The following is a 144179-nucleotide window of genomic DNA, read 5'->3' on the forward strand; positions in this document are numbered from 1 at the left end:
CCCAGCCCTTAGTGGATTTCCCTTGAAGTGGTTCTAAAGGCAGAACATTTTTTCCCTTAATGCATTCCCTGCATAAAGCTAAAAAATGTCCTCTGTGGTAAGCATTGCACCCTCGCTCCTCTTATACTTACCTGAGACCTATCTGGATCCAATGCTGTGCCCTTCAGCAGCAATGCTGGTCTCTCACTCTACCTGCATAAGACACAGAGGCAGCAGGAGTCATTGGCTCCTGGTGCTGTCAATCAAATCCTGTAAGGAAGGAGTGGGGGAGGGGCCAAGGTGTGCTGTGTGTGTCTTTGGATGCATGCAGCCCAGCTCAGGAGAGAGCCCCCACGTACGCCCCCCATAACAAGTGGCCTTTTATGGTGGTGCATGCAGAAGAGGAGCCTAGGGCTCCAACAGTGGACCCTAGAAGAGGAGCTCTGTACAATACTATTACAAAGAGCAGGTAAGTAGAACATATTCGTTATTTTAGAAACAATACATAAAAATCAAGCCTTTATAACCACTTTAACTGCTTCCCAACCACACTATAGCCGAAAGACGGCTACAGTGCGGTTGTCCAGTTCTGGGAGGGCGTCCATGGATGTCCTCCCAGAACACGCTCCTAGTGGCACGCACCTGGCGCTGTCAGTGATTGCTGTGTACTACAGACACAGCTGATCACGTGATTAGGTAAAGGATCAATCACAACGGCCTTTTACCACGTGATCAGCTGTGTCCAATGACACAGCAGATCACAATGCAAATACAGTTGCCGGTTATTATCAGTGCCTTGATTACCAGTGCTGCCCAGCAGTGCCCAGCATTGCCGCCTGTCAGTGCCCAGCAGTGCCGCCCATCAGTGCCCAGCAGTGCTACCAGTCAGTGACATCTGTCAGTGCCTCCAGTCACTGCTGCAAGTCAGTGCCACCCATCGGTGCCCATCAGTACTGCCCATCAGTACCGCCTATCAGTTCCCATCAGTGCCACCTATCATTACCTATCATTGCTTCATATCAGTGCATCCTCATCAATGCCCACCAGTCCGCCTCATCAGCACCGCCTCATCAGTGCGCAGCAGTGCTACCTATCAGTGCCGACTCATCAGTGCTGTCAATCAGTGCCCATCAGTGCTGCCTATCAGTGCAGTCTCATCAATGCACATCAGTGAAGGAGAAAAGTTACCTGTTTGCAACATTTTTGAAACAAAGAAAACCTTTTTTTTAAAATGTTTCGCTCTTTTTTTTTTGTTTATAGTGCAAAAAATAAAAACCTCAGTGGTGAGTAAATACCACCAAAAGAAAGCTCTATTTGTGTGAGAAATATTAAAACATTTTCATATGGATACAGTGTTGCATGACTGCGCAATTGTTATTCAAGTGCAACAACACTGAAAGCTGAAAATTGGTCTGGGCAGGAAGGGGGTGAAAGCGCCTGGTAGGCAAGTGGTTAAGCACATATAGAGCATGCAAACAGAGGATACAGGATATTAAACTCACAGCTCTGGGTGTTACCTGGACAAGAAGTCCTGGAAATGTCAACTATAGGGACATGCATAGTTTACAACTATTTCTTATTTGGAGATACCTTCTCTCTTTTGGAACCAAATCCTGCTGTCCCTGATATTTCTTCAGTTGTCTCTCATTTTGGTCTCAAGTTTAGACCTCTATAAAAATGTGCTGTTTTATTACCAAAACTGATACTCATCCATAAACCTGTTATTCGCTCTCTAGATTATTCTATCTGTTGTAAGCCTGCATAAAGGAAAAGTAGTGGTGAAAAAAACGTGTGTAGCCAATCTTTTCTGGATATTCATTCTTCATGTTCTTCATGTGACTGGTGGTGTGTCTTTTGCCTCCATACTCTTTGCTAAAAGGTGTCCCTTTTTGTAATTTGAGAAAGTTGGCAGGTATGAGAACACAGTGTGATCCTCAATAAATGAGAATAATTTGAAAGTGTTGAATGGGCTCTGAAACTCCTCCAACTGCCTCCAATCTTCTGAGAGTCAAGCGGGCTTTCCCTGCATCCCATTGGCTGTCTATGTGCTAATGATGCAGTTGTTCGATAGGTCCAGGAGTTTGGATTTAGGTTGTTGATGTCCTTATGCTCTTTCAAAAAGTCTGTAATTTCATACGCAGTCCTGAGATTTTTAGGACACTTTGGAGGGCTATCATGTTACTGGGTAGAATGTACTGTGTCACCCTATGTTGCCTGATCTTCAATTGTTGGTTTGTAATGATTTCTTTTAGAGGACCCATCTGCTCACTACATTCCCATTATGTATTATTCCTGCTTTATAACTGCCTTCAATGAGTATGGGAGGTGATTCTGTCGAGCACTAACAGTAAAAACAAATCCTCTCTTGTCAAACTCAAGGACATTTTAGATGGAATGAGGAACCCAGACAAAATTGCACTTCTGAAACCGGAAAAAACACTTGAAATCAGTATTCGTTTTTCCCCCCGCTTTGTACAAATTTCACAATGTTATTAAATGGCAAGTACCATTGTTTAGTTTAGATTAAATAACTTCACTTAGGAATAAAGTAGTTTCTGAAATAATAGCAAGTGCAGCCCAGAAAATACTTTTGACAAATTCAGGGGAGACTGTTAAAGAGTCGGTCCAACCTATATTTCTGACCTGCACACAGCAAGACCTAAATTAGGAACTAGGGGTCCCACACCTCCTTTTGGATTTTTAAATCACTTACGATAATAAAGAATGCCAGGGGGAAAGCAAGAACACCCAACTGTGGACAGGAACACGCAAAAAACAGTTGCTGGGAACACAGCCGTGAGTTCAACACAAACCCCCCCCAGATGTATAAAAATATCAGAGATTGAATTACCCTTCAGGGTACCAGTACGGAGTGTTCATATTCATTTAGGGCAGACCTTCTCAATCCTTTCAACACAGAGGAACCCTTGAAATAGCTTTGCAGTCTCAAGGAACCCCTGATAAAAATTATATATTCAGCTTATAATGCATTAGTGTGATGGTCAACAGGAAGAATGTTTCTTATATCACAAGAATTACCCCCTTACAGACAGCTAAAAAGATCAATGGTGTCAGTGGGAACTTATCAAAAAGACATAGATTGCTCATTGCTCAAGGAAGCCCTAGCAAGCTCTGGAGGAACTCTAGAATTACATGGAGCCCTAGTTGAGAAACCCTGATCTAGAGCCTTTGAATACTTTTCCCTCCACCCCATATTGGCCATTAACCATTTCCTGACTGCCCTATAGCAGAAGTACTGCTACAGTGTGGCAGGGCTGCGCAAAATCATGTATATATACATGATTTTGTATTTCCAGGAAGAGGGCGTGCTCATGCACCACCCTACCTGCACCGCCATTGTCGGCTACAGCTGACGATCATCATGTCCCGACCGGAGATTCCCCAGCGGCACCTGGCGATCACCGAGGAACACTGACAGGGGAGGGGTCTGTATGTAAACAATACAGATCTCTCCCCTGTCAGCACCAGCATGCTGCTTTGTATTTCTCTGCATAGCAGACAACATAGTAAAACAGCCCACAGCACACAGTTAACCGTTTGATCGCCCCACATGTTAACCCCTTCCTGCCCAGTGTCATTAGTACAGTGTCAGTGCTTTTTATTAGCACTGATCACTGTATTAGTGTCACTGAGGATGTCAATGGCAGTTAGTAATTTCCCCCCAGATTCAGAATGCCTGCTGCAATCCCGAAGTCCGGCTATAAATCACTGATCGCCGCCATTACTAGTATAAAAAAAAAAAAAAATCCCAGTATATATACCGCCATTTGTAGACGCTATAACTTTCACATAAACCAATTAATTTACACGTATTGGGATTTTATTTTTAGCAAAGACATGGAGCAGAATACATTTTGGTCTAAATTTATGAAGAAATTTGATTTTTTAAAATTTTTTTTACTGGATATGTTTTATAGCAAAAAGTCAAAAATATTGTTTTTTTTTCCAAAATTTTTGATCTTTTTTTGTTTATAGCGCAAAAAATTAAAAAGCGCACAGGTGATCAAATACCACTGAAAGAAAGCTCCATTCGTGGGAAAAAAAGGACATAAATTTCATTTGGCTGCAATGTTGCATGACCGGGCAATTATCAGTTAAAGAAACGTAGCGCCGGATCACAAAAAATGGCCTGGTCAGGAAGGGGGGTAAATCCTCTGGAGGGCAAGTGGTTAAAGCATTTCATCATATGTAAATACTGGACTGGAAGCCAACAGTGTGTTTACTTTTCACTATGCCTTCTTCATTTTAAATATCTAGGTCACCTCCTGAAATTACCCATGAACCGTATTAGCACAACTTTTTCATCAACCATATTTATGTATAATGCTCCTTTAGGGTTTAGCACTCCATCAATATCTATATTTGGAGCATTAGATATCCTGGATTTTCTGGAACAGTTCCCATTACTGAAGAGCTGTCCTTTACCAAACAATGATCCTCTGGCAGTGAAAAGCCCTGTCTTCATCAGAGACCACGTCAGATTCCCTTTTGCCATGACAGAGCCATCTCTGTGCAACTTTCTGATTCGGATGGAGGGAGAACTGGCCAAGTGATGTACAACCTTTTGCTCAATATGCCTTCCAGTGAAATAGTTGGAAACCATGGCATGTCAGAAGGATGGGGTGCAATGCCCAGCTTTGAAGATCTTGAAGAAACTGTATTGTTGTGCCGTAAGTCACACAGAGGAGATCATTGGTGCCCCATGGTGTTATAAATATATACTGTATCTTATTGAGGAAGTATTGACCCCATGGAGGGGGCCCTGAAGAATAAATGAGCTCATACTGCACATATTATTTAAAAAGACACTGTCACCTGCCCATTCAGAGAGCTTAGAATAGTAGATTGAACCTTAAGTGATGCTTTACTGATAGTGACCTTATGGGGCATCTGGGTGATATGTGGGCAGGTTACGTGCATCGAGGGATTACCACAGGAACCTTGGGATGCAAAGATTTAATATTTAAACATTCTTTATTTTAGAAGGGTCACATAAAAAACACCAATTGTACAAAAACTCTCAGACAGTGTCCAAACCAAACATGAACAATATTCCACATGAAACTGCTAAATACTCCAAGGAGACTACGTACCACATATAAATACTCTGGGTGGCGAAAGTCTACATGTAGTCATCAACTCATGAGGAAAATTCCAATTAAGAAGGTTTACAATGACACCCAAAAGTTTTAATTATTTCTAAAGTAAGACGAATCAGAAAATGTTCGAGAAGACATCACAGATCCAGAGAAAATTTGTGAAGATTTAATACTTAAAACCTATAAATCAAAGTGCCACACCAAAGTATTAGAGTCCAAAGCAAGGTTTTAATGCGAGCAAAATCCTCTCTTGTATTAAAAGAGGTATAGACTCCAGAGAGAGAGAGATATCATATTACCCCGGTACAAATCATTAGTAAGACCTCATCTGGAATATGCAGTTCAGTTTTAGCCACCAATTCACAAAAAGAACATTGGGGAACTGGAGAAAGTGCAGAGAAGGGCAACCAAACTGATAAGAGGCATGGAGGAGCTCAACTATGAGGAAAGATTAGAGGAACTGAATTTATTCTCTCTTGAGAAGAGATTAAGGAGGGATATGATCTCCATGTATAATACATAAGGGGGGATATGATCACCATGTATAATACATAAGGGGGGGTATGATCTCCATGTATAATACATAAGGGGGGATATGATCTCCATGTATAATACATAAGGGGGGATATGATCACCATGTATAATACATAAGGGGGGATATGATCTCCATGTATAATACATAAGGGGGGATATGATCTCCATGTATAATACATAAGGGGGGGATATGATCTCCATGTATAATACATAAGGGGGGATATGATCTCCATGTATAATACATAAGGGGGATATGATCTCCATGTATAATACATAAGGGGGGATATGATCTCCATGTATAATACATAAGGGGGGATATGATCACCATGTATAATACATAAGGGGGGGATATGATCTCCATGTATAATAGATAAGGGGGGGATATGATCTCCATGTATAATACATAAGGGGGATATGATCACCATATATAATACATAAGGGGGGGATATGATCCCCATGTATAATACATAAGGGGGGATATGATCTCCATGTATAATACATAAGGGGGGATATAATCTCCATGTATAATACATAAGGGGGATATGATCTCCATGTATAATACATAAGGGGGGATATGATCTCCATGTATAATACATAAGGGGGGATATGATCTCCATGTATAATACATAAGGGGGGGATATGATCTCCATGTATAATACATAAGGGGGGATATGATCTCCATGTATAATACATAAGGGGGATATGATCTCCATGTATAATACATAAGGGGGATATGATCTCCATCTATAATACATAAGGGGGGATATGATCACCATGTATAATACATAAGGGGGGATACGATCACCATATATAATACATAAGGGGGGGATACGATCCCCATGTATAATACATAAGGGGGGATACGATCACCATATATAATACATAAGGGGGGGATACGATCCCCATGTATAATACATAAGGGGGGATACGATCTCCATGTATAATACATAAGGGGGGATATGATCTCCATGTATAATACATAAGGGGGATATGATCACCATGTATAATACATAAGGGGGATATGATCACCATGTATAATACATAAGGGGGGATACGATCACCATGTATAATACATAAGGGGGGGATACGATCATCATGTATAATACATAAGGGGGGATACGATCTCCATGTATAATACATAAGGGGGGGATATGATCACCATGTATAATACATAAGGGGGGATACGATCACCATATATAATACATAAGGGGGGATATGATCACCATGTATAATACATAAGGGGGGGATACAATCCCCATGTATAATACATAAGGGGGGATACGATCTCCATGTATAATACATAAGGGGGGATATGATCTCCATGTATAATACATAAGGGGGATATGATCACCATGTATAATACATAAGGGGGGATACGATCACCATGTATAATACATAAGGGGGGATACGATCCCCATGTATAATACATAAGGGGGGATACGATCTCAATGTATAATACATAAGGGGGGATATGATCTCATGTATAATACATCAGTGGTTCATATAGTGAACTCGGTGTAGAGCTATTCACCCTGAGGTCATCACAGAGGACAAGGGGGCACTCTTTATGTCTGGAGGAAAAGAAATTTAATCTCTAAACACGGAAAGGTTTCTTCACAGTCAGAGCTGTGAAAATGTGGAATAGACTCCCTCAAAAATTGGTTCTGGCCAGCTCAGTGGATTACTTTAAAAAAGTCCTGGATTCTTTCCTAGATACACAGAATATAACTGGATACTAACATTTATATGTAAAGTTGATCCAGGGAATTTCCAATTTCCTCTCAGGGGATCAGGAAGGAATTTTTTTCCCAGTAGGAGCAAATTGGATCGTGCTTTGTTGGGGTTTTTTGCCTTCCTCTGGATCAACTGTGGGTATAGGATTATAACTTTTTTTGTTCTTTAATGGTTGAACAGGATGGACGTTTTGTCTTTTTCAGCCAGACTAACTATGTAAGTATGAATATTTAATTGGGATTGGAATTGATCTAAATAGATATAAAAGCAATATGAACATTTTAAATGCAGCCAGTCTACCAGACCAGGATAGTTCATGTTTAGCCATTTGATTAAAGTGGGTTTTAATTTTTGGAATGAATTTAGAATAATTGAGAGTTCCTAGGTCAGAGGTTTTGTTTGTTAACAATTTCCCAAGATAAGGAATGGCTTCATTTTCCCAGATGTAGTTTTGTTGGATATGAATTCTTTCTTAGATACACAGAATATAACTGGATACTAACATTTATAGGTAAAGTTGATCCAGGGAATATCCGATTGATGGACTTTTGTCTTTTTTTCAGCCAGACTAACTATGTAACTATGTATTAGATTTTTTTAGATTTAAATATATTCATTCATAGCAGATTGACAGTGATTCCCATAGCCCTGCTTCCCCTTCTCAGCAACTTATACTCACTAATCCAAGCTTCCTTGCAGCAGGGGAGCACTCTTTTTAAGCTCCATGGTAGGATGGTGTCAGAGCTTACCCAGATGGATGTTTTCATGAATGGCTGATCAGGCCCCAGCATTGTCACATGGGTGAGGTCACATGGCTAGACCACAGGAGCAGAGAAGTGGTGAGGGAGCAGGGATAGGTGAATACAACTTTCTACAGTAGTGGGCTAGCAGGAGGCACTGTAACTGTGCCCCAAATTAAGTGTCACTTTAAGAGATGTTTTCAGCGTTGCATTGTTTCATGGCCTCTTGTGTAGCTCTCATCATAGGAAAAACTATTGAGTAGCACTTTGTAACACAAGAAAGCAAGATAAACTAATTATTTTGCATGAGCAATCTAGGATGTAATAAAGGGTTTATATAAGCCACAAGTATCTCCAGTGATGTGTAACTGCAGAAGTGTAGCTAAACAATAGACAGCCAGAACATTACCAGAGCCGTAATAAGTGTTCTCCATTGTAAACCAACTTCACATGTCAAATATAGATGTACTTCTAGCCGAGCCAAACTAAATAAACGATGAGGACATTTTAATTTAAATGTTACAGACCATTTCAATTGAAACCTTGACATGACTACAGAGCTTAACCTACCTGTTGAGTAGTTCAACTCTTCAATTAGGCATTGTAGCACTGCACCAATCCACCTCCATGCTTTGTAATCCAGTGATCTTTTTTTTTTCTATAATTAATTTTTATTTGGTTTTACAAATATAGTTACAACAAGAAAAAAAAACAAAAACAAAAATAGGACAGTGAAAAGCTGTACAATATCATAGTATAGGTGCTGCGGTAAAGTTTAACAAAGAGAAAAAAGGAAATATTGAATAATTCCTAACAATCCTACTAGTTTCATGAAATAATCATTTTAGAGTTGTTGGGAATGCAACAGCATGTACTATAATGTACTATATATAGTATTGTGTGTAATATCACTTGACCAGTAGATGGCACTGTACACTAAAGGTTACTAGTTGTGCATATGTGTAAAACTTGTTGGTTCTCTCTCCTTCTCCTCTTCTCTCTCATCTCAAACCAAGATGTCTGCTGTCACAGTTTGCTGAAATGTGTTCTGTATGTTTGCAACTTAAGCCACACAAGTAAAGTCAGAATTCTGCCTCATCACAAGCTAACAGTGTCTTCTCTAACACATAACCAACAAGAGTATTCAAGAAAAGGTTAAACATAATAATATCTTAGGTTACAGTTCTGAACCAGTTGGACCAGGGTTTCCAAACATTGTCAAATTTGGTAATTCTATCGTTTAGGTAATCTAAAGATTTCTCATAGATGAAGTGGGTCTGGACCAGCTCAATGACTTCTTTTAGAGAAGGGGCTAAGTCTTTTTTCCAGTGTCTAGTGATGGTAAGTCTTGACACTAGAAAAATATGTGTCACAAAAAGTCGATAATGGATTGGCTATATGTCTATATTTATATTCAGAATGGCTAGGGTAGATTCAGGTTGTTTTAATATCCCAGTAATTTCCGATATCATGTGGAAAACTTTATACCAATAGCTTCTAATATTTTTACATGTCCATAATATATGTAATAGAGTACCAATCTGACCGCAGTTTCTCCAACATTGAGGACTATGTTGTCCTGAGAATTTGGCCATTTGGTAAGGAGTTAGATACCATCTTGTGGAAATTTTGTGCGTTAGCTCCCAAAGGTTAACACATCGAGTAACTGAAAACACATTCCTGAATGCACATTCCCACTGCTCATTAGAAATGTATTTTTATTTTATTACAGGTAGCACTGTCAAGTTACACAGCACTTTACATATATATTGTACATTCACATCAGTCCCTAACCCTCAAGTGGCTTACAATCTAAGATCCCTAACTTACATTCATACATACACATACTAGGGCCAATTTAGTCAGGATCCAATTCACCAACCAGCATGTCTTTGGAGTTTGGGAGGAAACCCACGCAGCCACAGGGAGAACATGCAAACTCTAGGCAGGTGGTGCCGTGGTTAGGGTTACGAATAGAGATGAGCGAATCGAACTTGGCGAAGTGGAATTCGTTTCGAATATTAGGAAAAATTCGATTCGCACCGAATCCGAAAATTAGCAAACTTCGGATGCACGAATCGAATTTTTCCCGATCGTCCGATTTTCATCCCTTCTACAGCCGGCAAAAAGTGTCCCTGCAGGGAGCTCCGCTATTTCTGACAGTTCTATGACAGTTCCTTCACATTTACAGCGGTTGAAACATTGTATCTATATGTTTCCATTTAGGATACAGATGTTTTTATTCGGAAACAAATAGATACAATGTTTCAACCGCTGTAAATGTGAAGGAACTGTCAGAGAACTGTCAGAAATAGCGGAGCTCTCTGCAGATACACTTTTTGCTGTACTGGAATTCTTCTTATTTTCATCCTACTTCTTCTTCTTCTTCATCCTCATCCTCTTCTTCTTCTTCTTCTTCTTCATCCTCATCCTCTTCTTCTTCTTCTTCTTCTTCTTCTTCATCCTCATCCTCTTCTTCATCCTCATTCTCTTCTTCTTCTTCTTCTTCTTCTTCATCCTCATCTTCTTCTTCTTCATCCTCATCTTCTTCTTCTTCATCCTCATCTTCTTCTTCTTCTTCATCCTCATCTTCTTCTTCTTCTTCTTCATCCTCATCCTCTTCTTCTTCTTCCTCATCCTCTTCTTCTTCTTCCTCTTCTTCTTCTTCTTCTTCATCTTCTTCTTCATCTTCTTCCTCATCCTCTTCTTCATCATCTTCTTCTTCATCATCTTCTTCTTCATCATCTTCTTCATCTTCTTCTTCTTCTTCTTCTTCTTCTTCTTCTTCATCCTCATCTTCTTCTTCTTCTTCATCATCATCATCATCCTCTTCTTCTTCTTCCTCATCCTCTTCTTCTTCTTCTTCTTCTTCTTCTTCTTCTTCATCTTCCTCTTCTTCTTCATCTTCTTCTTCTTCTTCTTCTTCATCTTCTTCATCATCTTCTTCTTCATCATCTTCTTCATCATCATCTTCTTCATCATCTTCTTCTTCATCTTCTTCTTCTTCTTCATCCTCATCTTCTTCTTCTTCTTCTTCTTCATCCTCATCCTCTTCTTCTTCTTCCTCATCCTCTTCTTCTTCTTCTTCATCATCATCTTCTTCTTCATCTTCTTCATCATCTTCTTCTTCATCTTCTTCTTCTTCTTCTTCTTCTTCATCCTCATCTTCTTCTTCTTCCTCATCCTCTTCTTCTTCTTCTTCTTCTTCATCTTCTTCATCTTCTTCTTCTTCTTCTTCTTCTTCTTCTTCATCTTCTTCTTCTTCATCATCTTCTTCTTCATCATCTTCTTCTTCATCATCTTCTTCATCATCATCTTCTTCATCATCTTCTTCTTCTTCATCTTCTTCTTCATCTTCTTCTTCTTCATCTTCTTCTTCTTCTTCATCTTCCTCTTCTTCTTCATCTTCCTCTTCTTCTTCATCTTCCTCTTCTTCTTCTTCATCTTCTTCTTCATCTTCTTCGTCGTGCCCCGTGACTGCCCAAATGAGTGAAGTGTGCGGTGATTCTAAGATCGACGGCACTCATCTGCATGTCATACTGACTGACAGTATTATTTCTCTTCCCCAGCAGACTCCAAGGGCATTTAAATTAAAGGTACAGTGTTCTGCACTAATATAAAGGTTCTCTGAAGCCTAGAAACCCTTTTAATAAGTTAAATTTGCAGCGAATAAATTCGCATCGAATCGAATTTATTCCGTAAATTCGGCGAATCAGCCGAATCGAATTTTTGAATAATTCGCTCATCTCTAGTTACGAACCAATGACCCTAGCACAGCCAGCGGAAGTGCTAACTATTCAGCCACTGTGTTTCAGTCTCTAAGTCTTTTTCTTGTTTAATTCTGATTTTCATTGTAGAAGGTTATAAAACAGGGTTATACCACCTGATTTAGGAGTAGCGGAGCTATAGAACTGTAAAGATACTTTGGCTATATATATTTATTTGCTGGATGTTTCGATAGGCAACGACTGATGCGTGTATAGGTTGATTTTCCAGAAGGGAGGAGGTTAAATTCTTTCATAAGGAATTCAAACTTTTTTATGTCGTTTTTAACACAAATATCTTGTATTGTGCGTATGCCATTATGTTTCCACTTCGAGACATCTATACTAGGCATTACAACTTCTAAGGCTGTTATAGGTATAGGACAGGGGTCTGCAACCTTTAAGACATAAAGAGCCACTTGGACCCGTTTCCGAGAGGGAAAAAAAGACTGGGAGCCACAAAACCATTGCAACATTTAAAACAAATCCGACACTGCATATATTGCAAAAAACGCTCTGGTCATGAAGGGGGTTTAAGGGCCCAGTAAGCAAAGGGTTAATCAGGGCCACAGTGTATCGTCATAATCACAATCATAGCCTTAGGTCAGTGGTGGGCAACCTTTTTTTTCGACTGAGCCAAATCTCGCCAAAACCACGATTGAAATTTATTTTGAGAGAAACATTTTTAAAACTGAAAATACATCCCCCATATAGTAATTCATCCCCCATATAGTAATTCATCCCCCATAGTAATTCATCCCCCATAGTAATTCTTCCCCCCCTGTAGTAATTCATCCCCCCCTATAGTAATTTATCCCCCCCTATAGTAATTCATCCCCCATATAGTAATTCATCCCCCGTAGTAATTCATCCCCCGTAGTAATTCATCCCCCATAGTAATTCATCCCCCATAGTAATTCATCCCCCCTATAGTAATTCATCCCCCCTATAGTAATTCATCCCCCCTATAGTAATTCATCCCCCATATAGTAATTCATCCCCCCTATAGTAATTCATCCCCCCTATAGTAATTCATCCCCCATATAGTAATTCATCCCCCATATAGTAATTCATCCCCCCTATAGTAATTCATCCCCCCTATAGTAATTCATTCCCCATATTGTGTGAATTCACTTACCTTTGCTCCGCGCGTTCCTCTCGCTGAGTTCCCGCGCCGTTCTGGTCTTCAGGGCGGACTGTGAGAGGAGAGGAGTTCGTCACGCTGCCCCGCCTACATCCGGGCTGCCCCGCCTACATCCTGACAGCCAATGTTTGCCAGCGGGCGCCCGGCACACAGAAGAGCTGCATTAAAAGAGCCGCGGCTTGCCGACCCTATTGTCTGTCACCTGGTGGGCAGTGTGCTCCGGAGCCGCAGGAAAGGTGAAAAAGAGCCGCATGCGGCTCCGGAGCCGCGGGTTGCCGAAACCCGGTATAGGAAGAGGGTTTATTCAGAGAGGATCTATTGGCATGGAGCTTAAGGATTTCCAGGCTTCAATTGAGGCTCGTACAGTTGGTGTTGTTTTACTAGTGGGAATCCTTTGCCAATAGCTCACTAGTAGTATGGCACTTAAATCTGTAGTAGAGGCTAGAGTTTTTTCAATGTCACCCCATTTTGTATCATCTTCCACTATAAACCAGTGTTTGAGTTGGTCTAATGATGCTTTGTGACAGTCCCTAATGTCAACAAATCCCATTCCTCCTATTTTTTTGTGTTTGATTAATATATTATGTGAGCATCTAGGTCTCATATTTCCCCAGACGTATTTTTTAAACATAGATTGTAGTTTTGTTGGATATGAATTCTTTCTTGGATACACAGAATATAACTGGATACTAACATTTATAGTTAAAGTTGATCCAGGGAATATCTGATTGCCTCTCGGGGGATCAGGAAGGAATTTTTTTTCCCAGCAGGAGCAAATTGGATCATGCTTTGCTGGATTTTTTTTTGCCTTCCTCTGGATCAATTGTGGGTATAAGATTATAACTTTTTTTTTTTTTAATGGTTGAACTGGATGGACTTTTGTCTTTTTTCAGCCAGACTAACTATGTAACTATGAAGATTTAATTGGGATTGGAATTGATCTAAATAGATATAAAATCTGTGGCAATATTAATATTTTAAATGCAGCCAGCCTTCCAGACCAGGATAGTTCATGTTTAGCCATTTGATTAAAATGGGTTTTAATTTTTGGAATGAATGTAGAATAATTGAGAGTTCCTAGGTCAGAGGTGTTGTTTGTCAACAATATTCCAAGATAAGGAATGGCCTCATTTTCCCAGATGTAGGGAAATTTGTTTTGGAGGTGCATTTTTAGAATGCGATCTACATCCAGATTTAGGATATTCGATTTGCATACATTTATTTATTTTCTAATATTACTGAATTGTTTGAGAGTTTGTTGAATTGCTGCTAAAGAAGTAGAGAGATTAGTTAGCATTAAAATGATGTTATCTGCAAAGAGCGTTATTTTATGGTGGTTTTTACCTATATAGCAGCCGTGTATATCTGGATTGTTTCTTATAGTTTCAGCAAGAGCTTCAATTGATCAATTGATAGGTTAAAAATTAGTGGCGAAAATGAGCATCCTTGTCTGGTACCATTCGTAATTAAGAATGGTTTGGATAGCATGTTAGATACATAGACTTGGGCGGAAGGATGTGACTAAAGTGCTGAAATAGCAATATTAATTCTTCACGAAAATGCAAATGTATGCAGTACTTGGAACTTGTATGTCCAGTGTATCCTATCAAAAGCCTTTTCAGCGTCCAGAGCAAGTAATAAGGAGGGAATATTTTGTGAGTCTGCGTAAGGAATTATGTTGATTAGCCCCGGGTTGCGTCAGATGTTTGTCTACCTTTAGTAAAGCCTAACTGATCAGGCTTCATCAAATCTAAGAGTATATTGGCCAGTCTGCACGCTTTAATTTTAGCGTAAATCTTAATATCAGTATTTAATAAAGAAATAGGCCTGAAATGTTGTGGGTTGTCTGGATCTTTACCTGATTTGGGGATTGTTATGATTAATGTTTGTAGCATTTCGGAAGGTAATGAGGCGAAAGAAAACACATCAGTGTATGTTTGGTTTACATGAGGACTCAGGGTATTTTTGAAAATGTTATAGTATTTGCTGGAAAATCCATCCGGTCCCAGATTTTTGCCATTGGGTAGTTTTTCTATTGTTCTGTTTATTTCATTTATTGTGATAGGGGAGTTTAAGATACTTAATTGTGATTTTGAAAGATTGTCTAAGCGAATTTGTGATAAAAATGCTTGTATGTTTTCTATAGAAGGTTGGAGAGTGGATTTGTCTTGATTTCGGTTATAAAGCAAATCGTAGCAACTGGCAAATTAATTTGCTATTTCTTGAGGATTAGTGATTTCAGTTTTATCTTTTGGGTTGATAAGATACAGTATTTTAGTTCTAGTATGCAGGGATTTCATTTTATTCGCTAGGTATTTCCCTGTTTTGTTTCCAGTAGAGTAATAGTTGAGTTTTAATCTTTGCGTACTTCTATCAAATTGGTACATTAGTAAGGAGCGTAATTCGTTCCTTAGTCTGGAGAGTGTATTCGAGGTGGTGTGATCGACTTGAGCTTTATTTTGCATTTCTAGTTTGTGAATATCCTGTAGTAAGTCAATAAGCTGTTTATTTCTTTGCTTTTTAGCTTTAGCGCACATTTGTAAAATTATACCACGTATATATGCTTTGTGAGCGTACCACAGGGTGCCAGAGCTTGATACAGATTTTATATGGAAGAACTCCTCAAGATGTTTTTCAAGTATCAAGTTATTGTTGGGGATTTTTGTAATGGACGAATTTACGCGCTAGAGGTCGTGTGGTTTCAATAAGTGGTTATCCGAAATAGTAATTGAAACCGGCGCATGGTCTGACCACGTTATATTGCCTATGGTTGATGTGGTAACATTTTGCAGTAGCCATTTATGTACTAATATAAGGTCAATTCTCCAATAAGATTGGTGTCTAGCCTAAACAAAGGTGTAATCTCACCTGCATGTTGACACCTCCAAACGTCATAGATATCTTCATTTATTAGAAAGGGGTATAGGGTTGGGGTAGTTTTTTTTTTTAGATTTTGTTGAGTCTAGGTTTCTGTCAACTAAGAGGTTAAAGTCACCGCATAGTATAAGGGAACTAGAATGATTTTTGGAGATTAGTTTGAAGAGCTTGGTAAAGTATCTTTTTTGATGAGTATTAGGTGCATATGAATTTACAGTAGTGTAATCTGTATTATCTATAGTACATATAAGAATCAGGTACAGGCTTTCGGGGTCTCAGATATTTTTATGAAGAACAAAGTTTAGTGTATCTCTAATAGCAGTGAGTACTCCTCTTTTTTTCAGAGGCATTAGCAATATAGACATGTGGAAACTTTTTTTGTGAGCATTTAGGAGGGGCCGAATCTATGAAATGAGTATCTTGAACACAGAGTATACAGTATCACATTTATCTTTAAATACCTGTTTCCACATGTTTGTATGTTTGGCCAGATGATTCAAGCCATTGACATTAATAGAGATAATGTTTATACCCAATGAATATATATATTTACCGATATTAATCGGGGCTTAACCAAGGGGCCCCTAAAGCAGTAATACATTTTTATGCACATGTCAGTTAAATCATTTAGACTATCAGGAATTACACGATAGTAGAAACAAAAAGGAAAAAAATAAACAAATACAGATAACTGAACAGATAACAAATCAGTAAAGAAATAGGATCTTAGCCAAGATCCAAACGCAATAAAAATTGCGTAGTACTTTTGGGGCAAAAATAAAACAAGTGACCTAGCTATTGGCAAGCATACTTACAGGTAGTGTGTTCTGTAAGGGTAGTACCCTCAGTGCCTTGCTTACCGTATTTGCCGGCGTATAAGACGACTGGGCGTATAAGACGACCCCCTACTTTTCCTGTTAAAATATAGGGTTTGAGCTATACTCGCCGTATAAGACTACCCCTCTTCCAACGCACACCAAATAAAAATGAAAAAACATCAGATTTGATTTCAATATGGTATGGTATTCCAATGATGGGGGCTATTCCTCCAACTGACACCAATGATGGGGCATGATTCCTCCCACTGATACCAATGATGAGGCACTACTCCTCCCACTGACACTAATGATGGGGCACTATTTCATCCACTGACACCAATGATGGGGCACTATTCCTCCCACTGATACCAATGATGGGGCGCTATTCCCACTGATACCAATGATGGGACACTATTCCTCCTACTGACACCAATGATGGTGCCCCATCATTAGTGTCAGTGTGTGAGGAATAGTGTCCCATCATTAGTGTCAGTGGGAGGAATAGTGCCCCATCATTAGTCAGTGGGAGGAATAGTGCCCCATCATTGGTGTCAGTGGGAGGAATAGTGCCCCATCATTGGTGTCAGTGGGAGGAATAGTGTCCCATCATTAGTGTCAGTGGGAGGAATAGTGCTCCATCATTAGTGTCAGTGGGAGGAATAGTGCTCCATCATTAGTGTCAGTGGGAGGAATAGCACCCCATCATTGGTGTCAGTGGGAGGAATAGCGCCCCATCATTGGTATCAGTGGCAGGAATTGCGCCCCATCATTGGTATCAGTGGGAGGAATAGCGCCCCATCATTGTTATCAGTGGAAGGAATAGTGCCCCATCATTGGTGTCAGTGGGGAGGAGGAATAGTGCCCCATCGTTGGTGTCAGTGGGGAGGAGGAATAGTGCTCCATGGTTGGTGTCAGTGGGGGAGGAATAGTGCCCCATCATTGGTGTCAGTGGGGAGAATAGTGCCCCATCATTGGTATCAGTGGGGAGAAAAGTGCCCCATCATTGGTGTCAGTGGGGGAGGAATAGTGCCCCATCGTTGGTGTCAGTGGGAAGGAGGAATAGTGCCCCATGGTTGGTGTCAGTGGGGGAGGAATTGTGCCCCTTCATTGGTGTCAGTGGGGGAGGAATAGTGCCCCATCATTGGTATCAGTGGGGAGAAAAGTGCCCCATCATTGGTGTCAGTGGGGAGGAGGAATAGTGCCCCATCATTGGTGTCAGTGGGGAGGAGGAATAGTGCCCCATCATTGGTGTCAGCGGGGAGGAGGAATAGTGCCCCATCGTTGGTGTCAGTGGGGGAGGAACAGTGCCTCATCGTTGGTGTCAGTGGGGGAGGAACAGTGCCTCATCGTTGGTGTCAGTGTGGAGGAGGAATGGTGCCCCATCGTTAGTGTCAGTGGGGGAGAGGAGCGGCTGCTCCTTCTTTCAGTTCAGCCGCTTGATTTTCACGGGGCCGTTCGGCTCCGCCTCCTCGCCGGTGATCGGTCGCCTGTGTGCCTTTCCAGTGCTGGCGCCCAATCACCGGTGAGGAGGCGGAGCCGAGCGGGCGGCGGGACCATCGAGCGGGCGAACTGAAAGAAGGAGCAGCCGCGCTTCCTGGACCGGATCGTCGTGGGACCGGGACCAGAGCCAGGTAAGGTACAGCAGCCCCTCTGCCCACCCCTGTACTTGGTGTCCGTTGGAGGAGGAGGGGGGGTTGCGCCGCCCCTCGAAAAAGTGCCGCCCTGACACTGGCTCGCCGTATACCGGCGTATAAGACGACCCCCGACCTTTCAAAAGATTTTCACGGGTTGAAAAGCCGTCTTATACGCCGGCAAATACGGTAAATATGTGAAATTACATCTAAGCGGGGACCATGAGATAAGATTGCAAGTATACGGTCAATGTTTGTGAGTGACCAGGTTCCACTCTGGAGATGTTCTGGTGGCAATAGAATGTTGTGGGTCGCTTTCTGGGAGAATGTCCCTCTCTAAGACATTGCAGACCTTCCTCTAGGCTGTTGAATGTGATGATTGAGAGATTTCTTGTGACAATCAATTTAGTGGGGTGACCCCAACGATAAATAATTTTGTGGTTTTGTAGAGCTTTTGTTATTGGGAGGAGAATTTTCCTGAGTTTCATGGTGCACTTAGATAAATCTGTGAAAAGTTGTAAAGATAAGAATTGCGCAGACAAATTTTGGGGTTTGCTCGCAATTTCCATGATATTTTCTTTGACATGAAAAAAAATGAATTCTCATCAAGACATCTCAAGGAATTTTATCTGGCAGATAGGAGGGTTTCGGAAGGCTATGTATTCTATCGATGGTCAGATCTGTGTTTGTAGCATCAGGTAGGAGGGCACAAAAGAGCTCTTGGGTATATGCTCTCAATTGGTCAGGTTGTATTGATTCTGGAATGCCTCTTATTTTAACCCTTTGAGGACCAAGGGACGTATTTGTCCCGTGTTTTTAATTGCGTGTATCATCTGATTAAGAACTTAAAACTCTTTTCTTTTTTTTTTGTTTGAGTCAAAATATTAGTTCTTATCAACAAACAACAAATGGATCTAGCTTTTTGCCAATTATTTCATAAAATGGCTTAGTTACAGCAACTGAAGTCTACGAACTTTAAAAACAAAAAAATTGATTCTTTTGGCGTTCCAAAACCTTACGGTCCTGTTGTTACGCCGTGATCTATTCTGCGACTTTATTTTCGAGCCATTCAATTTCTTCATCCCTTTCGTTGTGGGCGTCTACTAACTAGGGTGTTAAAGGAAGTGGCGTATTCTCCAATTTTTGTTTCAAAATGGTCAACTCTGTTGCCAAGATCATCAATCTCTGATTTGATTTGTTGCATAGAGTTAATGATATCTGACTGTATGGATGATCTTAATGTCAGAAATAGGCTGACTAGTAGTAGGAAAGTTAGCCATTGGATCTGAGAAATTACTTGCAGTATGTGAAGTATTAGTGTGAGAATCTGTTACTGCATGCTGTGGGTTAATATCTGTCATTCTAGGTTTAGATTTTGCTGGGCTCTCAATAGAGGAAGTAGAGAAAGCAGGGGTGACAGGCTGCAGTAAGATATAGCTGTTTTACTGCTTAACAGGTGTCACAGGAGAAGCTGCAGAGGCTTGCCTGTGTGCTGTGTGAGAGGAGGAGGATCCTGAGCTGCTGCTGCCATGTTGGAGATTGCTGTGATCTGGCCGAGGGAGAAACTCTGTTAAGTTCAGGAGTTTCTTCTCAGCTTTCCTCTTCTTTGTCACCTCCCTGAGGGTCACCGGGCTGTTGCCTCTGCTCTAGTCGCTTTTGCAGTGTCAGGTCTGCCAATGCTGTGTGCTGGCACTGTGAGTACAGCAGAGCTGTGTGGTTATGCAGCCATTCAGCTTCCACTTCGGCCACGCCCCATAATCTAGTGAACGGGAACACACCTGCTGATGATGCTAAGGCGTGCTCCTTGCTGCATCCCCCCCCCCCCCACACCCCCCACCAACACCATCGCCGCCACCACCACCACTCCCTACTTAGAGAGCATGATGGAGAAAGAAACAGTACTGAAAGATTTTTACAGCCACCCATGACTAGGGTTTATATTTAGTGGCTCAATAAGGGTACTTGGGTGTTGCCATCAAACACTGATTTCTACATTCAAATGCAGCACAGCTCAAACACAAATGTTTCAATGCAATAAGATCACCAAATTTTAAAATATTGAAAATAACATAAATATGTTAAAGTGACCCTGTCATAACAGGAGATCTAAAATTTCCCAAAACTTTGAAGCCTGGAGAAAAAAATGTTTTACATAACGTTTCAGAAATCTTTAATTGAGGTCTTCATGTTCTACAACAGGGTTCTTCAAACTATGGTCCACCAAGTGTTGAGGAACTGCAAGCACCATGAGGCCTTTCAAGACTCAAAACATCCATAGACAAAACTCCCAGAGGCAGAGGCATGATGGGACTTTTCACTAATTTTTCAGTTTTTTTCTAGGCCTTCTTATCTTAAGTCATGACAAACTCTCCCACTGATTGCACCACCAGAACACCACTCCATTCTGTAGAAATCTACCTTCAGCAATGTCAATCTCCTAGATCCCCCAGAGCTCTTACTGATTCTTCACTCATGAAAGGACATAACAGTAAGTATGGGAACCTGGAAAATTGACACTCATGGAATTGTAGGTTTCCCTGAGGACTTTAGAAGAGGATATCTTCATCAAGCTGGCGGTCTGCCAAGAGGTGAGCTACCACCACCACACCACATCATTCCACCACCTCTCCACCAAACGAAAAAAAAGGGTTTTTGCATTCAGCGCTTACCCCTGACGGAGCCTCTGATGTTTGGGACTCCAGATGTCAAAGATCTTCTCAGCAATTCTACACCCTCTGTCACCCCAAGGCTAAAGGGAAAATATTTATCTGTGCAGCATGCAGTAAAACAATAAGGGAGGAAAAACAGTAAAAAACAAGTTAACAAGGGTACAGAAACAGTTACAAAATTGGGCTAGGGGGGCAATGCCAAAGTAGTGGTCCGAAAGTCTCTAGGAAAAACTGGGCCAGTGCTTGGAGCTAATCCCTGGGGAAGTGTGCTTTGCCTCTTCCTCAGTGCCCAGCCCCTCGAAACCTGTTGCCTGTTGGAAGTACAGGGTTTCTATTGAGGATGGACATGTAGAGTGGATTGGACCTCACTGTTCTTTGTGATGTGCCTTTGACATGTATGTCAATTGTGAGTACGATACCTATTTTTTATCATTTCAATAAATGTTTTTTTACAATTATGCTCTAAGCCGGTGCTCCCTCTGTTTGTTTTCTTTATATCCAGGGAAAAAAACAGTCTGCTCAGGGCACCAGCCTATTTTACACCTTCCTGACCACCTTCTGGGTGCACTTCCCCAGGGATTGGCCAGGGCATAGTAAATATTTGGGCTGGGCATTTGAATTTTCCACCCTAAGCTCTGGAAGATTCTCACAAAGGCAGGGGGAATCTAACAAACTTCCAACCTGTACAGCCAGGAGCAGACGAAAGCAACCAATCACTGTTGCTCTGGTTACAGAGTATGGCAAAACTTAAATTTACCTAGCACCCTATATTAGGAGGGTGCTACAATAAGTAACAATATTTTAAAGCAGAACTAAAGGCAAAACATTTTTTTTGTCTAGAGTAAGCGAGGGTTATAACCCCACGTCAATTTTTTTTTGCCATCTGTGTCCCATTGGGAAGATTTACCCTTAACTTCCTGTCACATAGCCATAACAGGAAGCGTGAGGAAATCTCTCCAAAATGATTGTATCCCCGGTTGTCACCATAGCTAGTGTCCCCACTGGAAGATTTCCTTCTTATTTCTATCCTGTGGACAACCCAAAATTTGAGATGTTCCTTTACCTGTTTCCATGTAATACATATGTGTGACAGCAAAAGGGTGGGCTTTAACACCCACATACCACACATATGCGTCATTGTGTTTTCGATGTTTCTGTGCTGAGAGCACACTCCCAATAGGCAGAGCTATCAAAGACAGCTCTTGGTTCACACTAACAATCAATAGCTGGCTAGCTCCCGATCATGTGACCACTATGACAGCCAATCACAGAGGTCACATGATCACACGAACACATTCTCGCCCCCCCCCAGACCATATTAAAGGGATGCTGAGACTGGACGGGAAGGGGTTAACTTTAACTTTTGGTGATAATGTTAACTAGGATAAATCTCCCTTACAGGGGCTTTAAACCTGCTATTGACACAAGTAAATCAAAAACCTTTATTACTGAAAGGCCAAAGTGTTTAACTATACACAGGTTAATTTTCAGTGAAAAAGCAGGCCCAGAACAATGGCATCCAATTTGCCCCGCATGGATTCTTAAGACGTCATTGTAAGACCAGAGGACAAAGAAACCTAATCCAATAAGATTCTCCTGCCATGTCAGCTTGACTCTAAACCTACCTGTTTGATTCTTCAACAAAATATATGAAATTATAACGCTGCGGTTTTGGAATAGCCGACAATGGGTGGTAATAGTGTACAAGGCTTTCTTTGTGTCTTAATCAGCTTTGGCATCTACTTTCCCACAATGAATATCTTGGATCAGTTTAATTTATTTTCTTTCACTGTCGTCTTTATTAAATTGTCACCTTCTGTTAATATTGCTGCTGCTTCACCAGCATAGTGCTGAATAGTTGGCTCATTGCTGCACGGACTGCATATTAATGCCTTATTCCCCTGGTGCCATATTACAATGGTTCCAGCAAAGGGTACTTGTTTCCACAGTTCTGTTGTAAATTTGTGTCTGAAGACCACTACCACTGCCACCTATCCCTCGTATTTCCTTGTAACTGGATTGTCAATTGGCAAACCTAATAACGGATACAAACGTTTTGGTGAAGTTCTCTTAGGTTTAAACAGTGGCAAGTTCCCTAGAAGCCAATGAGCCCTGGGGAGTCCTTGGAATATCAGAAAGACAAGAGCACCATAGATTTTTTTCATATAGTGAGTTTTTAATGGTTCCCAGCAAAAATCACACAGATAACTAACACGTTTCAGCAGCTCCTTGTGCTTCATTAGGGTTTGTATTGGCAACAGAGATAAATGAAACTGGATCATAATAGGCACTATGCACTAGTAGAAGTTTTTGTTAAATTTTTTGTTTGATTTTCTAATGTTAATGGGGTCAAATTGACATTTCTTTTCAGTTGAAAATTTGAAGGAACGGGATGGACAAATTTCTTGAATAAAATAATTTCTAACAGTATATGTGTTTTTTAATTAGTAAAGTCCGTTTGTTCCATAATCAAAATTTAAAAGCAAATGGAATTTTGAACTTTTTTTGAAAGGCATTTGTCAAGCTGTCAAACAAATTTTCATACAAACATTCGTTTGTAAATCTACTATTATATGGCCAGCTTTAGGGTAATAGCTAAGTCTATATAAAGGCTTCCCAGTCACTGTTCTAACAGCCCAGGCTGTTAACTTTGGAACTTTGTACTTTATCAACTAGTGCAAATTTTCTTCTTTTTTGTTTTTTCTTATAGATATATCTGTCTTTTTTTACTTCTTTCTTCTTCTTCTCTTATGGAATGTTGGTGATATTATATAATTTACTATAATAATCTTTAAATACTTTTGCAATATTTTTAGTAGAATATTTTAGTTCTCCTTTATTATCTCTTACTTTCTCTATATAATTCCTACCTTTCTTTTTTCCTTGAGCTCTCATTAAGAATTTTCCTGGTCTATCTCCCCACCAATATCTTTCACTAATCATTTTATTAAACACTCTCCTTTTTTCTTCCTCCATTAAGTTATTTAGTTCTTCTAATTTTTTTCCATTACATTCTGCTTAATATGTTTTGTTATTTTCTTTTTATGTACCTGTTCTAATTCAAGTAATTCTCTAAGAAGCATGTTAATTCTCTCTTTTCTTTCCTTTCCTTGTTCTTTTTCACCCCAATCGCTATTAAGATTCCTTTTATATATGCCTTGTGGGCTTCCCACACAGTCGCCACTGACACCTCCTCAGTCTCATTTTTTAAAATCTAATAGCTTCTTCAGTATATTCTTTAGATAGACCTCTGGTTTTTTATTAGGGCAATATATATTTGCCAATGTACATTCTACCTCTTGCAATTTCCCCTTTAAGAATAAAAATCTCCCCTTCGGATCCTCCATTTTGTCTTCCCTCCATTTTGTTTCAACTAGTGCAAATTTTCTATTCTAATAGCTCTACCTTAGGCCTGTTTCACATGAGCTTCAGTTTGATTTAGAGCAGTGTGAACAACAAGCTTTTGCAAAGTATTTGCAGAGCTTTCAGCAAGCTTTGTTAAAGCTATTAAAACGCCCTTCAGTTTGTAAATATTGAAAAGAGATCCTAATGGGAGTGCGGATTACCACTTTAAACAAGCTGCTAGCAGGCTTCATCACTACTGGAAGCTTGTTCAAAGCCTGCTGAAGCCTGCTAGTAGCTTGTTTAAAGTGGCAAATGGCAATCAGTACTCCTATTAAGACCTGTGTATACTTTTTCCAAACAGAAGCTGAAGGGTGGTTCAAAGGCTTAGAAAAAAGCTGCTCAAAGCTTGCCGAAAGCTTTGCAAACGCTTTCTGAAAGCTTCATAAAAGCTTGCTGTTCACATTGCTCTTATACATGTGAAACAGGCCTAACTGCTTATCTGCCACTTTATGAAGTCTTTTGCTTTCCGCAAGGTGGCTCATAGAATTGCATTGTGAGAAGCAACAGTAAAGCGCAACAGTTGTGTATCACTGCAAAGCAGGAAGCAGAACCTGTGTATGCAATTAGCCAATATGGCTGCCACCATGTACAGGAAAATGTTTTAAAATGTCATACTTCCCTTTCAGTCTTTAAGACCAATATTCTGGGTTGTCAACAATTTTGCCCTCTAGTCAGCAAGCTGCTCATTTTTTCTTCCCAAATGGTAAAAGACTATGGCAATAATAAGAAACCAGGGTGGAAATATGGTCAGCTCAGTTGTGAACTAAATTCCAGGTCCAAAGCCTATCAATTATGCGAAAAAAGTAAATATCTATCTATCTATCTATCTATCTATCTATCTATCTGTCTATCTATCTATCTCAATCAGCATTAATCCAAAGGCAGTGGAGAGTCTGTACAATTACTAGCCTTCTGTTGTCTTGACAGTCCAATTCATGAAGGTTGAGTTAACCTTCAGATCTGCTCTTGCAGCTGTCACGGGCAAGTTGGTCGTCCTTAAGATACAAAGTCATTGTGTCCTACTGAAAGGTCCACAGTGACGTGTACGAGTGAGAAGAACACTAAGAACCCAGGAGATGATGCTTAAAGTGGTAGTGTATTATAATGGTCTTCATGTCCTGTCCCCCTGTCACAAGCCTTCAAGCTGTTTATTGGGGGCTTTTTTTCAAAAGTAGACCTATGCACTGATGTGTGCACTTTCGGACGTGAAAGACTAAATGTGTTTATGTTGTTTATCAAGCTGATCTCCTTTAGTCTTTATGTTAATAAAGGGGAATTCCATTTTAGGATTTTTGTTTGTTATAAAAATAATATTGCACATACAATTGCTACACAATCCATTTTGTAATTTAATGTTATTAAAAATGACATTTCTACTTCAATTTGAAGTTATTTTTTTTAATTTGGCTTAAATTCAATGCAATATGTCAACTTGGAAGAAAATAAATTTTTAGGCATTCCCTGCAATAGAAATTTCATTTTTGGTGCGATTAGCAAGAAGGAAATAGTGCCCGGCAAATGCTTGCTTTGTGAAAACTTTACAGGATCTGCTGTGAGCTATGCAGAGGGTGCTATAACAATGCTACAGAAGGGGCCAAAGGGCCAATGGGCACACCTTTTCTAGATGAAGCTTCACTATAAATCCCAAGGATAGGAAGAGCCCTCCAAAAATGGCAGGGGTGCTGTGTGTTAGGAGGATGCAATAGGTTCAAAAGGAGGCATACTGCAGGTTGCATGGGATGCAGGGTAATGGGGGATGCAGGGGGTGCAGAGTGAGGTGTTATAGAGGGATGCGGGGAGTGCACAGTGAGTTGTAATAGGGGTACAGTGAGTGCAGAGTGCAGGTAATGCAATGCAAGATCTAGAGAGATCTGTGGTGGGCTTTGCCCCCACAGATTTCAGTGGCACCTTCCCCAGCCAGCTTCAGATGCTATTTGGAGCTAAGTGCTCCTACTCCTCTCAATCCTACCGATTACCTCCCTGCAGAGCTCCCCTGAGACACGGTGGCAAGGGAGCTGCTAGTGCCAGCACCCAGGGCACGTGCCCTACATCTCTAGACTGTGCCCCGGATGTTGACACAACCTGCCAGCCTGATTTTCTTGAACACTGCTGCTGTGTGAAAGAGGTAGAGCAGTGAGTGTGCCCACACTGGCCACTGTCTTATAAAATCTGTTGGCTGAAGGACAGGCAGTAAGACTTAGAAGGGAGAAGGGTTTTTGGAGTGTGCAATGCCGAAGGTGGGAGCTGTGGATAGGAGGTGCTGGGTGCAGGAGGAAGGAAGTGGGGCTACCAAGTTCAGAGGTGAGAATTGTAGATGGTAGGAGGCTGACGGCAGAGTTATGAGCTGCGGGTTTGGGGTGGTTCTAGATTCAGAAGTGAGAGCTGTGGATTGGGGTGATTCTAGGTGTAGAGGTGAGAGTTGTGGATGTGAGGGAGCTGGATGCAGAGGTGAGAGCTGTGGATTGGGGTGATTCTAGGTGTAGAGGTGAGAGTTGTGGATGTGAGGGAGCTGGGTGCAGAGGTGAGAGCTGTGGATGAGTGGAGGCTGGGTGCAGAGGTGATAGCTGTGGATGAAGGGGGAAGGGGGGTGCTTTGTTAAAAGTGAAAGCTGTTAATGGGGGAGGTTCAAGGTGAGAACTGTGGATAGGAGGGACTGGTTGCAAAGTGTTGTGGATGGAGTGGTGTGCAAAGGTGTGAGCTGTGGACAAGGGGGTCAGAAGTGCAAAGTGAAAAGGGGCAGAAATGCAGAGATGAGGTGTGGAAGGGGGGCAGAGATGAACTGTTTGGGTGCTTCTAGGTACAGACGAGAGAGCTGTGGATTGGGGAAGGTTGTGGGTTCAAAGGTGAAAGCTGTGGATTGCGGTGGTTCCAGGTACAGAGGTGAGAGCTGTGGATTAGAAATGGTTCTAGGTGCAGAGGTAAGAGCTGTGGATTGGGGGGGGGGGGGTGATGCTAGGTGCAGAGGCAAGAGCTGTGGATGAAGGGGGAAGGGGGGTGCTAGGTGCAAAAGTGAGAGCTGTTGATGGGGGAGGTTCAAGGTGAGAACTGTGGATGGGGAGCTGGTTGCGACGTGTTGTGGATAGAATGGTGTGCAAAGGTGAGAGCTGTGAACAGGGAGTGCAGAGGTATGTTGTGGACAGGGGACGCAGAGTGAGCTTTGGGCATGGGACGCAGAGTGAGCTGTGGACAGGGGACGCAGAGTGAGCTTTGGGCATGGGACGCAGAGTGGGCTGTGGACAGGGGACGCAGAGTGAGCTGTGGACAGGGGACGCAGAGTGAGCTTTGGGCATGGGACGCAGAGTGAGCTGTGGACAGGGGACGCAGAGTGAGCTTTGGGCATGGGACGCAGAGTGGGCTGTGGACAGGGGACGCAGAGTGAGCTGTGGACAGGGGACGCAGAGTGAGCTGTAAACAGGGGATGCAGAGTGAGCTTTGGGCATGGGACGCAGAGTGGGCTGTGGACAGGTACAACATAGCATTAAGATTGTAGCAGGATTATGTCATGTACAGCACAAATGACATGCTCCTGTATAATATAACATTTTTGTTATTGGGTTTAGACATCCTTTAATAGCCTCGGTTTAAAGGAGACCAAAAATTTAAACATTTTAGGCCTGCCAATATTTAGCATTTTGATCAGACGAGACTGTATTCTTTTATCATTTCGCCTTTTCTATTCAAACTGCAAAAATAGCCTACAGAGAAGCGTAAAGGCGTAAAATACTTCAGGTATATATCTTTTTATTCTCCATAAAGTACTTTCTAAGCATTCTCTGCTGTATTATTTTCATCCGCACCGAGGAAGTAATCTGTTGCCCCTTATTTCATGCAAAATAGAAGAGGTAAGATATTGCGTCTGGCATTCCGGGAAAAGCTTGTTATCGCACAGGTGAAGCCTCTTTTGTTAAGCGAAGTGATTTCAGTGTCAGATAAGAGATTCGTCTGTCATTGTCTCCCTAGAGATCTGCTATTCATTTACGGGGATCTATAGGCAGATAAGCTATAGTTCTTTCCTTTTCTTGCGGCACCTAGAAAATTGTAATGGATTTGCAAGACGGGTGACAAGTTTAAAGCTGTGCTCCAGGCATATATAAAATTCACATGTAATCATTAATACATCATTAAATTTATTTTTTTAAACACAAAAAGTATACTGACCTTAATGCGACTTAAGTCCGGAAATCAGCGGGTTAAACAGGAATCAGCATCTGATCAGTGTTTGCAACCAATGGCTGTGAGCACTGATCAGTGTATTCAGGTTGGGGGGGTGTTGAGTCCTCCTGTCAGATTACAATAGCACAACAGGGGAGATGGCAGCATCAACATCGCTTGTATTGGTACAACAATCGGTCAGTTTTTTTCATTTCATTGCAGGTTTTAGTATCAACTTCTTGCAGTCTATAGTACAGTAGATCTCAGATGGGGGGAGGAGCACAAAATAGCAAACAGATATGCACAGTGGCTAAATGGTTAGCACTTCCGCCTGGCAGTACTAGGGTCATTGGTTCGAATCCCAACCACAGCATCACCTGCCTGGACTTTGCATGTTCTTCCTGTGCCTGTGTGGGTGTACTCCAGTTTCCTCCCACACTCCAAAGATAGGTTCATTGGATCCTGTCTAAATTGGCCCTAGTATGAGTATGAATGCAAGATAGGGACTTCAGATTGTACACCCCTGGAGGGTTAAGGACTGATGTGAATATACAATATATATGTAAAGCACTGCATAAATTGATGGTGCTATATAAATACCTGTAATAAATGCAGCAGTACAAGAAGCATGCTGATATCTGTAGAGAGCAGAGTAACAGAGACATGAGCTCATTAGTATGCTGCTTCTCCTTTCACTGCCCAGTCACAGGATAAGGGTGACCTGAAGGTGAAAAACTGCAGCTGAGAAAGATCAGGCCTCCTTCTCTGCCAGACAAGGCTGTGCTGTGTGAATTAGTATGCTGCTTCTCCTTTCACTGCCCAGTCACAGGATAAGGGTGACCTGAAGGTGAAAAACTGCAGCTAAGAAAGATCAGGCCTCCTTCTCTGCCAGACAAGGCTGTGCTGTGTGAATCCCAGGACTGGATGGACAGAAATACAAATCCTCAAGCAGGCAAAATAGCACTTGAATATGTATACCATCTTTGTATATAGCTGTTTGCATGGCACTCAGCTTAAAAAGGAAAGTATAACACATCTTCTGTCAGCATACATTTTGAAATGTTATTGCATTATGTTTATTGATCACTTTCCACATTTTTAAAAGTTTGCTCTTCCATGCTGTTGTTGGCATATTGAATATAGAAAGTTAATCACAAAATGAAGGACTCAGTGGTTCAATTACTCTGCCTCTCAGTGATACAGATCAGCCATATGTGACTTTTAGTGAATTGGCTGAGTATTTGACTTGCATTGCAAGAAGGAGCACTAAGGTGTAGCACTGCAATGCAAGAAGCAGAGCCTGCAAACTATTAGGGTTTTTGAATTATCAGTTTATTGTAGGCACACTGCTAGAAGCTATGGGCATCATCCCTTCTGCCTCTTTTCTGCCTTAGTCAAAATAAGCCATTCACAGCATGGAAACTTAGAGGGAGTGAAAAAAACACTATCAATGCTGTTGCAACTGAGCTATGGTGTCATTCATCTGCTAGCCAATCCCAATGCAGCTTTCAGGGTATCATGTCTGCATCCCCTGATCTTTCATGTAAGGGTTGCTTATTTTACAGGGGAGCAGCAGTATAGTATTGAGTTATTTTACAAATTAACATTCATTACAGGATAAAGGATTCCCAAAACACTATGGGTTAGCTACAGAGGCGATATAGCAGACAACAATTGTTTTGTGTTAAATTTAGTCAGAATGAGCTGTGCAATAAGGGAATCATTGCTTATTTGGTCTGTAAACAATGGGCTTCTTTCATAAAAAAAGAAAACTGAGCCTGTGAGCAAAAAAAGGAGCCTAAAACTACATCTACTATCTAAAAAGTAGAATGCTAAATATACTATGCAATGCTGGACCCAAGGGAAAAAATGGAACAAAATTAATGAAAATATATGCTTTCTAAGACCTAACCATAATAAATAAAGAAATATGTACCAAACTACTACGCATTACCTTGTTGCTGCATAGATGTCTAATATATAACATGCAGAGTGCCAGGAATTTGTATTGCAAAATATGGAGCAGGCCATTGTACAGACAAACAGGGTTGTCAAAGTTCATAGTGTTACACAAGCAACCATGTCACAGCCTATTACTGGACGTCCCCCATTTCCCCTCAGTAGCAATTCCTGCCCTTGATCTTGAAGGAAGGCAATACTGGGATCGGGTAGCTGACTGGGTCTCTGTCTAGTTTAGAGTAGATATAAAGGGTAATTCCCGATAGCTCAATCACATTACTAATGTTGCTGGTATAGTGCCCTCCTACATAGGCTGTTAGGTAAATTTAGTATGAGGCTTGGCTGTAGCCACAGGAGCCAGAAATGTTTAGTTTGGTTTGCTCAAGACTCCACAGGCTGGGATTTTGATTACCTCCCCTTGGCTCTAGGAGAAGCTTCTGGAGATGAGGGATACAAATACCTGGCCCGAATATGTAGTAGAGCCACCCAATCCCTTAGGAGGTGTGCCCAGATGGTGGATGGGTTCCTGTTAAATAGGCTGGAGTCCAGAGGAGACGGCCTTTCCCCTGGGAATCGATATGGGAGCTTCAGAGGCTACTTGCCCTGGGGCACTACTGGGCTGGACGTTGGACTTTGCAGCTGGATGTGGACAGTGTATGCTTTGGGACCCTGTAAGTAAAGCTTCCTTCCTTGAACTGAAGTTTTCATGGTCTCTTGCCATGAAACGTGGACTACCTCAGTCTTCTATGACTTGTGCTACATTTTTGGTGCATGGTCCTCAGCTGTGCGCATATAGACTGGCCTAGCTGATTATCATTACTTTGGGAAATATTAGTGCTACTAACAAGACAGAGGTGTCCTCTGTTAACCCGTCCGGCCGTTTATGTACATGGGCCGGACGGGAGCAGTGCAGGGGCGGATTGCCGTTCATAAACGGCGGAAGCTATTTTAGCCTGTGAGCGCTCCCTGGCAGCGCACGACACCGCGATCCAGTGCCCGCTGTGTCCAATCGCTGTATGGGACCTCTGTGTGAGGTCCCAATCATGTGGTCACTGATTGTCCAATCAGTGATTACATGAATAGTAGTAGGCAAGATGCAACTTCCTGACATCATTGCTTACTACTTGTGAAATCTGTGAATGATCACAGAGATCACATGGTACAAGGCTATTCACAACAGCCTTGTACCATGTGACAAGCTGTGACCAATCACAGCTCGCACAGTATTTCTCAATGGCTGCAAGAATGCAGTCAGACAGAAGGATAAATGATTGCTTTTACAGCCTTTATGGGTGTAAAAACAATCAGTGTAAAAAAAAAAAAAAATCTTCATCACACCCCCACAAGTAGTACAGTGTCACTATGGTGACATGGTACTACTAGGGTGACAGTATGTTAAAAAAAGAAAAAGAAAACAAATAATAAAATAAAGAAATAAAATAAAAATGTAAAAAAAAAATTTTTTAAATTATAATTTTTGGTTATAAACTGATTTGGGTTATTTATTTTTTTACTAAAAAGATAACGGAATAGATTTTGGCCAATATTTATAAAGAAAGATTATTTATTTGCAAAATTTTATAAGAAAAACACTTTTTTTCAAAAATGTTGGGCTTTTTCATTTATATAACAAAAAAAAAATCCCAGTGGTGAATAAATACCATCAAAATAAAATTTTATCTGTCTCAAAAAAATGCTAAAAAATTCATATAGGTACAGTGTTGCAGTACCGCGCAATTGTCATTCCAAGTGTGACAGCGCTGAAAGCTGGAAATTGGCCTGGACAGGAAGGGGGTAAAAGTGTGCGGACTTGAAGTGGTTAATGCACTGTTCAATTTTGGGGTATTCTGCTTCACTCCCAGATCCCCTTCCCAAGTTCTACCAGCAATAAATTTACAAAAAGACACCCCTAGACTGTTTACTGAGCTAGAGTGGATGGATGACAATTGTGTGCCTGACTGCCCTGCACTGATTAAAGAAAGAACCTGCATACATCTATAGTGACTCCTATAGGGGTAGTGCTATACTAATGATTAGCCCCCAAGAGCTGAGATTATTCACTAAAGCTGGTCATAGATGGAATGATTTGCTTGATTCCCTCATCAACACAGTCAGTGTTCATAGGGTATCCCTCCCGCGGAGTTTTCCCAGCAGGGGGGTAGGAAGAACCATCCCCACCGGGAAAACACATTGATTACTGCTAATGGCTATAATAGCCACTAGCAATAATCGCATGTAAAATCTGACAGGTTGCTTGTACGCAAGTTAACCGATCAATCATCTTGGGTACATTCAGCCTGCCCATTCATGGATTGATTCTCGGCCGGTTCAGCAGAGATTTGAACCGTCTATGCCCAGTTTAAATGGAAAGGGCATAAGGCTGTCTATAGTGCAGGCCATCCCGGTAGCATCTAGTAGCATGTAGTAGCAGTCGATTAAATGGAAGTGGGTCATTGTACAATCATGTTATATAAATCACTCCTACATTCTACTTTTACTGGGGGTAGATTTCCACTCACTTCCTGTTGCCTCTTTGGAACAGGAGGAAGCCAAGGGAATTCTACTCAATGGGACACAAACAAAACTGGGATCTTAACCATTCCTAACTATTCACCATTAAATTAAAAAAAAAACGCTTTGATTTTAAATATAGAATAATACTCCTCCATGAATGGAAATCTGTCCAGTTACAAGAAGAACCACTACCGTGGGATGTATTTATAGATAGCTGGGGAATCCGAGAACAGTTGCATGCTTATTTTCACCCACATTTGCTATCTATTCACTGTCCATTCACTTGGGTTGCAAGCTAGAAAAACATACTTGAAATACATCTCCAGGACTGCAAGACTTGCACCCATGAATCCTCAGGGAGCTTAGCTCCATTGTAGCCAAGCCACTATTTATAATTTTTAAAGACATCCTACTGACTGAAAGGTTACCAAATGATTGGTGTTGAACAAATGTGGTACCAATATTCAAAGAAGGTCGAGATGCATTCCAAAAAATTACAGACAAGGCTGGCTGACATCAACAGTTTGTAACATTTGTAAGGGTAAGAGACTATGTTGAAGAATTTGTCTGTGAAAATGGTATCACAAGTAGTCTTATAAAGACCATTCTTGTCTGACCAAACCATTAATGTGCTACAAGGAAATGAATAGGAATTTAGAGAGAGGAAGTCTTGCAGACGTAGTTTATCTGGATTTTTCTAAAGCATTTCATACTGTACCTTATAAATGCTTACTTTACAAATTAAGGTCTACTGGTGTAGAGGAAATTGCATGTCAATGGATATAAAACTAGCTCCAGGAAGACATCCAGAGAGCAGTGATAAATGGCTCATTCTCTAAATGGTCTAAAGTCATGAGTGGTGTGCCGCAGGGGTTTGTCTTGAGACCAATTCTACTTAACTTGTATATAAATGATACAGAGTTTAGAATTAAGAGTTCAATTTTGCTGTTTGCTGATGATACCAAATCGTTCAGGGTAATAAACCTGGCACAAGATATAGCAACTTTGTAGGAAGACCTAGAGGGGTAGTTATGTGGCAGATGAGGTTTAATACTTAAAGTAATGTTAAGGAATAACTGCACATTCCTGAAAACAAGCAAATAAAACAAATAATATAGCAAAAACGTGCAGAAGAAAAGGAGAGCGCCAGGTCAAGAGGAGTAAATTCAATGAACAAGGTAAAACAGAAGACTTACATCTGGGATTCCTCTAGTCGGCATGTGGAATGGAAGGACCAGCAGAGGGGTGGGATGGTAGAGCAATCAGATGGATTGAACGGTGACGGCCGTGGGACCATGCAGAGAGCCGCTCACAACTCGGTGATGTATGTTCAAAGTTCCCACCCGACAGGGAGGATGACAGGTGCAGTGACAGGTGGAAGCAGAGGAAGGGAGGCGCCTGTCATCCTCCCTGCCGGGCGGGAACTTTGAACATACATCGCCGAGTTATGAGCAGCTCTCTGCATGGTCCCACGGCCTTCACTGTTCCATCCACCTGATTGCACTACCATCCCACCCCTCTGCTGGTCCTTCCACTCCACATGCCAACTAGAGGAATCCCAGATGTAAGTCTTCTGTTTTACCTTGTTCATCGAATTTACTCCTCCTGACCTGGTGCCCTCCTTTTCTTCTGCATATCTTTGAGGGATTCCCCACATCCTTGACGAGGAGCTGTCGGTCCCTTCACAGGTGTTTGCCTTCCGGTCCATCCCTTCTTCCATCATCCACCCCAGGACGCACCTACTGAGTTCACCCTGCCACCTCTTTGGTCCCATAGGATCCCCATCATCCCTAACAAGACTTGCTCCCATCCAGGTGCTTCAGCTCCTTGGTCTGCCTCCTCTTCCTATTTGTCCATCATATGGATCATTCCTCCCAGTGACTCTTCATTAATTTCTGTGCTCAGTCAGTTCCCCATTTTCCTTCCATTGTGCCCTATGTCACCATCCCATTCCATATCATGTGAATGCTGAATTTTTGTTCAATATAGCACAAACAATTGCTACACAAGCTATATTGTAATTTAATGTTACTAAAATTACCTTTCCTTTTAAATCTGCAGCTGCTGTAATTTTCTGCAAAATGCAATGCATTATGGTAACTTGGAGGCATTTCTGTACACAGTTGGTGTACAGAACTCCCTTAGAAATGTAATTTCCTGCTGTGTGATTAGTTCAATGATTTTCCCAGACGTCTGCACTAAAATACAAGTCAAAATATTGGCACCCCCTACACCAGTAATTTGTGAGATCCTCTACTGGGGTGATTACAATGAACCAGACCCTCCTATTCAGAACTAGTCTGCAAAAGATGTGGTGCAACAGCTTTTTCTTCAGAGAAGACAAATGCAGGGCTCTGCGATAATGTGAAAATCTCTGCAATGTTCATTAACCCTTTAATGCTGATGTCACACAAATATGCGGCCTCAGAGAACTTGGCTTTTTTTAGAGGGGCCGCATATTTGCGTACCTATCTTTGTGCTGGGAGTGCACCGCACAGTGCGCTCCCAGCACAAAAGACCGGGGTGTCACTGAGAGCCCCTGGTCTCGTTCTAGCAATCAGGACCCGGGACTCCCGATTCTGGGTCACATGATCACTGTGAGAGCCTCTGATTGGCTATTACAGTGATCAGTCACTATACAGCCCGCCCCCCTTGTTTTTTTTTCTCTCTGAATGGAGGAGATACATTGTATCTCTCTCTCCATGCATAGAAAAAAAAACAACTTTTGTTGTTTGTAAAAAAAAAGATAAATAAACAAATACTAAAAAATAAAATAAAAAAAATAAATACATGGATCAAGGTTTGATCTAGTTCAGGGTTAGTGTTTGGGTCAAGGTCAGGGTCAAAGGTCAGAATTTAAAAAAAAAAAATTGGTATCAGTTTCAGTGTCAGTGTGTTTTAGGGAAAAAAAACAAAAACAAAATGCGCATTCTTGTGTCTGGGCTGTAGTACAGGTACAAAAAACAAATAACATATAAATACATATATGGTATCCCTGTGATCGTCAAGAGTTGGAAAATTTATTTTGGGTTGTTCTTTGGTGGTAGGTTATGGTAGGAACAAGAAACAAACAGCTAAATTAAAAAAAAAAAAAAAATTTCTATTTTGGGCCAGTTTTTCTTTGATAATAAAAAAATCAAGAGATATCCATTACCATTTGACACCAAATGAAAGCCCAATTTGTCCTGAAAAAAAACAAAGTATAATTCACCTTGATGTACAAAGTAGTTGTGATGATATGTACGGTTTTGCTAACACATGTCAAAGTTGCAAAATTGTGCTTAGGCATTTAGATTTGTTTTACACTTAGGCGTGAAGGGGTTAATAGTGCATTAATAACCCAGAAGAAAATGTTTTTCTCAACAAAAGTGGAGTTACATTTAAGTTATGCCCTTGTTGCCTACAAATATACATGCAAATGACAATACTCATTAGGAGGAGCACCTCTGGAGAATTTGGCAACAGAAAAAGATTTGAGGGTCTTTGCTGACCGCAACAGTTTGCAATGGCAAGGTATAGGAAACGAAGCAAGCAGAATTTTGTGCAGGAGCACATCAATACGTCTGCCCCTGTATAAAACACTGGTCTGGCCTCATCTTGAATATGCAGTTCAGTTTTGGTCACCAATCCAAAGGAAGGATGAACTAGAGAGAGTTCTGAGAAGGGCAACCTTAGCTCTGAGAAACGATTACAAACGTGACACCCCAGGGGGTAATGGTGCTTAGGAGGGGACATGATCACAATGTACAAATTTATCAAACAGCACTGTTGTACTGGAAATAAAGGAGTTGACTAAGGGCAAAGAAACTTCAAGGAGAGTTACGCTATGCAAGGGTATTCTCCCCAGAGCTTAGTGACCGCTCTGCTGACTTACATCATCCAATCATGTTCTAACAAAAATGATGTTTTTTTTCCTTTTACATTTTCCTTACACATATTTGGGTATTTTTTGCAAAGTCAAATTTCACCACATTCACTGATCTCTAGAGAAAAAACCCATTCAAAGTGCAACTTTATTTGCAAAATGGACAGCCTATTTGAATTCAGTAAATTAACCCCAAAATGTTTAAGGCCCTCGAAGAAGGGACGAGGCCACCACTTGAGATTAGATGAAAAGAGGTTTCATCTTAAACTACATTAACCTCCTTAGCGGTGTTCCCGAGTGTAGCTCGGGGTAAAATTTCAATACCAAGAGCGGTAACCCCGAGCTACACTCGGGCTTACCATGCGGCATTGCTCCGGGGGTCCCTGCAGCACTTACCTTGTCCTTCGCTCCCATGATGTGTCCCCTGCAGCGTCCCCGGCCATCTCCTCCGGCCGATGCCGGCATCCGGCTTCCGTGTTCCGGTCCCTGTGACGTCGGGACGTACGGGCGCCGGAACTGGCGGGAAATTTGAAATTTTTAAAAAATGGCATTTTTGCTGTCATTGCTGTTTCAATGCATTTCACATATATTTTGTCCCCACTGCTTTGTCCTGCCCCCTGCCTGCATTTTGACTGTTCTTTCTGCCTGGAAACTTAGAAAAGTTCATGGCGTCCAAAAAGCGTCCCTTTACATCAAAAGCGGTTTTAGAACAGCGATAGTAAATCAGAACCACTTGCAGAATTGAGTGATAATGATTTGTGGGGGAAATTCATCATCAGACACTGAAAACAATTTTGCGACTTTGCTCAGCGATGTGCGAATTTGCCTCTGTATTTCAATTGTCAGTGTTTTTGGTTTGATTATATTATTGAATTAAATGTATTATTATTATATTATTATTTTTTATGATTATTTATTAAATTATAATTTATGATTTCGTGTTTCAAATTTTATCCTACCCGGGATGTTTACTAGACTCTTGTTCGTACAGATTTCAGTGAGTTATTCCTAAAAATTACAGCCTACAATAAAAAACTACATATTTCAATGCAAAAAAATGGTACCGCTTTCAGCACAAAAAATCTGAAAGAATCATACAGCCAAGGAGGTTAAGGGTTCTTCGCTGTTAGAGCAGTGAAAATGTGGAACTTACTTCCCCAGGTAGCGGTATCAGAGTCTACAGTATATAAGTTTAAAAAAAGCACACACTTAGGTTGAACTGTATGGTTCCATGGGGTCAATTCACTAAGAGTTAAATAACGATTGAAAAAATTCGGCAACATAACGCATGCGGTAAATCTTTTGCAAAGGTGCAATTCACAAATAATTTTGCAGTAAATAAATCACACAAGTAAAATATCGATATTGTGGTAATTAACAAATTTTTTTCAAGTGGTAATTTATCGCACGGCAGCAAATTTTTTCAATTTTGGCGTGGAGTTCTCCTTAAAACCCAAACCAGACCTAAGGTTCATTTCTTTCTTCTTTTTTTTTTTTGGTGTGGGGTTTCCCTTAAAATCCAACGTCGTGGTATGGATTGGGGGGGGGGACCGCCAAGCTGCATCTGAAAAAATACGACATATGATACCGCCATCAAAACCCTGGTGATAAAAATTGCATCTTTTTTTACTTTCTCTTCCATTTTTGAATTTGACTTAACAGCTTACCGCATTTTTTTTTTTTTTGCACTATTTACGGGCAAATTTTGTGTTAAATACCGCAGATACATTTTTTTGGTTTTTTTTTGTGAATTGGACATTTTTTTTACCGCATGCAATAACTTATGCAAATGAGTCACGTGACAATGTTATCACATGCGGTAGCCTTTAGTGAATTGACCCCCATGTCCTTTTTCAGCCTTATTAATTCTGTTATTTAATGATGAAAAACAGTGAATGCTCAGGGAATAGACAGGGGCGGACTGACCATTCAAACACTCAGGTACTGCCCGAGGGCCTGGGGTCAGTAGGAGGCCCCATGAAATGCCCTTGGTACCTTTTATAGGCTTTTTTTGAGTGTGGGCAAGGACATAGGGGCTCCATGATCCCCTATTGCCGGGGGGCCCCATGAGTTGTCAGTTCGCCCCTGGGAATAGATCATTTACTACTCCTGTGCAGTTGTTTTTTCATACCTAATATTACCAGCAGGCAGTGCTGCAGGTGTAGGCTATATTTGGGTATAATATGGACAACACAGTGGCTAAGTGGTTAGCACTTCCGCCTGGCAGCACTAACGTTGTTGTTTCGAATCCCAACCCCAGCAGCACCTACCTGGAGTTTGCATGTTCTCCCTGTGCCTGTGTGGGTTTCCTCCCACATTCCAAAGATATGCTGGTAGGTTACATGTGTCCTGTATAAATTGGCCCCAGTATGTGAGTTAGGGACCTTAGATTGTATGCCCCTTGAGAATTAGGGACTGATGTGAATGTACAATATATATGCAAAGTGCTGTGTAAACTGATGATGCTATATAAGTACCTGTAATAAATAATAATAATTGCAACTCCCATCCTAGGCTAATCTGAGAAGCTGTGAGAGAGAGACTCCTTTACATAACTACAAAGAGGAGTCAGAGGGAAGCAAATCTAGAAATCTGATTTTTCTCACTAATACATCGCTTTTGACCCATTTAGGAAACACCGTCTTTATTGCTGATTTCCAGTTTATTTGAGAAATATGACACATATATATAAATCCAAGAACTCACAGACATCTGTACAATCTTGCCTTCAATGACTTCGGGCATGAAGGACACAATAAGAATCCAGCTCTTCAATGCATACCTCTGTATAAACAATTATAAGTTAATACGACATGGTTCATAAAACTTGTGCAATTTCCCTCCCGTTGAGTCCTACAGCGTGCTCTGGAAAAAGAGTATATATCAGAGGAACGTACCATGTGTTTTGGTTTGTGTAAACAGTAAACGCCTTCTCCGACTATAACGAGCCTTTAATTCGTTGCTGCATGCTTCCTAAATTGATTTGTACAGCAGGGCAGCAAAACGTATCAGTTTTGTAAATGGTTTTGTCACCTATCTTGTGCCATTAAAGCTAAGTGTATGGTAAAATCTAACATTGACCAGTGGGCTCCTCCTGGACTGCAAGGGTTAAATGGTTGGTTTTGTCTAGCAGGGAACAGAAGAAAAGCAGTTATACTTACTCTTCTCCTTGCTTTGGCAGGCTTCCTCCCAGCTGGTCCCCCTGAAAAAGCTTCTCTACACTGCTCCATCGGTCATAGGCTCTCTGCCATCATCGTTGGATACAATGTAGGACCAGCAGTCCTGCATCTTATGAGGGCCCATCCACAACCCAGAGTTTTGGAAAGCAGAAAAGAGCTTTGGCTGCCAGGGGAGTAAGGGATAAAGGTACCGTATTTTTCGCTCCATAAGACGCACTTTTTTCCCCCCAAAAAAGGGGGGAAAATGTCAGTGCGTCTTATGGAGCGAATATGGAGCGGCCGGTCCGGTATTTCCACCGCCGCCATGTCAGAATACCGGGCCGGCCGTTCAGCTCTGCAGCAGGACCTTATGGAGATGACTGCTGACCTTTGGGGAGGTGGGGAGCAGGTACCTGAATTTGACAGGTACTCACTCTTACTTCCGCGGAGTTGTTCCTTGACCTTACCTGTTCCTCTATCCAGCGGCGTGCTGTCTTCCCGGCTTCTGTAGTGTGGGCACTGGGCTTGACAGCCGGGTCCCAAGTGCGCATGCGCAAGAAGCGGTGCTCTTTGTGAATGGTAAGGTGGTACCTGTGACATATGACAGATCCCAGAAGCCGCCGGACCAATCACAAAGCGCAGCGCTTCTCGCTCATGCGCACTGGGAACCCGGCTGTCATGCCGAGCGCCCACACTACAGAAGCCAGGAAGCACGCACGCGGCTGGATAGAGGAACAGGTAAGATCAAATAACAACTCCGCAGAAGTGCGGGTACCTGTAAAATTCAGGTACCCACTCCCCCCCCCTTCCCCAAAGGTCAGCAGTCATCTCCTGTACTGTCCGCAGTCTCTGGTCATCCCTGTGCTGTCCGCAGTCTCTGGTCATCCCTGTGCTGTCCGCAGTCTCTGGCCATCCCTGTGCTGTCCGCAGTCTCTGGTCATCTCCTGTACTATGTCTGCAGTCCATTAGTTCAGAATTTTTTTTTTCCTGTTTTCTGCCTCTAAAACCTAGGTGCGTCTTATGGTCAGGTGTGTCTTATGGAGCGAAAAATACTGTAAGTCTAACTGCCTTTTCTGTTCCCATATACAAAAATGAACACTCATGTTTCACATGACTGTCATATTGACTGTCATATGCCTTTAAGTGTTTTCTAGATTTTGTTTCTGCTCCTCCTTTTCCTTTGGTTTAGTTAATGCTGTATAAATAGCCCACCACCTTCCTAGTAATGCATTGCAGCTCTAGCCTCATGTCATGGAGCAGGAAACATTATGATCTTTTGACTTATCAAATGTTCATTGTTGTAAGATTCTCTCAGTTTATGGAATGAACTTCACAAGATCTATAAGATGTCTTATCAATTGAGTCACTGACTGTGTTATCCAACTGAGGTTGAAGTTATCGCTATCTCATCACAACTGTAAGTTACAGAGATCACACTATCAATGCTTAGATTGGAGAGACAGAACAGACACTTAACCCTTGCAGTGAGGCTGCCCCCGCACAATCCTGTAGTTCAATTTTAGGGAGACCCTGTCAGGCCTTTAAAGAGTTAAATCTAGCACTCCTCTGCAATCGACGACAGCATATACTTACCTGCATGGAAGCCCGTGTCTCCCACCTTTCCTCAATTCGAGCACTGCAGCCTCTGTTAAACTCTTCAATTTTTGACACTTCCAGGAGTGTCAGATTGTGTTCCCTGCTGCACTCTGGTCTCCTACAGAGACAGGAATTTTCCATCTGCAGAGAACACACACAAGCATCCCATAATCCCAAAATTGTTGAATGTTGGAATCCTTTCTAAGGCTGTAGTGCTGGGAGAAAAAAAACATGTAGGAGACATGGGCTGCGAAAAGGTTGCTAGGGAGTGCTGAATTTATCATGGTATAGACCTGACAGGGTCACCTTCCCTTCACTACCCTACTACTTTGTTTTGCTGCCATGAGCAAAGACTGGGTAACATGGTATCGGGAGCATGTGACTTGCTCCCCTGCCTTCCATGTGACAGTGCTGGTGCTTGGTGATTGGACAGGCAGGCACCTATCACATGGGGGTAAGGAGAAAATGAAGTCTTGTATCGCTTCCAAATTGTTTCTTGAAGTGTATTCAGGGCTCAATCTGTGGCCCCTTACAGCAGCAGGATAGATCAATTGGGGAGTGAAGGAGGTCAATATGTGCAACTAGGGGGGGGGTGGCAGTAAAGCGAACCTGTTGCTTTGCCCTGAACAGGTAAAAGAAATTCTCATCCTTCCTGACCATTTTGCTTTCCTATTTAAATAAACTGCCATATACACCTCTTCTGCAGAAAATTCATGTGGTTATGTGATGTCAGCAGAGGTTTAGAGTGAGGTCGACCTGCTGATTGGACAGCTCTGCCTGAATGAAATGCCTTGGCATATGGGCTTAGGATCATCTGTTAAAGACGCAAGAGTTTCAACAAGGAAAAACATATGATACAAGTCAGAAAGTTGGTTATGTTTTAAAAAGATACTTTGCTGCACTGCCGTACTATGTCCAATTTACCAGCAATGTTAAATTTATTGAAAACCTGTACTGAGAGGAATCCAGGGGATGTCACTGCCTTTACAAATGCTGGGTGACTGGGTGCACCAGTGCTTTCTGAAGCACTAAAAAGTATGGGGCAAAAAAAAAAGTCAGACTGAGCTCCTGATCATCTTACTTCTTCCAATATTCTGAGGTTAGTGCTTCAGAAAGTGTTAATGCCATTGGATTACCAGGCAGCCAGGCAGCTAGCATTTTTAAAAGGAAATGTCATCAATGGCAGCCTTCACGTTTCTCTCAGGATAGGTTTTGTTTGCCCTTTTACTTTTCTTTTTTTGCTTTTTTAAAGGTGGAAAATGGTTGACGAGAAATGTATCACCTGGTCATAAACAAAAGTCTCACCACAAAATATTCCCTTTAAGGCTCTCCTTGAACCACCAATGAATATGTCCATACAGCTAAACTATTTCAATCTATGAAAGGACTTTACAGGGTGTTTTAATATGCAACAGCTCTGTATAAACGGCTTCAAGTTTTAGAGAGGTATAACCCCCTTTTTTCAATGTGCTTTTAGATCCCAACCACTGTAGTGCAACTTGTTTCTCAAGAAGAAACAAGATGAAGAAGGGGAATAGCTTTATCAAAAATAGAGCGTTTATTTCATTCCCTAACTTCTTTCTTGGCATCCTGTGTATAACACCTTCACTGTGTATTTTATTTACTGAGAAATAGACCATTACAAAAAAGGTGTAAAAGATCTGTCCTCAATGAGGCTGTAGGAAAGGTTCCTCAAGTCCTGGGAAGAACCCACAGTTTTGTAGCCAAGTTGGCTTAATACTTGTCGACAGGCATTCTGGGTGAACTCTACAATGTCATAGGACAAGGTCAGCCTCCAGCTTTCAGCTGTGGCTGCAGAGTTTCTTACTGTGCCATACTTGTGTTTGGCAGAAGACTGGTCACCCCGAGTATTGTTCAAGATCCATCTTTCCACATTGACATCCAGTGGTATACCCACAAATTCATAGATTTCCTCCATCTTCTTCATAGGGTTTCTAGCCAGATCTTCATATCTTAAGAGCATGTAGCGCCCCTTTAGCCATGGTGGCCTGCTAAACCCAGTTGACACAGAGTTCAAGAAGTCCTCACAAACTGTGGTCAACTGTGTTGAGTCTAAATTGTATGGTCTGCGACCAGTAGCCCTCCAGATCCTCCATAGCCTGTAAGTGTCTCTGAAGGTCTCACTACGGGAAGCCAATATGCCTCGTGGGTCTCTCACTAACTGAATCACCTTTAAATTAAGGCGGGGATCCTCTACCAACGCTCTTAAGTCATTAACTTCAGGAACCCGGACTGTTTTTATAGCAACATGACCGTGGTCTTTGCAAGACTCCATTGCCAGAGTCAAATTCAGGCTCCCACATTTCTTAATGCAGTCTCCTTCTTCTAGATAAATATCAGTGGGGCCCAGGGCATCACAAACCGGGACAGAGCAGAGAGCTTTACTTGCACCCCTTCGGAACAGTCTATCTGTGGTGTGATTGACTGGTTGTGGCTTAATATAGTTTTCCATGAAATAAAGGTCACAGTCATAAAGGCTTCTTAAGAGGTCCCTGCTAGCTCCCAACATCACTCTCCTTTCAGCAGGGCTTTTACTCTGGGTCATTTTGGGGATTAGCGTGTACTGAACATGATAGAGTGGTTCAAACAAGTAGAAAACATCCGAATGTTGATTGAACAGTTGACCAACAAAAGAGGACCCACTTCGGGTGGTGGCCAAGATGAGGATATGAGTTTTCCTCGAGATGTTAAAAGTTACAGGTTGGCCATCTTCACACAACCGATCAGGAGAGTCTGTGGGTTCTTGTCCCAGGCTACAATTGCTCGGGTTGGGAACCGGACACATATGAAAGGATTTGGTTGTAAAGGTTCGGATGGCTGTGTACTGGATAGCAATAGAGGCCAGCGCTAGTAAGAGGACAGCCTTCCAAGAACATTGCATGGCTGGAAACCGTCATTGAGCCTTCTCACGGTGTTCAATTATTGTCTGTATATACAAAAAAAAGAGAAAATTTTATTAGTGTCCATAATTGTGAAGCTATGTCAAAAGCAAATATGTAAAGCAATATTTAGCTACTGGATTTATTTGATTTTTCATGAATCAAGAGCATTTATAACAATTAAAGATTTTTTTTATTTTTCGCTATGGATATCTGCAATTTGCACACCTCTGTTTGCTGCAGTAAATAACAGCCATTGTCAGTGATAAAATACAGAAAAATGTCCTGGAGGGGTACTTACAGTTTATGTATAGTCTATGGACTGCAATGAAGGATGAAAAAAGCCTTTATCAAATAGCCAACCAATCTATATATTTACTTCTCCTTCACAAGCTTAACTCTGGTTTACACAGCAAGAGGAAATCTATAAATCCATATTCTCTTCATAATAAGTTGTCTCCATAATGAACCTTTCTATGGACCATTAGTGGAAAAATATAATGGGGTACTATGATTGGTGCGCATGCTTACAGATCTACCACAGCAGAAAAATACGCACACACTAGCAGACAACAGAAGATTGTAGATGTATGATTCCAGAATTTTCTCTCAATGTCTGACTATGGTGCATATCGTCTAGTGCAGGGGTCCTCAAACTTTTTAAACGGGGACAGTTCACTGTCCCTCAGACCGTTGGAGGGCCGGACTATAGTTTAAAAAAAAAAAACTATGAACAAATGCGGACACAGTACAGGAGATGACCAGACACTGCGGACACAGTACAGGAGATGACCAGAGACTGCGGACATACAATGGCGGCGGGAATACTGGGCCGGCCGCTCCATAAGACGCACAGACATTCCCCCAAGTGTGTCTTATGGAGCGAAATATACGGTAAATGCAGGACACCTTGTTGGGTAAGATCTGTGTACAATGTAAAGAGAGAGAGGGGGGGAGAGATAAGGAGGGGGAGAGAGAGAGGAGGGGGGAGAGAGAGGAGGGAGAGAGAGAGGAGGGGAGCGAGAGAGGAGGGGGAGAGAGAGAGAGGAGGGGGGAGAGGGGGAGAGAGAGAGGAGGGGGGAGAGGGGGAGAGAGAGAGGAGGGGGGAGAGGGGGGAGCGAGAGAGAGAGGAGGGGGAGAGATAGAGAGTAGGGGGGAGAGAGAGGAGGGGGAGAGATAGGAGGGGAGAGAGAGAGGAGGGGAGAGAGAGGGGAGGGGGAGAGAGAGGAGGGGGAGAGAGAGGGGGAAGAGAGGGGAGGGGGAGAGAGGAGGGGGGAGAGCGAGAGAGAGGAGGGGGAGAGAGAGGGGGGACAGGGAGGGGGGAGAGGGAGGGGGGGAGAAAGGGGAGAGGGGGAGAGAGAGGGTGGGGGGGAGAGAGAGGAGGGGGAGAGAGAGAGAGGAATGGGGGGAGAATAATGCCCTGTCATTGGTGTCAGTGGGGGGGAGGAATAGTGCCCCATCGTTGGTGTCAGTGGGGGGGAGGAATAGTGCCCCATCATTGGTGTCAGTTGGGGGCAGGAATAGTGCCCCATCGTTGGTGTCAGTGGGGGGAGGAATAGTGCCCCATCGTTGGTGTCAGTGGGGGGGAGGAATAGTGCCCCATCGTTGGTGTCATTGGGGGGGTAGGAATAGTGCCCCATCGTTGGTGTCAGTGGGAGGAATAATGCCCCATCATTAGTATCAGTGACACCAATGATGGGGCACTATTCCTCCCACTGACACCAATGACACTTGCTGACCCCTGTTCCAGCATGGTGCTGCTGCAGCCAGCATACCTAGTTGCAGCAGCACCATCTGCACGGCACACTTACCAGGCGGTCAGCTGTCCTCCATTCACTCCGGCCTCTCCCTCGATGTTCGCGGGGCCGCAGGGCTCTGCCTCCTCGCAGGTGATTGGCCGCCTGTGTGCCTTTCCTGAGCTACAGTTCTGAAGGAGCAGCACTTCCTTGACTGGATCATCGTGGGACTGGGACATGGAGCCAGGTAAGACACAGAACCCCCCTGCCCGCCCCTGTACACGCAGCAAATACGCCCCTATTGGCGGGCCGGATAAATGTCCTCGGCGGGCCGCATGTGGCCCGCGGGCCGTAGTTTGAGGACCCCTGGTCTAGTGAATATATAGCTCCATGTATGGCTTTAAAGCCTAATTCCTGACATTTTTTTAGTTTAGGATGCAAATAAATATTTTTTAAGCGTATTTTTTTCTGTATGTGACCCTGTTCTGAAGATGTTTTTCCTAATTTCCTGTTCCTGTGACACCTATGCAATAAATAGATGATGTGGTTGTCAGCAGTACAGGAAGGAACAAACAATCATAAATCATTTTCAGTGGCTCTGACCCGCTTTCCATGAAAAAGAAAGCCAACCATAACTTTTACCCTAGAAAAATGTAAAACCCAAGCCCAGCTTTTACATAAATGGATAACATCCAGCCCCTAGGCATACAAAAAATTAAAAAGCAGCTTCGACTGCTATACTCTCCTGATCTCCCGGACTGTCCCCCGCAGACGCACCTGGTCACTAAGTTGAACGAAGCCCAGTGTCATTTATCATACTTTTTGAGAGCTCAGGGTGTCACAGCTCAGTTTCTACCCTGGACTGAATGCAGTGCAGGAGCGCCATGTCATTACACGTAGCTTTCTGTAGTATTTAGGATCTGCTCATCCCTGGAGGGAGACCAGGATCTGGGACATCACCCAAACAGACCCTAACTACCTGGAAAAAAAGGTAAGTATGGGGGGGGTGGAGGCAAATGGGGGAGAGTGGGAGTTAGCTTTAGAGAAGCTTAAATGCTACTGGACTCCTAAAATCACTGTAAACCACCCTAATCTCTCCATTCTCACTCACCCCAATACCCTTAAATGACAAAATTCACCAAAATGATCTAAAAACAACCTAAACCGAAACAACCCACTAACAGTACAGGATACAAAGACCATACACACCAGTCCCTGATTCAGAGGAGCTTACAGTCTTACAATTCTTACTGATCAGCACTCTCTTGGTCCAGCCATGTCTATAAGCCAGTAATCTTTTTGGAATGGACATAGTGGACCTTCCCCACTCCCCGCAATATACCTGCTGTAACTACACTATTACAATCTACCTACTGAAACACATAACATTAGCAATATTTGCCTACCTCCTTCTTTCTCCACCCCCCCACTCTGAGCAGTCTATGTCCCCTGCAGGTTGGAACCCCATGCTGACATTTTGAAAAAAATGTCATCGGCCCAATGACATTGTGCCACCTCTTGCATATGCGCCATATACCCATCTGTTAAAAAAAGCCTTTCCTCCTTAGATCTCACAAGGTCTGGGGGGAAGGAGTCTTTTTTTTTTATCAACAGATGTTTTGGGCACCAATTCATAAAAAGAACATTGGGGAACGGAAGAAAGTGCAGAGAAGGGCAACCAAACTGATACGAGGCATGGAGGGGCTCAGCTATGAGGAAAGATCAGAGGAACTGAATGTATTCTCTCTTGAGAAGAGGAGATTAAGGGGGGATATGATCTCCATGTATAATACATAAGGGGGGATATGATCTCCATGTATAATACATAAGGGGGATATGATCTCCATGTATAATACATAAGGGGAGATATGATCTCCATGTATAATACATAAGGGGGGATATGATCTCCATGTATAATACATAAGGGGGGGATATGATCTCTATGTATAATACATAAGGGGGGATATGATCTCCATGTATAATACATAAGGGGGATATGATCTCCATGTATAATACATAAGGGGGGATATGATCTCCATGTATAATACATAAGGGGGGATATGATCTCCATGTATAATACATAAGGGGGGATATGATCTCCATGTATAATACATAAGGGGGGGATATGATCTCCATGTATAATACATAAGGGGGGATATGATCTCCATGTATAATACATAAGGGGGGGATATGATCTCCATGTATAATACATAAGGGGGGATATGATCTCCATGTATAATACATAAGGGGGGATATGATCTCCATGTATAATACATAAGGGGGAATATGATCTCCATGTATAATACATAAGGGGGGATATGATCTCCATGTATAATACATAAGGGGGGATATGATCTCCATGTATAATACATAAGGGGGGGGGTATGATCTCCATGTATAATACATAAGGGGGGATATGACCACCATGTATAATACATAAGGGGGGATATGATCTCCATGTATAATACATAAGGGGGATATGATCTCCATGTATAATACATAAGGGGGGATATGATCTCCATGTATAATACATAAGGGGGATATGATCTACATGTATAATACATAAGGAGGGATATGATCTCCATGTATAACACATAAGGGGGGATATGATCACCATGTATAATACATAAGGGGGGATATGATCTCTATGTATAATACATAAGGGGGGATATGATCTCCATGTATAATACATAAGGGGGGATATGATCTCCATGTATAATACATAAGGGGGGATATGATCTCCATGTATAATACATAAGGGGGATATGATCTCCATGTATAATACATAAGGGGGGATATGATCTCCATGTATAATACATAAGGGGGGATATGATCACCATGTATAATACATAAGGGGGGATATGATCTCTATGTATAATACATAAGGGGGGATATGATCTCCATGTATAATACATAAGGGGGATATGATCACCATGTATAATACATAAGGGGGGATATGATCTCCATGTATAATACATAAGGGGGATATGATCTCCATGTATAACACATAAGGGGGGATATGATCACCATGTATAATACATAAGGGGGGATATGATCTCTATGTATAATACATAAGGGGGGATATGATCTCCATGTACAATACATAAGGGTGGATATGATCTCCATGTATAATACATAAGGGGGATATGATCTCCATGTATAACACATAAGGGGGGATATGATCTCTATGTATAATACATAAGGGGGGATATGATCTCCATGTATAATACATAAGTGGGGATATGATCTCCATGTATAATACATAAGGGGGGGGGATATGATCTCCATGTATAATACATAAGGGGGGATATGATCTCCATGTATAATACATAAGGGGGGATATGATCACCATGTATAATACATAAGGGGGGATATGATCTCCATGTATAATACATAAGGGGGGATATGATCTCCATGTATAATACATAAGAGGGGATATGATCACCATGTATAATACATAAGGGGGGATATGATCTCCATGTATAATACATAAGGGGGGATATGATCTCCATGTATAATACATAAGGAGGGATATGATCTCCATGTATAATACATAAGGGGGATAAGATCACCATGTATAATACACAAGGGGGATATGATCTCCATGTATAACACATAAGGGGGGATATGATCTCCATGTATAATACATAAGGGGGGATATGATCACCATGTATAATACATAAGGGGGGATATGATCTCCATGTATAATACATAAGGGGGGATATGATCTCCATGTATAATACATAAGGGGGGATATGATCACCATGTATAATACATAAGGGGGGATATGATCTCCATGTATAATACATAAGGGGGGATATGATCTCCATGTATAATACATAAGGGGGGATATGATCTCCATGTTTAATACATAAGGGGGGGATATGATCTCCATGTATAATACATAAGGGGGGATATGATCACCATGTATAATACATAAGGGGGGGATATGATCTCCATGTATAATACATAAGGGGGATATGATCTCCATGTATAATACATAAGGGGGGATATGATCTCCATGTTTAATACATAAGGGGGGGATATGATCTCCATGTATAATACATAAGGGGGGATATGATCACCATGTATAATACATAAGGGGGGGATATGATCTCCATGTATAATACATAAGGGGGATATGATCTCCATGTATAATACATAAGGGGGGATATGATCTCCATGTATAATACATAAGGGGGGATATGATCTCCATGTATAAATACATCAGTGGTTCATATAGTGAACTCGGTGTAGAGTTATTCACCCTGAGGTCATCACAGAGGACAAGGGGGTGCTCTTTACATCTGGAGGAAAAGAGATTTAATCTCCAAACACGGAAAGGTTTCTTCACAGTAAGAGCTGTGAAAATGTGGAATAGACTCCCTCAAGAGTTGGTTCTGGCCAGCTCAGTGGATTGCTTTAAAAAAGTCCTGGATTCTTTCTTAGATACACAGAATATAACTGGATACTAACATTTATAGGTAACGTTGATCCAGGGAATATCCAATTGCCTCTCGGGGGATCAGGAAGGAACTTTTTCCCCTGCAGGAGCAAATTGGATCATGGTTTGCTATTTTCTTGCCTTCCTCTGGATCAACTGTGGGTGTAGGATTCTAACTTTTTTTTCTTTTATGGTTGAACTAGATGGACTTTTGTCTTTTTTCAGCCAGACTAACTATATGTAAGATGAGTGTATTGGCACACGCACATATGCGAAATGAGGTGTATGATGTTCATCTCGTGCATGCACCATATGCCAATATCCTCATCTGTTGAAAAAATAAAACATTTTTTTCTCATTCCTAAACACATGAGATCTTACAGTTTAGGAACAAGATCTCCCCAGAAGGCACTGTAGCCTTCCCAGGGGGCATCTGTGAGGCACTGGCTAGGTCACCAGTGCCTAAGGAGAACCAGGAAGTTGGAACACACAACGGTGAGTAACAACGATATTATTTTATTAAACAAAGGACAGTTAGATGATTTCATTTTTAGTGAAAGGGGGAGAGGTCTCCTTGGATCCAGAGAACACAAGCTATCTATTTAAAGGGTATTTAAACCTCAAACAAAGTGTAATCTATTGCAGCTTACCAGTCCTTCGATATAATGGACGCTGTAGATTTTATTTTTTTCTTTATTTTTACAGATGATCCTGGAAATAACTGAATTCCTGTCCTAGGGTGACAACATTCACTCATTACACTGTATCTATGGGGAGAGCCATGCTTTATATATGACTGCCCTTTTGAGTTGAACTACAAACATATTTCCCTTATATCATCCCCATTACATGAACAGGGAAGAATTAGAAGTCTACAGAGGATAGCCTGGAAGGAAGATTATTCGTGATTCACAGGAAGTGTCTTTCTAATAAATGTTTTCACTGTTTTTGAAGGACGTGCAGTACATCTTTGTTTTGATGCATTGCTTGAAGAAATAACACGTTTAGATTTGTTTTTATTGTAGGCTAAAAAAAATAGACAATAGTAAGAAAAATATGCATTGTCACTTTGATGGGCCATAGTTATTATTATTATTTATTCATTTATTACTTTTAAAATGTATTGATTTTTATAGGTATGATTTTACTTTAATAAGAGAGCCAACTGCTTCTGTTATAGTGTCTCTAGACACATAATTACAGTTTATCTGGCCTGTGCCGGCTTGTTTGTAAACAATGTCATGTGATCACTCAGCGGTCGCTTTCATATTTGGCACTGTAAGGCGTCACGCACATGGAAATATGGAAATAAGCAGATTCTTGCTGCAAAAATTTGGGTAGAAAATGTTGTCCATATGCATGTAAATGTTTATGTAACATTTACATAGATACAAGTGTACAGCGCAAATGTGCAGTATTGGTTGCTGGGATGCTAGGCAGCTTGACCTGCCTGCATCCTAGCAACAAAAGATGATAGACAATTCAAGCCATCTGTATCCTAGCAACAAAGGATTCTGCACAACTCCAGCCACTTGCATCCTAGCAACAACAGATGCCACATAACTCCAGCCACCTGCATCCTATCAACAAAGGTTGCTAGACAACTCCAGCCACCTGCATCTTAGCAACAACGGATGCTACATAACTCCAGCCACCTGCATCCTAGTAACAAAGGTTAATAGACAACTCCATCCACCTGCATCTTAGCAACAACGGATGCTACATAACTCCAGCCGCTTGTATCATAGCAACAACGGATGCTACATAACTCCAGCCACCTGAATCCTAGCAACAAAGGTTACTAAAAAACTGTGCCACCTGCATCCTAGCAACAAAGGATACTGAACAACTTCAGCCACCTGCATCCTAGCAACAAAGGATGCTACACAACTCCATCTACCTGCATCCTAGTAATAAAGGATGCTACACAACTCCAGCTACCTGTATCCTAGTAATAAAGGATACTATAGAACTCCAGCCATCTGCATCCTAGCAACAAAGGATGCTGAACAACTCCAGCTACCTGCATCCTAGCAACAAAGGATGCTGAACAACTCCAGCTACCTGCATCTTAGCAACAAAGAATGCTACAGAACTCCAGCCATCTGCATCCTAGCAACAAAGATGCTGAACAACTCCAGCTGCCTTCATCCTAGCAACAAATGATTCTACACAACTCCAGCTGCCTGCATCCTAGCAACAAAGGATTCTACACAACTCCAGCTACCTGCATCCTAGCAACAAAGGATGCTACACAACTTCAGCCACCTGCATCCTAGCAACAAAGGATGCTACACAACTCCAGTTGGCTGCCTCATAGCAACAAGAGATGCATGTCAGCCCTGAATGAAACTGAATGAATGACCCAACACTGGTGATCATGTGCATGTGTGGACACTGCATGAATGACTCATTTATGCAGGACATATATGTAAACATCAATAGTGTGTAACTAACGGCGGTGGTGCCCACTGATCACACACTATCATTTACATGATGCCCCTGAGTAGTAGCCACAGATAATATTGTTGCCTGCCCCCTAGTAACAAAGGATGGTAGGTATCTTCAGCACCAGCCACCTAGTGTCCTTCATTGCTAGGATGCAGGCGGCACTATTGGCTGCAGCTACTGCTCAGGGCCATCATGTAAATGATAGTGTGCGATCCGCGGGCACCGCCACCCCTAGTTACACACTGTTAGTGTTTACATGTCAGCCCTGAATAAATAAGTAATTCATGCAGAGGCCACCCATGCAGAGAAAGACAGTCTTTAGTCATTCATTCATTCAGGGCCGACATGCATCCTTCATTGCTCAGAGGCAGGGGGCCCCAGTAGAGTTGGTCCTGTACGCTGTATGCATGTAATTGTGACCACAAATGTTTACATGTGTACAGCGTAAATTACATGAGAAAACGCATCTCAGAATGTGAGATTTGGGCATTTTTTATATCTTTGAACACCATTCTGAAATAGGGATCCAAACACCATATAGCTGCATTAAAAAATGCCATACACATATAGAAGCAGAGGTTTTGTGCCTGTGTGCATGGGCCCTGACAGAAATACGTATATATAAGAATACTGGGTGGGAAGAGGTGTTGTGCGAAGAGATATTCATTTTTTTTAGCTTACTTATCACAATAAAATAAAACTTTCCCAGCAAACTTTGTTAAAATTCCTGTTCTGGCACTTGCAGTTTACAACTTTCAAAGCTGCTGGTTCCTGCTCTCTCAGTGCTGCTTCCCTGAACTTCCAGTCCTCACAGGAAGGAGTTAACATTGGAAAGCACAGTCCCCAGCCAGTCCATTAGCTTGAAAAAAGGGAGGAGGAAAGAGCAAAGAAGAGCAGGGTAATACCTTGCCATCCTAGTCTATGGGGCTGTGTGTTCCTATTGGTGCCAGTGTACAATCCAAATGCACACGTTCCTGCGTTAAAAATAGCTGTGTGTATAAGTGGGTGCTGCACCGACCGTCGGCTGGAACCGAACAGAATCAGCAAGGGAGAATGTCAGCAGCACACTGAGGATCACCAATATGGGTCCAAAAGTTTTAACGAATGATCACATAGTTACAGCACGGCAACGTTTCGGAGTCTCGCAGGACCCCTTCATCAGGTGTGACAATAGTGACATTCTCCCTTTCTATTGATGCCCACACAACTCTAGTCACTGACTGCGTGCAAGGATGGCTCCATAGGGTACAGCAAGAGAAAGGAGCCACCTTGAAACAGGAAACCTGGGGCAGTGACCAGCTTAACCTGGAAAACTGGCCAAGATTTAACCCCTTCACGCTGGCAGCACACAAATGTGCGGCCTCCCGGCATCTGGGCCTAGACGCCGAGCAGCCACACATTTGCATTCATGTAACAAAAACATGTGCTGAGAGCGCGCACCCTGTGCACTCCCAGCACACATGTGCGGTACTCACGGAAAGGTCCCAGTCCGCTCTTTCGATCGGGACCTTTCCCGATCATGTGACCGCCGTGATGACACATCACGGCGGTCACATGATTCCTAAACCACGCCCCACCCGCCCCGCCTCCCGGCGTCTGAAACTCTTAAAGGGCCGGGAGGCGCTGGCGGGAAGGGGTTAAAGATATAGAAGCTGCATACCCAGAAAGTGATTACATCAGCTGCTGAAAGAGCTTATAAGTCTGAGAGTTTAATATCACTTTAAACTCCTGGAAGGTACTGAACATACAACTCCAGTGCTAACCACTAAGCCCATGGGCTTGTTCACGTGTGCTTCAGGAACTCCTTTGAAAAGTGATCCATGCTTGGATTGCTTTTCAGAGGTGTTTGATAGATGGTTAACTCACCGCCTGACTTAACCTGGTATTTAAATTATAAATAACCTTTTTGTGATATAGTAAATTAACAAAATAAATTAAATTAAGAAATCATAAAATATATACCAAGAAATATAAAATATAAATAAAAATAAAAAAATACAAAACTCCCCAAATCCAAAAGTGTCCAATAATAAATCCAAAAATAAGTCCAAAAACAGTGTCCAAAATTCCAATCTTTTTCTCCAAATACGGAAGTTGACCTCTATTTCATCCAAAACGTACCTCAAAAAAAATAAATATAAATAATCTAGTGCAATTCAGTTAATTAAAAGAAATCACCCTGTGCAACTTCACACTTCACTTCAAAAATATTTGTGGAAAAAAAAAAAAATTATATATATATATATATATATATATATATATATAATTAAATTATTCCAATCTTAATTAATTTTTTATATATAGTGCATCTAAACACATCAATCCAAAGTGTACACACTCTGTGATCACTGCAACTCAGCTGCACATGCTCCTCCTACAACCTTTAATGTGCTCTGCTGGGCACTGATAGAAGTCACAAGACTACTGCTAATGAGAAAAGATGAAGTCCGGAAGTGACAAAACGCGTTAAAGGAGTGACGTCAAGACGCACGTACGCAGACCGGAAGTGTTGCCGCGGCCATTTTTAAGGTTATCACCACATGGTTTAGGAAATGTTTGGTGGAAACAGATAGAAACCATGTCTGGAGCTGATAATCTGATTTTAATATGTGAGTTACTAATAAATGTTATCCCTATGCTTTGAATATTGCTCCTAAGACCATTTTATCTTTCTGGGGACCTTGGAAAAATATTCTTAAAGAAGAGTTTGGAGGATTACTGATCCATAATATTTGTAGAGCTCTCATAATACTCACAGAGGGTAATAGTATTGAGTACTATTGTCTGGTGGTTGATGGTATTCACTGAGTTGCAGTGATCACAGAGTGTGTACACTTTGGATTGATGTGTTTAGATGCACTATATATAAAAAATTAATTAAGATTGGAATAATTTAATTATATATATATATATATATATATATATATATATATATACAGTTGTGACCAAAATTATTCAACCCCCAATGCTGTAAAGGGGTTTAGGGACTATAGTGTACATTTGGAATTGTATTCAGAATCAAATCCTACAAGGACGTTGTAACTACCCAAATGCAACTAAAATGACATCAATTGTTTATGTAATACAGTAGTAAATGGTTCTTATGTGGTTTCTTCATTGCCACAATTATTCAACCCCTTAAAGACTACCACTCTGAAGAACAGAGGTTCATACAGGTGCTTTCCATCAGGTATTGAAAACACCTGTGGATGTCACCGAGCAGCAATCAAGCATAATAAGCACCAATTAGGCAGCTTTAAAATGACTGTGATACTCAGCTCCTTCTAGACATTTACTGGTGTGGTTACAAACATGGTGAAGGCAAGAGAATGGTCCAGGAAGACAAGAGAAGAGGTGATTTCTCTTCACAGGAAGGGCAATGGCTATAAGAAGATTGCAAAGATGTTAAACATACCAAGAGACACCTTAGGAAGCATCATTCGCAAATTCAAGGCAAAGGGCACTGTTGAAACGCTACCTGGTCGTGGCAGAAAGAAGATGCTGACTTCGACTGCTGTGCGCTACCTGAAGCGTAGAGTGGAGAGAAGTCCCCGTGTGACTGCTGAGGAACTGAGAAAAGATTTGTCAGATGTGGGTACAGAAGTTTCAGCCCAGACAATAAGACGCACACTGCGTAATGAAGGCCTCCGTGCCAGAACTCCCAGGCGTACCCCCTTGCTGTCTCCAAAGAATAAGAAGAGTCGACTGCAGTATGCCAAAAGCCATGTGGACAAACCACAAAAGTTGTGGGATAGTGTTCTGTGGACTGATGAAACAAAATTAGAACTGTTTGGGCCCATGGATCAACGCTATGTTTGGAGGAGGAAGAACAAGGCCTATGATGAAAAGAACACCTTGCCTACTGTGAAGCATGGTGGAGGGTCAATCATGCTTTGGGGCTGTTTTGCTTCTGCAGGTACAGGGAAGCTTCAGCGTGTGCAAGGTACCATGAATTCTCTTCAGTACCAGGAGATATTGGATGGAAACGTGATGCAGTCCGTCACACACCTGAGGCTTGGGAGACGTTGGACCTTTCAACAGGACAATGATCCCAAGCATACCTCCAAGTCCACTAGAGCATGGTTGCAGAGGAAAGGCTGGAACATTTTGGAGTGGCCATCGCAGTCACCAGACTTAAATCCGATTGAGAACCTCTGGTGGGACTTAAAGAAAGCAGTTGCAGTGCGCAAGCCTAAGAATGTGACTGAACTGGAGGCCTTTGCCCATGAAGAATGGGCGAAGATACCCGTAGATCGCTGCAAGACACTTGTGTCAAGCTATGCTTCACGTTTAAAAGCTGTTATAACTGTAAAAGGATGCTGTACTAAGTACTAAGATTGAATGTCACTTGGGGGTTGAATAAAACTGATAATGCTGTGAGCACAGAAAAGACATTTGTGGTTATTTCATTATAACTGTTATGTTATATTTGTCTGACCTACAAGTGCCTCTTTAATGTAAATGTAAGCAAGATGACTGAATGATCAAAAGCAATGTCAAACTGGCCAAAACACTCAATTTCAGTGGGGGTTGAATAATTTTGGTCACAACTGTATATAATTTTTTTTTTATTTATTTTTTTTCACAAATATTTTTGAAGTGAAGTGTGAAGTTGCACGGGGTGATTTCTTTTAATTAACTGAATTGCACTAGATTATTTATATTTATTTTTTTTGAGGTACGTTTTGGATGAAATAGAGGTCAACTTCTGTATTTGGAGAATTTTGGACACTGTTTTTGGACTTATTTTTGGATTTATTATTGGACACTTTTGGATTTGGGGAGTTTTGTATTTTTTTATTTTTATTTATATTTTATATTTCTTGGTATATATTTTATGATTTCTTAATTTAATTTATTTTGTTAATTTACTATATCACAAAAAGGTTATTTATATTTTATTACACTTTCTAGGGTGGAAGGTATTAACTTTTTGAGGGGATAAAAAAAAGGAGGGTACACATTTAATTAGTTAACCTTGTATTTGCCATACTACTGCACCGCAACTGTGTGCTTTTCCCGTGGTGTAGCCCCATAGAACTGTATAAGTCGCAATTGTAGTTTTGCCACAGCCGTGGCATATTTACAGCTGTAAGCGGGTTGTCAGTGGAGGGGGGATAAAACCGCAGCTCAAGCACCTAGTTTTACTGTTCCCTAGCTGCATGTTTTAACAAAGCCTAAATTCACTTTGTTCTTTCTTTTTTTTTTTTTTAATCTTTCACGCCATTAGCTTGTAACTTGCCTATGTATTTTCGGCAAGCGTCGGGCACGTGTGACACCGGCCATTTGTGTAGTTTGAGGACATGCTCCCACTCGTGATGTGATCACACTAATAAGAAACATTCAGCTGTAAATAACAGCAGGCAACATTATGGCTGTAATTAACGCGCTCCCCGGAGTGAATGATTATAGGCTGCGCGGATACTTGCCACAGGACAGAAAGAGTTGATGTTTCATTCTAAAGTCTTAAAGCCAGGTCACCCTCCTGGGGGCAGCTGTTGTTGTGCACGTCCTCGTCATCACAGCTCTCCTCCCGATATGTCACCTCTAGCAAGAAATAAAACAAGGTCAGTTACTGCAGAAGGAGCAGCATTTCACCGTGACAGCCTGCTGACCAGAAGGTGACCCGCACAGCTCCAATCCCCTCTACGGCAAGGCAACATGAAAAGTACATTTGCAGCTCGCGCACGCTGTCAAAAATCGCCCCTAGGCACCGGTCAAAACTCAAAATATTTAAAGACGAACGTGCAAACAATGTTTAATCCATGTATTCGTTATTTTTTTTTTTTAAATACTAAATTGATTTTTAGATACTGCTAATAGAAGTACATGCACTTGTCTTCGTATTAGCTCCTGTTTATCAGCTGTCACTAAGGGGGAGAGGAGGATGATGCTTGTTCTGTCCCATTTATATGTATTTTTTTTTCTGTGTTGTATTGTATCAGCCACCTCTTGGGCTTATCTCTTTAACTTACATCTGACAGTTTTATGGAACTCCGGGAGCATAGCTATCCCTATGCTTCTGGTGCTCCAATGCTGGTAATAGAAGTACATGCACTTGTGTTCGTATTAGCTCCTGTTCATCAGCTGTCACTAAGGGGGAGAGGAGGATGATGCTTGTTCTGTCCCATTTATATGTATTTTTTTTCTGTGTTGTATTGTATCAGCCACCTCCTGGGCTTATCTCTTTAACTTACATCTGACAGTTTTATGGAGCTCTGGGAGCATAGCTATCCCTATGCCTCTGTCGCTCCAATGCTGGTAATAGAAGTATATGCACTTGTCTTCGTATTAGCTCCTGCTCATCAGCTGTCACTAAGGGGGAGAGGAGGATGATGCTTGTTCTGTCCCATTTATATATATTTTTTTTCTGTGTTGTATCAGCCACCTCTTGGGCTTATCTCTTTAACTTACATCTGACAGTTTTATGGAGCTCCGGGAGCATAGCTATCCCTATGCTTCTGGTGCTCCAATGCTGGTAATAGAAGTACATGCACTTGTGTTCGTATTAGCTCCTGTTCATCAGCTGTCACTAAGGGGGAGAGGAGGATGATGCTTGTTCTGTCCCATTTATATGTATTTTTTCTGTGTTTTATTGTATCAGCCACCTCCTGGGCTTACCTCTTTAACTTACATCTGACAGTTTTATGGAGCTCCGGGAGCATAGCTATCCCTATGTTTCTGGCGCTTCACTGCTGGTAATAAAAGTACATGCACTTGTCTTCGTATTAGCTCCTTTTCATCAGCTGTCACTAAGGGGGAGAGGAGGATGATGCTTGTTCTGTCACATTTAGATGTATTTTTTTTCTGTGTTGTATTGTATCAGCCACCTCCTGGGCTTATCTCTTTAACTTACATCTGACAGTTTTATGGAGCTCCGGGAGCATAGCTATCCCTATGCTTCTGGTGCTCCAATGCTGGTAAAAGAAGTACATGCACTTGTCTTTGTATTAGCTCCTTTTTATCAGCTGTCACTAAGGGGGAGAGGAGGATGATGCTTGTTCTGTCCCATTTATATGTATTTTTTCTGTGTTGTATTGTATCAGCCTCCTCCTGGGCTTATCTCTTTCACTTACATCTGACAGTTTTATGGAGCCCCGGGAGCATAGCTATCCCTTTGCTTCTGGTGCGCCAATGCTGGTAATAGAAGTACATGCACTTGTCTTCGTATTAGCTTCTTTTCATCAGCTATCACTAAGGGGGAGAGGAGGATGATGCTTGTTCTGTCCCATTTATACGTATTTTTTTCTGTGTTGTATTGTATCAGCCACCTCCTGGGCTTACCTCTTTAACTTGCATCTGACAGTTTTATGGAGCTCCGGGAGCATAGCTATCCCTATGCTTCTGGTGCTCCAATGCTGGTAATAGAAGTACATGCACTTGTCTTCGTATTAGCTCCTGTTCATCAGCTGTCAATAAGGGGGAGAGGAGGATGATGCTTGTTCTGTCCCATTTATATGTATTTTTTCTGTGTTGTATTGTATCAGTCACCTCCTGGGCTTACCTCTTTAACTTACATCTGACAGTTTTATGGAGCTCCGGGAGCATAGCTATCCCTATGCTTCTGGTGCTCCAATGCTGGTAATAGAAGTACATGCACTTGTGTTTGTATTAGCTCCTGTTCATCAGCTGTCACTAAGGGGGAGAGGAGGATGATGCTTGTTCTGTCCCATTTATATGTATTTTTTCTGTGTTGTATTGTATCAGCCACCTCCTGGGCTTATCTCTTTAACTTAGATCTGACAGTTTTATGGAGCTCCGGGAGCATAGCTATCCCTATGCTTCTGGTGCTCCAATGTTGGTAATAGAAGTACATGCACTTGTGTTCGTATTAGCTCCTGTTCATCAGCTGTCACTAAGGGGGAGAGGAGGATGATGCTTGTTCTGTCCCATTTATATGTATTTTTTCTGTGTTGTATTGTATCAGCCACCTCCTGGGCTTACCTCTTTAACTTACATCTGACAGTTTTATGGAGCTCCGGGAGCATAGCTATCCCTTTGCTTCTGGTGCTCCAATGCTGGTAATAGAAGTAGATGCACTTGTCTTCGTATTAGCTTCTTTTCATCAGCTATCACTAAGGAGGAGAGGAGGATGATGCTTGTTCTGTCCCATTTATACGTATTTTTTTCTGTGTTGTATTGTATCAGCCACCTCCTGGGCTTACCTCTTTAACTTGCATCTGACAGTTTTATGGAGCTCCGGGAGCATAGCTATCCCTATGCTTCTGGTGCTCCAATGCTGGTAATAGAAGTACATGCACTTGTCTTCGTATTAGCTCCTGTTCATCAGCTATCACTAAGGGGGAGAGGAGGATGATGCTTGTTCTGTCCCATTTATACGTATTTTTTCTGTGTTGTATTGTATCAGCCACCTCCTGGGCTTATCTCTTTCACTTACATCTGACAGTTTTATGGAGCTTCGGGAGCATAGCTATCCCTATGCTTCTGGGGCTCCAATGCTGGACCTTCTGGTGCAGAGTTGCAAGCAGCTGCTGTGACTGCCCCTGCCCTCCTCCTGCCCAATCACAGAGCGCTTTGTATTAAGTGAACTCATTCACAGCATACAAAGGCTTCTGTGAATGGACAGCAGAGGGGAGGGCAAAGCCGTTGTGTGTGGGAAGACAGAATCTCTCCTCTCACAGCCCCAGATGTGTAACAATAGCTATCCTCTCATTGCCAGTGCCAGGACAAGGACATCTAGAGCCCAAGGCGAACATGCCAAATTGCACCCCCTCCAAGATGTATGAGCATTATGTGTTAGCAAAAATCCCCCCCCCCCCTCAAAAAAAGAAATCGAGCACTAATCTCTATACTTACCCCCTAAGCATAAATTTCCCTGCCTCTCAGTACAGATCCATCCCATTCCGAAATCCCCCCCCCCCAGCACAAATCTGCGGTCATGGTGTGGCACAGCTCAGCAAAATTTGCACCATGGGTCATGTTTGACTGCGGTTCAAGTGAATGGGGCCGTGCGACAACCATGTGCTGCGAGTGTAAACAAGGCCTTACAGAGCTCCTGAGGGCGGTAAAACCCATTAGCAGTTCTCAGCCTCTTTCCATTCTATTCAACACTGAAAGAAAAAGTCACTTTTAGGTTGTGCTAACCTTCGGTCAGTTTAGTCAGAACTTACCTGGAGTCGCAGTCGTCACACATTCAGTCCCTCAGGCCAGAACACAGCACCCTGGGAGGAGGTTCTCCATACCCAGGAACACTGGTTATGTCATGGGGGCCACAATGGAGCACCAGGAAGGTGCCATGAACTGGGTGTGATCGATAATTATACAGGGAGAAGCCCACCTGGGCCTCTCCCACCCACAGACACAAGACCACTGTCCCCGTAGGTAAGTCCGGCCCTGCATCTGCAATGCAAGGATCTCCAAGATTCATCATATAAGATATGGCCAGCTTTATTCCTCTGCATGGAGAGCGGTCTACCAGGGGTTAAAGGAGTGAGGAGCCAAGAATACGCTGTAATACCCTGTAGGACCGACAGGCCCAATATTGACCATGCAGTCTATCAGTAAATATCGCGGCCTTCCTGTAACTGCATGAACGGCCTATTCAAACAGCAGCGCTCAGACCCGCACACATACACTAAACCTTTCCAGCTCCGACAGCCAGGTGAGGCTCGGAAATTTCCACCCCGTGCAGAGGATGGAACAGAACACCCCTCTCCCAACCCAATCCGGACTCTGTGTACAGCAATCACTGCACACAATCCCTCTCTGTATGCCTCGGGGCTGTCATACCAACACAGTCTCTGGACTAGTGGAAAAGTCAGATATTGTTTTAAAATAAGATGTTGAGATCACTGAATATAATCGAGTAACACTTTTATTTCCTTTTCTGTGAAAAACATCATGTTGTGTAATGTACTATTAGAGCATAATACTGTCCCACAATCACACTCTGTACTGTGCTGGTATAGGGTAATATTGTCATACAATCGCACTCTGTACTGTGCTGGTATAGGGTAACATTGTCATACAATCGCACTCTGTACTGTGCTGGTATAGGATAACATTGTCATACAATCCCACTCTGTACTGTGCTGGTATAGGATAACATTGTCATACAATCCCACTCTGTACTGTGCTGGTATAGGGTAACATTGTCATACAATCACTCTATGTACTGTGCTGGTATAGGGTAACATTGTCATACAATCACTCTATGTACTGTGCTGGTATAGGGTAACATTGTCATACAATCGCACTCTGTACTGTGCTGGTATAGGGTAATATTGTCATACAATCGCACTCTGTACTGTGCTGGTATAGGGTAACATTGTCATACAATCACTCTATGTACTGTGCTGGTATAGGGTAACATTGTCATACAATCACACTCTGTACTGTGCTGGTATAGGGTAATATTGTCATACAATCACACTCTGTACTGTGCTGGTATAGGGTAACATTGTCATACAATCACACTATGTACTGTGCTGGTATAGGGTAACATTGTCATACAATCACACTCTGTACTGTGCTGGTATAGGGTAATATTGTCATACAATCGCACTCTGTACTGTGCTGGTATAGGGTAAGATTGTCATACAATCACACTATGTACTGTGCTGGTATAGGGTAACATTGTCATACAATCACACTATGTACTGTGCTGTTATAGGGTAACATTGTCATACAATCACTCTATGTACTGTGCTGGTATAGGGTAATATCGTCATACAATCGCACTCTGTACTGTGCTGGTATAGGGTAACATTGTCATACAATCACACTATGTACTGTGCTGGTATAGGGTAATATCGTCATACAATCGCACTCTGTACTGTGCTGGTATAGGGTAACATTGTCATACAATCACACTATGTACTGTGCTGTTATAGGGTAACATTGTCATACAATCACTCTATGTACTGTGCTGGTATAGGGTAATATCGTCATACAATCGCACTCTGTACTGTGCTGGTATAGGGTAATATCGTCATACAATCACAGTATGTGCTGTGCTGTTACAGGGTAACATTGTCATACAATCACACTCTGTACTGTGCTGGTATAGGGTAATATCGTCATACAATCACACTATGTACTGTGCTGTTACAGGGTAACATTGTCATACAATCACACTCTGTACTGTGCTGGTATAGGGTAACATCGTCATACAATCACACTATGTACTGTGCTGTTATAGGGTAACATTGTCATACAATCACTCTATGTACTGTGCTGTTATAGGGTAATATCGTCATACAATCACTCTATGTACTGTGCTGTTATAGGGTAATATCGTCATACAATCACACTCTGTACTGTGCTGTTATAGTATAATACTGTCATACAAGCATACTCTTTCATGGTGTAATATTGTCATACAATCACACTCTGTACTGTGTTGGCATAGGGTAATATTAGCATACAATCACACTCTGTACTGTGCTGGTATAGGGTAATATTGTCATACAATCACACTATGTACTGTGCTGTTATAGGGTAATATTGTCATGCAATCACACTCTGTACTGTGCTGTTATAGGGTAATATTGTCATGCAATCACACTATGCACTGTGCTGTTATAGGGTAATATCGTCATACAATCGCACTATGTACTGTGCTGGTATAGGGTAATATCGTCATACAATCGCACTATGTACTGTGCTGATATAGTGTAATATCGTCATACAATCACACTCTGTACTGTGCTGGCATAGGGTAATATTATCATACCATCACATTCTATACTGTGCTGTTATAGGGTAATATTGTCATACAATCACACTCTGTACTGTGCTGGTATAGGGTAACATTGTCATACAATCGCACTATGTACTGTGCTGATATAGTATAATATCGTCATACAATCACACTCTATACTGTGCTGGCATAAGGTAATATTATCATACAATCACACTCTATACTGTGCTGTTATAGTATAATAATGTCATACTAACATACTCTTTCATGGTGTAATATTGTCATACAATCACACTATGTACTGTGTTTATATTGTATAATACTGTCCCTCAATCACACTGTTTACTGTGCTATTATAGTGTATTATTGTCATACAATCATATCCTGTACTGTAATATTATAGTATAATACTGTCACACAATCATACTATTTACTGTTCTGATATGCTGTAATATTTTTATACATTCACACTCTGTACTGTGCTATTTTATTATATTACTGTCATACACACATACCCTTTCATGGTGTAGTATAGTTATACAACCACACTCTGTACTTTGCTATTATAGTGTAATACTGTCATGCAATCACACTGTTTACTGTTCTGTGATGGTGTAACATTGCCAAACAAAACACTCTGTACTGTGCTATTAAATTATAATACTGTCACAAGGTGTTTCCTATCTGGGGACATGTACGATGCAGCTGTATAATTGATAGCTGAATAATGTGCCTGGATGAGCTAAAAAAAGGGAGTGCAGCTGTCATCTATATTCTTCAAATGTAATACTGTCCCACAATCACACTATTTTCTATGCTGACATGGTGTAATATTGCCATATAATCATACTCTGTACTGTGCTATTCTAGTGTAATACTGTCCCAAAATCACACTGTTTACTGTGTTGTTATGATGTAATATTGTCATGCAATCACACTCTGCTATTATAATATAATACTATCCCACAATCAAACTGTTTTCTGTGCTGTCATGGTATAATATTATCATACAACCACAAACTGCTATTGAAATATAGTGTCTCACAATCACATTGTTTACTGTGCTGTCGTATATTATTGTCATATAATCATACTCTGCACTGTATTGTACTGTACTATTGTAGTGTAATACTATCCTACAATCACAATGTTTACTGTGCTGTTATGTAACGATGTCATACAATCAAACTCTGTACTGTGCTATAATAGTGTAATACTGTCCCACAATCAAGCTGTTTTCTGTGCTGTCATGGTATTATGTCATACGATCACAAACTGCTATTGAAGTGTAGTGTCCCATCATCACATTGTTTATTATGCTGTTGTGTAATATTGTCATATAGTCATACTCTGTACTGCACTATTTTAGTGTAATACTATCCTACAATCACAATGTTTACTGTGCTAAAGTGCAATGATGTCATACAATCAAACTCTGTCCCACAATCTCACTGTTTACTTTGCTGTCATACTGTAATATTGTCATACAATCGCACTCTGTACTGTGCTTTCGCTGTATAGTGTAATATTGTCACACCATCACACTGTTTGATGTACACCATAATATAATATTGTCATACAATAACATTCTGTACTGTACAATTATAGTATAATATTATCATATAATTGCAGTCTATGCAGTCCTATCATAGTATAATACTGTAACACAATCACACTGTTTATTGTCATACTACACTGCTTTCATAGTCTAATCCTGTGATATAATCACACTGTACAATTATGATGTAATACTGTCATACAATCAAACTGCTTGTAGTGCTGCCATTGTGTAACACTGTAATACAACACTTCATACTGTACAGTCATAGCTTAAAACCTTCCATTAATCACACTTTGTACTGTACCTTCACAATGTAATACTGTAATACAATCATACTGTTTGATGTTCTGACATAGTATAACACTATCATACAATCACACTCTGTACAGTACATTCATAGTGTAATACTGTCATACAATCACACTCTGTACAATACATTCATAGTGTAATACTGTCATACAATCACACTCTGTACAGTACAGTCATAGTGTAATACTGTCATACAATCACACTCTGTACAATACAGTCATAGTATAACACTATCATACAATCATACCCTGTACAGTACAGTCATGGTATAATACTGTCATACAATCACACTCTGTACAGTACATTCATAGTGTAATACTGTCCTACAATCACACTCTGTACAGTACAGTCATGGTATAATACTGTCATACAATCACACTCTGTACAGTACATTCATAGTGTAATACTGTCCTACAATCACACTCTGTACAGTACAGTCATGGTATACTACTGTCATACAATCACACTCTGTAAAGTACAGTCATGGTATAATACTGTCATACAATCAAACCCTGTACAGTACATTCATAGTGTAATACTGTCCTACAATCACACTCTGTACAGTACTGTCATGGTATAATACTGTCATACAATCAAACCCTGTACAGTACATTCATAGTGTAATACTGTCCTACAATCACACTCTGTACAGTACAGTCATGGTATAATACTGTCATGCAATCACACCCTGTACAGTACAGTCATGGTATAATACTGTCATACAATCACACTCTGTACAGCACAGTCATGGTATAATACTGTCATGCAATCAAACCCTGTACAGTACATTCATAGTGTAATACTGTCCTACAATCACACTCTGTACAGTACAGTCATGGTATAATACTGTCATGCAATCACACCCTGTACAGCACAGTCATGGTATAATACTGTCCTACAATCACACTCTGTACAGTACAGTCATGGTATAATACTGTCATGCAATCACACCCTGTACAGCACAGTCATGGTATAATACTGTCATACAATCACACCCTGTACAGCACAGTCATGGTATAATACTGTCATACAATCACACCCTGTACAGCACTGTCATGGTATAATACTGTCATACAATCACACTCTGTACAGTACAGTCATGGTATAATACTGTCATACAATCACACTCTGTACAGTACAGTCATGGTATAATACTGTCATACAATCACACTCTGTACAGTACAGTCATGGTATAATACTGTCATGCAATCACACCCTGTACAGTACAGTCATGGTATAATACTGTCATACAATCACACTCTGTACAGTACAGTTAATAAATAACAATCATTCTTTGTGATGTGTTGGTAGAGTGTAATACTGTCATACAGGGTTGCCAACTGTCATTGATTTTTACAGCTGTCAATAAATGTCCATTAGAGAAATTCTATGTCAGTAAAAATCATTCCTTTTTTTCAGGCAGGTTAGCGTTCGCTCTTCAAGTGTAAGAGAGAACCCTTTGACAGCTTGATGCAGCACCAGCAGCCATTTATCCAGGAAGTTTGGAGCCAGTTGGGATTATTTTTAAAGAAAAGCAGGCTGGAGCAGGCAGTGGAAGGAGCAGGCGGCCACATTTGTCCATCCTATTCCTCCAGTTCCGGCTGAGGAGTGATGTCAATTGCGCTCCGCCTAGTGTCTCTCTGCATAGACGGGTAGTTGGAACCCGATGCTTGTTTGGCAGCAGCAGCTCCTGCAGCCCGTGCCCATGGCTCCATGTACCCCGCAGCTACACTACACTCTCCTCCTGAGTAACCTATCCTGCTCTTCCACAGTCACAGTTCTCTATCAGGTACTATCAAAGAGGGGGATATGAGGGTGGGAGTAGTGCACTGTACTGGGGGAGGGGGCGATTTTGGGGAAAGAGGGCACCCCTGTACTATGCACGCACCGCACTCCTGAACCCTGCACTCTGTACACAGTGCACACCTGAACCCTGCACTCTGCACACAGTGCACACCTGAACCCTGCACTCTGCACACAGTGCACACCTGAACCCTGCACTCTGCACACAGTGCACACCTGAACCCTGCACTCTGCACACAGTGCACACCTGATCCCTGCACTCTGAACACAGTGCACACCTGAACCCTGCACTCTGCACACAGTGCACACCTGAACCCTGCACTCTGCACACAGTGCACACCTGATCCCTGCACTCTGAACACAGTGCACACCTGAACCCTGCACTCTGAACACAGTGCCCACCTGATCCCTGCACTCTGAACACAGTGTACATCTGAACCCTGCACTCTGAACACAGTGTACATCTGAACCCTGCACTCTGAACACAGTGTACACCTGAACCCTGCACTCTGCACACAGTGCACACCTGAACCCTGCACTCTGAACACAGTGTACATCTGAACCCTGCACTCTGAACACAGTGTACATCTGAACCCTGCACTCTGAACACAGTGCACACCTGAACCCTGCACTCTGCACACAGTGCACACCTGAACCCTGCACTCTGCACACAGTGCACACCTGAACCCTGCACTCTGAACACAGTGCACACCTGAACCCTGCACTCTGAACACAGTGCACACCTGAACCCTGCACTCTGAACACAGTGCACACCTGAACCTTGCACTCTGCACACAGTGCACACCTGAACCCTGCACTCTGAACACAGTGCCCACCTGATCCCTGCACTCTGAACACAGTGTACATCTGAACCCTGCACTCTGAACACAGTGTACATCTGAACCCTGCACTCTGAACACAGTGTACATCTGAACCCTGCACTCTGAACACAGTGCACACCTGAACCCTGCACTCTGAACACAGTGCACACCTGAACCCTGCACTCTGAACACAGTGCACACCTGAACCCTGCACTCTGCACACAGTGTACATCTGAACCCTGCACTCTGAACACAGTGCCCACCTGAACCCTGCACTCAGTGTACATCTGAACCCTGCACTCTAAACACAGTGCACATCTGCACCCTGCACTCTGTACACAGTGCACACCTGAACACCTGCACTCTGTACACAGCATGCATGCAGCATTCTCCTGAACAATGCATTATATACACAGCGTACACACCTGAACACCTGCACTCTGTACACAGCGCAACCCTGAACCCTGCACACTGTGCAGTGCACCCCTGAAACCTGCACTCTGTGCTGCGCACTACTGACCCCTGCACTCTGTGTGCAGCGCACCCCTGACCCCTGCACTCTGTGTGCAGAGCACCCTTGAAACCTGCACTCTGTATGCAGCGCACCCCTGAAACCTGCACTCTGCATGCAGCGCACCCCTGAAACCTGCATTCTGTACGTAGTACAAACATAAACCCTGTGATTTGTATGTAGCACACTCCTGAACCCTGTGCTTTGTACATAGCACACTCCTGAACCCTGCACTCTGTACCGGTATTTAAGACCCTCCCACTATTAGTGCAGGAGGTGATACTACTACCTCCTGCATATGTTTTTTTTCCAGCTGAATGGGAATTTTGCATTGAAATACCTTGTCACAACCGCAACCACAACAAGCCAAGCATTGCGATGCCGCCTGTGAAACTTGACATGTCAAGTTAAAATGACTGCACTATGAAACTAAGCATCAAGGCCATGGCAATGTGTACTCACCCAAACAGCTACTATGTTCATTTAGAGGTAGGTGGTCAGGGAGCGGTTCATCCTCTTTTACAGCACTTTCACTATTGGACGCAACTTGGTCATGCCCAGGGGTGGACTGACAACTCATGGGGCCCCTGGGCAATAGCGGATCATGGGGCCCCTGTGTCCTTGCCCAAACTCAAAAAAGCCTATGAAAAAGGTACCAGGGACATCTCATGGGGCCCCCTACTGACCCCGGGCCCTCGGGCAGTGCCCGAGTGTCCAAATGGTCAGTCCGCCCCTGGACATGCCCATTGGCATGCATAACAGAACTTGTTTTTCAACTGCATCCCAGCAGGGTGGCTGATAGTTTGTCATGTTGCGTTGACCTTTTAAATGTAAACCAGGCCAATTACTTGTTATGGGTATTGTCAGAGTTCACAGATTGTCTTTATATCGGTTGTTTTAGTTTATAGTTCTGTCGATTTTTCAGGTTGTCAGTAAAAACATTTGCTCTGTCAGTAAAAAAAAAAAGGTGCAGGAGGTTGGCAACCCTGCTATCATACACTTTGGCAGTCTTTCTCAACCAGGGTGCCCTGACACCCGTGGGTGCCTTGAGGTTTCTTCAGGGATGCCTTTACAAAATATCTAAAAATTGCCAAAAACTTGCCAGCGGGTGGAACAAGCCTGCCTTTTAGTTACACAAAGCCACAGGTTTTCCTTGTGCACCATTGCCACCTTCTAGCCGCCGACGTCCTGACAACCAATGACATCAGGATAGTATTACATTACAATAGTGCAGTACAGTGCATGACTATATGACAATATTACACAACAGCATAATAAACAATGTGATTGTGGGACACTACACTTCAATAGCAGTTTGTGATTGTATGACATAATACCATGACAGCACAGAAAACAGCTTGATTGTGGGACAGTATTACACTACTATAGCACAGTACAGAGTTTGATTATATGACATCGTTACATAACAGCACAGTAAATATTGTGATTGTAGGATAGTATTACACTACTATAGCACAGTACAGAGTTTGATTGTATGACATCGTTACATAACAGCACAGTAAACATTGTGATTGTAGGCTAGTATTACACTACAATAGTACAGTACAGAGTTTGATTATATGACATCGTTACATAACAGCACAGTAAACATTGTGATTGTAGGATAGTATTACACTACAATAGTACAGTACAGTACAGAGTTTGATTATATGACATCGTTACATAACAGCACAGTAAACATTGTGATTGTAGGATAGTATTACACTACAATAGTACAGTACAGTACAGAGTTTGATTATATGACATCGTTACATAACAGCACAGTAAACATTGTGATTGTAGGATAGTATTACACTACAATAGTACAGTACAGTACAGTGCAGAGTATGATTATATGACAATAATATACGACAGCACAGTAAACAATGTGATTGTGAGACACTATATTTCAATACCAGTTTGTGGTTGTATGATAATATTATATATTATTATTATTATTATTAATAATAATAGTTATCTAGGTGCAGTTCACACAATACTGATATTGTGGCTATGGAAAGATGGTAGACAGTAAAATCACACAATGATGATCCTGGATCTTCCTCTCTCCCAATCACAAGGCATGAATCACGATCTATGAATGGAGGGTGTGCAGCTATCAATCGTCTATTCTCCATTCATGGATCCTGTCTCATTCATATAGGCTCTAGTACAGCTTTCATGAATGGAGGAGGGGGGAAGGAAAGGCTGGGCGTAGTTGGGCTCTCTTGAGAAGAGCCTGTGATGGAGCCTTAATTGTATTAACCCCCGCAACACCAGAAGATTACAGTGGCGGTGGGGGGGCACAATGGAGGAGGATGTCTACTAAAAGAAATTAGCACAAGGGACAAGGGTGCTACAGATTGTAAAGCTGACTGCACGCTAGGAAAATTTCCGTTAAAAAAGTTAATTTTAAGAACGTACATTCCATTTTCTAATCGTTAGTGGGGTCAAATCTACATTTGATTTTGACCACAATGATGAGAAAATTCTATGAATGCTAATGAATTTCTAGCAGTGAATGTGGTTTTTTGTTCAGGAAATGACATTTATTCCAAAAAGCAAACAAAATTTTAAAGTACTTTCAAAATTACATTTATCAATGTACAAAGAATTTTCGTAGGAATGTTTGTTTGAGAACCTACTAGTGTACAGCCACCTTAAGCTATGTCCCTTGTGCTGATTTTTCTTTTTTTGATTTTTGATGGCCATACACTGATGATTTTTTTTTCTGATAAGCCAGCAGGCTGATCTAAAGAAAATGAACAGATTTTCGTATCCACACATACAAGGTAGAAGTGGGAATCCTCCCCGCTGAGCTACTGTATTCTAACAGCGGGGACTCCTCCACTGTCAGAATACACTGATCAGCACTGCATGCGATTGGCTGCATGCATTGATCAAATTAAAATTTTCCAGCCAGCCTGTTCAAGAGGAATTGATCATTAGATCGACTCCTCTTGATCTGGAACAGCCATAGGTGGATTGAAATTTGGCCAGCCCCTGCTGAACCGGCCCAATCCATCCATGGCCAGCTTTAGGCTTTAGTTACATGACCATATTTATTTGTCTTTGTATAGTTTTGCTCTTATTTTGGTAAAAGTTATCTTCTTGGTTCCCAGTACGTTAACAATTTTCGTATATGGGTCCTTAGATTAAAACATTTAAAGCGGAGCTCCACCCAAAAGAGGAAGTTCTGCTTTAAGCCTTTGTCCCCCGCTCCTCATTAAGGATTGGCACCTTTGGGGAGAAGGTACCCGAATCTGACAGATACCCGCTCCCAGTTCCACTGTGATCACCTAGGCGATCGGAAGTGGAAGTTGTCCTCCCCTCTCCCTCCTCGTAGTCTTCTGGGACACATGACAGGTCCCAGAAGACTACGGGGCCATTCAGAAAGCGCAGGGCTTCTCGCGCATGCGCAGTGGGCACCCGGCTGTGAAGCCGCAAGCTGAAGATGCCGGCGCCAGGAAGAGAAGATGGCCGGTGAAACCAGCCGTGGTGAGGATACCGCTGGACTGAGGGACAGGTAAGTGTCTGTATTTTAAAAGTCAGCAGATACAGTTTTTGTAGCTGCGAGCTTTTTTTTTTTTTTTAGGTGGAATTCTGCTTTAAGAACCCATAGTCTAAAATATAGAATTCAAAACTATTTAATCATGCTACACACAATAAAATGTCTTTAAAAACTATCAAAAATTTTAGTATGTTGCCAAAAAACAAAAAAAATCCAAAGAGTGAAAGCTCTCAAAAAAACACGCCCGCACATACATTTGTCTGTGCTGGAGACGAGGAATCTTCACAAAGACTTCATAGTAGCTAAGTCTCAGGGTGGCCATACACAGCTTGATAATTACAAGTAATGCTCACGATTTCAAGTAATGTTTGTAATTATAGTGCTGTTTCTGAACTCCTAAGAGGCAGTAATTGTCTCCCACAATTGGAGGTAACTCTGAAGGCACAGGGAGATTTTACAGCTTCTTTGGAAAATCCCTGCTACGTGACCCGATCCTTTCTTCTGCTATATTACGAGACTAGGAGAAGACATCTCCCTTGTCTTTTGGTCATATCTAGCCATCAGTGGTCACCTACACCCCACACAGCACAATGTCGCACTGGAAATAATGGATATTTCATAGACCTGCACTGACATAATAGAAATAAATATGACAAGAAAACTCATTACAGAGTTCATTATCACAGTGTCATGCCTTAAAATTTCAAATTATACAGAAGATGAATGAAGTGGAGTTAAAGTGTATCTAAAGCCAAAAGAAGTTTTTGTCTTTTAAAGTGGTATAGGGTAGTGAATAGTGAAAACTCCTCTCGGGTTTGTTTTATTTAAAGGCACAGTGATACCTCAGTTTACGAATTTAATGCGTTCTCCAGGACATTTCGTATTGCAAAAAAATTTGCAAACGCGGTTTCCCATAGGAATGCATTGAAAACCAATTAATCTGTTCCGGAGGTCAAAAAAAGTAGAAAAAAAGTCTTCTATCTGTTCAAAACTCTTTATAAAGTGCACTTTAAAGGCATAAATACTGTACAGGGACATGATAAAAAATTTCTAGAACTCGATGCAAAAACCACTCCAACTCCTCCACACTCGACGCCACATGGCCAACGCTATAAACCTCCTAGGCGCAATGGATTCTGCAGCAACTTGCTTCAAATTGCAGAAAAAATACGTAAACCAAGGCATTATTTTCAATGGATTTTCATTTGTAAACCGAAAATGAAGTTAACCAAGGAGTTCGTAAACCGAGGTACCACTGTACAGTATTTACATAGTGCTGACAATTCATATATTGTACATTCACATCAGTCCCTGCCCTCAAGGAGCTCACAATATAAGGTCCCTACCTAAAATGCACACATATACTAGGGCCAACTTACAGAGGAGCAAATTAACCTACCAGAATATCTTTGGAGTGTGGGAGGCAACTGGAATACTTGGAGGAAACTCAAGCAAACGCAGGGAGAACATGCAAACTCCATGCCAGTAGGGTCCAGCAAGACAGACAAGTTAACCACCAAGCCACTGTGGAGACCACTTCCATTACTTCCCTTCACTTGCTGTCTTGCAAACACAACAGGAACTGAGAGGAAATCTCTCCTAAGTGAGGGAAATTTCCTTAGACAATTGTCACCAGAACAAGTGTCACCAATGGTAGATTTCCCCTCTATTCCTGTTTTGGATAGTACTCAAAAGGCTGGATTTTCCCATCACTTTCAAGAGTAATGAATGTGGTTACCAGGACAAATGGAAGCAGTGAATCTCAATATTATTATTATTATTATTATACAGGATTTATATAGTGCCAACAATTTGCGCAGCACTTTACAAACTGAAGGTAGACATAACAGTTACAATACAATTTGGTACAAGAGGAAACAGAGGGCTGTTGGAGCTTACAATCTAGGAGATAATGAGGAAATAGGCAGCATTAAGCTGACTGGGGTTCCAACCACCCAACAAAAAAAAATTTTTGGATTAAGATATACTTTAAACTGACCTCCTGGATTACAATCTAGCTGTGCAATTGTTTAAAGAATTCCAGATATGGATATTTTTACATAGGTATATACCATACAAGTGGGGTCCCTCTAAAACAGGGATGTCAAACTGACAGCCTTCCAGCTGTTGCGATACTACAAGTCCCATCATGCCCCTGCCTTTGGGAGTCATGCTTGTAACTGTCAATCTTGCAATGCCGCATGGGACTTGTAGTTTTGGCAACAGCTGGAGGGCTGCCAGTTTGAAACCTGCGTTCTAGAGAATGTAAATCACTAAAGCTGACACTGCTACTCTTGTGATCTCCACTAGCTTGCAGATCCTGTGCTGAGCAGCTGCCTTGCTGGTTTGTGAACACAAGAGGTCGGCCTTTTGGCACCATTCAGGGAATGCTTTGTATATTCTGAATGAATGGAAAGCATTCTCTGATTGGATGACGTGGAGAGCTAGTGGACCTTGAAGCTAGTGGAGATCACTGTAGAGATGTGCCTAATACAGTGATTGCCAGCTTCCAGAGGGATCCCACAGGTACAGTTGGGTTCAAAATAATAGCAGTCAGACATCACTGACCTGATCAATCACTGTTTTTGGTAGAAATGATATTTCTACATGGCAAATAATTTACTAGCAGGTGTAGTAGAGTAATAGAAATCCAACAGATCCAACAGTCATGACATGCATGCTGCTGATTCTGTGTAATTGAATCACTCATTGAAAGGGGCATGTTCAAAATAATAGCAGTGTGGAGTTCTATTAGTGAGGTCATTCATTCTATGAAAAACAGGTGGCAATTATTGCCCTTATTTAAGGAAGGAAGGCAGCAAATGTTGTACATGCTGGTTACAGTGCATTTCTCTCTGAAATTCTGAGTAAAATGGGTTGTTCCAGACATTGTTTAGAAGAACAACGTACCTTGATTAAAAAGTTGATTGGAGAGGGGAAAACATATAAAGAAGTGCAGAAAATGATAGGCTGCTCAGCTAAAATAATTGCAAATGCTTTAAAATGGCAACCAAAACCTGAAAGATGTGGAAGAAAGCGAAAAACTACCATTCGAATGGATAGAATAGCCAAAATGGCAAGGACTCAGCCAACAATCAGCTCCAGGAAGATGAAAAAAGGTGTAAAGTTCCCTGTGAGTACTGTTACAATTAGAAGACCCCTATGTGAAGCCAAGCTATCTGCAAGAAGCCCCCGCAAAGTCCCACTGTTGGAAAAAAAGACATGTGCTGAAGAGGTTACAATTTGCCAAAGAGCACATTGACTGGCCTAAAGAGAAATGGCACAACATTTTGTGGACTGATGAAAGTAAGATTGTTCTTTTTGGGTTTAGTGGGCGGAGACAGTTTGTCAGATGACCCCCAAACACTGAATTCAAGCCACAGTACACTGTGAAGACAGTGAAGCATGGTGGTGCAAGCATCATGATATGGGGATGTTTCTCATACTACGGTGTTGGGCCTATTTATCGCATACCAGGGATCATGGATCAGTCTGAATACATCAGAATACTTGAAGAGGTCATGCTGCCTTATGCTGAAGAGGAAATGCCCTTGAAATGGGTGTTCCAACAAGACAACTATCCCAAACACACCAGTAAACGTGCAACATCTTGGTTCCAGACCAACAAGATTGACGTTATGGAGTGGCCAGCCCAATCCCCGGATCTTAATCCGATAGAAAACTTGTGGGGTGACATCAAAAATGCCGTTTCTGAGGCAAAATCAAGAAATAGAGAAGAACTGTGGAATGTAGTCCAATCATCCTGGGCTGGAATACCTGATCACAGGGGCCAGAAGTTGGGTGACTCCATACAACACAGATGTACAGCAGTTCTCAGAAACAGTGCGACTACAACCAAATATTCATTAAGTGATTCAAAGGAAAGCAAAATCTTCAAACATTTTTCAGTTTATATAGTGAATGTTTGAGTTTGTAAAGAAGAATACAAACACTGCTATTTTTTTTGAACCGTCTAATATTCACTTTTCTTCAATTGTTTTAGAGGAACAACACAAATTTGATATATTTTTCTTCATGTTTTGATTTGGAATAGAATGTGTCGTGTTCTCAATGCATTTGTGTGGATGGAAATAAAAGCTATTAGAAGGATTTTGAGCTTTATTCACTTTTTTCAACACACTGCTATTATTTTGAACACATGGTATATACATAATAAACATTGGTCCAAGCTGGTCCAATGTAACTTTTTAAAGATATCCATCCCTGGAGTTCTTTAAAGTTATTAAAAATGTTAAATGAGGGCCTACCTAATCAAGTCCCCTTCACGCCCTCACAAGACACAGTTGTTGCCAAATCTAGAGGACTCTGGACCCATTGTATCATGTGGCTAGCTTTAGATGTAAGGAGGCAAATTTCCTCTTCTTTGAGAGATGCCCTTTTGCAATGTCAAGCAAGGCATTTCCTTCAAAAGAACTACCAACAATCATTCCTCATTCACTGAGATTGCACATCTTCCATATTCTAAGGATCAGTTGAGCACAAAACAGAAAGGAAACCTTTCAACCATATCTGCACCATTCATGTCTTCAACTGCAACCACAAGATTTGTTTTTTTTTGTTTAGCCTATTTGTTTTAATGAGTAAGTGTACTTATACAGGTATTTATAATTGTTTTCACCCAAGATTCACGCAACTGTCACCCTAGATTTACATAGCTTTTACCCAAGATGGAAACAACTTTCACCCAATCTGATACAAATGTCACCCAAAGTTTACACAATTTTCTAATTGGATTCAAATGGAAATATGTGAAAATCCTGTCTAAAAGTTGTGTGGATCTTGTGGATGTGTGGATCTATTGACTGACTTTTGTACAATCAGACTGTTGGGTTTTCCCAGTCGATCAGTGCCGCTGGCTAAAGCCAGAAACACTCATCATTGTGTTCTGATGATGAGAAGGCTCCACACTGTCAGAATACAATACAGCGGAAGTGATTCTACTGGGCTGAATGGGCTGCCTAATTCATCCTCCCCATTCCATTCCTGTCTGCTCTGTCCATGTGACGTTTCAGTCAAGGAAAGAAAGGCTGAAGGCAAACATCTTCTGAGGTGTCTCACAGAGGATTCCCCTAGTTCTTTATGAATTCTTTGTCAAATTCTATGTTACTTATAATGTAATTCTAATCCTATGTGTACTAAAATGTATTAAATGTATACTCAAATTATAATGTATAAAATATATATATTTATATAAATACTACAAATTTGGTATCTAAGACAACTTTCAAACTTAAGAGAAATATAGGGTATTAGAGAAAAAAAAATCCTTATACTCACCTAGGTGGATGCAACATTAATCTGATGCTGCATCTGTCCCTAGCCTGGCTCGGTACAGAGAACAGAGCGATCAAAGACCATAATCGCTCAGTTATCCCCTCCACTCTGAGCAGAGATCCATAACTCAGCCACCAGCTCTCTGCTCTGCCCATCCAGCACTCCCTGGAACGCTGGGCTGTGGAGGGGGGCGGGAGGGGCTAGCTCAGGCTATCGGCAGATCGCTGAGAGGCTAAGCCAGGTGCAGGTCCAGGGTTCTGGGATTTTTTTTTTACTATTAATGGTGGTGATCAGCGACTTATAGCGGGACAGTGGTGGGCATTCTGACACTGGGGGGGGGGACTGACTGACTTGGTGTCACTAACATCCGCAGTGACACCAATACAGTGATGAGTACTAAAAAAAGCACTGACACTGTACTAATGGCACTGGGCAGGAAGGAGTTAACATGAGGGGTGATCAAAGGGTTAACTGTGTGCTGAGAGTGTTTTACATAGGAGGCTGTGTCAGTGTGCTTCACTGTACGCACACTGCTTTGGAAATCATCTGGTGCTGGAGAGTAATCACCAGTCGGGACCTGGGGATTGACAGCCACGGCCGCGATAGGCAACACGGTTAGGGCGCGCGCACGGCTTACATGTGCCCCTTACCCAGAAATGCAGAATCACGTATATATATATATTTATATACACACACATGATTTTGCGCACCCGTGCTGCCCTGTAGCAGTATTTCTGCTATAGGGTGGACGGAAAGCGGTTAACTAAGTTTACACAGTACAGAATTTACAGCGCTGATCGCTACATTTCCAGTTGTAGGACACAGATCATAATGGGTTGCTCATGCAGCTCCTTCTCTATTCAGAAAACATCTTGTATTTGTCTAACAAGATGCAAGGTGTTCTGTGACTGGTGAGATTGTTACATTCTTCCACACCTCAATTAATACAACGTCTTGCATTCTGTAAAAAGCATACAAGATGTTTTCTGAAAGGAAGAGATGCTGAGCAAGCGACCAGCTATGATCTGTGTACAACAGCTGAAAGTTCTGTGCTTACTGTATTTTTTGAGCTGAATGAAAGTAAATATATTCCCTAATGCAGATGCAGCCACACAAGTTACCCGCGTCATTAGATGTCATTTATTTTTACTGAGCAAATTTCTAGAAATAATTTTTGGCTTTAAGTGAAAGCTGTAAATTCTTGTGAGTTCCACTTCTCTGCTTTGATATCTACAAGAGTTGCACCTTGGTTCATTGGTTCTATTGAATATTTTCCAGAACTCTTTCTACTAATATACGGACTCCTGAAGGGCCCTGCAGATTTGTCGCAGAATCTATTCCCAATTGGATGCAAGCAGCCAGGCACACAGCAGCTCCCACAATCTCACAACACAATAACCAGGTAGTGAGTGTTTTTAATGCTCGTTGAACTTGGTTGGGGTGCAGAGTAAACCTTGGGATGCTTCACATTTACAGTAGTGTGCAAAGTAGCAGAGGACACTTTCCGGCTTAACTAGACCCTTTAGGGTAATTCTCATCTGAACTAGCAATAGGCGAAGAAACATCTCAGGAGACTCCAAAGACAGGAGCGGTCCCAAGTCAGCAACTCTGGAGCACATGCTCAGGTGTTTAAGCAGCAACAGTCACTAGGATCTCTCACTCTGACCCATACTCACAATGTCCACGTGTACTTTGATACCTCCATCCAATACAAGCAAGAAACATCTCCTGATCTCCTGCTTTTCTCCTCATCCAGACCAGATCATTAGTGAACCCCCTCTGAATTCTCTCCAACTCCACTCAGAAAATAGGAGTGGTCCCAAGTCAGCAGCTCTGGAGCACGTGCTCAGGTGGTTAAGCAGCAACAGTCACTAGGATCTCTCACTCCAACCCATACTCACAATGTTCACTTGTACTTGCATGCCTCCATCCAGTACAAACAAGAAACATCTCCTGATCTCCTCCTGGTCTCCTCATCCAGACCAGAACCTTAGTGAACCCCTCTGAATTCTCTCCAACTCCATTCAGAAAATAGTAGTGGTCCCAAGTCAGCAACTCTGGAGCACGCACTCAGGTGGTTAAGCAGCAACAATCACTAGGTTCTCTCACTCCAGCCCATACTCACAATGTCCACGTGTACTTGGATGCCTCCATCCAATACAAGCAAGAAACATCTCCTCCTGGTCTCCTCATCCAGACGAGATCCTTAGTGAACCCCCTCTGAATTCTCTCCAACTCCACTCAGAAAATAGGCCCCTCAGCTCTCCCTGAGCTTAGACCTTGAAGAACTCCTGCAGATGTCAGCAAATCTGTCCAGAAGGGCAGGAGCCCTTCCGGTTGGGACTTCTCCTCTAGGACAAGAACCCTGCTGTTCCAGGCCCCCTGCTATTTATGCCCTCCACCTACTGGGCATCCCATTCCCCAGGGATTGGCTTAGACCACATGAATATTCAGGCCCAGGGTCTGCATCTTCCAGCACAATACATTCTAGAATTTACTAGAAGGCAGGGGAAAGTAGTTGAGCCTGCAGCCAGCACGACCTAGAACAGCCAAAAATAATCACACTGCTCCACTGATTTGTGAGGAGCTAAACAACTAAATTCACCTTAACCTCTCTAGCAACCTATTCTAGGACAGTACTACATACATATATACAGTATATATACAGTTGTGTTCAAAATAATATCAGTCAGACATCACTAACCTGATCAATCACTGTTTTTGGTAGAAATGATATTTCTACATGGCAAATAATTTACTAGCAGGTGTAGTAGAGTAATAGAAATCCAACAGACCCAACAGTCATGACATGCATGCTGCTGATTCTGTGTAATTGAATCACTCATTGAAAGGGGTATGGTCAAAATAATAGCAGTGTGGGGTTCTATTAGTGAGGTCATTCATTCTTTGAAAAACAGGTGGCAATTATTGCCCTTATTTAAGGAAGGAAGGCAGCAAATGTTGTACATGCTGGTTACAGTGCATTTCTCTCTGAAATTCTGAGGAAAATGGGTCGTTCCAGACATTGTTCAGAAGAACAGCGTACCTTGATTAAAAAGTTGATTGGAGAGGGGAAAACATATAAAGAAGTGCAGAAAATGATAGGCTGCTCAGCTAAAATGATTGCAAATGCTTTACAATGGCAACCAAAACCTGAAAGATGTGGAAGAAAGCGAAAAACTACCATTCGAATGGATAGAAGAATAGCCAAAATGGCAAGGACTCAGCCAACAATCAGCTCCAGGAAGATGAAAGTGTAAAGTTCCCTGTGAGTTCTGTTACAATTAGAAGATGCCTACGTGAAGCCAAGCTATCTGCAAGAAGCCCCCGCAAAGTCCCACTGTTGAAAAAAAGACGTGTGCTGCAGAGGCTACAATTTGCCAAAGAGCACACTGACTGGCCTAAAGAGAAATGGCGCAACATTTTGTGGGCTGATGAAAGTAAGATTGTTCATTTTGGATCTAGTGGCCGGAGACAGTTTGTCAGATGACCCCCAAACACTGAATTCAAGCCACAGTACACTGTGAAGACAGTGAAGCATGGTGGTGCAAGCATCATGATATGGGGATGTTTCTCATACTATGTTGTTGGGCCTATTTATCGCATACCAGGGATCATGGATCAGTTTGAATACATCAGAATACTTGAAGAGGTCATGCTGCCTTATGCTGAAGAGGAAATGCCCTTGAAATGGGTGTTCCAACAAGACAACGACCCCAAACACACCAGTAAACGTGCAACATCTTGGTTCCAGACCAATAAGATTGACGTTATGGAGTGGCCAGCCCAATCCCCGGATCTTAATCCAATAGAAAACTTGTGGGGTGACATCAAAAATGCAATTTCTGAGGCAAAACCAAGAAATAGAGAAGAACTGTGGAATGTAGTCCAATCATCCTGAGCTGGAATACCTGTTCACAGGTGCCAGAAGTTGGTTGACTCCATGCAACACAGATGTACAGCAGTTCTCAGAAACAGCGCTTACAGTCAGGTCCATAAATATTGGGACATCAACACAATTCTAACATTTTTGGCTCTATACACCACCACAATGGATTTGAAATGAAACGAACAAGATGTGCTTTAACTGCAGACTGTCAGCTTTAATTTGAGGGTATTTACATCCAAATCAGGTGAACGGTGTAGGAAGTACAACAGTTTGCATATATGCCTCCCACTTATTAAGGAACCAAAAGTAATGGGACAGAATAATAATCATAAATCAAACTTTCACTTTTTAATACTTGGTTGCAAATCCTTTGCAGTCAATTACAGCCTGAAGTCTGGAACGCATAGACATCACCAGACGCTGGGTTTCATCCCTGGTGATGCTCTGCAGGCCTCTACTGCAACTGTCTTCAGTTCCTGCTTGTTCTTGGGGCATTTTCCCTTCAGTTTTGTCTTCAGCAAGTGAAATGCATGCTCAATCAGATTCAGGTCAGGTGATTGACTTGGCCATTGCATAACATTCCACTTCTTTCCCTTAAAAAACTCTTTGGTTGCTTTTGCAGTATGCTTTGGGTCATTGTCCATCTGCACTGTGAAGCAGCGTCCAATGAGTTGTGAAGCATTTGGCTGAATATGAGCAGATAATATTGCCCGAAACACTTTAGAATTCATCCTGCTGCTTTTGTCAGCAGTCACATCATCAATAAATACAAGAGAACCAGTTCCATTGGCAGCCATACATGCCCACGCCATGACACTACCACCACCATGCTTCACTGATGAGGTGGTATGCTTAGGATCATGAGCAGTTCCTTTCCTTCTCCATACTCTTCTCTTCCCATCACTCTGGTACAAGTTGATCTTGGTCTCATCTGTCCAAAGGATGTTGTTCCAGAACTTTGAAGGCTTTTTTAGATGTCGTTTGGCAAACTCTAATCTGGCCTTCCTGTTTTTGAGGCTCACCAATGGTTTACATCTTGTGGTGAACCCTCTGTATTCACTCTGGTGAAGTCTTCTCTTGATTATTGACTTTGACACACATACACCTACCTCCTGGAGAGTGTTCTTGATCTGGCCAACTGTTGTGAAGGGTGTTTTCTTCACCAGGGAAAGAATTCTTCGGTCATCCACCACAGTTGTTTTCCGTGGTCTTCCGGGTCTTTTGGTGTTGCTGAGCTCACCGATGCGTTCCTTCTTTTTAAGAATGTTCCAAACAGTTGTTTTGGCCACGCCTAATGTTTTTGCTATCTCTCTGATGGGTTTGTTTTGTTTTTTCAGCCTAATGATGGCTTGTTTCACTGATAGTGACAGCTCTTTGGATCTCATCTTGAGAGTTGACAGCAACAGATTCCAAATGCAAATAGCACACTTGAAATGAACTCTGGACCTTGTATCTGCTCATTGTAATTGGGATAATGAGGAAATAACACACACCTGGCCATGGAACGGCTGAGAAGCCAATTGTCCCATTACTTTTGGTCCCTTAATAAGTGGGAGGCACATATGCAAACTGTTGTAATTCCTACACCGTTCACCTGATTTGGATGTAAATACCCTCAAATTAAAGCTGACAGTCTGCAGTTAAAGCACATCTTGTTTGTTTCATTTCAAATCCATTGTGGTGGTGTATAGAGCCAAAAATGTTAGAATTGTGTCGATGTCCCAATATTTATGGACCTGACTGTATACAACTAAATATTCATTAAGTGATTCAAAGGAAAGCAAAATCTTCAAACATTTTTCAGTTTATATAGTGAATGTTTGAGTTTGTAAAGAAGAATACAAACACTGCTATTTTTCTAATATTCACTTTTCTTCAATTTTTTTTAGAGGAACAACACAAATTTGATCTATTTTTCTTCATGTTTTGATTTGGAATAGAATGTGTAGTGTTCCTAATGCATTTGTGTGTATGGAAATAAAAGCTATTAGAAGGATTTTGAGCTTAATTCACTTTTTTCAACACACTGCTATTATTTTGAACACAACTGTATATATATATATATATATATATATATATATATATATATTTACAGCCAGTGACGAAGTTGACAGCCCGTATCAGTTAAAAGCTAACAGATGCCATATCCCATCTATCACACCTCATTTGGACTGAAGTTCCTCCTTGGCAGTGGGGTGGACAAGCTGCTCTGGAACCACAGGCACGATTAGCAACAATGTGTAGCTAATGAATATATGGGCCTAATGTATGAATGATTTAGTAGCCTCTAGCAGCTCTGTTGGATATCTGTCTATATGTCAGAGTTCCATCCGCACCCAAGCTGAATGACCACTGCAAGAAAGACACGATAATTCACTTGGAGAAATGCATCCTCCAGTAGAGAACAGCACTTGCCTGTGCATACATGAAAAAGCTATTTCAGAATCAACCCGTCATATTTTTAGACGCCAGTTTACAATTCACTATAATCACGTAGATCGGGATATTTATCACAGTCATTTGTGGGGAAAATTGTCATCAAATTCTTGTTTTGCGACTCATTAAGCCCAAAAAAATCACACTTTAATGGTTCCAATTAGATCTGCATCTGCACATAAGAATCGTTCACCTGCTGAGTCTGAACTCGAATTGCTATCATTGGAATATTTTCATCATTGCGTCTGTAACTGGGTACAACATATCTCTGATCTATAAACTGATACATCACATGGCCAGCGTTTGTAGACACCTGACCATCACATCTATAGGAGCAAAGTGGACATCCCATTCCAGACCCAAAGGCATTGATAAAGAGTTAGGGCTCATGGAAACAGCAGCTGATAAACTCATGTTCAGGAACTGTTCAGCATTTTTTTCAGCAGCCCCTGTCCATGTACACATCTTCGTTTACAGTCGTTTACAGGCATTTGAGTTTACAGTCATTTTTTTGAACGCAGAAAACTTGCGTTCAGCAGTCGATTTTATCAGCATTTCAAACGCAAAACGCTTGCAAACGTGGCAAATCACATTTATAAGCCTTTGCAGTTTAAATTTTTTTTAACTCTTTCAGCACCCGATGCTGTCCAGAGCCTTTTTTCATCATGAAAAATGCATGCAAAGTGTTTTCAAGGTACTCAAATGGAGAAAACACTGAACACAGGATGTTCCTACCAAGCTTGTCACACATTGTAATGACCAATTTACACCTCAGACCTCTCCCACCCTTGGAAACAAAAGATATGTTAATGATTAATCACACCTCAAATTCCTCATGAAGACCCCCTGCTAGGTGAACTTAATGACTCCCTCCACCAGACACCCTTGGAAACATCAATGGCTGCAAGAATGCAGGCAGAGAGAAGGAGAATGATTGATTTTACAGCCTTTATGGGTGTAAAAGCAATCAGCCTAAAAAAAGAAAAAAAAATTTCAACACCCCCCCACAAGTAGTACAGTGTCACTATGGTGACACTGTACTGCTAGGGTGACAGTATGTTAAAATAAATAAATAAATAATAGTTAAAATAAAAATGTAAAAAAAGTTTAAAAAAAGTATAATTTTTGGTTATAAACTAATTTGTTTTTTTTTTTTTTACTAAAAAGATAGATGAATACATTTTGGCCAATATTTATGAATAAAGATTATTTATTTGCAAAATTTTATAAAAACAAACACTTTTTTTTCAAAATTTTTGGACTTTTTCATTTATATAGCAAAAAAATAAAAATCCCAGTGGTGAATAAATACCACCAAAATAAAGTTTTATCTGTCTCAAAAAAATGCTAAAAAAATTAATATGGGTACAGTGTTGGATGACCGCGCAATTGTCATTCAAAGTGTGACAGCGCTGAAAGCTGAAAATTGGCCTGGACAGGAAGGGGGTGAAAGTGTCCGGACTTGACGTGAGTACCAGACAAGGGGTCTATACCTGTGCATACATTGTCTACAATTCAGGGGTTCTAGCAGAGACTGGCCAAATTTCAATAAGTGTGGACTCCCCTGCTCAACAGAAGCCAATTAAACAGTTGCCATGTTGAAAACAAGAGACATGCTGGAAAAATTTCCATCAATCAGCAGCTGCAGCTGCTGATCAGTGTATTCTCACAACGGTGAATGCCGCTGTCAGAATACAATGTCCCAGTGAGGGGGATTCCTTCTTCTACCTCGTTTGTGTAGATAGAGGAATCTGTTTTTTTTTTTTCGATCAGCCTACTGGCTGACCCAAAAAAAAAGAGCTAGCCATGTGGGGCCAGCTGGAAAATCGAACATATTTTATTATTGATAATAATTAACCCCTTCCCGCCAACCTCACTGAAATGGGTCTTTATCCATGGGGCCACATATCTGTGTAGCTGTCTTTGTGCTGGGAGTGTGCCACACAGCCTGCTCCCAGCACACAGACAGGGCTCTCGGGTCTCATACTAATGATCGGGACTTGAGACTCCTGGTTTCTGGGTCACCTCATTTCTGTGATAGACTTTGATTGGCCCCTTGCAAGAGAGGAAGATGTAAATAAACAAAAGTGTGTAAAAAAAGAAAAAAAAAAGAAAAAAATAGCTAGATCAAGGTCTGATCTAGCTCAGTGTTAGGGTTAGTGTTAGGATAAGGTCAGGGTCAGTATATTTTAGATAGATTTTTTAAGAAAACATTTTTTAAATTAGTATCCATGTCAGTTAGTGTCAGTGTTTTAGGTAGGATTAAAAAAAAAAGCAAAAAATGTGCACTATTGTTTCTGGGCCCTACTATGGGTACAGGCAACAAAAAACATACATACAGAATTTATATTGGGTTATTCTTTGGTTGTAAATTATTATTTTTAGCTTTAGCAAGAAATATGCTACTAGATTTTAAAAAATGATTTTTTTTTACTATTTCGAGGCAGTTTTTCTTTGATAATAAAAAAAAAGTAGGAGCTATCCATTAAAATAAAGAATAAACTCCTGCGCTACCTCAATGGGATAATAAATAATAATGTATGGAGCTGCTGCTAGCATCAAAACTTGTGTTTCCACAACAAAAACATAAATAAATGAATAAACTCAATGCTGTGCTGCTAATGTGAACTATACATACCAAATCATCAATAAATTAAATATATACAGTATATAACATGCATGAATCATGACAATATAATGTCCATAAAGACAAATCCGTGAAATATGAAAACAACGGTCAATAAGCTTTACATTGACTTTCTTCACAACTTCATATGATTCCTCACGTGGTCATATAACCAACTCTTGAGGTGCTGCAAAGCATGCAGGTTGTGCCACCTCAGGGCTCACAGAACTCTCACCTTAAGGCAATTAAAATGTGCATTATGATAAGAAATAAAAAGAGGTTCCTCCACTCTCCTGGCCATCCACCGTTTAGAACCATTGGGTGCCCTCTTTCCTTTCCCTTGACCACCGAACCAGAGAAAAAACGGTCCCTTTAAGGGTGGCTTGGGGGTCACTTATGTAGAGGAAACAGAGAAAACTCCGGTAGTAGAGTATGTTCTAACAAGTACATTTTATTAAAAGTAATGCACTCACATGTCCATAAGAACAAAAAAAAGCCATTGAAAATCATTTGGAGTCACCATATACAGACTGCACTTCCACGTATGTCACTTCCAGTTCACATCTGCCTACAGTCATGCTCTATGCATCATGTCACGCCCACGTGACTTCATCAGGGGTGACGTAACGCATAGGGGCTTGGCCGTAGGCAGACGTGAAGAGACGTGGAGATATTCATTACCATTTACCACCAAAAAAAAGCCCAATTTGTCCTGAAAAAAAACAAGGTATAATCCACCCAGATACACGTCAGAGTTGCTAAATTGTGTTCAAGCAATAAAGTTTGTTTTACCCTCAGTCACTAAGGGGTTAATGACTTGAAAACATAAAACAGCCAACTCATTCCGGGGGTTCAAAACCTCCCCCCTTCTTCAGGGAAGATATAAATAAAATTAAATATGGTTTTCAACATCTGATTCTTATATTAGTTCAGTTCACATCAAGGTATACTGATTTGTGTATACAAATATATAAAGATCACCAAAACTAAAACGCATCCAGAACAAAAAAAAAAAAGGCTGAGATATATCCAGTAACAGTAATATACCTATACGTTGCATAACAGGAGCAGATGGCATTATTAAGTGAAAAAATAAACAGTTTTTTTGGATGGATTAAATAAACATAATAGTTTTGGCAATAAAATGTATGGGGAAAGAATATAAACTGATTGTAAATGAATTGCAAATGCAAACAAAATCCATACGAATAGTATATTTCGCCAGACCTTTCATTAAATTGTAATTACCAGTAACGCAAATTCTCAGCATAAACATCTAACCTACAGAGTCAAAAATGAGCCACTGGATAATGAAACAACAAAATGCAATAGGTAATAAAACCCAGGCAACATAGAGAACGACTAACAAAGGTTTCTGTCTGATGCAGTCATGTTACTGAGTACAAATGCTTCTGAAATATGTTGGATACGGCTTGTTCTGTGTGATATACATCAAAGTATAGTTCAATAAAATAACTATAGACAGAGGATGTAACCATGTAAACTATAAACTGAAATATTGAAAAGCTCTTTTGAATACATGAAACTGTCATAGAAAGGTATAACGTGAGTTTTATGAGCGATTCAGAAATGGCACAATGCCAGGATTAATCTATGAATAAAAAACAGAATGCTAATTAATGTGGATTAGTGCTGACTTTACTAACAGGTAATAACTTCAGATCCATTTACATTAGTATTTTGTCATTTGAGGCTCTGTGGGTCTGTATTCCAACATTCACCCACTTGCCACAGCCTTACATTGGTTGTAAACCTCTGAAAGGAAACCTCTATTACACCAGACAATCCAGGGAGATGCCCTCCGAGCACACAGCAGGTGGTGGACAGCCTAAGCTGTGCATGTTTCCCTATGAAACTGTGTAGAGGAGGGTGTGTCCATTCCCTCCACTCTGGTCTCAGATTACACTGAGCTCTGTGCTCTATTCTGTGCAGTGTGTGACATCAGATCCCCATCCCCTGCCTTCAGGAAGCTCAGAAATGCTGTGCAAATTGTGTACTTTAAATGACTGTAGAGAAGAGATGGCTGCTAATAAACAGGTACAACTTATGTAGGAGGATTTGTTTTATCTCTGTGTATCATTTCAGGCTAGTTATTTCACTGGGTATACTGTATACATATAAAGGTTTACAACCTCTTTAATAGGGGGTCTCACTCTCACATATATTATTGTACAGGCAGGGAAGCTGGAGAAGTAGGACTCTTTGGGTATGAGAAAAGTTTAGCCCCATTGGAATGCACTAGATTTACCCTTTACATCAATTCTCTGTTACTCTACGATACATTTCACGTCCACTTTGACTTTTTGCCTCCACATGTCTCTTAAGTGAGACCTTCCTATCCAAATGTCTCTTGGTGATACTTTTGCCCCCATTTCATTCATGCTCATATATATATATATATATATATATATATATATATATATATATATATATATTTTTTTTTTTTTTTTTTTTTTTTTTTTTATTTATTTTTTTTTACATGTTTCAGCATATGATAACAAAACTGAGAAGTTTTTTTTTTTTTTTTTAAAACAGTGCACTAAATAAAAGCCTTATATGTCCTTACAAAATCTAAAAATTATTAAGCAATTCAAAGTAGCCAGAGAGCTATTGTCAAAGTTACACACCACATTATTTATATATACATACACTCACACACATATATATACATATATACACACACACACACATTATATTGCCGAAAGTATTGGACCGTCTGCATTTACACGCACATGAACTTTAATCCCATCCCAGGCTTAGTCCGTAGGGTTCAATATTGAGTTGGCCCACCCCTTGCAGCTATAACAGCTTCAACTCTTCTGGGAAGCCCGTCCACAAGGTTTAGGAGGGTGTCTATGGGAAAGTTTGACCATTCTTCCAGAAGTGCATTTGTGAGGTGTTCTATCGGGTTGAGGTCAGGACTCTGTGCAGGCCAGTCAAGTTCCTCCACCCCAAACTCGCTCATCTATGTTTTTATGGACTTTGCTTTGTGCACTGGTGCGCAGTCATGTTGGAACAGGAAGGGGACATCCCAAACTGTTCCCACAAAGTTGGGAGCATGAAATTGTCCAAAATGTCTTGGTATGCTGACGTCTTAAGAGTTCCCTTCACTGGAACTAAGGGGCCAAGCCCAACCCCTGAAAAACAACCCCACACCATAGTCCTCCCTCCACCAAACTTTACACTTGGCACAATGCAGTCAGGCTAGTACTGTTCTCCTGGCAACTGCCAAACCCAGACATGTCCATCGGATTGCCAGACAGAGAATCATGATTGGTCACTCCAGAGAACACGTCTTCTCTGCTCTAGAGTCCAGTGGCGGCGTACTTTACACCATGGCATCCAACGCTTTGCATTACACTTGGTGATGTAAGGCTTGGATGCAGCTGCTCAGCCATGGAAACCCATTCCATGAAGCTCTCTACGCACTGTTGTTGTGCTAATCTGAAGGCCACATGAAGTTTGGAGGTCTTTAGCTATTGACTCTGCAGACAGTTGGCGACTTCTGCACACTGTGCGCTTCAGCATGCTCTGAGCCCGCTCTGTCATTTTCTGTGGCCTACCACTTGGTGGCTGAGTTGCTGTTGTTCCCAGTTGCTTCCACTTTATTATAATACCACTAACAGTTGACTGTGGAATATTTAGTAGCCAGGAACTTTCATGGATGGACTTATTGCACAGGTGGCAACCTATCACGGGACCAAGCTTGAATTCACTGAGCTCCTGAGAGCGACCCATTCTTTCACCAATGTTTGTAGAACAATGTGGTTGTGGGTCCTGGTCAATCATGATGAATGGTGTTGGAGCTGTCAGCTGTCAGCTATCAGCGGTGCAGGAGATTTGAAAATGCCACCGTTTACCAGCGTGGACTGCAAGGAAATTCCAGACCCGGCGGGCAAGAAGAAGTCAGGTGACGCATTTCGAAGCGCTTGCTTCTTCTTCAGAACTGATTGGCTGTAGGGGGCTCACGTGTTTTATAGGGAGAGGCCCCCTACAGCCAATCTTTTCTGAAGAAGAAGCAAGAGCTTTGAAATGCGTCACCTGACTTCTCCTCGCTCTGCCATTGGTCCCCTGCTGGGTCTGGGATTTCCTTGTGGTCCACGCTGGTAAACGGCTCCATTTCCAAATCTCCTGCACCACTGACAGCTCCATCCCCATTCATCCTGATTGACCAGGACCCACAACCACATTGCTGGATGACAAAGGCTTACCAGAGGAGGATTTTAAACCATGTCTTTTCACTTCTTACGTTTGTGAGTAGTTTTACTCCTTTTGATACCATTAAAGCAGGGGTGTCCAAACTATGGCCCTCCAGCTGTTGAAGTACTACAAGTCCCATCATGCCTCTGCCTCTGGGTGCCTTGCCTCTGGATGTCAGAGTCTTGCAAGGCCTCATGGGATTTGCAGTTCCTCAACATCAGGAGGGACATATTTTGGACACCCCTGCAAGTATTAACCCTCTACATTTAGATTGGCGCCCCATTCTGTTCGATTTTATCTCCTGCAGAGTACTGCTTCACTCTATGGGGAGCTGCCTTCGCCTGTCATACCCTATCTGGGACTTTTGGATTTTTGGACTTTATGCCTAATTATGTCACTTTTTATCTGTACTGTATGTGATTTTATTTGCTGTATTTACTCATTTTAGGATATCCGTACTTGTGGTTCCCTCCAGGCACCAATTCCGGTTTTGCTCTCCCGAGCCAGCATATGATGACTGTGTGATGCCTTGCACTAAAGGCGTTTATCTACGGACTCTAGGTGGGAAGGGGTTAAACCAACTTTGCATCAACTGGGAATTCCCTTTAGAGATCCGGTTTCAGCATGTCATAGAACTCAGAACCCTGAAAGTTAAACTGTGATTGGTTGCACTCAGTCTATATTACCGTACCATTAAACAACCCATATAATTTGACTCGGCACAACTTGCAGCCATGGCAATTTCAAAAATACTCAGACATGCTGTGAATAATCTTCTTTCCACGTATGAGTCGCCCAAGGACTTTATTCGACCTCTCAACTGGGCTCTCTTGATTCTTTCTGAAATGAATTTGAATTCACAGACACCCTCTTGACTACCCCCTTGTTCAATTCCAAATGATATCTGTGTCACCTGAATGAAAAATCCATCTGCTGTGTGCTAGTTCATGCTTTCCGTTACAGAAGTGTTTCTTGAAGTCAGTCGGTCAAATATCACTGTCGCGGCATTTCCAGTATCCCAATGTCAGATTTAGATCTGTACCCTCATCCTCCACTTCCCTTCTTATCAGTAGCTATGACCCCCTTAAACTTTCCAGCCTTTCTTTAGCCACCCTCAGAAACCCATCGCTTCTCAAAGACTTTCCAAGGCCTGACTGCATAATATATCCAAAGGGTCAACATTTTCACATTAACCACTTACACTCCAGAGGATTTACCCCCCTTCCTGGCCAGGCCATTTTTTGCGATACGGCGCTGCGTTACTTTAACTGACAATTGCGCAGTCATGCAACGCTGCACCCAAATTAAATTTATGTCCTTTTTTCCCCACAAATGGAGATTTCTTTTGGTGGTATTTGATCGCCTCTTCTTTTTTATTTTTTGCGCTATAAACAAAAAAAGGCCGACAATTTTTAAAAAAAAAAAACAATATTTTTGACTTTTTACTATAAAACATATACAGTAAAAAAATGTAAAAAATCAAATTTCATCATAAATTTAGGCCGAAATGTATTCTGCTACTTGTCTTTGCTAAAAAAAAATCCCAATACATGTAAATGAATTGGTTCACGTGAAGGTTGTAGCATCTACAAATGGCGTTATGTATACTGTTTTTTTATTTTTTTAATACTAGTAATGGCGGCGATCAGCAACTTATAGTGGGACTGCAGTGGGCATTCTGACACTGAAAGGGAACTGACTGTCACTGACATCTCCAGTCATACTAATACAGTGATCAGTGTTAATAAAAAGCATTAACACTGTACTAATGACACTGGCCAGGAAGGGGCTAACATGTGGGGCAATCAAAGGGTTAACTGTGCTGTTTTACTATGTAAGCACGCTGGCATGCTGGAGCTGATGGGGGAGAGATCTGTAATGTTTACATACAGACCTCTCCCCCATCAGTGGTCCTCGGTGATCAACAGGTGCCGGCGGGGAATCTCCAGCTGGGACCCGGTGATCGACAGCTGTAGCTGCCAATGGCGGTTCAGGTAAGGTGCTCATGTGTGCCCCCTACCAGGTAATACAAAATCACGTATATATGTATATATACACGTGATTTTGCGTAGCCCTGCCGCCCTGTAGCAGTAGTTCTTTTATCGGGTGGTCGGGAAGCGATTAAAGTGATATTAAAGACAATCGTTTTTTTATAAAAACAACAAACATGTCATACTTTACCTGCTCTGTGCAGTGATTTTGCACAGAGCAGCCCCGATCCACCTCTTCTCGGGTCCCCCGCCGGTGCGCCTGGCCCCTCCCTCCTGCCAAGTCCCCCCATAGTAAGCAGTTTGCTATGGGGCCAATGGCTCCTGCTGCTGTCTCAGCCAGTGAGAAGAGAGAGCCCCCATAGAGACAAGGCTCTCGTGCACATCGCTGGATCATGATGGGGCTCAGGCAGGGCCGGACTGACCATTTGGAAACTCGGGCACTGCCCGAGGGCTCAGGGTCAGTAGGGGGCCCCATGAGATGCCCCTGGTACCTTTTTCATAGACTTTTTTGAGTTTGGGCAAGGACACAGGGGCCCCATGATCCCCTATTGCCCGGGGGCCCCATGATTTGTCAGTCCGCCCCTGGGCTCAGGTAAGTATTAGGGAGGCTGAGGGGCAGCTACTGCACACACAACCTTGAGCCTTTACAACCACTAAGTGTCATTTTACAAGCATTAGACAGCCAGTGTGCCAGAGCTCAGATCATTCCCAGTTCCTGTACCGTCTGACCTCAGATCATCCCCAATTCCTGCTCATTCAGACTTTAGATTAGACCCAATTTCTCACCTTCAGAACTTAGATCACTCCTAGTTCCTGCAGCTTTAGGCCTCTGCCATCCTCAATCTTCAGAGCACAGATCAGACCAAATTCTAACACCTTCAGATCTTCAGTCAGACCTTCACACCCCATATCAGTGCCAATTTCTACACTTTGTCAGCTCAGATCAACCCCAATTCCTGCACCTTCAGATTTCAGGACAGGCATAAAACTATGAAGGGCCTCCCTGACCCCCAATCAGGCACTTCCCTCTAAGCTTCTCTCTGATCCTGGGGCCCATTACTCCTGTTATTACCCTTATGCCCTTAATTACGGTCCTACAGTGGGACCCTTTCACATGTTCTGCAGGGGGCCCCCTTCCTGCCATTTTTGCCCCCCCCCCCCCCCACAGTGGCAGAAAGCCACGGCCCGGTCGCAAGTGCGATCTTTGTGACTTTAGTAGTTCTGCCACTGGAGTCAGTAGTTTTTCATTTTTGATATTGTATTTTAAAATTATTTATTACCCTTTTAATTTTTTTTTCTACAATTTTATTTTTAAATTTTTTTTACAATTTTTTTAGAGGGCCCATTGGGGGACTTTGGTGAAATATTAGGGTTCTAAACATATCTCTGATGTTTCACCTTTGAGAAAGAAAAAGGAGACTGAGGATGACACAGCCCTCAATCTCCATCTCTGCATTGCTGCACAAAATGAGTGGACAGGAATAGCTCTGTACAGAGCTTTTCCTTTCATTTACAAACTGAAGCATTGTAAATACAGTTTACTATGCCTCAGTTATGAAAGGACACAAGAGCAATCAGTACCAATCAATAACTGTGCTCATTCAGAAAAGGAAGGGGCTGATAAATGACATATTTACCAGCCCATTTACCGCTCTCCTTCCAGACACATCCCCGCAGCAGCCAGCGCTGTGGGAGATGAGGGGTGGGCAGGAGAGCACACAGGGGGCCAAGGGCAGCAGGAATTGGCTAGCAGGGGTGGAATAAGAAGGAACTGATGTCCTCCGTTTTCCTCCTGCAGAAGCCGAATGTCCCAATGAAAGGAAGAGGAGGAAAAGCAGACTTTCAGCAGCTTCAGAAGGAAAATGGAGGGACTCAGTTCCTCTGTATGTCGCCCCTACTACCCGTCCTATCCAGGTGTACAGGGGAGCCACACAATTGCAACCCCTGTAGTTATACCCCAGACCTCAGGTCAGCCCCACTACCTGCACCTTCAGACCTCCAATCAGACCCAATTCTTGTACATTCAGACCTCAGATCAACCCCAATTATTGCACCTTCAGACCCCAGATCAGAACTAGTTCCTGCACTTCCTGAGCTTAGATCAGTCAACGTTCTTGCATCTTCAAACCTTAGATTAGGTCCAATTCCTGCATCATCAGAACTCAACTTCAATTCTTGCACCTTTAGACTACAGATCAGCCCTAATTCCTGCACCTTCATAAATGCATGGATTTTGCATTCGTACAGTACATGCTGCCACTGGCGGGTCCCCTGAAAGGAGGAAGACGGTAGGCTTCTTAACATAAAATTGGCAGCTGCAGATAGGCCTACACTAATACTGAAAGGAGGGCCAGACCTGACCATCAGTGACATCACATAGACCTATCTTAAATGTCATGGAATTTAGCGGACCATGAGGGCAGAGATGCAGGCAAGTGTCAGGGATCCCGACGCCTCGGCGGTGCGCGCATGCGCAGAGTGCCGACTCGTCCGATCCAGCGAGCACTGAATCCTAGGCGATTGTGGTGGCGGCCGCGCATGCGCACTAGCGATCGCGGCCGCACCAATGAGAGCACAGGGCGGCCTATTTAAACCTGCCCTGTGCATCTCCAAATCGCCTTCTGGTCTTGTCCTGTTCCTGATCACTCCTGTGTTCCTGATACCTTGTTGCCGACCCAAGCCTGTTCCTGATACTGCTGCCTTCTCCTGCTCTGACCCCTGGCTAAGTCCTGACTATTCTCTACCTGTTCCTGATTGCCTGACCTGTTACTGAACCCGGCTTGTGACCTGTTATTCTTCTGCCTGCCGCTCTGCACCGTCTGCTCCGCTGTTACTGACCCGGCCCGTCCGACCACGCATACCTCTTCACGTCTGGCTCTCACCTGCTCTACGCCATTGGCTTCCGCCTCTACCACAGCTGGTGTTCCTCGGGGGTCGCAACCTGGTCTCAGGCTGCTTCAAGTCCATCCCCACCATCAGGGGCTCTGGTGAACCAGCAGACTGAGGCTTAGACTCCACGCCCTGAGGGATGCCGGCCAGTGGGCTGCTAGAGGCTACCGCCAGTCGGTCGCTGACAGCAAGTATATGCAATTGACAGCCTAGTGAGCTGTCAATTACAGCCTATGTCAGCAGCACTATATTTGTAGGGAGCAAGAGCCCACAGGGGAACAATTTGGTCTTCTGGAGGGTCCAAGCCTGAACACAAGCTATTGTTCTTATAGGAGCCACTGAAAATGACATTGTGTGCCGACCCTGGCACATGTGCCTTAGGTTGCCTATCCCTGATATTCCACAAAACAGGGTGGTTTCCAAAGACAGGTTGTGCTGACCATATACAAAAAATTATTTTTAGTGCACATAATATAATTTATCAAAAATTTTTAAAGCAAAAGTTCCAAAAAAAAATCTTTTTTTTTTTATCTTTTACTTTTAAAGGTAAAGAGGTTTGGGGTCTTTTTGACCGCAAATCTCTTGTTAAAGAGGACCTTTCATACATATTTCTATTAAAAGGGATGCTTACATTCCTTGTACTAGGAATAAAAGTTATCAAAAGTAAAAAATTAAAGGGACAGTACAAAAAAAAAGAAAAAAAAATGTTAAAGGGCCCCCATCCCACCGTACTCACGCACAGAATCAAAATCACCCAAGCATATGTAAACAGTGTTCGCAGCACACATGTGAGGTATCGCCGCGTACATTAGAGTGAGAGCAATAATTCTCGCTAGACCTCTGTAACTCTTAACAGGTAACCTGTAAAAATGTTTAAAGTGTCGCCTATCGATGTCGATTTTTAAGTACTGTAGTTTGGGCAAGTGTGCGCAATTTTAAAATGTGGCATGTTAGGTATCTATTTACTCACCATAACATCCTCTTTCATATTCTACAAACAAAATGGGGTATATCTTGTGTTTTGTTTTTTCATTCACTAAATTTAATTTTGTCCCAAAAAATTGCGTTTGAAAAACAGCTGTGCAAATACCATAAGACGTAAAAATTGCAACGATTGCTATGTCATTCTCTAGGGTCTTTGCTGAAAAAAATATATAATGTTTGGGGATTCCAAGTAATTTATTAGCAAAAAATACTGATGTAAACAAAACGTCCCAGAAAATGCCTGATCTTAAAGTGGTTAAAGGGAGGGGTCTTCAGGGATCATCTAAAGATGGACAGATTAGGAGATAGTCAGACAAATTGGGGTAAGGAGTTCTATAGGATGGGAGATGCTTGGAAGAAATACTGGAGAGAGCATGGGAGGAGGTGACAGGGGAGCTAGAGAGCAGAAGGTCTTGGCAGGAACGAAGAGAACGACATGAGAGGGACAACTATGCTCTGAATACAGAAACAGTGCAGCATCACTGCCATGTCATCCCAGGAAACTGCATTAGGTGGACTTTACCGGCAGGGAAAACTGTAGGTGCAGATGCAATAGTTTTTTATTTGAAGGCCATAGTTTTACTTTTAACATCTATGTTACAAAACAATAATTTAAGCACTTTTGAATTTGGGAACATCACGTTGTCAGCTGCAGTTTTTCTTACAGTGACGGTTTTAAAAAAATAAAAAAGTAAAAAAATTCCCACCATTGGTCAAGTGATGTCAGCCAAAGGGAGAAAAAAAAGTGTTAGGTCAGTGCCTGGGTGAGCTAGCTCAGCCTCAACATCCCTCTTCCAAGATCCTGTGTGGACACCCAGCTGGAAGCACTGCCACAAGGGAATGGAGTGTCCTGTACTAAGGAATTTTGGGGAACAGAAGCAGGGGAATGGGCAAACAAGGTAGGACCAAAAAATAGGTGTATACATCCATTCCAATCTGCCAGCTCAGCACCAAAAAACTGATACTTTTGGTTATGAGTAAACACGTGACCTATGATATGGGTAGTGCTGAAGCATATACAAGGCAGGTGCAGGATAATTTTCCTGATCAAGTTTATATTTTAGCATAGCCAACAAATGCAATGGGTAGGGTGACAGGTCTGTTGGGTGTGACACACATGAGTGTAAGTCCTATGTGTAAAATAAGGTTTCAGTTTTCTGCCCTGCCAAAGACAATCACAATGGGTCCTTAGAGCTCACCTATTCTGGGTCCATACACCTAGACTCAAAATTTTAACCCAGTAGGGTGACATTCTGAATACACCTCTAGTCATTGGTTCTAGGTGTACTAATGAAGATTGGACAAAATGTCTCTCTGCCCCCAATCTTGGTGTGTCTTGTTTGAGTACGATGCCTGATCATGGTAGTGTTATGACAAAGCGAATTAGTTAACGGGGTAGGAAGGTTGTGGCACAAGACAGTTGGCCTAGGGGTAGGAACAGGGGCGGACTGACAACTCATGGGCCCCCCCGGGCAATAGGGGATCATGGGGCCCCTGTGTCCTTGCCCACACTCAAAAAAAGCCTATAAAAAGGTACCAGGGGCATTTCATGGGGCCCCCTACTGACCCCGGGCCCTCGGGCAATGCCCAAGTGCTCGAATGGTCAGTCCGCCTCTGGGTAGGAAGTATAGATGTGAATTCCACCAACCTATGAAGGGACTTTTATTTTTTAATACAGAGTTAGTGTAACCAAGCACAGTGGTGTATTTTGTTTTTGAGATGCCCTAGGAAACACTAAAATCGGACCCCCCTCCTACACACACACAATCTAAAAAAGGAGAGAGAGATGTTCCACCACCACTCACCTCCCAAATGAAAGCAGTCAGCCATCCTCAGAGACATGGTCAGGAAAGCCCAGTGTCATCCTTGTGTGGGAACAAGACCTAGCCTCTACCTACAGCAGCCCACAGCCTCTCTCGGATCCAATGGCAGAGCTCATGCAGTCCATCACCTGATCCCCATCCGATGCTGCCCCCCCCCCCTGAAAAATGCTGCCCAAGCAAACGCCTTTTTTACCTCACGATAAATATGCCCCTGACCGACCATCCTTTTTTTTTATGTAGTAGTATGCAACAGAGGCATTAAGATGGTAACTTCACAGAACATATAGGCAATATACAGTGGCATATGTGTAGTAGAATACATGTACATATTGCCTGTAAAAAGGTTGCTTGAAGCAGTAGTATAAGGATGTATGTAGTAAGCAATATCAGAAATGTATCAAGGTTTAAGGACCCCCCTGGGCTGGCTACACGGGCACCAACCTGGTTGACCATCTTTCTTCTAATGCCCAGCAACTGTAGGTGATATTAGATCCAAAAAGCTCTTTTTCTATAGTGGTGGACAGTCTGCAAAGAACCCCCAAGAACATTTTTTGGCCCGCAGTTCAACTGGAATTCATTTGCAAACAATCCAATCAACAATTCAAATCCAAACTGTGTATAAGATGGATAGATAGATAGATAGATATGAAGAGTAGCTTTTACAATCCCTTGATAGATGATACCAATGCAATAGGCATCAAAATGAAGTCCATATGACAAAGAGAGAAGGGTACCAGCACCCCCTGGGCCACATTAAATTTAAACAGACATCTAAATCTTAAATGCCCCACTATTTGGTAGACATTGCATTACAGCATTCATCACATAACTCACCCCAATGCTTTTCTTACAGGTAGTTGTAACCAAAGGCATATTTGCTAAAGAATAAAATGCCTAATATGTGTGATAGTGCTGGACCAAAAGAAGTGAGGTTTGGTTTTGATGGATATACAGTGGTGTGCATCTTCCTTCAAAGAATTGGATGCTTAATGAGGGAGTGTTGGGCTTTCCCCCCAAACGTATTCGCTGTTTTTGATGCTCTTAAGCAATAATTATTTCAAAAAGACATGTGATGTCAACTCTTCTACTAGGTGCACCTCAATATCCACCCCCCCAAAGGATAGAATGGGAATATTTTGATCCAGCAAACTGATCCAACCACCCTGGAGGTGGTTTTCTATAAAGAAAAACAGTCATGGATTCCCAGGCAAAATTATTTTTGCCATCTTGTAAATCAAAACTTCCATAATTTGTGAGTTGTTGAACTAAATGGACATTAATCTTATTTCAACCAATAATTGTGGTTTCCACTACTTGTCATGCTAATCCGATGGCTTTGATATTTTGTGAACAAAGTTTTTATTATTTTCTGCCATCCGCGGTGTTGCCCACACGCACTGTGCATGCTCCTTCCAGACCAGTGACTCTAAATGATCAATTTTGAGGCAGCTTGGCAACTAGAATGTTCAATAAGAGGTTAGCCTACATACTTATATCAGTGTGTTTTTTTTTTAAGTGGACCTGTACTATCTTGATAGGATACTATTTTGAAACCTAACCAAATTTCCCTTTTAACAGATGGTCCTGTGACTGAAGTCAAGGCACTGGCATACAGGAGACATGCTCAGGCTATGTTAGCTCATCAAGACTCCCACTGAAAAGTTCAGTACCAGTCACATGACCCGCCAGCAGCGCATAGAAGAGTTTCTCGCATTCATGCAGAGAGCTAAAGATCTGATTTATTTAAAAGCAACAAAGGTGGACAGCATAGGTCAACTTTACTATGTAACAAAGTCTTCTTTTCCCAATCATTCCTATTTTTCAAAGCTATAATGTGCTCTCCATTTCAAAAGACACATGTGCAGAGGATGTATGAAGGCTGCCATTGCTCACTGTTCCTGAAAATACTACTTTCCTGACTTTCATCCTGCTCTGTTGGCTTCAGTACTGTGAACTGGAACACAGCATGGTTTCTGACTTATATGTTGTATTATTAAAGTATAACTAAAGGCAAAACTTTTTTTTTATTTTAGAGTGGAGAGGGATTAGAGCCCCCGTCAGTTTTTATTGCAGTCTATGCCCTTATTAAGGAGGTTTACCCTCTCTATTTGTCCTGTTTATTATTATCATTAAAAGTGAAAGTAAAGAAAATCCCAAATTTTTGTTTGTCTCCAGAAAAGTAATAGAGGAGAAATCTTCCAATGGGAACACTAGTCCTGATGGGTAGATTTTTCCGTGTATGCAAAGCATTGTGAGCATGGTATGTAAACCCCCCTGTCCACTGCCTATTACAGCTTAATGGGGGAGCAAGTGGGGGGGAGCAGCAAAAAAAGAAAAAAATGGATCAACCACACATTTTACAGCCACCCAAGCACATGGTTCAACCACACATTTTTTTCAGGCACCCAAGAACATGGATCAACCACACATTTGTACAGCCACCCAAGCACATGGATCAACCACACAATTTTACAGCCACCCAAGCACATGGATCAAACACACATTTTTACAGCCACCCAAGCACATGGCTCAGCCACACATTTTTACAGCCACCCAAGCACATTGCTCAGCCACACATTTTTACAGCCACCCAAGCACATGGATCAAACACACATTTGTACAGCCAACCAAGCACATGGATCAAACACACAATTTTACAGCCACCCAAGCACATGGATCAACCACACATTTTTTCAGCCACCCAAGCACATGGATCAAACACACATTTTTACAGCCACCCAAGCACATGGAGCAAACACACATTTTTACAGCCATCCAAGCACATGGAGAAAACACACATTTTACAGCCACCCAAGCACATGGATCAAACACACGTTTGTACAGCCACCCAAGCACATGGAGAAAACACACATTTTACAGCCACCCAAGCACATGGATCAAACACACGTTTGTACAGCCACACAAGCACATGGATCAAACACACATTTTTACAGCCACCCAAGCACATGGAGCAAACACACATTTTTACAGCCACCCAAGCACATGGAGCAAACACACATTTTTACAGCCATCCAAGCACATGGAGAAAACACACATTTTACAGCCACCCAAGCACATGGATCAAACACACGTTTGTACAGCCACACAAGCACATGGATCAAACACACATTTTTACAGCCACCCAAGCACATGGATCAACCACACAAGAAAAATCAGGAAATTACTATTTTTGCAAAACACTAAAGAGATACTAAAGGTTCATTTTTTTGTAAAACAACAAACATGTTATACTTACTTACTGTCTGTAGTGGTTTTGCACAGTGAAGCCTGGATCCTCTTCTTCTCAGGTCCCCTGCTGGCGCTCCTGATTCCTCCTTTCTGTTGGCTGCCCCCATAGCAAGCAGCTTACTATGGGGGGCACCCGAGCAGGCTGTTCCCAAGCCACTGCTCCATGTGCTATGCCCCCTCTCTCTCCTCATTGGCTGATTGGCTTTGATTGCCAATGGCTCCCGCTTGCTGTCTCAGCCAATCAGGAGGCAGAGACCCGGGACAGCCGTGGCTGTTGTGCACATCGATGGATCGCTGAAGGTAAAAAACTTTAGCTTTTACAACCACTTTAACCACCTCTCGCCTGTAGGACATCATATCACATCTTGGACTTTCAGTGGTAATACTGCAGCTACAGGCATCATCCCGGTATTGTTTTTTAGAGACGGCAATTCTGTACAATGTAAAAGCCCTCCTACTGGATTGCTTTTACAGGCAGCAAGAGGGGTTGTCCCCCTTCCCACCGCCCTCCAGTGCCTCTTTTGGTTCTCCCATGTGCCGCGGATCTGATAGCTTACCCTAAAGCTAGATGGAGACTGGATCGTCTCCGACCATCTCTATGGTATTAGAAACCAGAAGAAGTGACAAGTATTTTGTCACTTTCAGTTTTGGTCTTCTGTTTACGGGTCATTGCCAGATAGTACAAGCATCGGATCAGACTGATCTGGTGCTGTTAAGGGCAGAAGAGACATTTGGGGTCTAATAGACCCCAGATGCCACAGAAAAGAGGACCTGTCACTGCTGATTGTTCTCACAAGGAATGTTCACATCCCTTGTGACAGCAATAAAAGTGATTTTAAAAAAATAAAGAGACAGCGTAAAAGTAAAAAATAATAAAAAAAATGTTTTTAAAGTGCTCCCATCCCACCCAATGAACGCAAGCATCAATCCCATGCACATACATAAACAGTGATCGCGCCACACATGAGGTATCATGGCGAGCATCAGAGCGAGAGCAATAATTCTACCACCTGTCCTCCTGTGTTACTCTAAAATGCTTTCAAAGCGTTGGCTATAGAGACTTTTAGGTACCGTCATTTGGCGCTGTTCCACAGGCATATGCAATTTTAAATCGTGACAGGTTAGGTATCTATTTACTCGGTGTAACATCATCTTTTATATTTTACCAAAAATAGGTATTATGTTGTGTTTGTGTGCACTAAAATTCATGAAACTGTATTTTTTCTAAAAAATGTGCATTTAAAAAACCGCTGTGCAAATACCATGTGACAGGAAAAAATACAAAACCCACTATTTTACGCTCTAGGGCCTCTGCTTAAAATATATATATATACACATATATATATATATACACAGGGCTTCAAGTTTCAAGTCCTTAGCTACTAGCAGGCCTTAAGAGTTACTCGCCACCAATTGCCCCACCCAACCCCTACCCTTCCCCGCCCCTAATTTCGCTACTAAATATGCCCTCATAAATTATCTCATAAAATGACTCGGTGAAATGTTTTATGCGGAATAAATATTAACAACAACATATTTAATAATATTAATAAAGCAATGTAAACACCTCCTCCATCCCATGTCTTTCTCCTTCTCCAGTCCCATCTCCCCCATCCCATGTCCTCCTCTACCAGTCCCCCTTTACCATCAGAGTCCTCCTGTACCATCAGAATGCCCTTTTACCATCAGAGCCCCCATTTACCATCAGAATACACCCTCCATGTATCAGTGATCTATGGTGTGCACCTTCCATGTATCAGTAATCTATGGTGTGCACCCTCCATGTATCAGTGATCTATGGTGTGCACCCTCCATGTATCAGTGATCTATGGTGTGCACCCTCCATGTATCAGTGATCTGTGATGTACGCCCTCCATGTATCCTCTACAGGAATGGTAGAAATCACACACAGGGAGTACACGCAGCCCTCCCTGTAGTCCATACACACAAATACACTCACAACGTGAGACTGCAGGCTCTGGCTGGCCTCTATGAAGGCGGTGAGCGGTACGGTGTCATCCAGAGACAGCTTATTGGACGTCCGCTTCTCCATGAATGCCATCCTGGCAACCCTGAGACAAACCTACTGAGCGCAGGCCCGGACACTCAGGTGGGTGTGCCCTGGGGCTGTAGGTGGCGCTACTGTGACATGATGGGTGTGCCAGGAGACAGTGTCTGTCTACCCAGCTGCCTGTGCTGCCTTATAGTGGCTCCGGCTTTGCCAGTGACTCGCCCCCACATTATTGCCACTCGCCAAATGCGAGCAGGCGAATGGAAATTTTAAGCCCTGTATTTACACACATTGTCAGGGATCCGGGTATGACCAGAGATGTGTGGACTGACACAGGGAAACAGCAGGCTTCAGAAATGATTAAATAATAATAATATTTATTATGAGCTGCACAAAATAAACACAGTGCAAAACAAAACAAACCTTAAACTAATAGGTACAGGTGCAGTCAGGGCTGGAGAGGTGGAGTGGTCTGGCAGGCCGGGTCAGGAACAATCAGGCATAAAGGTACAACGGGAGCAGGCAGAAGAATGGTCAGGAATAGCCAGGGTCAGTGCAGGCGGAGTTCTATCAGAGTCAGAGTCAAGCAGGAGAATCGAGCAGGCAGGAGCCAGGATACAGGAAACAGGGCACATGGGAAACAAACACCAAGGCACTGACTGCAGGTCTGGCCATTCCTTAAATACACCTCCTGCAATCAGCCCCAGGTGTTGGCTGATTGCAGGAGTGAGCTTCTGGCTTCTGAGAGCACACGCTGGTCAGCCCTGGTACTGCAGCCCATATGGCAGGTGAGTCCCACCACCAGTGCTGAGGCCATTCCTGACACACACATATATATATATATATATATATATATATATATATATATATATCGAGGATTCTGAGTAATTTTGTAACAATAAAATGATGATTTTTACATGTAGGAGAGAAATATCAGAATAGGCCTGGTAAGGAAGTTGTTAAAGAACAGCTGCTTTTCCAAACAAATGCTTATACATCAGCCTCCCTTGGGTTTTATCAAGCCATCCTTAAAGTATCTCCTGCCTCGGGAATGGTCCTGTAGAATCCTATGGGAAGTTACTGCATCTGGGGAGAGGAAGGGTGAACTCATCATTTAGAACAGCATGGCGGGCAAAAAGGATAGCTGCACTTTGTTGAAAGTGTATTTATCCTTAATACAGAAATCCCATGTGGACTACAACATAGACATCAACAGGTTTGTCCAAAAGGAAAACAGCAAAATGTCAAATTTCCAAGGGAAATGTTTTTTGGTCTTTTAAACCTCAAACTTCAGTAAACAGAAATCTGGCTGGCTGGTTGTTTGCACTTCTCTATTGAAAAACTTGGCTGGCTAGAGTGACCATCCACCAAGTTATCATGCACACTGGACGTTTTTACAGCTGCTGTTTTTTTGCTTCTGATGATTTTTTCTACAGCCAGTAAACTCCCCAGCATGTTATCCTAGGTGTCCATGCACACATAGACTGGAATCAATGTTTTTGTGGCAGGGGTGTTTTTTGGCTGGAAAACAAACCCCAGAACTAGTAGGGTTTTTTAGCTGTAAAAACGTTCTAACACTGAAAAACGTGTCAAAACACAGTAAAACGCCACATTTTTGGACGTTTTTTTTTTTTAGCAAAAAAAAAAAAATTTTGGTTTTGTAAAAAAAATCTGCTAGCAAACACTACTAAACGCTAATGCAAAAACACTAAAAAAAGCTGAAAAACTAACTTCTTTACGTGACTTTACACAGCTAACATTACCAGTGTTATCAAAACGTCCCGTGTGCATGGAGCCTAAGGAAACTGAAGCCCTAAGTCCCTGGATGAATGCCGAGCACTGAATTGTTTGTTGCCCGGACTAGACGAAAAGACAAGAAAAGCTGATTGGTCAACATGGGGACTTTTTTGTCCAGGCATAATAAATTAACTGTGTTACTGGATTCTACGTTTGAGAAACAATACCTAAAATCCATCTAAAACCAAAAATTACTACATTAGTAGGCTGTACGAAAAAAAAAAATATAACAGATTCCTTTATCTGCACTAAAGCTGGCCACACATTCGTAGATTACTCTTATGAAGATATGAGCAGTGGAGCCTGAGGAAGCAGCATACATGCGAAACGCGTAGATCCACTATGTTCTAACGCATGTATATTACATTGTAGACAGCTCATTGCTAATGGATATGGCTTTCTAAAGTGGTTATAAAGGCTGAAGGTTTTTTTACCTATGCATGAAGGTAAAAAACCTTCAGTGTGCAGCAGCGCCTCTGCCCCCCCCCCCCCCATCTCCCACTGCTGTGAGAGAGTGGGGGGCAGGGCACTCTGCTGTATCTTATGATTGCAGACAGCGTGGCTTGGGAGCGAGCACACACCAGTGCTCCATAGCAAGCGGCTTGCTAAGTGGGTATTGCTCAGGTGGAGGGAGCTAGAAGAGCCAGCGGGGGACCCGAGAAGAGGAGGGTCAGCACTGCTACGTGCAAAACCACTGCACAGAGCAGGTAAGTATGAAATGTTTGCTATTTTAAAAAAATAAATGGGTCTTCAGTATCCGTTTACCTTTTGTCTATTTTATATGCATTAATAAAATGATGTATCTGATTTTGTTTTGGCACAATAAAATCCCCACTTTCCAGTATTTCTTGATTGGTTTTGCTATATTGCCCACTGAACAGGGGATGGTGCCTTGATATCTCTATATTGGGGTCTTCCACCTATCATTACTTTGAGTTCACTTATTTGGCCCCTCAGGTCTGAGTGAGAGAAATCGATTAATTCCTTCACGCATGTCAGGGGTCTCTGAACTACAGTCTGTGGGTCACATATGGCCCACTACAAGATTTTACCCGGCCAGCAACTTGTCCTATATTTGCGTCATGCATTTCCATGGTGTAGCCGCATAACAAATAATGATGCTGAGCAATTGGGACACACAGCGTCAATCATTGCTATGGTGCTGGTGGTCGGCCCGACAGCACCATGGAAATGCATGATGCTGATCCAGGATGGAGGCATCCAGGACCACCGCAGCATTCAGAAAAGGGCCTGGTCTGCCTCTTGCCTTCTGCCCAGATCTGCTCCACCTATGGCCCTGAGCCATGCTCCAACTGTGGTAAGGTGGAACATGGGGACTGAGGACACGGATGTGAAGGAATGACTTCCGATGTGAAACGGGGGACTTCTGACATGAAAGGCTTGACTTCCAGCATAAAAGGGGGGACATCTGATGTGAAAGGGAGGGGGACTTCTGAAGTAAAAGGGGGACCTCTGATTAAAAGTTATTTCTTGGTGTGTGTGTCCATTTATTTAACCACTCTCCACCCGTAGGACATCATATGACGTGGTTGAAGTGGTAATACCGGTTATACCAGGATGATGTCTGTATCAAAACGTTCTGCCTGCAATTCTCTGTTAAGCAGAAGTGATTTGAGTGGCTCAACACTCGATCACTTCCACGGTGTAACCTCCTGCCACTGCCATCTTTTCTGGGCTCTCCTGTCTCCTGAGCTTGGGGACCGCTGCGATCGGCAACAGCAGCACTACCCAGAGGGAGAGGAACTGACATTGTTCCTTCCTCTCTGTGACCCTGGAAATTGGAAGGATTTAGTCACTTCTAGTTTCAGCTCTTTGTTGACCTGACTTTTAGTGGCCAGGTAAGCAGCCGATCAGACCGATCTGTGTTTGATCAGCTGCATTGGAGACCAGAGGAGAGATCTGGGGTCTAATAAGCCCCAAATCTCTTTATAGAGAGGACCTGTCATGGTCCATGCTTTCACAGGGGGCAAGCAATACAGTTGATAAAAAAAATTAAAGAGACCGAGAAAAAAAAATAAGGTTCAAATAAAATTAATAATTTAAAAAAAAAAACATCTAAAGTGCCCCCTTACCTTGTACTTATATGTAAGCGGTGATCGCATAACACGTGTGAGGTATCATCATGAACGTCAGAGTGAGCACAATCATTTTAGCTCTGGCAAACCTGTGAATATTTGTAAGATATTCTCGTACTGAGAAGATTAGAGACCCCTGATCCACACTGAATATCATGAATAGAGGAATCCCTGCTGACAGCTACTGTATTCAGAAACTGCTGCCCCAGCGACTGCTGGACACTTCAGCCAAAAATCTGCAACGGCTCCTTCGCCAAAAGCCAATCAGGCCACCAACATGTTGAATTGTTGGACAAATCAGCAGGAATCAGCTGAAGTTCAAACTGTGGATGTCCAGCTTATACATCGCAGATGGGCAAATCTCCCACTGAGGCTATTGAATTCTGACAGCTGGTTCCAGCAGCTGTCTGAATACAGCGGGCGCTGCCAAACTGAGATTGCATATTATTGTCTGCTATTCATGTATATGCCCAGCTCCTTCAGTTTTCAGGTCAAAGGATGTTGGGCTGTAGGGTGCCAACAGGACCTTGAACTCCCTGAATTTTGGCTGGTGCATTAGAAACTGGATGAAATTCAGTTAGTGTATGGCCATCTTAAAAAATATATTACCCCAACATTTCATATTCCTGATATGTGCCTGCTGTACCATGATCTTGTGTTAAAACGTATCCTGTTCCCTTTGTGTTAAATTCCTTGTGTCCCTGGCAGTCCCTCTTGCTTTCCTAATTCAAACTGACCTAGGCATGAGAGCACATCCATCCCAGCATGATCAGTTTCTGGTAGCGCTGGAAGAACAGCCTGCCTCTCCTCAAATGACCAAGACTTGTGCTGACACGCCCCCCTACACAGCCATTCACTGAGAAGATCACTGTACTGCTGTTTCTCCACCTCCAGTTCTCTAAGTCGCTTATGCAGCTGAGAACAGAGATTATGTGATCACTTACAGAAAAAGAAAAAAGTATTTATAATCTTTTTAATGTATATACACAAATGATTTTGTTTCTATTTTAAGCTGACTCATTGGATTCAGGTGTTCCAATCACCTCCATGGCTACAGGTTTATAAAATCAAGCACCTAGGCATGCAGACTGCTTCTACAAACATATGTAAAAGAATGGGTCGCTCTCAGGAGCTCAGTGAATTCAAGCGTGGTCCCTGATAGGTTGTCACCTGTGCAATAAGTCCATCCATGAAATTCCCTGGCTACTAAATATTCCACGGCCAACTGTTAGTGGTTTTATAATAAAGTGGAAGCAACTGGGAACAACATCAATGGAAAATGACAGAGTGGGGTCAGTGCATGCTGAGGTGCACAGTGTGCAAAAGTCACCAATTGTCTGCAGAGTCATAAGCTAAAGACCTCAAAAATTCATGTGGCCTTCAGATTGGCCCAACAGTGCGTAGAGAGCTTCATGGAATGGGTTTCCATGGCCGAGCAGCTGCATCCAAGCCTTACATCACCAAGTGCGATGCAAAGCGTCAGATGCAGTGGTGTAAGGCACGCCGCCTCTGGACTCTAGAGCAGTGGAGATGTGTTCTCTGGAGTGATGAATCACACTTCCCTGTCTGGCAATTCGATGGACGTGTCTGGGTTTGGCAGTTGCCAGGAGAACAGTACTTGCCTGACTGCATTGTGCCAAGTGTAAAGTTTGGTGGAGGGGGGATTATGGTGTGGGGTTGTTTTTCAGGGGTTGGGCTTGGCCCCCTAGTTCCAGTAAAGGGAACTCTTAAGGCTTCTGCATACCAAGACATTTTGGACAATTTCATGCTCCCAACTTTGTGGGAACAGTTTGGGGATGGCCCCTTCCTGTTCAACATGACTGCACACCAGTGCACAAAGCAAGGTCCATAAAGACTTGGATGAGTGGGTTTGGAGTGGAGGAACTTGACTGACCTGCAGACTGTCCTGACCTCAACCCCATAGAACACCTTTGGGATGAATTAGAGTGGAGACTGTGAGCCAGGCCTTCTCGTTCGACATCAGTGCCTGACCTCACAAATGTGCTTCTGGAAGAATGGTCAAACCTTCCCATAGACACCCTCCTAAACCTTGTGGACAGCCTTCCCAGAAGAGTTGAAGCTGTTATAGCTGCAAAGGGCGGGGCCAACTCAATATTGAACCCTACGGACTAAGACTGGGATGCCATTAAAGGTCATGTGCGTGTAAAGGCAGGCCGACCAATACTTTTGGCAATATAGTGTATGTTAAGATCGGAAAGAGGGACACGATTCAGAACAGAATATTTAGGCAAAGGATACATTGTTGCCACCCCCTAATTACACAGACAATGACAAATTAAAGCACAAGAATAGTCACTTAACCCATTGGCGCCAGCGCCTCCTAGTACTTTAAGGGTTTTCGGATGCTGGACTGCGCTCTTGGCACAGTTCTGTTTATCTTTGGGTATGCATATATGCGGCCTCTCGGTGTTAAGGCCGACCTGCCGGGAGGTGGCATATATGTGTATGGCCGGTGGGAAGGAGTTAAAGTATATTTGAACCCTCACCTTGTAAAACAATCTATTCAGTTTAAACTAGAAATCAACAAGGCAGAACAATGGTGTATAGTATACATATAAAAACATTATAAAAAACCTTTTTTTCCTTTTTTATAAGTGATCACATACAACCTATTCTCAGCTGCATAAGGAGCTCAGAGAGCTGGGTGAGGAGAAACAGCATGACACTGATCTTTCCAATGAATGGCTGTGCAGGGGAGAATGCATGTCTGCACAAGTCTAATCATTAGAGGAGAGCAGGCTAAGTTCCCAGCACAGCCAAAAAACTGACCACGCTATGCTCTCATGACTAGTGTGGTCAGTTTTTAATAGGAAAGCAGAGGGACTGGCAGGAACACCAGGGATTTCACACAATGGAAGCAATATAAAGAGAGCAGGATACCTTTTCATACAAGTACATGGCACATCAGGCACTTAGGAATGTGAAATGTTGGGGTAACATATTCTTTAACCACTTTCCTGCCGCCCTATAATAGCAAAACTACGCAAAATCACATATATATACCATTGGCAGCTAGGGATGTTAATCACCAGGTACCGGCCAGAGATTCCCAACCAGAACCCGGCGATCGTCGGAGAAAGCTGACAGGGGAGAGACCTGTGTGTAACAACACAGGTCTCTCTCCTGCCAGCAAGAAAATGCTGCTTTGTATTTCTCTGCACAGCTAAGAAATAAAAAGCAGCATGTCTACCTAGTAAAACACACACAGCACATAATGTAAAACAGCACACAGTTAACCCTTTGAGTGCCCCAGATGTTAATCCCTTCCTTCCCAGTGTCATTAATACAATGTCAGTGCTTTTTAGTAGCATTAATCACTGTATTAGTGTCACTGGGGATGTCAGAGACAGTCAGTTCCCACCCAGTGTCAGAATGCCCACCACAGTCCCGCAGCCCCGCTATAAGTCGCTGAACACCGCCATTACTAGTATAATAAAAATAAAAATTACAGTATATATACCGCCATTTGTAGACGCTATAACTTTCACGTAAACCAATTAATTTAAATGTAGTGGGATTTTTTTTAGCAAAGACATGTAGCAGAATAAATTTTGGCCTAAATTTATGAAGAAATTAGATTTTTAAAAATTTTTTACTGGATATGTTTTATAGCAAAAAGTAAAAAATATTTTTTTTTTCTCAAAAGTGTTGATCTTTTTTTGTTTATAGCGCAAAAAATAAAAACGCAGAGGTGATCAAATACCACCAAATGAAAGCTCTATTTGTGGAGAACAAAGGACATACATTTCATTTATGTACAGTGTGACATGACCGCGCAATTGTCAGTTAAATTAATGCAGCGCCGTATCGAAAAAAATGGCCTGGTCAGGAAGGGGGGTAAATCCTCTAAAGGGCAAATGGTTAAGCCTACTGGGGCTTTTTCCCCTTTAATTTTCTATTATATTGTATTTAAAACCAAGACTAGATGAAAAGTATTTTGAAAACCAAATAATTTTGTCTGTTAAACAAGACATTTATGTACACAGATCTTTACACAAAAACTCAAAGAGGGACATTTGAATTTGGAACGATGCAAAAGCAACTCCTCAAACTGCCACAGGTCGCTAGTTGATAGCGGTTGTGTCAGATTCCCAGCTAAGTGACTGCAGAGTTCTGTGACATCAAACCTCTGAAAACCATCACCTCTCCTGCAATGATATGAAGTAGGATCATTAAACGGAGCGTCTGTCCTGCAGACTGGGTAATTAGCTGCCTCTAACAGCTCAGTTCATGGACCTGGCCCACCTCTGCAGCAGAACCAGGTGGCCTTGTGTGTCTAAGTCCATCTGTTTTCCTTTCACAGTTGGGTAGCCTATCCACCGTCTCGGTGCAGTCGTTACCCATCAATACGTTTTTTGCTTTTTTTTTTTTAGTCTAACAGCCTCCTATCAATTATCGATGTCCCTGTTTTTCTAATCAAGGTGCATTGCAGCAGCTTTTGTCTATCTCAAATCTGTCAAATCAAGGTGCCCTCATTTAATAGAGTGCAAATCATCGTTAACCATAGTACCCTTTCATGCTTATAGAACAGTCAGAAAGGTGCCTACTGCTGATTTTCCATGGCTCTACTCTTCATAATTTGCTGAGGTGCATTGTGCAGTAACCCAAAGTAACCAGATTTCACTGTTTTGCAATATCCTGAAAAAATAACGGGTAATTTAATAGTGTGGATTACTATGCTTTCCTACAAATGTGATTTTCTCATGCGTAACTGACAACCAGGGCAAACTGACCATTCGAGCACTCAGGCACTGCCCGAGGGCCTTGGGTCAGTTTTTTATAGGCTTTTTTGAGTGTGGTTAAGGACACAGGGGCCCCATGATCCCCTATTGCCTGGGGGCCCCATGAGTTGTCAGTCTGCCCCTACTGACAACTATGTTTACTTAGAGGCACAGTACTCAATATTATATTACAAATTAAAAAAATATATAAATTCATACACAGCTGACCTACAATGTAACAATATTTTATCAGATATGATGAACCATTGAAAATCTGGCTATTTTCCAGGTATGATTCTTAAAGGGTCAATCCATCCAATAATAATATTTAAAAAAAAGTTACTGAGCCACTCATTGGTTAGTTTTGTCTCTCAGAGATTCCCACAGTGAGATCTCCCTTCACAGATTCCAAATTGTATTCCTGAGGAGGAGTCCCACTCTTCAGCCCTCCTCTCCTGCTACATGCTGGAAAATATAAAGTCAAAGGGAATCCCAACAGAGAAAGTGAGGCTGCCCTATAATGGGCACAGGAGATTGGTGGAGCTGGGAACTCAAGTGTGGCGAGCTCACTATTGGAGCCCCAGAGACTTCAATGGTCTCGTAGAGACTTCCATAGTTAGATCTCATATCAAAAATTCTATCTTGTATTCCCTGGGGCTGGGGGGTGCCACTCTTCAGTCTCTCCTGCTGCACGCTGGAACATATAAGTCACAGAGAATCCTTAAAGGGAATGTGGGACTGCCTTAAAATGGATACAGCATGGGGTGAAGCTGGCAACTCAAGCATGCTGATCTCAATATTGGAGCCCCAGAGACCTCAATGGTCTCCTAGAGACGTCCATAGTTAGAGCCTCAAAATTTCTAACTTGTATTCCCCAAGGGTGTCCCACTCTTCAGCCTCCCTCTCCTGCTGTATTCTGTAAAATATAAAGTAAAAGAAAATCCCAGTGGATAAAAGAGGGCTTCCCTGCACTGGCAGCAGCAGTTCGGAGGAACTGAGAACTCATGTGTGTTGTTCTCACCATTGGAGTCCCGGAGACTTCAACAGTTAGAGACTTTCATGGTTGGATCTCCCATCATAGTTTCTTACTCATATTTGTCTCTCTGAGACTCCCACAATGAGATCTCCCTTCACAGATTCCAACTTGTATTCCTCAGGAGGAGTCCCTCTCTCCAGCACCCCTTTCCTGCTACATGCTGGAAAATATAAAGTCAATGGTTTCCCAACAGGGAAAGTGTAGCTGCCCTATAATGGGCACAGCAGATAGGTGGAGCTGGGAACTCAAGCATGGAACATTTAAAGTCAAAGTCAAAATATCAAGTCAAAGAGAATCCCAACAGGGACAGTGGGGCTGCCTTATGATGGATACAGCAGGGGGGTGGATATTGGAACCCAAGCATGCTTATCTCACCATTGGAGTCCCAGATACTTCAGTGGTCTCTCTTCACAGTTTCTAACTGGTATTCCCCAGGGGGAGTCCCACTCTTCAGCCTCTATCCTGCTGCACGCTGGAACATATAAATTCAAAGAGAATGCCAACAGGGAAAGCGGGGTTGCCCTATAATAGATACAGCAGGGGAGTGAAGCCAGGGAACACAAGTGTGCTGATCTCACCATTGGAGTCCCAGAGACTTCAATGGTCTCCTAGAGACTTCCATAGTTAGATCTCCCATCAACATTTCTACCTTGTATTCCCCAGGGGGTCCCACTCTTCAGCCTTCCTCTCCTGCTGAAGTGTGTGAAATATAAAGTAAGCAAAAAACTTCAGCGGGGGGAAAAGGGGGCTTCCTGGTAATGGCAACAGCAGGTCGGAGGAGCTGAGAACTCATGTGTGGTGTTCTCACCATTGGAGTCAAAGAGACTTTACCAGTTAGAGACTCTCGTGGTGGGATCTCCGATCACAGTTTCTTACTCATATTCCCTAAGGGAAGTCCCAACAGGAAAGCTGGCCTGCCTTAAAATGGCTGCAGCAGTTAGGTGAAGCTGGCACCTCAAGCATGGTGATCTCACCATTAGAGTCCCAGAGACTCCAATGGTCTCTTTGAGTCTTCTATTGTGAAGATCTATCATCACAGTTTCTAACTCGTTTTCCCCAGGAGGCTTTTCACCCCTTCATCTTCCCTCTCCTGCTGCATTCTGTAAAATTTAAAGTCAAAGAAAATCCCAATGGGGAAATGGGGCTGCCTTGTAATGGCCACAGCAGTTGGGTGGAGCTGGCAACTTATACGGGGTGATCTCAGCATTGGAGTCCCAGTTACATAAAAGAACCTGGAATATCAGTTTGTCAGGACCAACCCTTTGAATCTAATGCCTAAGTAGAGCTGTTGACCACCAAATTTCCCAGTTGTATTTTTTATCAGCTGCCTTACTGGACACATTTGTGATCGTATTCACATTTGCAATAAAACACTTTCGAGCAATCCAGCTGACTGCTACACAAAAAGTGAACTGAAACAGAAAAATAATGATGTGACCAAAATCATTATAGAGAGGATACAATAAACTGACTGCCTGGCGTTTTTATGCAACTATTCCTAATGAGAAGGAATCTGCTCTTTTATGTTGTTTTATTTTGTGAACTGTTGGGATAATGTATTACTTTTTGCAGGTCGCTCTAGTCACCGCTTAGAAGGGAGATGCAGCTAAGGACAAAAACTATCCGGGTTATTTATTAAGGAAAAGTGTAATGTGCACGGTAGGGTAACCCCGACTAACGAATCGATTTCATTGTTTTCTATTAATGTGAGTTAAACCGGGTTACCAAAATTTTGGCATTGAAAATTCTGAATTAACCCTTTGCATCTGCTATACACCCTTACATATTTCGAGAAAAAATTTACCTAAAAACTGAGATTTTTGGTTCACAAATATTGCAATACATGTTCAAGTTTGCCAACTGCATCAAAGTAATCCATCTCTGCCCAGTCCCTACTCTTCCCAAAATTTGTACACAATCATTCCACTATGTGTTGTCTTATAAATGTCTTGATTGACTGCAGAGGGGACTACAAGACAACGTGCTGTCTATACCTGTGTACAGGTGTGCCAGGTCTGGCATCCAACTATTCTAAGGATATATTAGATAAGGAGTCTTCTGAAAATTAGATAGATAGATAGATAGATAGATAGATAGATAGATAGATAGATAGATAGATAGATAGATCCACATTTCTTAAAACCTGAAGTCATAAATCTGTTGGATGTGCATTCGATAGAAAGATAGATGTCAGAAAGTTGTCATGCCAGAAAAATGGATTGATGGAGGTCTTTATGTTGCTGTTCCAAACATTAGTAGATAGATAGATAATAAAGATAGATAGATAGATAGATAGATAGATAGATAGATAGATAGATATTCATTAAATGTTAGATTGTGGCTAAGGATGGTCTGCATATGAACTATTCTATGTATTAAGACACGGGGTTAGTTAGAAAAGGAGATTGATAGATAGCTAGAAAATGGAGAAAGAAAGAAAGAAAGAAAGAAAGAAAGAAAGAAAGAAAAGGAAAGAAAGAGAAAAGGAAAAAAGAGAGAATGAGAGAAAGAGAAAGGACAGAAAGAAGGAATGAAAGAGAGAAAGAATGAGAAAAAGGAGGAGAGAAAGAAAGAGAGAAGGAGAGAAAGAAAGAGAGAAGGAGAGAAAGAAAGAGAGAAGGAGAGAAAGAGAAAGGAGAGAAAGAAGGAATGAAAGAGAGAAAGAAGGAGAGAAAGACGGAAAGAAAGAAGGAGAGAAGGCGAGAAAGGAGAAAAGGAGAGAAATAAGGAGAGGAGAGAAAGAAGGAGAGAAAGATAGAGAGGAGAGAAATAAAGAGTGAAGGAGAGGAGAGAAAGAAGGAGAAAGGAAGAGAAAGAAGTAAAGAAGGAGAGAAAGAAATAGAGAAGGAGAAAAAAAAAGAGAGAAGGAGAGAAAGAAAGAAAGAAAGAACAGGAAAATTAATGCTACGGTTAAAAAAAAATAATGCTACTGTAAGGGTAGATAGACAGATAGATAGATATTCATTAAACTTTCGATTGGGGATATGGTATGCATAATTTCAAATGTAAATTAAACATTGACTGATTAAATGTCTACAGGACACACATACGGGAGATATGCTGGGCATATGCTGTACAAAAGCTGCTGGAAATTCAGAGCAGATAGACAGATTTGTTAACAATTAAAGAGATAGATAGATAGATAGATAGATAGATAGATAGATAGATAGATAGATCTGCTGGAACATGTAGTACAACATGTGGCGGACACTCAGGGGTTGCCTGTGTCCTAGGCAGACAGCCCCTGGGGGGGTGTATTGGGTTTGTAGTACCACAACTGATGAAAAGCTCTCAGTCGCCCATCCAGATGGAAGGACAGGCATCCAGGTAGAGCAGTTTGCAGCACTTTGTTGAAGGCACTGTCCTCTGAGGATTGCCAGTAGCATGCATGCCTACTTCCCTGGTGTATGACCCTGAGCATGTAAGATGCCATCCAGTGCACTGCCCCCTGTCCCTCCCAGAGCCAGTGACACCGCCACAGCCTCTGCAGTCCACACACAGCACTCACCTCCTCACTGTGTTGCTGCAGAGTGCTGCTACTGCTGCTGCTGGGAACAGAGGATCCTCAGTGAGGTTGCAGTAAAAGCCCTGGCAGCTTATAAGCTTTCCTTCCACCGTCCTCAGATTTCAGCCCCCAGCCTGTTACGCCGATGCCATCCATCCTCCTGGTCCTTGCCTAATTTGCTGGGAGTAGCACACCCCCCCTCATCCAAGAGTGCCAGGGAGACCCTGGGTATGGCCGCTGCTTCCTGTGCAGATGGCAGAGTGACTTATGAAGAGGGAAAAGCCAGTGACTGAGCAATGAGGGGAGGGCTGGGGGACAGCAGACAGATGCAGGGCAGCAGCAGCAGCTTTCTCACTGCAGTCCTGCTGAAATGGATGTGTGCCTCTTAGCAGGGCACTGAGATATTCCAGAGCTGGGAGCAGCTCACTGAGGAGGAGGAGGGAGGAGAAGGGGGGAAGAGGAGGGAGAACAGGGGGAAGACACATCAGGGAGGACAAAAAAAAAAGAGAGATAAAGAGACAGAGGAGGAGAGGAGTGAGAAAGTGTCACCAAGGCAGAGCCATGGGGAAGTGGTGTCACAGCCGATGAAAGGGGTTGGTGTCACAGGAGAGGAGAAGGGTGTCTGGAAGTGAAGGAACCTGTGTAACGCAAGAGGCAGAATTGTTACAAATAGGCACTGTTGCTCGGTTCTTATTTTTTCCATCTAGCAACTTCCTACTGTCTATTTTATCATCTGACTACCAAATCTGTCCAGCCAACTCATTCATTTATTTGCATGTATTAATATGTATTTCCAAGCTTAGCTAGCATATAAATGACACAAAAAGACTGGCAGAGATGGCAACAAACCCTCCCGTGAAGTAATACCTTCTGCAATGTCCATGGTCACTCTACGTTCATGTTCATCCTCTTACTGTAGTATCACCTGTGTCTCAGAGGGCACCTACCCTGTGTCTTTGAAGGTTCTCATTTTTCGAGGTCATGGTATGGCTAGCCATAATTACTCACATTCAGCTGGACTTGTTCTGCAATACTGAAGTCTTTTTGTAGCTCATGAAGTCACTTCTTCATGGCTTAGTAAGCTATAAGCTACAAAATGTCTTCGACATTCAACTGGATTTGTGTAATATTGAAGATGTTTCGGAGCTTACCAAACCATGAAGAAGTGGCTTGGTAAGCTATAAAATGCCTTCAACATTACAGAAGTCCATTTGAAGGTGACTAACTACTACTAGGTATACTATGGCCTGGATGAGAACCTTCATATACACACAGGCATGATCCTGGTGGTACCATGATAAGACTTCAACATTACAGAACAGGTTCAGTTGAATGTGACTAACCACTACTACATATACCATTACCTGGATAAATGAGAACCTTCCCAGACACTGTAAGTACCCTCACAGGTGGTACTGTCGTAAGACTTCATCTTTACAGAACAAGTCCAGTTGAATGTGACAAACTACTACTAGATACACCACAACCTGGATAAATGAGAACCTACAGACACACACTGTAGGTGCCCAGTGAGACACAGGCATGGTTCTGGTGGAACTACTTCAAGACTTCAACATTACAGAACAGGTTCAGTTGAATGGGACTAACCACTACTGCCCTCTGAGACACAGGTAGTACTGCTGTATGACTTTATCTTTAAAGATCAAGTCCAGTTGAATGTGACAAACTACTACTAGATATGCCACGACATGGATAAATGAGAGCCTTCACAGACACATTGTTGGCACCCTGTGAGACACAGGCATGGTTCTGGTAGTACTACTTCAAGACTTCAACATTACAGAACAGGTTCAGTTGAATGGGACTAACCACTACTGCATATACCATGACCTGGATAAATGAGAACCTTCCCAGACACTGTAAGTGCCCTCTGAGACACAGGTGGTACTGTCATAAGACTTCATCTTTACAGAACAAGTTCAGTTGTATGTGACAAACTACTACTAGATATGCCACAACCTGGATAAATGAGAGCTTTCACAGACACACTGTAGGCACCCTGTGAGACACATGCATGGTTCTGGTGGTACTAATACAAGACTTCAACATTAGAGAACAAGTTCAGTTTAATGGGACTAACTACTACGACATATACCATGACCTGAATAAATGAGAACCTTCACATGCACACTGTAGGTGCCCTCTGAGACACAGGTAGTACTGCTGTAAGACTTTATCTTTAAAGATCAAGTCCAGTTGAATGTGACAAACTACTACTAGATATGCCACAACCAGGGGTGGACTGACCATTTGGGAACTCAGGCATTGGCCGAGGGTCCAGAGTCAGTAGGGGGCCCCATGAGATGCCCCAGGTACCTTTTTCATAGGCTTTTTTGAGTTTGGGCAAGGACAAAGGGGCCACATGATCCCCTATTGCCCGGGGGACCCATGAGTTGTCAGTCCGCCCCTGGCCATGACCTGGATAAATGATAGCCTTCACAGACACACTGTAGGCACCCCGTGAGACACAGGCATGGTTCTGGTGGTACTACTACAAGACTTCAACATTAGAGAACAAGTTCAGTTTAATGGGACTAACTACTACTACATACAGTATACCATGACCTGAATAAATGAGAACCTTCACATGCACACTGTAGGTGCCCTCTGAGACACAGGCATGATTCTGGTGGTACTACGATAAGACTTCAACATTAGAGTACAAGTAAAGTGGAATGTGACTAACTACTACAGGATACACCATGATCTGGATAAATGAAAACCTTTACAGACACACTGTAGGTAGTCCTGCCCGTTTATTCAATCATATTGGTCAAGTGTAGATAGGGTAATATCTAAGATCTTGGGTCTATCTGTTTCATTGTTCTAACATGCTAACAGAATATCTTGGTTCCCGATGTATAAAAGTGGCAGTAAACTCTGGTTTAAAAAAAATCTATTCAAGTATGTATTCTTAGCTCAAAGAAAGTACCTTCTATTGTTTTCTGGCTCCTCGGAATCTCCAAATTCTTTTTTTTGGTATGATGTGACTTCCTGTTAGAGGGTTTCTTCTTTCTTTCTCTATGGCCTCATTGTCTGTACTGTAAATTCTGCAAAGAACTATGGGGGGGGGGGATTTACTAAAACTGGTGCACACAGAATCTGGTGCTTCTCTGCATAGTAACCAATCAGCTTCTAACTTCAGCTTGTTCAACAAAGCTTTGACAAGAAAACCTGGAAGCTGATTGGTTACTAATCACAGCTGCACCAGATTCTTTGTGCACCGGTTTTAGGAAATCTCCCCCTATGTGTATTTACATTGGAGGTCATCACAAGCCCTGCCTATGAGGTCATGGTTTAATACAGGGGTGTCCAAACTTTTTTCAAAGAGGGCCAGATTGGATGAAGTGAACATGGTGGAGGGCCGAACATTTTTCTGAACATTCTTTGAACCATTGCAATTAAATGCAAATAAATTATTTTATGCCAAGTTAATTGCAAACGACATACTTTGCATTTCATAACATTAAGATCAACTGACAGCTGAGTTTTCACAATGTATTGAAAATAAATTTTAAAAAAACTTACCTGCACTAATGTGAAGGGTGAAAAAGGTAGCTGGAGCTGAAGTCTCTGCTCGGCAGCCGGGAGGGGAAGAGAAACACACTTCACGCTTGAAGCCCGGCCCTGACGTCACCGCCCTCTGTCGCTCCCAGCGCGGCGCAGTCACGCATGCGCACTGCTCTCAAGCAGAAGACTGTCTGCCACAGAAGGGAGGGCCGTGCGACAGCCGCATTTACACAGACCAGGGAGAACGCGCCGCAGTCAGGCATGCGCACTGCCCTCTGCTCTCAAGCAGAAGACTGTCTGCCATAGAAGGGAGGGCCATGGGAGGGCCACATTACACAGAGTAGGGAGGGCTGTTGGAGGGCCGTATTAAACTGACCCCCGGGCCGTAAATGGCCCGCGGGCCAGACTTTGGACATGCCTGGTTTAATAAAATGGATCATAGAATATACATGGACTAATTAATACAGCAAAACTGGCAATCTTCAAAATCTAATATGGGGGATGCTTGGAGAGAAATTAAGATGTCTGCAGACTATTCACAGGTTTATAGCTCCTTGATGAAAAACCTAATTACTTAATGACCCATGGATTAGATGTTGGATCTTAGAAGATAAGATATTTAAAGTTACACATAAACATCAAACAGAGAACATACTGATATATTAAAACAATATAGAAAGGAGAAAAAAAACACGAGGAGGAGTCCAGAAATATCTATAAAATATAAAGAATATCTCCTTGTATACCAAGGAGATATTCTTTATATTTTATAGATATTTTATAGATATTTCTGGGCTCCTCCTCATGGTTTTTTTTCTCCTTTCTATATTGTTTTAATATATCAGTATGTTCTCTGATGTTTATGTGTAACTTTAAATGACAGAAAAACAATGGATGATCGGCTTGTTGAACTGGAAAATGTTTATTTTTTTTTGTCTATAAAAATTGAATGAGGAAATAAAAAAATACATGGTGATCCTGCTAATCCACTGTCCTCTCTCTTGAGGGGTGACAACATTATTTGGCTTGTAGTGAATTAATTGCAGTGTCGTCACTCTGTGCAACTGATTCTGTACGCACACTGGGTGGGGGGGTTATCATTATTGTTGCTGCTGGTAACTCCCCTTTTCACTGCCATTTAATGCAGGACATGTTGAAGGATGATCTACAAGGTGCCCTCTTGGATATGTGACCATATCACAAGGGCAAAGAAAATGATTTAATCAGTCCTATATGAAGGTAAGTAATAAACAAAGGAATGCATAGAGTGTAGAGGGAAAGGAGGACTGAATAATAGAACAAAATAAGCTAGGTCATAGCCTGTCTTTAATCATTTACAGTATATAGTCATGTTGGGCACTAGTCTCTTTATAGAGCAGGCCCAATGGTCAGCAGTGGAAAGAAGGACCCTCTTTCATGAACTCCTGGATCCTATTTGGTCTGTCCTGCACATTCCATATGGACTACTCTATTCTTTGGGAGCAGAGAGAACATCATACTCTGGTGTAACTCCAGTAGCTATTACTGCAAATCCCAAGAGACCTGAGTCTGAACCATACTTCTCCTAATAAATCAATTTAAAAATGATATCCTATTTTGGATACAGTCAACGACTTGGATGGCGTTGCTAAATATATATCATTTTGGTTTAGCCCACCTCTAAAAAATTTCATTCATTTGTGCTGGTGGCTGCCAGGTGGACAATCACTAAACAATGATGTAAGCCTGATTTATCTATCATGATGGTACATGCCAAGCTTTCAAATATTAATAATGAATGTATCCTTCATACAGTAGGGGACACCTGAGGTGTATCTGAAGAAATCTGGCATTCATGGGAGAGATTCCCTCTACAGGTCTTCTCCCATACCAACCTTACTCGGGCAGTCCCACCTGATATCTAGTTAAGATGGATTCTGTAGCAGTTAGCACTTGGTATCCAGAGCCGAAATTGTATTAGAATCTATATACCCAGAGGTATGTTCCAAATGGATACTTCACTAAGTATTGATGGCCAGGTTACTGTTTCTGTATTTAAGTTGTTTAAGATCTTTGTCGATATAGACCAGCCTTCCTCATCAGGTTTCCATAAAATCCTAGAGTTCCTCTAGAAGTTGCTAGGACTTCCTTGAACAGTGGCAAATTGATAAATCATATTAGAGTCTATATACCCAGTGGTATGTTCCAAATGGATACTTCACTAAGTGTTGATGGCGAGGTTATTGTTTTTGTATTTAAGTTGTTTAAGATCTTTGTCAATATAGACCAGCCTTCCTCATCAGGTTTCCATAAAATCCTAGAGTTCCTCTAGAGGTTGCTAGGGCTTCCTTGAACAGTGACAAATTGATAACCCACCTGCTTGTGGCATCTCTGTGCCAACACCAATGTCACCTGGCCCAGTACTTGAGACAGGTGCAGCCTGTCCTTTTATCTCTCAGATATATATCCAATAACACCAATTATCTTTTAGAGGCCTGTAAGAGAGGCATTCTTTCCACTAACTACTAGTGTAAAGCTGGCCATAGACAGTTTGAATCTCGGCCGCTTCAGCTGGGATCGGCTGAAATTTGAACCTTGTATGAGCAAGCTGAATCTACCCAAGCTGATTGCTCAATCAACTTGGGTACAACAAGCCTGTTGGATTTTACCTGTGATTATTGCTAGTGGCTATTATAGCCGCTAGTAGTAATAACTGTGTTCTCTCGATGGGGACAGCTGCCTCCAGCCCGGAGAACACAATGCCTCCACGGGAAGGATTTCCCCATCAATACTGACTGTATAGATGGGAGAATCAAGCTATTTTCTTTCCTGCAAAAACGCTGCATCTAAGGCTGGGTTTAGGAAGTCTTTCTTCCACTGACCACCACTAAAAAGTGACCTGTTCTCACTGACCACCAATTAAAGTGGGCACTTCTTCCATTGTCCATCCCTTTCTATTGACTCATAAAAGGGGGCACTGCTCCAAAGACCACACCACATTCTTTTTATTTATTATATATGTAGCGCTACCCCCTTAAGGGCCGCTGAGTATTTTTGGGTTCCCTGTCTGCCCTGAGCCTGCTGTGGAAGCTCAACCCCTGCTGACACCAACCTTTGACCAGGAGGATCCCCTGGCTTGGGACCATAAAATAAACACACACAGTCTAGTGAACAAGTATTCTGGTCATATTGAGGTCAGAATAATAAGTGCAAGCACAACAAAAGATGGCATGCAATATGAGTTAAATGTTCTAAGAAAACAAAAAATTGGAACAGTATCACTTTAAGAAACTCCCAAATGCCCTGCAGGATCAGAATTTAACAGTGGTCCCAGCCTCTGAGATGTCTCTACCCAAGTTATCTCGGAGTAACGATCAAACTGTCAGATTAACTCATTTTTGGGCTCTCAATTGCTAGTAACTGGGATTAACTCTGGAGGTGAATTCTATGGTGAAAAGCAACAATGTCCCTTTTTGGTATCACTTTTTAGCAAGTGTCCAATCTTCTGCGTGCTTGATGGGGCCCTAGTTTGTGCACATTAAAGTTTAGATTTTTTTTCTGTGTGAAGTGTGTGAAAGCAAGTTTCCCTCAAGATGGTGTAGAAAAAGGAAAACTCCTCCTTGAAGTAATGCTGAATTTAAATGTGATCTCTTTAATACAAAGGGTGAAGGCAAGGATTTACTAATACTGTGAAAAGGGTGGAAGCAGACTTTAGCAGAGGTGGACTCCTCCTCAAAGATGGTAAGCTAGTCTGAAGAAGCAAATTCCTTGGGCATGTCATGGAAATTTTGTATTGTTGGTCGAACTTTAAATGTGTCATATATTCGTGTTATTCATATGTCTCTCGTGTGGCTTAATTAAAGCTCTGAAGGCTGCAATTGGGCCATGCGCATGTACAATGTATGTATTACAGTACTCAGCTTGGTAATGGATGAGATGGCAGATCTGCGCTTATAGACCGGCGTGTATACCACCACGGCATTCGATGCGAATGTCGCTGGCAGTAGACCGTGGGCCTGTATCCACATATCAGCAGCATAGTACCACATGGGCTTCATAACGCAAGGCGCCAAGCGGTGCGAACTCCACGTGTAGGCTTATGCATATCTTACAACCCATTACCAACTTGAAACTGTATCTTGGATGGATGTGTTTTAATAAAGATCGTATTGGGCCCATCCAGGTACAGACTGATATTTTTAGGGAATGCTTGTACAAAGAATTTACATACCAATAGAAGCTAGTAGGACAGGAAATATGACCTCAGATGGCTCATGGGGGTAAGGGGAGGAGATATGCTCTCCACAGAGGGCTCATGGGAAGGGGAGGAAGTCTGCTGACCTCAGAAGGCTCATGGGGGAGGACCAGTGATAGATAATAGGAAAGGCTATGCTCCAATTGGAATGTACATCCTGTGTATAGGCACTCCCCATTGCATTGTTCGGTGGGAGGGGATTGACTTTATTCATGTGGGGGGCATGTGTGTATTTTTAATAAAACAGAGAGCTGGGTCTGAAACCAGCCCTGATGTGAATTGCAACACTAGCCTTAGAGTGTCGTGTGATCATTCTAGGGTAACGGAGCTCCAATTCTCCCACATTTCAACAGAAGCTAAAAGTATTTGGATGGGCAGGAATCGTGTAGTTTGACTGCAGTCGTGGTAAGCGAGATTCGCACAGCTTTATGGGGGATTTCTGCGCATCCAACTGCGAGTACTCATGGTAAGGAGAAATTCGTTAAAGCGAATTTCCAAGACAGTTTGGCGAGCCTGGTGGATACTAACGCGTATTCTTGCATAGCTAACCCAGTACGAGGGGGGAATAGCCATCATGAACTAGCAAAAAGTATGCCGGCACATTTCAGGTCTCTCTGCCATTAAGAGGATCGCTTTTTGCGTGTTCGTGTGGCTGATTTCGCTCTCTGTTAGCTAACAAGAATTACCGCTTAGCAAGGACCTAGTTTTTTTTTGTCCTAAACTCTTGATTTGTGGGTGAAAGACGAGGGTTTGCCTCTGCGGAGAGCAGCAGAGGGGTGGGTTTGGTTGGCTGGATTTGGTCAAGTTTAAAAATCTTCCAACCAAAAATTAAACGGGTATATGTTTTAGCGGGTAAAAGTTGTTGCATAGTGTTAGGTAAGTATTTGCGGGTTGTAGGTACTGTGGTAATTGCTCTACCCCCCTCCACGTGAGGTAATTATTACAGTGCTGAAAGGTTTAGGTTAATTGTTAACTGTTGTAAGATCTTTGTATGTAGTCTGTGCAATGTTTTGTGGTACTACTGCTCCCAGCAAGCATGCAGCAGGGGGTCCTTTCTGTTTGGTACTACTGCTCCCAGCAAGCATGCAGCAGGGGGTCCTTTCTGTTACATGTGCATGTTAGTGTGATATGTTGGTGTTTTATGTCTGTTCTGTGATCGTGCCAAATTGTGTTGTATGTGTGCTGTATATTGTTGTGTAATTGTCCAGTGTATGTTCTGTCCAAAAGTCTGTTTTATGTAAGAGGTTAGAGGCAATTTTGAGGCTAGAGTCTGCCGTGTGCTCCTCTGTGGGGGGCCATTCTAGTGTTACCATGTGCTTCCCTGTGGGGGGTCATTCTAGTGTTACCATGCGCTTCCCTGTGGGGGGTCATTTTCTTGACTAACCACATGTACTCCTTTTGCTTGGTGGCCATTTTGTTAATGACCATGTGCTTTCCCTGTTGGTGGCCATTTTGTTGACTACCATATGTGCAGTAATCTCTATGCAATGTGCATGAAGTTTCCTATATGCATTTGAGCCATATTGTGTTTTTAATCCAAATTTTTTAGTTTCATTTGTTTGCTTTTAGCTTTAAATTTGCGTATTGCCAGCCAATTTAAAGTGTGTTAAGTGAGTTTTCCCTTCACGTGTTCCACATTTAGTGAGCGCGGTGAAGTCTGGGTTTTTGCACATAGATTTCTTGTATAGTGATTATGTTTTTCTTGTGTTTTTCCTGTTAAAAGTAGTTCCTTATTGTAAAGCGGGTTTGTTTTAAGCTGCTGCGTTGTGTGTTTCGCGTCCAGCAGACTTTTTGTGTAAACGGTTTTAGGTGGTTGCAGCGAAGATTGCGTGTGTAACGTGGATCGTTTAGCGGTGCTGGTATGAGTGATTTTTGCGTCAGCAACAAGGTTACTTTTGGCGCAGTTTTTCGGTTTACCTCTGTGTAATTGTTTTACTGTGAAACGTCCCGTGTTTTTCATAAGGATCCACTTTGTCCTTTTTAACAGTTTTTCAGGTTGAAAAAGGGTTTTTCTGTGTGTATTAGGAAAGTTTTTTTTCTTTACACAAATTTCCTAAAGGTCAGTTAGCAGGTTTCCGGCCAACCAGTGACCCCTAAGTAACATCCAAGAACCCCTCTTTTTGTTTTGACTTGTGTTAGCTACTATGTGCAGGGAGAGAAAAGCCACTTTCATCATTGTGCGGTGTGGCCTGCCAAACACAGTGGGTGATGAGAACCACATAAATTACGCTGTGTGAGTGGGCGGTCCAGGGAAGTATAACGCTTAGCCTGGTTACCACAAACACTTCGGGTGGTCAGGATCACATAAATTGCGCTGTGGGAGTGGGAGGTGTGCTCTCAGTCTGACCGCCACTTGATGCGCTTCGGGTGATCGATAAGTATCACATAAATTACGCTGTGCTGGGAAAGTGGTGGAATCAGGCCTCTCGGTAGGATCCCACCGAGTGCTCCAGGGGGTAAACAGGTACCCGGACGCGGGATATATACCAGTGACTAGTCACGATGGGCAGTAGTCAGTCCATGAAGAGAGAGGGGGAACCAGCCCTCTTCAGGGTAAGGACAGCTGCACAACTGATGAAGGTGAGTTTGGGGGGGAAGTCTACAGAACCCCTCAAAAGGTGGAATAAATGGTCGAAGGGTACCAGATGGGAAATTCCCCGGGAAGGTACATTTGACGCATGGAGGTGGGAAAAATTCATCTCTGAATTTGAACCACGGATGCAGGCGTCAGAACTAGAGATCGCACAGCTATGGCTTCACAGGTCAATCCGATTAGGGAAGCAGGGCATACATAAACTGGTGTCTGTCCGGAAGAACCAGGTGATGTATACCTGGCCTCCAGAGGGAATAAAACAGGAGGATCCAGTGTCAGAGGTGGAGGAAGCTCTTTCAGGGCTGACTCTACTAAGGCAGGCAGGATCAGGGTCTGCTGGGGTTCCCGAACAACCAACAGTGGCTGAGATAAGTATAACTGCACCTGTCTCTTCTGCTAGTGGCGTCACTCTTGATGTACCTTCCGTGTCTTCTGTCTCTATGCCTCAGCCTCTACCTCTACCTCTCCCTTCTTCCTGCTTCACCCCAGCTCCTTCTGTTTCCAACTATGAAGCCTACTCAACAACCGATTTGCAGACTATCTGTGAATCAAGGGGAATAGACACCCGGTTAAGAAACAGGGCGGATTGCATCAAAGCGCTACGAACCACTGATCAGACCCCTGCCCCCCAGCTATACCCTGATCTGAGGGACCTCAAACCTGAAGGTGCAGTAAGCGAGGTGGTTAATCTAAGCCCACCGATGAAGCTGGGCCAGCCCTTGCACTCTTCCCAGACCGAGGCCTATCCAGTCAGAGTGCAGCAATTTGAAGGTCCTCCCAATGCACAGGGGGAACGGACTTTAGGGGAACGGGTAGTTTGGCATGTCCCCTTCACCCCGGCAGAGATCCGCACTATTCTGGCTGAGCTCCCAGACTATCAAGTCAATCCGAGAGGATTTGCTCGAATGTTTGGACAAAACCAGTTCAGCTATGGTATGAGCGGGTCAGATTGTGCACAGATCCTACGGGCAAAGGTGGGCATGGAAGTGGCCAGTACAGTGATTGCAGGGTGCTCTATAACCACTCATGAGGAGATGACTTCAGGGGGCAAAGAGTTCTGTACACAGCTAAAGGCAAAGCTTCCAGAAATGTATGGTGCTACCTCTACTACGGACATGATGAAGCTCACCCAGGGTCCTAATGAGGAAAGTGCCTGCTTCTGGCGCCGTCTCAAGCAGACGGCACTGGATGCGGATCTGGAAGTTGGACCTGATGCTCCAACTGAAGGGGTAAAGGTGACCGCGACGCACATTCTGTTGCGGGCCAAATTTTTGGAAGGCATCAATATTAAAATTCGGGAAAGGCTGGTTCTGGCCCGACCCGAATATAATGAGATGTCTATCCCTGCTATCCTTTCCACTCTTGCGGCAATAGAGAGGGAAATGGATAGAAGAAAACAAGACAAGGCCAAAGTTCTTATGTCCCAGACCCCACACGAAAAACCAAGGGATCTGGGTCACAGGAAGGATAGGCCCCCACCCAGGTGCTTCCAGTGCCACCAAATGGGGCACATGAGGAGGAGCTGTCCCCAATTACCTAAAGGTCGGTGGCAGTTCATTCCTGATGAGTCCTCCGCCCCTATGACCACCATGGTAAGTAACTCCTATGAATTCTCATAGGAAGTTGACAAATCGGTGTCGGCCCAGATCCATCTTTTTCTAGAGGAATTAAAATATCCCCTCCCTTGCCTCACCGACACCGGTGCAGCAAGAACGGTCCTGCAAAAACAGGAGATCCAAGGCAAGGTACCCCTCTCAGGGGAAAGCCCTCCTAACCCCTACTAACCTCACTATCAAACGATGCACTATTCTTAACCCAGCTTCTCTTCTTCCTGTGTTGGAAGATGAGAAGGGGGGGGGGACAGCAATGACAGTGCTGAATTTTGCAACACGACTAACAATACTAACACCTCTTCTGCTAACATGTCTTCTTTGTCCACTATTAACCTCTCTTCCAAAGGACACGACTGCATTTCTTTGGTGCAACTGGAGTCAGCGGCGACACACCCCATATCATCCCGAGAGTAACGGTAAGGTTGAACGTCTTCCGATACCCAAAAACCTTGGCCTGAGTGTCCCCCCATTGCCCCCTATTCCATCCGGAATGCCCCTCGGCAACCACATGGGCTGTCACCCTACGAGGTGTTGTTTGGGGGACCTCCCAAAAACAGGGTTGTACTTTCCTCAACAGTTGTCATCTTTGCATTCACAGCTTACAGGTTATGTGCAATCTCTGCAACGGGAGCTGCAGAAGATACACCATCGGGTTCGCGAATCGCTCCCCGATCCAAATGCAATAACAGGTGTTCTTTCTATTGAGCCAGGTGATTGGGTCGTCCTAAAGAAACATCAAAGAACCGGACTCGAGCCACGATTCACCGGACCATACCAAGTCCAGCTGATGACACCTACCTCACTCAAGCTCGAGGGACGAGACAACTGGGTGCACGCAAGCCACTGCAAGAAGCTTTTCAGCTACACCAGAGAATGAGGGGTGTCATTTTCCTTTTTCTTTTTGTTTGTATGTCATACATGTGTGTGAACGGAGGAAAAGACGGCAGATACCCCAACCTTTTATTTAAAATGCACCTGCGTTTAGCCAGAACCGCCAACAAAACCAACTGTTGGGTATGCTCTAAGCCCCCACCCAGTCATCACATGTCCGCAATGGCCGCTGTTCATGCCCTATATGACATCCGCGTCGGCATGAAAAAGCAAGGGACCCCTGGTCAGCCCCCACGTAGACATTGTCGGTAGAACGTAATGACACATTTTTAGCAGGTAACATCAGTTTCAGCACCAATATTAGCTCTAGCTCCTGTAGGACCCTCGTCAGTCCATTATGGGTAACTGGGCAGCTAGGCAGCCCTCAGGTGTGCTTTAACATCAGCTTTGGCACAGGTAACAAGTTTGTTGGGACTACCACCTGCGAGGGAGGTATCACTGTCAATCTGACTAACCAGACTTCCCTTCTGAGTAACCACACTGACCGACCAGACCACGTGTGTTGGAAGGACGGATGTGATGTGCAGACTGAGGGAGCAATCCCCCAGTCTGTGCAACTGTTGCTCAGTGCCAAAGGCCGAACGAGGAACTCCTCCTGCTCTGCTCTGACAGGTCCATACTATTTTCTTTGTGGTTCGGCAGCCTATAGAACATTTCCCCAGAACGCGAAAGGTTTGTGTGCCCTCATAAAGCTAGTCCCAGCATCCTATGTAGTGATGGATCATGAAGAGTTGATGGTCCACAAGAAGGTAAGGATGGCAGGGAGAGTTCGCAGAGAGCTGTTCTCTGAGGGCGACCAGGCATGGGCTTGGTTCCCCTCATGGACAGGATGGGGAATAGAACTTATGAAGCGCCTGAACAATTTTTCTGTCATCGTGGATAGTATGTTTAACGAGACCGTAGAGGCTGTCAGAGAAATTGCCCAAGAACAACGGCAGATGGGAATTTTAGTGCTTCAGGAGAAGATGGCCCTTGATTATCTTTTAGCCGCCAAAGGGGGGTTCTGTGAGTTCATCGGAGAGGATTGAAGACACCGATGACAAGGTCCAGGCCCATATGGACAAAGTTAGTGAACTACAGGGAAAAGCTAGAGCTATAGCTAGTGAGGGTTGGAATCCGTTCAAGGGTTTGGGAGGATTGGGAGATTTCCTGTTCTCCATCAGATCTTGGTTGAAGGAAGTGGGAGTGTATGTCCTGATGCTTCTCTTTTTCATCTGCCTTTTATATGCCGCGGTGAGATGTTCCTGTTGCCTCATCGACCGTGTAAGCCAAGCTCGGGCAGACGACCACATCTCCATGCCCGCTCCTGGGATCCCACTCCAACCACTGATCGGAGGAAGACCTCACCAACCAACCACCTTCTCTACAGATTACGTCCTGGCTTCCCTCTAATTTATCTCCCTGAAGACCCCATTCTCCAAGACCTTCAAGCAAGCTTCAAGCCTCATCATGGTTTGTGTCTGCGATTTGGAAAACTGTCTGGGTCGAGACCAGCCTTGTGTGGCCCCGTCTGCAGGGGCAATTTGAGAATCTATTGCTGGATCTCCCCAGACCACCGTGGGATCACAAGCCTTATTCATACCACAAGTCTGTTTGTGGTTTTTGCAAGAGCCTTCCTGTAGTGAAGGTTCCAACGCTCTTGAGGATCATTGCTTCAATCAAGCCTGTTTGCGTCGAATCTGCGTCGGGTCTTGTTGTTTCAGGTACCCCGTGGAGCTTTATTCTCAGGGACAACTACAGGAACTCTTTGAGGTTTGAGACTACACCCATCAAGCTGAAGAAGATCAAGAAGGGACACGAGGAGAATATGATAAAACAGGAGGGAATGTCATGGAAATTTTGTATTGTTGGTCGAACTTTAAATGTGTCATATATTCGTGTTATTCATATGTCTCTCGTGTGGCTTAATTAAAGCTCTGAAGGCTGCAATTGGGCCATGCGCATGTACAATGTATGTATTACAGTACTCAGCTTGGTATTGGATGAGATGGCAGATCTGCGCTTATAGACCGGCGTGTATACCACCACGGCATTCGATGCGAATGTCGCTGGCAGTAGACCGTGGGCCTGTATCCACATATCAGCAGCATAGTACCACATGGGCTTCATAACGCAAGGCGCCAAGCGGTGCGAACTCCACGTGTAGGCTTATGCATATCTTACAACCCATTACCAACTTGAAACTGTATCTTGGATGGATGTGTTTTAATAAAGATCGTATCGGGCCCATCCAGGTACAGACTGATATTTTTAGGGAATGCTTGTACAAAGAATTTACATACCAATAGAAGCTAGTAGGACAGGAAATATGACCTCAGATGGCTCATGGGGGGGAAGGGGAGGAGATATGCTCTCCACAGAGGGCTCATGGGAAGGGGAGGAAGTCTGCTGACCTCAGAAGGCTCATGGGGGAGGACCAGTGATAGATAATAGGAAAGGCTATGCTCCAATTGGAATGTACATCCTGTGTATAGGCACTCCCCATTGCATTGTTCGGTGGGAGGGGATTGACTTTATTCATGTGGGGGGCATGTGTGTATTTTTAATAAAACAGAGAGCTGGGTCTGAAACCAGCCCTGATGTGAATTGCAACACTAGCCTTAGAGTGTCGTGTGATCATTCTAGGGTAACGGAGCTCCAATTCTCCCACATTTCAACAGAAGCTAAAAGTATTTGGATGGGCAGGAATCGTGTAGTTTGACTGCAGTCGTGGTAAGCGAGATTCGCACAGCTTTATGGGGGATTTCTGCGCATCCAACTGCGAGTACTCACGGTAAGGAGAAATTCGTTAAAGCGAATTTCCAAGACAGGCATTAGAAGAGACATGAAAAGAGACAATAATGTGTTTCTGTTTGCAGGGTGCATATATTGTAGCAAAGTACTGCAGTTTAGGATGTTAATAAAGCACTAATCAGTAGGACACAGTAAGCTGGACAGTGTGATATCAGTGTGATAAGCTGTGATGAAAGGTGTACTGAAATGAAAGGAACAATTTAACTTAACACAGTCATTTGCAACTTGTGATAATCTGGGTGTGGAACCGTCTCACCCGATCTGTTGCCTCAGTAGTCTCTCAGTAGGGGGGGCCCCATGTTCTCTTGGTCCCTCTTTTAAGGAGCAATGCTGATGGTGATACCACAATCCGCCTGCCTGCAGGATTATCTGTCCTGCTTGCTAGTGATGACAGCGGTCTGCAATCCCTTCTCTGATTTCCGACCTGGATCTCCAAGGTCCCGCACAGCCTTCTCCACACACCCGTTCTCTGCACCTCACCATCCACTTCCTTCCTGTAGGGTCTGAATATATATGCTCCCACAGCTTTGACAGCTTTTCTAGAAAATATAGTCTGTTTACTCTTTGTCTGAGCTCAAAGTTCCTCCTACAACATACAAGTTCAACAAGGCTTTTCTTCAGCAGAGTCTGCATAGCTGAACTGCAGAACACTGCCATCTTGTGTTCACTTAACATCCTGCAACGAGTATTAATGCAGGGTGGTACATATATGTTGACAATTTACTGATCACAATATTGTACAATGAGCTGTAGATACATATAATAATTTAGCAAGGGTACCCTAAGGCTCTAAAGTTATTTCAAGTGTTTCTCCATGGCAAAAAATGTTGAGAAAGGCTGATCTAGACCTTCAGACGTGTGGTCAGCCATACTTTGTCAAAAAAAGTAAAATGATATAATATTTTAATAATAATTAACAGCTGAAGGACCTATTGGAATTCTGAAAAAGTTTTTTTGCATCAAGCATGGTCCTCAAGGGATGAATTTGACAGGGACTTGTCCTCACACCTTACATAAAAGCCCATGTATTTTTCTCCTTTATATTCATACTAGTTGTACCCTAAAGTGAAACACTAAAATTTCATACAAGCTTTCACTTTAAAAGTTGTTTTTAATCTTTTTAAAATCTGTCCCAACCAGGGGTGGACTGACAACTCATGGGGCCCCCAGGCAATAGGGGATCATGGGGCCCCTGTGTCCTTGCCCAAACTCAAAAAAGCCTATGAAAAAGGTACCAGGGGCATCTCATGGGGCCCCCTACTGACCCCGGGCCCTCGGGCAGTGCCTGAGTTTCCAAATGGTCAGTCCGCCCCTGGTCCCAACTGTTCTCCAGTCTAATCAGCATATCACGTGCACCCCAAATGGATACCACACGAGGCTGTGCCATCAGACATTGCACAGGCATAGTTTGCTGTTGTCTCTATCATGAAGCTGGTCCAGAGTAATGATGAGCAGCTAACACTGGAGTGAGGGCATTTACACAGGAAATGGCTGGAGTCTGGAAGGGATCGGCATCACTGAAATACAAAAAAGAATGTTAAAACAAGTATTTTATGAAAAAAAAGAAAAATTCTTAACAATTGTTAATCATTAATCTTATATAGTGCTTTAGCAAAAAAAAGACTCTATAACGCATGTGTGTGATTTGAAGGGGTAGTGCATTGTGCGGATACAACGCATTCTTTGATTGGTTGAGGTAGGGATTATGACATCACCACCCACCTCTCCCAACTTGTCTAATCAGAAAACGCTTGGCATTCATTGAGAAAAATGTAAATCCTTATGCACACTTGACATTTTTTCAGCGGGTGTTTTTGGCTTTTGAAGTTTTTTTTCTACAGCTAGTAAACCCCCCAACATGTTATCCTATGTGTCCATGCACACGTAGACTGTAATCAATGTTTTTTGGCTGGAAAAAAAACCCAGGACTAGTGTGTTTCTAGAGCAGTTTTTTATCTGTAAAAATGCTTTCATTCTGAAAAACGTGGTAATACACCGCAAGCTGGCGTTTTTGGATGTTTTTTAGCTGGAGAAAAAACCTCAGGACTAGTGGGCTTCTAGAAGAGTTTTTTTAGCTATAAAAATGCTCTACTGCTGCAAAACGCTGCAAAACACGGTAAAATGCAGTAAAACATTGCAAACCAGAGTTTTTGGACTTTTTTGGGGAAAAAAACACTTAAAACTTCAAACACGGAAAAACGTGGGAAAACATCGCTAAACGCGGCAAAACGCCACTACACGCTAATGCAAAAATGCTAATGTTTTTAACGTGACTTTGCACAGCTAATGTTACCAGCGTTATCAAAACGTCCCGTATGCATGAGGACTAAAGTGTACCCTGGATGGTGAATGTGCAGAGGGAGGGACTCCTGGTGTTCACAAAGCAGCAATGCAGCTGCTCAGCACAGGACACAGAAGTCAATGGCAATCACTGGAGTCACGTAGCCTACTACAGTGACTTCCAACTTCCATGGGGATCGGCCACGTATGACACATACATACTTTCATCGGTCCAAACCAAGGGCGGACTGACAACTCATGGGGCCCCGGGGCAATAGGGGATCATGGGGCCCCTGTGTCCTTGCCCAAACTCAAAAAAGCCTATGAAAAAGGTACCAGGAGCATCTCATGGGGCCCCCTATTGACCCCGGGCCCTTGGGCAGTGCCCGAGTTTCCAAATGGTCAGTCCACCCCAAACTTATCCAATGTAACTATTAAAAAATAACCATAATTCAGATTTAGGGCCAATTCACACTAGGAACGAGGTGTGTAATCCTGTGCGATGCACATGCAGTTCTGTGCAGTGCAATTTCAGCCCATTCATTTTGAACGGGCTGAACTCACACCGCACCAAAAGTACTGCAGCCAGATCGCACGGTTTTTTTGCACCATGGGATCCGGTGCAAGCAAACGCCCTGCATTTGAGACCTGTGCTTGGGGTGTCATTAACTTTGCATTGACACCCGCTGCAGATCACAAAGGCAGTGTGATTTGAATCCGGTGCAGGAAAGCAGCATGGAACGCAGGCAGGGGCGGACTGATAACTCATGGGGCCCCCAGGCAATAAGGGATCATGAGGCCAATGTGTCCTTGCCCAAGCTCGAAAAAAGCCTATGAAAAAGGTACCAGGGGCATCTCATGGGGCCCCTTACTGACCCCGGGCCCTCAGGCAGTGCCTGAGTTTCCAAACGGTCAGTCCGCCCCTGAATGCAGGTTTCCTGCATGGCATTCTAGCGTGAACAGGCCCATAAATGAAGATGAACGGGCCCTTAGAATGAATGTTTCACCTCGTGTGCACAAAAAAGGAGATTATCTTTAATTTTAAATCTTTTTTTTTTTTAATGTACCTGAAACCTCTTACTAGCACGCCTTCCTCGCTATTCTAGAAATGTTTTAACAGAATTTTAACAGAGTAATTTTTTCAAGATATAATATTTTGTACCTGTTGAGATCAACCCAAGTCCTGCATATACAAATGAGTTCTCCTGGAAAACCTGACAACAATGATAATGAGTTTCCAGTGCATATATTTCACAGCAATTTCCAAAGGAGAGGGAAGAAGGCAGTTGTATCATTTATGGCATCCCCACCATCCCTGTGACAAGTCCTCTCCTTTTACTGCTGACCATAGTATACTTGCTATATGCGCATCGCCTTCTAGTGGCTGATAGGGAAACGCAAAGCTCATTCATGTAGGTTTGGATGCAGGGGAAGCCAGGTTCTGGCCATCTCTGCATAACCCAAACCTGCTGGATGCAATTCTTTCATTCTTAGCCCGGGCTCACATATATGTGGTGCGGTATATCGCATGTGATTCGCACAGGAACCGCACCGCATTCCTGTGCAAATCACATGTGATTTGTGTGCGGTGCGATTGGACCCATACATTTTGTATGGATCTAATTGCACCGCACCCGTACCAAAAACGTGCAGGACCATTTTTTTGGTCCACACTAGAATCAGATCGCATGGGTATGCAACGCACCGTGTTTTGCAGACCGCTTTCGGGGTGTTGTTAACTTAACATACACACCTGCAGCGATTCGCATGAACGGGGTGCGATTCTGATGCGGTGCAAAATTCGCACAAAAAACGTTGCGATTTCCACACCGCATCAGTGTGAACCGGGGCTCAAAGTACTAATTGAAAGCATTTTGTTTTATCTGCAAAAAAAAAAAGTGCCAAAAAAAGACTGTTGATCTTTTTTAGAAATTCAGAGCTGTGTTAATTCAAATAGATGATTTCTTATCTTGGACTGCATATCAGTTGGCCTCTATGCCTTGAATAAGAAGACAGTGGAGGGAGTGGCTGGGTAGTTAAGCCCCCCGCGTACTCCCGCCATCTTTCTTGGGCTCCTGCTAGATCACTTACACACACCCATTACTGAGCCCCCCGTGTACTCTCGCCATCTTTCTTGGGCTCCTTCTAGATCACTTACACACACCCCCATTACTGAGCCCCCCCCCCCCCCGCGTACTCCCACCATCTTTCTTGGGCTCCTGATAGATCACTTACACACACACCCATTACTAAGCCCCCCACGTACTCCCGCCATCTTTCTTGGACTCCTGCTAGATCACTTACACCCCCCCCCATTACTGAGCCCCCCCGCATACTCCTGCCATCTTTCTTGGGCTCCTGGTAGATCACTTACACACACACCCATTACTAAGCCCCCCACGTACTCCCGCCATCTTTCTTGGACTCCTGCTAGATCACTTACACCCCCCCCCCCATTACTGAGCCCCCCCCGCATACTCCCACCATCTTTCTTGGGCTCCTGCTGGATCACTTACACACACACCCATTATTAAGCCCCCCGCGTACTCCCGCCATCTTTCTTGGGCTCCTGCTAGATCACTTACACACACACCCCATTACTGAGCCCCCCCGCATACTCCCACCATCTTTCTTGGGCTCCTGCTAGATCACTTTACTGAGCCCCCCGTGTACTCCCGTCATCTTTCTTGAGCTCCTGCTAGATCACTTATACACACCCCCATTACTGAGCCCCGCATACTCCCGCCATCTTTCTTGGGCTCCTGCTAGATCACTTACACACACCCCCATTACTGAGCCCCCCCCCCCCCCCCGCATACTCCTGCCATCTTTCTTGGGCTCCTGCTAGATCACTTACACACACACACACATTACTGAGCCCCCCTCATACTCCCACCATCTTTCTTGGGCTCCTGCTAGTTCACTTACACACACCCCCATTACTGAGCCCCCCCCCCCCCGCATACTCCCGCCACCTTTCTTGGGCTCCTGATAGATCACTTACACACCCCCATTACTGAGCCCCCCTCATACTCCCACCATCTTTCTTGGGCTCCTGCTAGATCACTTACTCCACGCACCCAGGACCAGCATGCCAGGTAGAGGGGAGGGAGATCAGCGAATCTCCATTACTGACCTGTTACTGACCCAGAAATGATCTGTAAAACATTCCTGGGTCCTGGTGTCACTTTCCCAGCCATTATGGCCAGGAAAACAGCTAATGCATGCATGTTTCATTGCAGGACAGATGAGACATCAGGGGTCTAAAAAAAAAAAGGATTAGTAAAAAGAAATGTAAGAAAAGCGTAAAAAATTAAAGTTACACCCAAGCATTTAAAATCCCCCCCCTCCCAAAATGTTTGAGTCCCCCCCTACATACATGCATGTAAGAACATAATCGCACTCATCGGTGGTGTATACACATGAAAATGTTGATTGCGCTCCACATATTATACAGTATATAGAGTTAGGCTTTATTTCGATTCATTGTTCACCTAGACGATCGCAGCGGAAGTGGGAGCGGGTACCTGTCAAATTCGAGTAAACCGGAGTGGGGGACAAAGGCATCCCCTTTGTGTGTATGGGCAGGATCTTTAAAGGGATACAGCATGGGAAAATGTACACCTATTGCAGAAATGTACTGAATATGTTTCTTCTTTTTTTTTAATTTTGCCTTGATTTTTGCTTTAAGTACATAGTTTAGATGTAAGGAGTGTTTGCTGGAGTTCTTCCTTAATACCATGCAAAGACCATAACCTTTATGACCCTAATAATCCCACTACGCCAATTTGGAATGCGTTTCTTCTGAAGCCAACAAAGCCCATTTTCAGTCTGAATACAAACGCCTTTAAAATGGTTAAGATTGTGGTCATTTCCTTCCTTGTTCACTGATGTACCTTGTGCTGTTCTTTTCAGTGTTTATTCGCCTTAGAGCAAGCTTGCCCTTTTAAATACTGAGAGCCATCATTGATTTGGAAGGTCCCTGGCTGCTGTAGTTGCCCCGGGCTGTGCAGAGCGGTCGTGCGACCCTACTTGCTCCCTCACTGTCTTTGCGTGCTTGCCAGTGTCTGATCTTCTTGTCCGGCTGTCATTCCCATTCATAGCACCGTAGGGTCTGTCTATTGGCCTTCCTTCGAAATGCGTTGAGGACATAAAGATGTTCCCAGGGAAATGCCTGTTCAGTTTGAAGTGTCATTTTATTTGCCGTTCATGTTTGCCTACCATCTTGGGTTAACTTAAAGGGATAAAGATGTGATGTGTTTTTTCAGATATCTTCTTATGTGCCGTTATAGATTGTAATGGTTGTTCCTATATAGATTTGCAGGTGTGCCCTCTAGAGGTCTTTCTCTTTATATCAGATAGTTCTGTCAGCATCCTGCTTAACACTGCTGCAAGATCAATGTCTTACTAAGGTACAGGGATATTGTTCGCTCCAAAAGAAAGGAAAAAAGGGTGAAGTACGTAGATGACTCATCAATGTTGATGCTTGTGAATTTTGAGTTTGGAGGATAGGTATTTATTGGCCCTAGAAATCTTCATTAAACACCGTTGATGCATTTGGTGACTATACAACCCTTCCACTCAGTGGTGTATTTAGGTTTTGTGCTGCCCTAGGCAACACAAAAATTGGTGCCCCACCCCTTCCCACAGAAAGAGCTTGACATTGACCAAGAACACCCCTGCCCTCCACCTGAGCCTTCCACTACCACTGCCCCCCATTCACCAGCCACCATCCCCCATGGCGAGAGAGAGAAAGACCCTCACCTTCACAGCTCCGGACATCCCCAGGAACGAGAGTCAGGCTGTGCATACACCGTCATGAATCCTTCAGCATCTCTCGGAACCCACCAGGTCCCCAACGAGAGTCGGGCTGTGCATACACCGTCATGAAACCCACAGCATCTCTCAGAACCCACCAGGTCCCCAACGAGAGTCGGGCTGTGCATACACCGTCATGAATCCTTCAGCATCTCTCGGAACCCACCAGGTCCCCAACGAGAGTCGGGCTGTGCATACACCGTCATGAAACCCACAGCATCTCTCAGAACCCACCAGGTCCCCAACGAGAGTCGGGCTGTGCATACACCGTCATGAATCCTTCAGCATCTCTCGGAACCCACCAGGTCCCCAACGAGAGTCGGGCTGTGCATACACCGTCATGAATCCTTCAGCATCTCTCGGAACCCACCAGGTCCCCAACGAGAGTCGGGCTGTGCATACACCGTCATGAATCCTTCAGCATCTCTCGGAACCCACCAGGTCCCCAACAAGAGTCGGGCTGTGCATACACCGTCATGAATCCCGCAGCATCTCTCGGAACCCACCAGGTTCCCATGCCGCATGTGTCCCTTCTTCCGTCCCTTCTGCCAAGGGGCAGTGCTGCCCCCCAAAAAATGCCGCCCTAGGCAAATGCCTTGTTTGCCTTGTGGTAAATACACTCCTGCTTCCACTTCTTCCAGATAGGTGTGATAGACACTGGATAAAATAGAACTTCAGTCTAAATATTTCAATAAAACAAAATAATAATGAACAAAAGGTAATACATGTCATCACTTTGGAGGTTATTTGAAAAATGTTGGCTTGTGGGTGGGGCTTAATGCACCCTAATGGGGACACTGTAGAAATGTCACGGTCATGTGAAATCAACAGTAAGACAATACTCTGGACTTACAGTAGACGCAAGGAGAACAACTTGCACAGTCGACTCTTTGTATTCGGAGGCCGTACTTCTTACACTGATGACTCTATTGCACTGCAGACACAACTTCTGTTAGAAAACGCCTCTCCTAAAGTGTGCAGCATTTCTGATCCAGCACTGCTCAGCGTGTACTGGTCTCCACCAACTCAACAGTCCCGTCACCTCCCAGTTAAAATGTTCCAAATGTCACTAATGGTTACACTCTTCTCCATAACTCCATGCTTGTTCTCCTCCTGGCACCTCCTCTACATCTCTCTCCATGACTCCAGGCTAGGTCTCTAGGTACTCTGTGCCACCAGGTTGGTCCCAGCATGTGGGGAACCAGTCACTGGTGAAGGTGCCCAGCATACCATCCCTTCACTACCAAAGCATTTGTCACCCCTGTCATGTCACCAGTTTCCTGGCTGGTTGGCTGCTCTAGCAATTGACACAAATACGATAGTCATTAGAAATGGCAATATAGTCTCCTCAGAACAGCTCTCTAGACCTCTGTACCGTAATTTCTCTTACCTCTCCAGTTCCTAGCTGGAAGCCCTGATCTTTTGATACACCTTACATCACACGTGTTAAACATAAGGCCCGTGGGCTGAATCCAGGTGCCAGTCCATTTCATGTGGCCCTTGCACCTCTCCTGCACCCTTAGCCTCCACCCCCACCTTCTATCAGCAGTTGTCAGCAGAGAGAAGGACAGAGATCTTCCACCAGATCCTGCACATCTTCATGCAGCCGCAAAGAGGCTTGTCTCTGCCTCCCTTCCGTCTCAGCAGTAGGCAGCAGAGAAGAGGACAGAACTCCTCCTACAGCTCCTGTGCCTCTCTGTGCAGCCACAGCACCCACTCATCTCTACTTCTCCAGATCTCAGCATTGAGCAGACTCCAGCAGCTGACTCCTGCCCTCCTCTGGTCCTCCTCCAAATCCTGCACCTTCTGCTTCTCAGCTCTGCCCCCAGCTTCTACCCGGCTGATTTAAGAGCTTATACTTAGTCTTATAGATACGTCCGGCCGTTAATGCTGATGTGGCTCGCGATGAAATTGAGTTTGAGACCCCTGCCTTACATGCACATTTTGAGAGGCTTCAGACCTGGAAGATTAAATGAACAATAAAGATCTTTTACTGAAGCAGTTAAAGGTAACAATTGAACAGTTCCCAAAAACATCATCCACATACTTTCCTGAACAAAGTTTGCTAAGTGCCCCAGAGTAGTGCCCCATGAGATAGTCATACCTGAATTGGGCAGCAAGCCCATGAAAGAGTCCTTTTCAATGCAAAAGTCCATAACTGGCAGTAATCCACATAAGGTAGCAATAAACCATAAACAGGGTCCAGTCCATATAGATCCACAGGCTCCATACCCCACTGGGAACCCCAACTGGGCTCCCCCCAAGGGGTGGTTCTGACTAACAATATAAAGGCTACAATTTGGATGTCTTTCTCCCAAACTGACCTCACCCCACCTCTCTCCCCTCTTGTATAGTGCTAATTAGTACATATTCATATGGTAGGACCTGTAGGGGGGGCGGTAAACTTCCTGAAAAGAGCAGCCAGCAGCCAGGAAACCTAGCCAGCAGCTAGGAAGCTTTCCTTCTCAGAAACCACCAACTCAACAGGTCAACCCATTGTAGCAAATTACTTTCACATTTAAATACAGCCAAAATAGACAAACCCATCGCATATAACACAGCAGAAAAAATTAAAAGGCGGAGCTTTTTTTAAATGTTATACTGCTACTGTATATTGTGACATGTCGGGATTCAAAGATCCACTTTAAACGTGCATGGTCCAGGGCCCTAGAGCAGCGATCCAAACTTCAGCCCGGGGGTCGGATGCAACTCTTTGCTTGATTTTATCCATCCCTTGGGGCATTATTCCCCCCCATCAGCAACAGTGAGGCATAGTTCCTGCCACCAACAATGGGGCACTAATCCGCCCACTGACATCAGTGATGTGGCACTAGTCCTCTTACTGACACCAAAGATGGCGTACTATTCCTCCCACTGACACCAGTGATGGGGCACTATTCCTTCCATTGACACCAATGATGGGGTGCTATTCCTCCCACTGACACCAACAATGAGGCCCTATTCCTCCCACTGACACCAACAATGAGGCACTATTCCTCCCACTGACACCAGAAATAGAGCGCTATTTCTTCCACTGACACCAATGATGAGGCACCATTCCTATCACTGACACGATGGGGCACTATTACTCCCACTGACACTAATGATGGGACACTATTCCTTCCACTGACATCAATGATGGGGTGCTATTTCTCCCACTGACACCAACAATGAGGCCCTATTCCTTCCACTGACACCAGTGATGGGACACTATTCCTTCCACTGACATCAATGAAGGGGTGCTATTCCTCCCAATGACACCAGAAATATAACGCTATTTCTTCCACTGACACCAATGATGGGGCACCATTCGTATCACTGACACGATGGGGCACAATTATTCCCACTGACACTAATGATGGGACACTTATTTCTCCCACTAATATCAATATTGTGGCACTATTTCTTTCACTGACACCAACGATGGGGCACTATTCCTCCCACTGACACCAACGATGGGGGACTATT

General features: G+C 42.8%; 1 protein-coding gene across 3 annotated transcripts; it reads right to left on the reverse strand.

The window, feature by feature from the left end:
* Window positions 1–39548: 39548 nt before the first annotated feature.
* CHST1 (carbohydrate sulfotransferase 1) lies at window positions 39549–118389 on the reverse strand. Of its 3 annotated transcripts, XM_089686763.1 has the most exons (4): window positions 117962–118389; window positions 114829–114925; window positions 58620–58737; window positions 39549–44606 (listed from the first exon to the last, which is right to left on the reverse strand). In XM_089686763.1, exon 4 carries the CDS (start codon window positions 44559–44561, stop codon window positions 43299–43301), a length of 1263 nt encoding a protein of 420 aa, XP_089542889.1. In that variant the 5' UTR covers window positions 44562–44606; window positions 58620–58737; window positions 114829–114925; window positions 117962–118389; the 3' UTR covers window positions 39549–43298. The 3 variants fall into 3 exon arrangements, with proteins under 3 accessions (XP_089542889.1, XP_089542888.1, XP_089542890.1); XM_089686762.1 differs by lacking the exon at window positions 114829–114925; XM_089686764.1 differs by lacking the exons at window positions 58620–58737; window positions 114829–114925.
* Between the last annotated feature and the right edge of the window lie 25790 nt (window positions 118390–144179).

Source organism: Staurois parvus, unplaced genomic scaffold (genome assembly GCF_062004578.1).
Source record: "Staurois parvus isolate SC_StPar_1 unplaced genomic scaffold, SC_StPar_1.0 ptg000410l, whole genome shotgun sequence".
Classification (NCBI taxonomy): Eukaryota; Metazoa; Chordata; class Amphibia; order Anura; family Ranidae; genus Staurois; species Staurois parvus.

What these genes read in the sequence shown, in the direction of transcription:
- CHST1 (XM_089686764.1), bottom strand. Translation starts at nt 44,561, where the DNA reads ATGCAATGTTCTTGGAAGGCTGTCCTCTTACTAGCGCTGGCCTCTATT.